Source organism: Oryctolagus cuniculus, chromosome 14 (assembly GCF_964237555.1).
Source record: "Oryctolagus cuniculus chromosome 14, mOryCun1.1, whole genome shotgun sequence".
Classification (NCBI taxonomy): Eukaryota; Metazoa; Chordata; class Mammalia; order Lagomorpha; family Leporidae; genus Oryctolagus; species Oryctolagus cuniculus.
This window is the reverse complement of record NC_091445.1, coordinates 76,687,375-76,797,765: the sequence shown is the minus strand read 5'-3', so window position 1 is coordinate 76,797,765 and position 110,391 is coordinate 76,687,375. Positions and strand designations below refer to the sequence as shown.

General features: G+C 42.9%; 1 protein-coding gene across 4 annotated transcripts; it reads left to right on the top strand.

Moving 5' to 3' along the window:
* Positions 1–52,826: 52,826 nt before the first annotated feature.
* Positions 52,827–109,297, top strand: IL6ST (interleukin 6 cytokine family signal transducer). Of its 4 annotated transcripts, XM_008262226.4 has the most exons (17): positions 52,827–53,067; positions 65,274–65,359; positions 71,223–71,301; positions 75,575–75,880; positions 76,737–76,857; positions 81,281–81,447; positions 81,961–82,115; positions 83,834–83,993; positions 89,586–89,668; positions 90,689–90,899; positions 92,161–92,343; positions 94,599–94,700; positions 95,245–95,391; positions 95,689–95,829; positions 99,591–99,687; positions 103,502–103,583; positions 104,707–109,297. In XM_008262226.4, the coding sequence occupies exons 3-17, from the start codon at positions 71,238–71,240 to the stop codon at positions 105,442–105,444; spliced, it is 2,757 nt and encodes a 918-aa protein (XP_008260448.2). In that variant the 5' UTR covers positions 52,827–53,067; positions 65,274–65,359; positions 71,223–71,237; the 3' UTR covers positions 105,445–109,297. The 4 variants fall into 4 exon arrangements, with proteins under 4 accessions (XP_008260448.2, XP_051709407.1, XP_017200216.2 ...); XM_017344725.3 differs by lacking the exon at positions 65,274–65,359 and having other exon boundaries at positions 52,844–53,067; XM_051853447.2 differs by lacking the exons at positions 89,586–89,668; positions 90,689–90,899; positions 92,161–92,343; ... (4 more) ...; positions 103,502–103,583; positions 104,707–109,297 and adding an exon at positions 84,646–89,579.
* Positions 109,298–110,391: the final 1,094 nt, after the last annotated feature.

The window sequence follows — 110,391 nt, the reverse complement described above, 5'->3', positions numbered from 1 at the left end:
ATGCATGGTTTAAACTGAATGTCTTAGTGCTACTCTAAGCACTTAGTACTACTCAAGCTGCTCTAACAAAATACCATAGACCAGGTAGTTCATAAAAGCCCAAGATTTATTCCTCACCTTCTAGAAGCTGAGACATCCAAGATTAAGGCCCTTCAGTGTCCTTCCCCGTGTGTACCAGGGGCAGCAAAGTTAGCTCTCCGGGGCCCCATCCTCTCCCAAAGTGTGTTACCTCCTAGTACTGTCCTCTTGAGGGTTAGAATATCAGCAGATGAACCAAGCAGGCAAGCTGGTTTGCCATTTTTAGAGGCAAGGAGGAGGTAGGCGGAAAGTGAGTCCGGCCATTTGAGTTTCCTCATTGCGGGAGGTGTGTACATCGCGGTCATACCCCTGTGCTTACTGAAAACAGTGAGCCCCACAAGCCACGCAGCCCACCTCAAATTGTAAGTGTGGCGTGCACTGTGGCCTCCCATCACTCATTTTCCTCTGGATTTCTTTACAAACAAACCCCAGTTTGCTCAAGTGTTAGACAGGCATGTGTTTCAAAAATGCTGAGTCCTGTGTCGTCCAGGGATGCGTCAAGAGGAGTCTGGCTCTCCCAGCAGACAGAGGTGCTGTAAAAGGAGCCAGGGACCTCCTCCTCTCTGCTTCCTTGCTCAAGTTGTGATGTCAGTGCAACCCCCCAGTTCATTCTCCGCTCAGCACCCAGCCTGATGTTTAGGAAAGGTGTTTCTGATTTTTGTCACCTTTCAGCTTAAAACGTTGTCATGGTCTCGGATCATTCTCAGAACAGAAGCTGAAATCCCAGCCGGGGATCTCATCACCCAGCACTGGCCCCATCTGCAGCCTCCGCCGTACCCCTGCACGTCCGTGCTGCCCAGCCTCAGTCCCCAGACTTGGCCCACTGCCTGATGCCCTGTGTGTGCTACCACCCGGCTGGGGGCTGAGGTTCCCACCTCCCTTGGGTCAATACCTGGGAGTGAGACTGTCTCGTTATTTGTGAAGTATATGTTTAGCTTGATAAGAAACCGTTGTTCTTCAAAGTAAGCGTACATTTTGCATTCCCACCAACGTTCCAACTACTTCAATTCCTTGCTAGCTTTCGGTATGGGTAGCTTTGTTGCATGCTGTGTCGCTAACAAATCTTACTCAGAATCAGAGCGCTATCTGATTCTGCCAAAAGGCATAGAAGACAAGTAAGTCCTTTGAACTCAGCGAGAGCGCTGCTCTCCTCTCTCCCACTCACTCCCCAGCCTTCAGAGAAAAACCTTGAGCCAAGCTGCCATGACAGCACAGGGGATTTATGGTGCTTAACCGCACAGATTGTTTTTCAGACTGAACTGATAAAAATACAGCAGCTTCAAAGTCTTCCCTTACCATCCCCACCAAGCTCGGTTTTACCCCTGACCACGGCTTCTCCGTTGGAATCAGAGTCATGATTGTCAAGGTCACATGCGTGGAAATATCACAAAGGGCCTAGTCACAGAGGATACAAAGACTTCCGGGAATGGAAACAGTTCTGAAGCTTGGTTAACATTTTCCAGGTCAACTGCTAATCAGACTCTTCAGAAGACTACCAGTGAATTGGATTTGGGGTTTTCCCTTAACCCAAAACCTACATGTTGGCAAACACCAGGGGCTGCGGGTACCTTTAACAAGCATAGTTCGCAATGTTGAGTGACAGTGCTGCTATCTGACTAATTGAAAGATTGACATGCAAATCGCCAGGAGTGTCTTAAGGTTTGCTTTCTGTTTGAGCAGTTGGAGGAGGCTCGAGCTAGCCTTTGCTAAGGTAACCTGTTAGTGAGTCACCAGCAGCTATAAATAGGAGTCAGCATGGGCTTCTGTCCACAATTACACCACTCTTGCCACAAAGGGAGATGTTGCTAATGACAGAACATGGCCTACCAGCCACTACTACAGCCAGAGAGGGTGCGGGCTCGGGGAACCGCAGCATTGTGGGAGCCGTGCCCTGAGGTACAGTTTGCCAAGATGACATTACGTGCTTTCTTGGTATCCCTTCCAGCCTATGAGGCTGTGGTATTGTTTGCCTTAAGGATTCTCCATGTGTGTGCCAGCCAGGTTTGTCAAGTTCTTTCTCTCTGTGGATAAATCTCAGACGATAACTGCCTTGAGTCGTTTGTCCTCTCTGTCTCTTCTCCACTTTCTCAAAGTATAACCCAATATCCTCTAGTACAGGCTCCGTAACTATTGGATGGATGGATAGATGGATGGATGGATGGATGGGCATGTTGATGCCATGAGTCCTGCTTCTAAATAATACTCTGGAATGTTGACTATTTAGTATACACAGGCCAAAACATTCATGTCAATTTCCAGCCTAATATAAATTTAAATGTTCACCCTTTCAAAAAATACCCCCACCAATCCTACTGTGTTTCTTCACATTCTTTCCTTGCTTATTTCTTTAGAGAATTGTCAGGACAGAATAAAATGGCACCGGAAAGCAGAGAGAAGGCCAATTTTGTTAAGACCCTGCTGTTTACTACACCATTGATCCAGCTCCCCATTAGCTCTGAAGGGAGGATAGGGGACAGGAAAAGAAAAATGTCAGGGCGAGTGGTCAGAAATGGGTTAGTTCACCAAGTCCTGCCAAGGCGGCCAGCCAGAGTTCTTCCCACTCTGGAGGGCTGGATGGGCATCAAGTTCCAGGGGAAGAGTTCCAACAAGGGCAATAAAGAGGCACCAGAAAAAGTATCTGCCCCACACGTTTGCCTGGTTGTAACTCACTCCCATGGCCAAGTCCTTGGAAAATTCTCCTCGCCCTGAGACAGTCTAAGGAAGAAGGAGAAGGAGCAGGTGGGAAGGCAGGTGTATGTCACAGACTCTAACATCCTCTTCCAGCTTGCGTTCAGATGCTCTCTTGGTAGATGATGGGCTGGAAGCCAGAACCTCCCTCTGGTCCAGCTTCCGGTTCCTGCCCCTCCCTTTCCTCTCCTGTGCACCATGCACGATGACATAACAAGTACTATAACACAGCATGCACGGTACCCTTCCTCCAGGGTCACCCTCCACCTCTGCTCCTTTTCAAGTGCAATCCAAGTCTGCCTTTCTACCCTTTCATGATTCAACTCAGGAAACCTAATGGGAGAAAGGCACAGATGGCCAAGCAAGTGGAGAAGACAGATGTCTAGAACTGTGCAGCACTGAGGCTGATGGCTGAGGAGGTTTTCGTTCCAGGCAGCAAGGGGGCAAAAAGGGAGAAAGCTCCACTGAGATCCTGGTCCACGTTCCTCTGGCCTGAAAGAAGTCTAAAGAAGAAGCGCCAGACAAGTTGTCTTCATCCTCTAGCCTCCCTGAGATGGGTAGGCACTGGGATGCTCCTGTCCCCTCGGTGGCTTAGGAAACCCTAGAGCAACAGAGCTCAACTCTGAGCTCCAACTCCCAGCTACTCTCTTCCTTTGCCTTATTCCCCCCCTCGTCAAGGCGGTGAGGAACACACACATCGCAGGAAAAGAGGCATTCATATATGAAGATCTGATTTCATGGGTGGTTAAAAGTTCAAATGATGGGAGTCTCTCTCTCTCTCATTCTCTTTCTCTTTCTCTCTCTCTCTGCTCACTCCCCAACTCCTCAAATAAGTAAATAAATATTTCTTTTAGAAGTTCAAATGATGTGGAAAAGAATGAAAAACAGAACATGCATGAGGATATGGAATATTTCAAGCATTGCCTGGAAAGAGCTTTGAATGGAGACTAGTTGTCTATGGAGGCCCAGTGACTTCTCTCTCTTGCCTCTGCTCCAGTGTTTAAGTATAAAGAAAAGTCCAGAGTTTACGTCTCATGTACTATTGCCCTGTGTTCTTTTTATCTCACAGCCCAGTCCCATATGAATTTCTGGCTAGTTCTCTCCGCTGTCGGCCTCATCCGTGCTCTACCACAGTTAGGGTTATGAAGTTATGGCCTTCTGTGCTGCATCTTGTGCAAATGAGTGAGGTGTCAGCTATCCCACTGCTGCCGTTGTATCTCTGCTGGTCAAAAGTGAAAACCCCAGAGGGATGAGAATTGGTCGCTAATCAATCCCGAGCATCGAAAATGAATCTGGGGACAGTCTCAATGAGCTCTAGGGCAGATCTGGCCTTGCCAGTCCTCTGATGTGAAGGAGCCTGCCACACTCCTCCATGCCGGGAGAAACTAGAACTGGCCCACCTGGATCACTCTGAGCTCCCGTTAAACCAGAGCAAGCCACAGCCTCAGAATCCTGGGTCATGACCAAGAGGGTATATAAGCTACAGGCTTACCTGCTGCCTATAAAAACTCAAGATTCCCCTCAAGATTCTAAGAAAAAAAATCTGTTTGTTACAGATTCACAAAGACTAGGCCAAGACCCAGAGGCTGAGGCCAGTATAAACACCTTTTAACATGAAACTCACCCAGGTATAGCCTCCCAGGACCAGAGATCCCAAACATCAGAACCTTCTGGGAGCATTATTTTTTAATTTTTTTTTAAGCTGAGGTAAAATGCATATGACTAAGAATTAATCATTAACCGTTTTTAAAGTACACAACTCAATGGCATTTAGTACATTCACAATGTTGTGCAACCATTGTATTTCCAAGACATTTCATCACTTCAAAGGGCATTCCTTACTCAGAAATCACACCTGGGGAGCCCTTTACCAGTACACATTCCATACTGTGTCTCGCAGTAAAGACACAATCAGGGCACCTTGTCCTACAGCGTAGTGTCTCGGATGGAGTCCCCGCTCTGGATCCCAGCTCCCTGATAGTGTGGACCCGAGGAGGCAGCAGCAGATCCCTGACTCCCATGTGGAAGACCCGGGTTGAGTTCCTAGCCACCCTCTTTAGCCTGGCGCTTTGCTCTGGCCATTGGCAGCATTTGGAGAACAAGCCATCAGGTGTTTGTCTTTCAAAAGCAAATTAGATGGGTCAAGGCTCCATGCCCAAGAGAGTATAAGCCTGATTCGGATCTGGCTGAAAAGCCCATGAGAGTATTTCAGGCATGGAAAGCCAAGACACTCTGGCAAAAAGATCTTTGTGAGTGAGATCCCAGTGGAAAGAACAGGTCTTCAAAGAAGGAGGTACCTTTCTCTGAAGGGAGGAGAGAACCTCCACTTTGACTATGACCTTGTCTAAACAAGATAAGAGTCGGAGAACTCAAGGGGCTTCCATAGCCTTGGCAGCTCATGACAAGAGCCTAGGGTGATTACTGATGCCATAAACAGGAGTGTCAATTTGTAAAGTCAACAACAGGAGTCACTGTGCACTTACTCCTCATGTAGGATCTCTGTCCTTAATGTGCTGTGCATTGAGGCTTAATGCTATAACCAGTACTCAAACAGTATATTTCACTTTGTGTTTCTATGGGGGTACAAACTGTTGAAATCTTTACTTAATGTATACTAAACTGATCTTCTGTAAAAAAAAAAAAAATTATCAATTCCCAACTTGACTCTCACTGGGATTAAACATGACAATAGGTCTGATCTGATTTCATCATCATTTAAAAAAATCATCTATTATTTTTCACTTTATGTTTCTGTGTGGGAGCAAACTGTTGAAATCCTTACTTAATGTATACTAAGCTGATCTTCTGTATATTAAGATAATCAAAAATGAATCTTGATGTGAATGGAAGGGGAGAGGGAGTGGGAAAGGGGAGGGTTGTGGGTGGGAGGGACGTTATGGGGGGGAAGCCATTGTAATCCATAAGTCGTACTTTGGAAATTTATATTCATTAAATAAAAATTAAAAAAAAAAGAAACAAAAGTCCTAACCAATTAGGAACTCTTTCTAAAACTGTATTTTAGTAACGCCTCTTCTAAAAGCAAGATGCTGCTCCAATTAAAGCTAATAAGCTCTTGAAAACATAGGATTAAAATACTAACCACAGCTTGGAGGGGGCAAAAATCCTGGTGTGTGTGCAGGCATTCTGCACCACATACCAATCTATTCCCAAGAAAAAAAAAAAAAAAGAGAGAGTATAAGCCTGTGCACATAGGAACTTTTTTTTTTTTAAACTTCCCTGGTATCACACTCCTAGATTTTTACCCAAGACAGGTGAAAATGTCCACTCAGTAAGCTACACATGATGCTTACAGCAACTTTGTTATCCCCCAATCTGGGACTAACCCAAATGTCCCTCAATAAGGTAATAAATAAGCAAACTGTAATAATCCATACCATATAGGATTCAGCAATTAAAAGGCACAAAGCACAATTAGGATAAATAACCAGTGCATTATACAAGGGGGCAGAATCCATTTACCACATCATTTCTCATTTATATAATATTCTGAAAACTGCAAAACTATAAAGATGGAGAACAGATCAGTGCTTTCCAAGATAGAAGAGTAGGGGATGGCTTTGGATATAAAGGGATAGCCCAAGGGCATTTTTGGAGGAAGAAATATTCTACATGTTGATTTTGGTGCTGGTAACATGCATTTGTCAAAACTCGTGGAACTTGACACCAAAAAACATGGATTTCGCTAAATTTAAATTTTAAAATAAAATTTAAAACTTTTTTTTATTTGACAGAGTTATAGACAGTGAGAGAGAGAGAGACAGAGAGAAAGGTCTTCCTTCTGTTGGTTCACTCCCCAAGTGGCCGCCATGGCCGGCACTGTGCTGATCCGAATCCAAGAGCCAGGTGTTCCCTCCTGGTCTCCCATGTAGGTGCAAGGGTCCAAGTACATGAGCCATCCTCCAGTGCCTTCCCGGGCCACAGCAGAGAGCTGGACTGGAAGAGGAGCAACCGGGATTAGAACTTCTCACCCATATGGGATGCCAGCACGACAGGTGGAGGATTAACCAAGTGAGCCATGGTGCCGGCCCCTAAAACATTTTAAACCTCTCCATGAAAAAAAAAAAATAATAAACCTCTACATGGGTTTATGAAGGGGCAGTCTTTAGAGAGCCTGTACTTGGCTAATATTGGACAACCTAGTTATTCTAGAACCCAGAGAGCTTATATTGTAGACACTTGGGCCCCATCAATTTACCATTACTACTTCCCTGATTATCATCACAGCATTTGGATAGTTCCCACCACTAGAAGCACAAAAATAATTTGTTAGGATGAAGTGCGGTATAGACTTTAGTGTGTGACAGATCACAGGGCCTGGGCTACACAGTTTTCTTTTACTGTTTGCCAAACTGAAATCATCACATCAAGTGTGGTGACTGAAGAACTGACTTAAACATGAGTTGCACCTTATCTCTTCACCAGATTAACATTAATCAGCGTGACGTAGAAAGTATTTCCATCAGTGGGGATTATTGGGGTAAACCATGTCTAACAAAACATCATATTAAGGACTGGTTTTTTTAGAGATTTTTAAAAAAAAAAAAAACTTTTATTTAGTAAATATAAACTTCGAAAGCACAACTTTTGGATTATAGCGGCTTTTCCCCCCCATAACCTCCCTCCCACCCGCAACCATCCCATCTCGCACTCCCTCTCCCATCCCATTCTTCATCAAGATTCATTTTCAGTTAGCTTTATATACAGAAGATCAACTTGGTATATACTAAGTAAAGATTTCAACAGTTTGAACCCACACAGATACACAAAGTATAAAGTACTGTCTGAGTACTGGTTTTACCGTTAATTCGTTTGGTACAACACATTAAGGACAGAGATCCTACATGGGGAGCAAGTGTACAGTGACTCCTGTTGTTGATTTAACAACTGACACTCTTATTTATGATGTCAGTAATCACCCGAGGCTCTTGTCATGAGCTGCCAAGGCTATGGAAGCCTCTTGAGTTCACAAACTCTGGCCTTATTTAGACAAGGCCATAATCAAAGTGGCCTCCCTTCAGAGAAAGATACCTCCTTCTCTGATGGCCCATTCTTAAGGACTGATTTTTAAGATCAACCCCACATCAAATACCAAAACACCGCAGTTTTTAATGTGATAAATTTAATGGTTCTATCCAACTCCAGTATCGGTCATTTGGATTCTTTTCCTAAATTTCAATATGCATTTTACAGAAGAGAAAGCAAAGCATTTACTTAGCCAGGATCCAAAGTGAGTCAGAATATTTGAGAGTAAGCTCCTTAAGAATCACATAGCCGTTTATTTGTAAAAATTGACAACTATGGAAACCATGGAAGTCATGTGCAGATGCTTGTGTGTAGAACCCTTGTCATCAATGATGGATCTAACCATGTCCTCGATCTCATTTAAGCAAAACAAAACAAAGCCATAACCATGCTAGGACTGATCATCCACTCCAAACACTGTGGCTAAAATTCAAATAGGAACCCCCCAGATGTAAGAAGAAACGAAACACGAAGCCGGCAACGTTTGGATTGGAAGCTAACATGATTTGAAGCGAAGGACAAAGCAGACAAACCACCATGGCCTCCCCAGGCAGCAGAGGCAGCTCCCAGGTGCTGTTTGTGTCTGGCTGGTGTGTATCCTGTTTTCAGATTTGCGATCGTCTTTGGTCTGAAGCTACCCGGCAACACCGTTGCTCTGCCTTCTCATCACTTAGCAAAGCAACGCTAGGACTCTGTCTGAGACCTTCTGTTCACATTGCAATCTTTTTTTAGAGCTGCTGGTGCCTGAGAGGAAATGGAGCTACAAGTGTTTCCTTTCCACTCAGAGCTGGCACTTTTTTTTTTTTTTTTTTTTTTTTTTTTTTTTTTTTTTTTTTTTTTTGTAGTGGAGGAGGTAGCTGAGGGCTTGCAGTTTTCTCCCAACAGTATGAGATAGCACGGGGTTTCCCTCTAATCTGCTCTTGCAGTTTTTGTGTGATACATTATTTAGAACTTATATCCAGAACTCCAGGAAGCAGACTGGGTGCATTCTCGCCGTGCCGGATGGCTCAGCAGCCTTCTCAGATGTGGCTGCTCCACTGCACGCCACTGCTTCTGTCGCCACTGCCCTTCACCCCAGAAATATGTCAAAGCTAGAAAGTGCGCGGGAAGCTCATCATTCCACAGGCTCCCCCCCGCCCCAGAGGAGTGCACAAGAAGGAAAAAAGTAATCTGACCTTGTGTCAAGCTTAGAATGGTGACAGCAGTGCTCTTTCCCGCAAAAGCACCTTGAAGTGGGGAGGAACAGGCACACCCCAGGGCCCTAGGCACAGCCATTCTATTGATCTGAAACAAAAATAATGCTGAGGGATTTGAACAAATTTGATAGCGAACAAATGACTTTTCAGGAGCATTGCCATGTTTGGTGTAAAAATCTGAATTCTTTTGGCTGTCAATGGCAGACTATATTTTTTGAACTAGCTTAGGGGGAACAGGGCACCTACTGGTTCATAGAATCATAAAGTTCAGGGGCAAGGGTGATTGAAGCTTGAGACCCCTAGGACGCTTTTTGTCTCTGCCTCTTCCTTCTGCTTCTCTCTGCAAGTGGGCGATTTAGGGACCCTTACAGTAGTTTCACCATCGAAAGAGATAAAACATGCAAAACACACATGCATATGCACACACCCTCAAGCATATTTACAATCTTCAGGCTGCAGACTTCAGAAGATTCATGTTAGAGCCATAAGACACAGAGAAACAATCCCCCAAAGAGGGGAAGAGCATAGACGTGGCCCCTGGGGATACCATTCTGAGAAGACCAGATGCGTGTTTGCATAAAGGCTTCGTGCATTTCCAGGCATAAATCTTTACAGTTCCAAGAATATATTTATGTCAGCCTGCGAAGCACAGACATACATCGTATGTCACACATAGGCCCCAGAGGGCTTCAAATTTGATGTCCTGGGAAGAAAGAATTTATGGGTGAAGAATTGGCTTTGTTCACTGATGAGACATTTAGATGGATAGCAGGAGCTCAGGATCCTGTGCGACACAAGGCAATGCAAGAGAGCTAAACCCTCTGTTAGAGAAGATTATCAAGAATGTTGACATATGAGAAGAGAGAAGACAAAGGAAGGAATAAAGTGGAGAAAGGGAGAGGAGTTGGCATGAGCCTGGATATTCAAATTCCTACTAAGTGAGAAGGCCAAGGAATGCCCAAAAACTAGGAAAGACCCTTGTGATGTTAGCTTTGAACTTGTTGCTACAGAATTGGGTTGCTACAGAACAAATCCTATGGCAGAGACAGATCACAAAGACTGTTCTCTTTCTGGGCTCAAAATTAGATTATGTTTCCCAGCCTACCTTGCATCCAGGTATGGTCATGTGACCAGTTCTAGGCAATGAAATACGCACAACAATGATGTGTTCCTCCAGTAGGCTTAGCCAATGTATCCCCCATATTATCCTCTGCACGCTTCCTTCTCCCGCAGGCTGGTTACAGAGGATCAAGTGGAGGAGTCCATGACCCTAGGAGATGCTGGAGCCACTGGATGAGAGGAATTTCAGTCTGTGAAAATCTATATAGCTCAGGCCCTTTCCAACTCCCATGGAACTGTGTCATGAGTAAGAACCAATCCTTGTTGTTACTGCTGAGTTGTCACAATAGGGTTTGATACAGCAGTCAACTTATCCTAATAGAAACTTCTTCATTCCATCCCCTATCCAATCTTCAAAAAAGTCTACAAAGCATGCAAATAGCCCATAATGTTCTGTGACAACTCAAAGGAGGCTGAGATTCACATCTGAGTTAGCACGGCATGGGACAGAAACCACACTTAGAGAAAAGCAGCATGTTTTGTCATCTAAACCCCTTTGCAACAGTGGGAGTTCAGGGCCAGAGGAGACCATGGACTCTTAAGACATTTGCAGAAGTATCGGAAGGGGCTTTGACTTCTACAGAGGAGGGCAGGAGAGAGGTCTCAGGAAACCTTACCTGGATCTCAAGGGGGCAGCAAACCTGCAAATGACATATGGATTACATTTGGTTCAGAGCGCTAAGAGTGGAGAAGTTGTGATTCACATACCAACGATGGAGAGTTCAAACCTCTTGGGACAGGCCGGCGCCGCAGCTCAGTAGGCTAATCCTCCGCCTGAGGCGCCGGCACACCGGGTTCTAGTCCCGGTCGGGGCGCCAGATTCTGTCCCGGTTGCCCCTCTTCCAGGCCAGCTCTCTGCTGTGGCCAGGGAGTGCAGTGGAGGATGGCCCAGGTGCTTGGGCCCTGCACCCCATGGGAGACCAGGAGAAGCACCTGGCTCCTGCCTTCGATCAGCGTGGTGCGCTGGCCGCAGCGGCCATTGAAGGGTGAACCAACGGCAAAGGAAGACCTTTCTCTCTCTCTCTCTCTCTCTCTCACTGTCCACTCTGCCTGTCAAAAAAAAAAAAAAAAGCATCTTTCTTCCTGCAAAAAACATATGGCATTGATCATATTGGAGTGTGATGTGAGTTCTTACGAACATTTGAACACCAACAGCCAGGAAGATGATTTTTTTTTATGGGTAACATCTGCTTCCTTCTAGAAAACACACGAATCACTTTCCATGTGTTATATCTTAGACTGTGTTTGAAAGTAAAATCGCCTCCTTCCCTTTGGACCAGGCAGTGGCAATGTTAAGGAAATAGCCTTCCTGGCTGAACCTCAGCTGACCTGCCTACTGGAACCTTTCTTATCAGAGTTCCAGGAACAATCACTTTTGTTTTTTAAGAACAAGATATTGAAAGAGCCTAGTGATGTCCTTTTTCTGACTGCTTTGTATGAATCTGGCAGTTCTTCCCCCAACAGCTCAGCTCAACTCATAATTATACTTATTCTCACCACACCCTACCCTCCCTTGGCTATTAGAACCCCAGAATCCAAACTTCCATCTTCAGCTATTACTTAGCAGTTTTTAATAGTTTTGTGAAAATTGATGGTGAATATATACTTACCTCCTTTCCTTTACTTTTTTGTAAGCTTATTGGGGGACAGATTCAGGAAATATTTGTTAATTCTCTCTCTTGTTTTTCCCTTTAGTCTAAGAATGAGCCTTTGGAGTAATTGTTGTTTTTCAAATAATGCAAAGGCCAAAGAGTAAATTCTACATAATTTTCTAGGTGAGGCTACCGAAACCTAAATATCGAAGCTTATTTGCCATAAAGCAGACAAGCAGTTAGCAGCAGGCCACTTTGCCTCTGATTTTACTTCCATGTTGTGATATGTTGATAGTTTCTTACGACAACTCCATTTCTATACCAAATCATTACTCCCAACTTGTCATGACATTGCAAAGTAATTTGCCAGCTACACATCATCCCAAGAACAGAACTTGTAGTAATGGTAAATTACAGTAAATCCCTTGCAATTGCTCAAATATTCCACATGGCTTGGGTTAGCTCCCATGCTATTATGCACAATGTTACTTCCTCTCCTCTCTCCTATTTCGTGAGCTCATTTTTTTTACCTATCAACACCAAGTTCAAAGGCCACCTTCTCTTGGCACCCTTCCTTGTCTCCTCAGTCACTCTCTTCTCTGTACGCCTGGCTCATTATACTAACTTTATATTCCATGAAGCTGAATGCTTTCTCTTTTTTTTTTTTAAGATTTATTTATTTATTTGAAAGGCAGAGTTACAGAGGCGGGGTGGGGTGGGAGGGAGACAGAAAGAGAGATCTTCCATCCACTGTTTTGTTGTACCTGAGCAAGTCCAAACAAAGGAGCACCACACATTGATAAAATGTGGTGGTCCTTTACTGCCGGCGGTGGAGAGTGGGCTCATGCCCTAAAGAACTCTCAACCCCAAAGCCTAAAGCAACAGGGTTTATAAAGGCAAAAACCACAAAATTGGGAAGGGAATACGTGGTTACTGGTGTCAAGCTGACCTAAAACCTATGCAAAGCTAATATCAATTATAATCTTAACAATGCCAGTGACAATCTTAACAATGTCAATTATAATCTTGACATTAATCCAGGTATTGGCTTTAATCACATGTAAGACATAGACAAATTACATTTTTATTATGAACCCAGGTGCAGCCCATCCGCTTCCAAGCTTGGGCAATCATACTAGGGGGTTTCTATGCTCTGCCAAGTGTGATGCAGGTTGCCAGGTGTGATGTAGTGGACTGCTATTGTCTGAGAGTTTTAGATCTTAGCTTCACACCACAGTCTCACCGTGTGTGTGTGTGGGGGGGGGGGTTGTGTGCTTTCTCAAGATGTAGTCTCAGGTGCTCCAACATGGAGTCCCTACTGTCAAAGTGTTACTTCAGTTTCACTCTGCAAATGGCCACAATGCCCAGAGCTAGGCCTGTCCAAAGCCAGGAGCCGGGAGTTTCTTCTGGGTCTCCCACATGGGTGCAGGGGCCCAAGGACTTGGGCCATCTTCCACTGCTTTCCCAGGTGCATCAGCAAGGAGCTGGGTTGGAAGTAGAGCAGCCAGGACTCGAACCAGAGCCCATATGGATTGCCGCCACCTCAGGCAGCAGATTTACCTGCTACACCACAGCACTGCCCCCATTGTCTTAAGGAATTTTATATTGCTTTAACAAAATGCCTGAGGCTGAGTGAGTTATAAAGAAAAGAGATTTATTCCACTCATGGTTATGGAGGCAAGGAAATTCAAAATCAGTTCGCTGCATTTTTAAAGGCCTCATGCTGCATCCCCATGGCAGATGGCATCACGTGGCAGGAATGTCCGTAAGAGTGATGCACTGGCATGCAGAAGGGGCCAAACACCAGCCGTAAACTTGCTTTAAACAACTCACTCTTGGGGTAACTAATCCTGGGGGACCCAACTCACTCCCATGAGACCTAACACAGTCCACTGAGACAGGCATTAATCCACAGGGTGAGCCCTGTGACCCAATCCCTGTCCAAAAGCCCCACCTCCTGACACTGCCACGAGGAGGAATTAAGGCCCCAACATGAAGTCCAGTGAGGACAAACCACCACACGTTCTTGAGTAAATGAGGCAATAGCATTCACAAGAGTGTGCTTTCTTTACAAGAACACACAGCTAGTCCAGGCTGAGCTGGGACTTGAGTCCTAGCTCAATAGCCTGGACCCTTAACAATTCGCAATACCAATTGTTGGACGTTGTCTCTCCCATACATTAGTTTGTAGAGCTCATGCTCAGTGGATCAGAACATAGACAGCCACCCTTCCCTTGCAGGTGGGTCCTTCGGGTTGCTTTCCACTGCAGAGCCACTCACAGTTTGATCTCCAGCTCACTTCCTTTGTCTGTGCCTGGAATGCTTGTCTTACACTGTCTCGTGATGCTGTAGCAGCACAGACCGGGGAGTTTATAAAGGGAAGACGTTTCTTTCTCAGAGCTTTAGGGGCTGGGAAGTCCAACATCAAGGAGCCGGCGTCTGGCAAGGTCCTCCTTGTTGTGTCACCGCGTGGTGGAAGGTGAGACAGTGAGAGACAGACAGAGAGAGCCAAAGTCACTGTGGAACAAGCTCACTCTTACACTAAGGAATCCATTTCCATTATCATGATATTAGCCCACTCATGAGGGCACAGCCTGTTAAAGGTGCCACCTCGCAACACTACTGCATTGGAGATTAAATCTCCAACCCACGAACTTTATGGGAAACATTCAGACCGGAAGTACCCTGGCATGTTTACTACAACCCAGCTGGCTTTCTAGATTTAGAAAGAAAACAAACTGTTCAGTTACCAACTCCAGATAAACAACAAACAATTGTTAAGATAAATAAATCTCGTGAAATATTTGTATTTTATCTGGCAACACTAGTTCCGTACCAGAAAGGGCGTTGTCCTGCCATGTGACTTAGTACAAACCTCTAACAGGAATATGGTCAATTAAAGCTGGTCACAGATTATCGGCTGTTGCTCCTCCTGAGATCAGTTTATTCTTTTCCTAGGCTGGCCTTAGGGACTTGTTGGACAAACAGAAATGTGACAAAAGTGACATTGAGACTGCTGAGGCTAGGTCGCAAGAAACCTTGCAGCTGCCACTGGAGTCTGAACTCTCTCTAGAAGCCCGAGCTACCATGGAAGAATGGGACCACCCTGAGACCACCAGGCTGGACAGAACATGAGGATATGCCATGACTGACAGTCCCAGCTGAGCCCAGGCTTCTAATCACCCTGCCAAAACACCAAACCTGCAGGCAAGGCCACTCAGGACCCTCCAGATCACCAAGTGACATGGTTGACACTCCAGGGAGGAGGAAAAATACCTAAGTCAACCCCTACCCAAGTGCCTGACCCAAAATCGTGAGATACGATGAAAGGCAGTTGCTTTAAGTCAATAAGTGTTGGGAAACTTTTGTAATACAGCAATACATGACCAGAACAGAAGAAAACAGAATTATTCTATCATTCCATATTCTGCTCGTCAGTCGTATAGAATACTACCAATAGGGTACTTCCTCAATTATGAATTACCATCTCATGTGAAACAGTCCTGTAGTCATAATAATAAAGCACAATCAGGTATACCCATTAACCTCATCAAAAATACAAGAATGATCACTTTAAAGTTAGCATTTATGTTTTCTGGAATTTCAGGCAAATTTCAAGGAGCGACAGCAGCTCTGCGCTCATCTGTGCCTCGGGCTATCTGACACTTCCAGTGACCTGGCCTGACATGCTCTTGGCTCACTGTCCGCTCCAGCCACTGCTGAGCCACGTGCTTCCTGCAAGTGTAAGCAGCTCCTCGCTCCAGCTGCACGTCCTCACCCTCCCTCCTGTGCTCTAAGACGGCTCGCGCTCAGCGGGATGCCTGCAGGAACCTGCCCGGCACCCTCACATACTCCTAGGACGTTAGGACAAGGGCATGAGAACAGGACCTTGCAAGGCACGGGGCTCTGTGCCAGAGCAGACCTCATTCTTGGTTTGAGCTTCTGTTATTTCCAGCTTGAACTCCTTAACACCTTGTAAATAAGGACCATTCTGCACTGGGCCTCACACATTTCGTGGCTGGCCCTGCATGCACCCATGGGAACAGGAGCCTTCTCCCACAGCTGAAACAAAGCCTGCTGATAGATACTCCTCCTTCTGTCCATCGGACAGTCCTGAGACACACAGCTCCGGGGGACATGCCTCCTCTGGTTTGGATGTGGTTTGTCCCCAAGGGTTCGTGCACTGGAAGATTGTTCCCAGTGTGGCAGTGTTGAACATTAGCGTGGGGCCTTTAAGAGCTGGAACCCAGTGGGATGTGGTTGGGCTTGCTGGGCACACTGCCTTGGCAGGGATTAAGGTAACTCTCTGGTGATCCTGAGTTAGTGCCTGGGAGAGTGAGCTATTATGAAAAGTAGGACTGTCCCTCCCTGTCTCTGACTTCCTGTATCGCCACATGCTGTACTTGACTTTCTCCCTTCCATGTGCCCTCTTGCTGTGTGATACCATCTGCCGTGAGTTCCTCACAAGAACCCAACTGGTGCTGGCACCACAGCCGTGAACCCCCAAAACTGTGAGGAAAATCAACTCCTTTATCCATGACCCAGCTCAGCCACTTGGCTATAGCAATAGAAAGTAGAATAACATACTGCCTAGTCTTGAATGGTCTATTGCAGTGACCACTTGAGAATAGATATATGTATTGACTTCTCTTCATACCATTTTACTTCCCATCTTCACCCCTCTTGCAAGGGATCACTTCCTTGCAAGTGCCTGCACACCCTAGGAGCAGACTTCATTTTCTAAAGGAAACCCAGGCTAAAACGGTATCTTTCTCATACTTCTCTAAGTCCCAGTTCTGCATTTCAGGGACTCAGAAGCAAGCAAGCCAAAATGTCTTGCATCACAGGTTTTATATTACAGGTGACAAAGACAAAGAAAACAACCGAACAAATAAATAAAATCATTAACCGATTGTGTTCAATGCCATGAAGAGCACAAACAGGGTGTTCCGAGAGCAGGAAGGGTGGGGATGTGAACATTGAACATGAGACTTGAACCATGAGGAGCCAAGCACACCCTGGGGCTGGGGAAAGAAGAAGTTGTAGGTCCAAAGACCTGGGGACAGAAAGGAAAGCAGCTAATAGGCCTATGGCTCAGTGATGGAGACGTCCCAATTCCACATCAGAGTGCCGCTGGCTCTAGCTTCCTGCAGATGGAACTTCTGGGAGGCAGTGGTGATGGCTTAAGAGGTTGGGTTCCTAGGCGGAGTTCCTGGTTCTTGGCTTTAACTTTGGCCCAGCGCCAGCTAGAGTGAACATTTAGGGAGTGGACCGGCTGATGGCAGCTGTCTCACTCTATCTGACTCTCCAATAAATGAATATATTGTTAAAAAAGAAAGAAAAGAAAGAGTGGTGGGAGCCCAGAGAACAAGATGCTACTGGAAATAGGTAGGGACCAGTCACCCAGGACCACATTAAGGAGTTTATATTTTATTTTAAGTGCTGTGAGAAGCTGCTGAAAGGTTTTTAATTAGGGGCACATTCTGATTCAGATTCTTAAAAATACTACCCTGGGAAGAAAATGGATCGGAAGGGAACGATTTAGGAAGCCATGCAGGAGTCGCCATGAGAGTTGTTAGTGGCTCCCAGGGCGGAGGGAGAAGGGAAGAAGTGTGGAAGAAATCGTGGCAGGGCAAGGCACTAGGGGCCTAAGCTGGGGCCCTAGGCGTGCTGGCTGCTTCCCACCTTGGTGCAGGGCTGTGGCTTCTGCCATGTCCCGCATCCAGGGAGGAGGGAAAGAGAAGCACAGGGCTGAGGCAGGAAGCAAGGAAACAAGAAGGGAAGCAGCAGATCACTGGTCACAGCCCGTTAGGACAGCAGTCTGCAGTCACCTTGGGCAAACCCAGGGCCTGCAGCACCTGAGGCAGCAGACACTGTGACATACACACTGGAGGCATCTTGCGCGGTTCTGGATCACCACAGTCCCCAGCCTCACCCTCAGCTCTTTCTGTTGTAGGGGCAGAGAGAGCAGGAAAGTGGCTTCAAAAAACACGGTTATCTGCTGATTATCTGATTGTGCGTTTAGAAAACCCAGCTGACTCAACAACAAACGTTCTAGAATTCCTAAGAAGTTCCTTCAAAGTTGTTGAATGTATAATAGCCGGAAATCTGTAAATATTTCACATGTGAACAATAAGTTAGGCAGTATAATGGTAGAAACATTATATGCAAAAATACTAAAAAATGTAGAAATAATCCTAGCAAGAAATGAGTAGGCTGTGTGAAAACAAACACAGCAAACTTGGAAAACATTAAGAATAAAATTGTAACAAACGAAGAAGAAATATTCCAGGTTTCTAAAGCAAAGTTAATTTGGAAGCTAAATTCAAATTTTATGAGAGCTGGCATCTACCCTAGCAGTTACCATGCCCCCCTCCTGTACCCAAGGACCTGCAGACCCAGCTCCAGCTGCTGACTCCGGTTTCCTGCTAATGCAGACCCTGGGAGGTAGTTGTGAGCAATCAATCAGCAGGGGTCCTGTCATCCATAAGGGAAATCTGGACTCCATGCCTGGCTCCCGACTCCAGCCTCTGTTCAGCTCTGGCCATTGCGTGTGTTTGGGGAGTAAAACAGTAGATGAGAGCATTTCTCTCCCTCTCCCTCTCTCAAATATTTTTTTTTTATTTGTGGAAACTACAACATGTCAAAATAAGCTGAAAGAATAAGCTAATTCAAGGATTTCTAAGACATGATTGAAAGGTTATCAGATATTAAAACAGTATTATCTTGGTGCAAAATTAGGATTTTTCAGGTAACCTTAAAACAGATCTTGGTATACATAAAAATTATGAATGATAAATTATATGTTAGTAGCTAAGGTGGGAGAAAGGCTGGGTTTCTAAGCAAAAAAAAGCAATAGGAAAAAAGGTCAAAGAAAACATCATATCTGGCTTCATATGTGATCACACAGAAATTTAAGTGTTTATATGACCAAAAAAAACCCAAAAAGATTAAGAAGAAAAACTGAAAATATTTGCTTCATTTTGATAACTACAAGGTTAATGTTCTTTTTAAATTAATTTCAAAATTACACAGAGAGAAGGTGAGACACAGAGAGAGAGAGAAATCTTCCATCCTCTGGTTCACTCCCCAAATGGCTGCAATGACTGGAGCTGGGCCAAGCTGAGACCAGGAGCTTCTTCCTGGTCTCCCATGTGGGTGCAGGCGCCCAGGACTTGGGCCATCTTCCGCTGCTCTCCTAGGCACATTAGAAGGAAGCTGGGTCAGAAGTGGAGTAGCCAGGAATCAAACCAGTGTCCATATGGGATCCTGGCACTCCAGGCAATGGCTTAACCTGCTGATCCACAGCACCAGCCCCAAGGTTAATATTCTTAAAGTACTCCAATGAATATATAACAAGAAGACATCAACTCCAATTAAGAGTCAACAGACGGGGCTAGCATTGTGGCATAGTGGGTGAACCTGCCACCCGTGACACCAGCATCCCATATGGGTGCTAGTTCATGTCCTGGATGCTCCACTTCCCATCCAGTTCCCTGCTAATGACCTCAGAAAAGCAGTGCAAAGTGGCCCAAATGTTTAGGCTCCTGCCACCCACATGGGTGACCTAGATAAAACTCCTGGTTCCTAGCTTCGGCCTGGCCCAGCCCTAGCAATTGTAGCCATCTGGGGAATCAAATGTCTTTCACAGGAAAAAGTCAAAGAAGATTAGATTATGGTTTAAGAGGATGATTTGGAAGACTGTTGTGAGTGACTCTTCCTTCTTTGAGGAGATAAACTGGATACCCCCCAAATGTCATCCTCTGAAACCCAAGAGCTGTGGCAGGGGTGCTGGTTCATTTCTGTCAAAGTCACACCACAGCGGGTCGGGAAAGCACCAGAACTGCTGAGGCGGTGCGCGAAGGACATCCACAGGCTTGGAGCCCTACTGGGAGCAATGAAATACATCCGCTTTCCTTCTCAAAATAATTCCATTTGCTAAGCACAGCCAAGGTCTGAATAAGATACTCCCGTGCTCTCTGATGATTTTATTTTTATGGCATGATGCAGGGGAGTTGAAGCCAGAAGACGTGTGCTCAACTCCTAGTTCATGACTTTATCATTTAATCTCTCCGAATTAATGTTGTCACTTCTCAAATAGAAATAATAAAAGTTCTTAGCCAATGAACTCAAATTGTTCAGGAGTGGGCTTTGAGCACAGCGGTTAAGATGTTGCTTGGGATGTCCCCTTGCATATTGGAGTGTCTGGGTTCCAGTCCCAGCCCCAGCACTAATTCCAGTTTCTTGCTAATGCACACCCTGGGAGGTTGCAGGTCATGGCACCCCATGGCACCCACATGGGAGACCCAGACTGAGATCCACGCTCCTGGCTTTGTCCTGGAGCAATGCCGCAGTGCCCTACTGTTGTGTGTCATTTAGGGAGTGAACCAACAGATGAAAATCTCCTCTCTCTCTCTCTCTCTTTCTCTCTCTCCCCCTTTAAAATAAATTAAAGGAAACAATTAAATGGGTTCAGATGTGTAGGAGTCATTTGAAAAGACCCTAGATAAATGAAAACAATTCTTATAATTTGACTTTTTTCCCTACCTTTAATACTGTCATTTCCATCAGCAGAAATGTTGCCTATCATCAAGGTTAGGCCTAAGAGGCCCCGTGGAGCTACAACCTGGGAAGTCCTGGTGGTTCCCTCCACACCCCCAGGCCCTCAGGAATGTGAGGGGACATGAGCTCCACTGCTGAGCTACCACTTGGCCACCTCTTCCCAGTTTCAAAAGCTGCTTCCTTCATGTGACTTGAGTGGACTTTCAATGCAAGCAAATACTGCATTTGAACCTCAGAGGGCTATATTTGCCCCGTTAGTCATATGTTTTTCTGGTTGGGGTGAATAACAGTCTGTGAATATCCAAAACCTCACCCCTGCAAAATGTTATTATGCACTTTTTCTTTAGTTAATAAGTGTTAGGAGAAACACAAATAATTACACTGGCGGCTATGTGTGATTTTTTAACCAAATGCTTTTGCTTCATCAACCTCGGGCAGGGCAAACACAGAAGGTCTTGCCTTCAGTGAGGCAAGAATTTTTAAGGCATTCTCCAAAGTTCTCCTGGTAAACTCAGTAGGCCTCTGAAAGTTACACTACAAACAGGGAAAACTTTTATAACCTAACAAATAAACAGGTACATGCCTAAGATTTTAGAGAGCCAAGGTTCAGTACAAGCTTTGGAATGTTCCTGGACCTAGATTTCTTCAACTATAGAAGGAAGGGGTTCGATGCCGCCCAAGATAATTTCTAGCTGAATGGTTCAGGACCATAACCATCAAGGTCTATTTAGTTCTTGGCTTAAATTCCCACTCTGCGTCCTTTGCCTAGACCAAGTTCAAAGGCATTCCCAAGTTTCTCCGCTTCTCCCTGAGCACCTTTGGGGAGGGCTGCCTTCCTTGGAACTCCAAGGGGTCCCTGCCCTGAGGCCCACTCTATCGAGAAGATTTTTTTTGCCTTTTCTCCACACAGACCAAGGAGTCTGCAGACCCATGGGGTGTGCCGACCAGGAGCCAGGCCCATACTCCCCACACCGTCAGCTTGGGCTGCCATAGCAGAACACCATAGACTGGATGGCTTCAACAGAGGAAGTGTATTTTCACGCAGTTCTGGAGACTGGAAGTCCAACAGCAGAGCGCCAGTGTGGTCAGTTTTGGTGAGGTCTCTCTTCCTGACTTGCAGATGGCCCCTTCTCACTATGTCCTCATATGGTCTTTGCTCAGAACACACGCACAGGGGCCGGCGCTGTGGCATAGCAGGTTATGCCACCACCTGCGATGCCAGCATCCCTTATGGGTACCAGTTGGTGTTCCACCTCTTTTGCTTCCCATCCAGCTCTCTGCTAATGTGCCTAGGAAAGAAGTAGAAGGTGGTCCAAGTGCTTGGGCCCCTGCACATATGTGGGAGACTTGGAAGAAGCTCCTGGCTCCTGGCTTCAGCCTGGCCTAGCCCTGGTCATTGTGGCCATTTGGGAAGTGAACCAGTGGATGGAAGACCTCTTTCTCTCTGTTTCTCCCTTTCTCTCTGTAACTCTATCTTTCAAATAAATAAAATAAATTAAAAAAAAAGAACAAAAAGAAAAAATAATTTCACAGGAAATGCATACTATTAAAAATTATATAGATTTCAGAATTTTTTGCACCAAAATAAATTATTCTTAACTTTTAATTTGTTCTGCTGGTTACTGTCTAAATACCTGCAACAGCTAGGGCTGGGCCAGGCCCAAATTGGGAGCCAGGAACCCCATCCAGATTCCTTTGTAGATGTCAAGGACCCAACCACTGAAGCCAACACCACTGCCTCCCGCGGTGCACATTAGCAGGAAGCTGCAATTGGAAATGGGTCTGGGACTCAAACCCAAACACTGTAATATGGGATACAGGCATCCCATGTGGCATCTTAACTGCTTTGCTGAATGCCTACTGCAAAATAAACTTCTTTTAATTTTTTCATCAACTTTTTAAAGTAACCTTCATGTTAAGTTGATTCTACCTAAAACTGCGTTCTTGACCCATCACTAGACCCTAACAAGAATCCTATGTCATGAGCCCCATACATTACTCTTCCCTAATATTTAGTCCAGGGCTGCTGGGTGCCAATCACTATCCTAAATCCTTTACATGGATTAACTCTTTTGAGCTTTTCAGTGACTTGTGAAATGATTTGGTCACCATCCTCATTTTATAGGTGAGGAAACAGGACCGAGGAGAAATTATACAGCTTGTCCAATGCTTCTCTGCTAATAAGTGGCCGACTGGGTATTTAAACCAGTTTGGCTTTATAATTCAGCTCTTAGCCATGATGATATTGCCTCTTTAAATAACAGCTAATATTTATTAGGCATTCTTTATCTAGAAAACCCTGTACTTTGTCTAATAATCCACCCAAAGAAACCTCCCAACAGAGCATGTTGGTAGATTCCAACACAGGTCATTAATTCCCTAGCACACACTCTGAAGCAGACCAAAGCAACTCGCTAGAAGGCCTTTCCTTGAAGGAGCACACACAGCAGGGGAGGAGAGCCTGGACACACGATTGGTCAGGTGGTGACGTTTACCACAAAGGAAATTCATCTGTGCTCAACGAAGAAATCGGCTGTTTTGAGTAATATGGCAATTTGAGGAAGTAAATGGATTCAGATTATAGGTTGTGTTTCACATTGGGAACTGTACTTGCATTTTTAGTTCCTGTGGCTTACAATGAAATCCCAGAGTGAATCACTACCATCACACTCTGACTTGAAGCATGTTCTCAGCCCCAGCAAGAGTGATTTACTTCTCCGGAATCTATGAGCTATTGGAAGCAGAGGAGCTCTGAAGCCACCAAATCCCTTGGATCTGTTTCAAGCGAATCCCAACCTGATAATGTAATAGATTCTGCCATGAGAAAGATATGTGACTCACACAGAAGCGTGTCGACTGGAATTGTCCTGTGTTAACAAAGCTCCCCTACAGTGCTCAAATCATCATCAATAGGGTAGAAAGCTGGAATTATGAGGCTATAAATTCAGGATATGTGGCAATACATCCTCTCACCTACGAGGACTAAAATGTAAAGGCTCCCTCAGAGCTAAAGGGATCACCTGAGGGAAGGTGGGGACCTTGAGCAATCGGCCTGACAGCTGTGGTGGCAAGATGGTGTGATAAGGGACTCGCCGGTGTCTCACCAGACATCTGTGGCTCAGGGTTGTTTTGGGTGTTTTCTAATCCTGTCGCCAAGGGCAGGGTTTTGTTTGCTGATCTTCACTGTTTTTGAAAATATTGTTGATGATGGGACAGCCTGCCTAGAATAAGTTAAAACAGAAACTCCCAATCGACACAAGAAGAGTTTGGCTCAGCCAGACCCAGCTGCTTCATTTCTCATCCAACTCCCTGCTCACGCAGCTGCAAAAGCAGCAGAGGGCGGCCCAAGCCCCCGGGCCCCTGCCACCCATACAGGAGACCAGGATGAGCTCCTGGCTTCGAACTGGCCCAGTCCTGCCAGTTCACTCTTTTGGGGAGTGAACCAGTAGATGGAAGATCTCTCTATTTTCCCCCCCTTTCTCTGTAACTCTGCCTTTCAAATGAATAAGTAATTTTTAAAATACTTTTATTTATTTGAGAGGCAGAGTTACAGACAGGGAGGGAGAGGCAGAGAAAGGTTTTCCACCCGTTGGTTCACCCCCAATTGACCGCAGTGGCCACAGCTAGATGGATCCAAAGCCAGGAGAGAGGAGCTTCTCATGGTCTCCCATGTGGGTGCAGGGGCCCAAGGACTTGGGCCATCTTCCGCTGCTTCCCCAGGCTTATGGCGGAGGCTTAGCCTACTATGCCACAGCATCAGCCCCCTAAATAATTATTCCAAGCGTTTGACTCAGGGGCAGATGCTGTGGAGTAGTGGGTAAAGCTACTGCCTGCAATGCCAGCATCCCATACGGACACCAGTTCGTGTCCCGGCTGCTCCACTTCTGATCCAGCTCCCTGTTAATACACCTGGAAAAGCAGTAGAAGATAGCCCAAGTGCTTGGACCCCTGCGCCCACGTGGAGGACCCAAAAGAAGCTCCTGGCTCCTGGCTTCGGATTGTTGCAGCTCCAGCCTTGCAGCTATTTGGGAACTGAGCCAGCAGATGGAAGATCTCTGTCTCCTCTCTCTGCCTTTCAAATAAATAAATCTTAAAAAAAAAAAAAAAAAAAAGAGTTTGGCTCAAAGAGAGATGTCTGCCCACATGATGTGATTTCCGGGGAAGGATCCTATATGTCAAAACACACACACACACACACACACACACATTCTACCTATTGCCAGACTCCTCCCAGGTTAATGTTTGACATTCTTATCACCATATTTATATTTCTTTAAGCAAAGCCCTGTTCTTCTGTTGATAACTACAGTGCTCTCTTTATCAGAAAAAGTGACATCTAATTCAATTATATTAAAATTACCAGTTCAGAGACCCTGGAGGCTAGGTTAGGATACTGGCTCTTAAATTTAGCATGCATCAGAACCACCTAGAGATTTTTTAGATCGATTAATTGATTGATTAATTGAAAGAGTGACAGAAAAAGAGAAATAGAAGAGAGCTCTTCCATCTGCTGCTTCATTCCCCAGATGGCCACAAGTGGGCGAGGCCAAAGCCAGAAGCCTGGAACTCCATCCAAGCCTCCCAGCTGGGTGGCAGGAGAGACTTGGGCCATCATCCACTGCATCCCAGGTGCATGAGCAGGGAGCTGGATGGGAGACCAAGCGGCTAGAACCAGAACCAGCACTCCAATAAGGGATGCTGGCACCTCAAGCAGTAGCTCAACCCACTGCACCACAACTCCTGGCCCCCTTGGCAGGCTTTTTAATGCGTACATTGCTGGGTCACACTCAGAATTTCGGATTTAGCAGGGCTGGGGTTAAACCTGAGGCCCACACTCTGAGAAGCATGGGATTTACATTTGTGAATTTGTTTTCTCCACTCTGACGTACCTGTGGGTGAGACACGTTGTCAGGACACAGGATTACTCAAGGATCCAGTCCCTAAAGTTTTAACAAAATATCAGCCAGGTTTGTGCCCTAGATCAATGAACACAAAGGGCCTGAAGGTGAGCCCTAGACCTGGGTATTCGTGAAATTTTCCTCAGGTGATTTTAATGTGTAGCCAGAGCTGAGAATTTTTGCTAGCGTGAGATTCTGGGGAGAAAGGAGAGAATTTTTATTTTGACAACCTCCCCCCAGGCAGTTTTCAAACATTTTTCATTCATTAATTAGGTAATGAAAATTTCATTTGAGACACCCAGAGAGATCGATCTTCTTCCTGCTTGATCACTCCCCAAATGTCATGGCAGCTGGGGCTGGGCCAGGTGTAGACTGGAGTCAGTTCTCCCATGCGGATGGCAGGGACTCAGGTATTGGAACTATCACCTGCTGCCTTCTGGGCTGTGCGTTAGCAGGAAGCTGGAATCAGAAACAGAGCCAAACTCAATCCAAGGTACTTCGATATGGGACGCGGATGGGGCTGCCCTAAAGGTCTCCCCACACACACCAGGTGTTTTAATCCATCTCTTCTAAGAGGTAATACTCCTGCCCACTTCCTAACCAGATTGACCATCATCAGCCAAGAATGTCTACAGGTTAAGACCTAAATGGACAGTCCCAAATGTTGAGTGGTTGGGTTACATATCTAGAATTGCTTTGTGATTGTCATAGCTTTCTTTCTGTAATTGGATAGGAGAAGGCTAAGTAGAAAGATGGGAGTAGCAAGGTAGAGGAGCTGGAATAAACATAGATGGCTCCCCCTTCAGCCAGCTCGGTGGCCCCTCTCTTACCCATCCACTCTCCTTCTGTATTTGTTGATATCTGGACCAGAGGTAGGGCCGACCTCCACTGGCTAAGAAAGAGTAGCTGGAGCCCCTACAACCTCTTAATGTCTGAGGTCTTTTGACACCAAGAGCCCAGAGACCGGAGGGTGCCCTGGGAAGGGGTCTGGGTAGGTCACTCCGTCTCTCAGCTCCCAGGGAGATCTGGAGCCAAAGGCGTGTGACATGTTTATACAAGCTGGTTCAGGATTAGATGTTGCTAGAGAGTGACGTGGGTTCTCGACTGCAGTGTTAGCAGTGCTAGGTGACTATGGCTAAGGTATGTAATTCTCTGGAATCTCAAGTTTCCCTGCATATCCAAGGAAAATCTGCTAACCTATCTACCTGAGAGGTAATGTGAGCCCAGCTAACATGATGATAAAGCAAAGCAACAAACTAAGGCCCAAGGACAGCTGTATGCTTTGTATTAGAAATTACTGCCATTTTTAACATAATAATATTTCTCGGCACCTGATTCCCCCTTTAAAGCACCCAGGAATTCTAGAGCTCATAATTCTCTAACTATAATTTAAATGTATGTACATAATTCAGCCTTCTGCTTAACAAGCAGTTCATAAATATTTGCTGACTAAATGATGAATGATTAATCAATCAATCAATTGAATGAAGGTATTTTCAAAGTCAGATACAATGCTAATAAATAAAATCACAAGCTGTTATTCTAAATAAATAACTCAGCGACCATTTCCCAAGATGAATTGATTACCCTAATCTGTAGCAACCCTGCATTAGAGATATTAAATGTGTGAAATAAATAATAAATATCTAAATTAATCAATTCACTTATGGCTGGTTTGAGGCAGTAAGGGGAAGCAGCAAAAGTTGAGTCATGTTGATAAAATCCAGTATGCTTCACTCTGCCATGACCAAAAGAATGTAGCCCTCCAACTCCCTCTTTTGCTCTACTTTTTCTTGTATTCAATAGCAGGTAGCATCCTCCAAAATAGTAAATCATTGATTCCTGCATGATGTTTAGTAAACATTTTATCTCCTCCCATTAGTGTAGAAGTGCCCTGTGGAAGGGATTTTTGTTTATTTTGTTAGAGCCCAGCTTTTGAACATCTGGCAGTTGAGAAGTGCTCAGCACGTATTTATTGAAATAAGAAATAAATGGATTCATGAATAACTAGCCTCCCTCATGTAGCATAGCACTGCTATCCAATTTTATAAAACCCCCACCCGACTTGAGAGTCTAGACCAGACCTTAGCGATTATCTAGATCAATGGGTCCCAAAAGGTCATTCAGTAAATGACAGCGTTTTCACCTGTCCTTAGAGAAAATTTGCATCTACTTTTGCCAATTGTCATTCTGAAATTACGTCGTTCTTCCGTTTTCAGTATTGAAATTTTTTCCCTTTATTTTCTAAAATGTTGGTGAGGGTAGATGGTAATTGTGTGTGTGTGTGTGTGTGTGTGTTGCACATGTGTTAGGAGGAATGTGATGATAAAGAGATCTGTTGTTCTGACTTAGCAAAAATAAAACGTCATTTCCAAGTAAGCTGCATAGCATCCAACTATAATTTTTCATTTTTTGGTTTTTAATTGTGTGGTCCATGAAATCTGACGTAGAGAAACACTGATTGAATCCAAGGTAATACAAGTAAGGGAAGTCGGGCTTAGAAAGTGTCAGTGACTTGCCAAGAGCCCCTTAGGTCACCACTGGAAAGCTGGGATTTATATTCAGCTCTTCTAACACCTGGTACAAAGTTCTTTATATAGCATAAGCTCTTGACTAGGAAGTTCTTTGCACTGGGCCAGCTTTTAATGCAAAAATTCATTTTACCTCTAAACCAACTAACTCTTCTGTAGTTCATACCTTTATAGTAAAATTAGTTTTATAACTTCTATATTTTTTCTTTTTTAAAAAAAGTTTTATTTCATTTATTTGAAAGAAAGAGTTACAGAGGTAGAGAAAGAGATCTTCCATCCACTGGCTCACTCCCCAAATGGCCACAACGACTGGAGCTTAGCGGATCCAAAACCAGGAGCCAGGAGCTTCTTCCAGTCTCCCATGTGGGTGCAGAGAACTTGGACCATCCTCCACTGTTTCCCAGGTGCATTAGCAGGGAGCTGGATTGTAAATGGAGCAGCCAAGACATGAACCAGCGCCTATTCGGAATGCTGGTGCTGCAGACCAGGTCTTTAATCCACTGTGCAACAGCATCAACCCCTAAATTTCTTTCTTTAAAAAAAAAAACAAAAAAAAAAAAAAACAAGATTTATTTATTTACTTGAAAGTCAGAGTTACACAGAAAGAAGGAGAGGCAGAGAGAGAGGTCTTCAATCCACTGGTTTACACCTCAAATGACTGCAATGGCTAGAGCTGTGCCAATCCAAAGCCAGGGGCCAGGAGCTTCTTCCAGGTCTCCCACATAGGTGCAGGGACCCAGGGAATTGTACCATCTTCAACTGCTTTCCCAGGCCATAGCAGAGAGCTGGATCGGAAGTGGAGCAGCCAGGACTCGAACTGGTGCCCATTGGGATACGGGCACTGCAGGCGGCAGCTTTATCTGCTATGCCACAGCACCGGCCCCAACCCCTAAATTTCTGTATTTTCTCATATGGTTTCATAGTTGGTAATCCAAGAGTCTATTGGATTACAAAGCCCAGGAAGAAGCTCATCTTGAAAGCATGCAGATTTTAGGAGATCACAAGTGTAAGCTCTGTATAGTGTGTTTTCTGAAAAAGCAAAGCCAGCATTGTACCATGTACAGCCCACAAGTTATGGAATCTAGCTCATACAAAGTAAAGTCAGTGTCTTCTGCCTTGGCTAGAATGTGCTTAGAATACTGTGTTCAGTTCTGGACACGATTGGTTTGGTGAAGGAGACTCAAGTTGGAATGATCTCAGATGGACAGTGTTGAGGGCAATCTGGAAATCAGATGAATACAATTCACTCTGAACTGTAACTGTAACCAATGGAAGCGATAGGAAGGGCCCAACCATGGACTCCGACATAGAAAAGGCAGTACGCATAGTCAGTTCTGATCAGTTTGGGGCTGCCATAACAAAATGCAATAGTCCACCTGGCTTCAATGCCCACATTTATTTCTCATAGTACTGGAAACTAGGAAGTCCACACCAGGATGCCAGCTGATTTGGTCTCTGGTGAGGGCTCTTCATAGTTTACAGATCTCTTTCTCTTCCTCTTCTTATAAAACCATCAATGCCATCTGACAAGGACAACATCATTACGACATCTTTTACCTTAATTGTATCTTTTTTAAAAAAAGAAGATTTATTTATTTATTTGAAAGAGTTACAGAGAGAGAGAGAGAGAGAGAGAGAGAGAATCTTCCATCTGCTGGTTTATTCCCCAGCTGGCCGCAATGGCCGGAGCTGCGCTGATCTGAAGCCAGGAGCCAGGAGCTTTTTGCGGGTCTTCCACACAGGTGCAGGGGCCCAAGGACTTGGGTCGTCTTCTACTGCTTTCCCAGGCCATAGCAGAGAGCTGGATCAGAAGTGGAGCAGCCAGGACTCAAACCGGTGTCCATATGGGATGCTGACACTGCAGGCTGCAGCTTTACCTGCTATGCCACAGCACCGGCTTCCCTTAATTGCATCTTTTTTTTTTTTTTTTTTTTTTTGTAAAGATTTTGTTTACTTATTTGAGATGCAGAGTTACAGACAGTGAGAAGGAGAGACAGAAAAGTCTTCTGTCTGCTGGTTCACTCCCCAAAAGACTGGAGTGGCAAGAGCTGTGCCGATCCGAAGCCAGAAGGTAGGTGCTTCTTCCCAGTCTCCCATGTGGGCGCAGGGGCCCAAGCACTCTCTCCACAGCAGAGAGCTGGACTGGAAGAGGAGTAGCCGGGACTAGAACCGGCGCCCACATGGGATGCCGGCACTGCAGGTGGAGGATTAACCTACTGTGCCACAGCACCAGCCCTGTAGTGCATTGGGTTAACACCCTGGCCTGAAGTGCCAGCATCCCATATGGGCACCAGTTCAAGACCTGGCTACTGCACTTCCAATCCAGCTCTCTGCGATGGCCTGGAAAAGCAGTAGAAGATGGCCCAAGTCCTTGGATACCTGCACCCACGTGGGAGACTCGGAAGAAGCTCCTGGCTCCTGGTTTCAGATCAGCACAGCTCTGGCCGTTGCGGCCATTTGGAGAGTGAACCAGCAGATGGAAGACCTCTCTCTTTCTCTCTGCCTCTCCTCTCTCTGTGTAACTCTGACTTTCAAGTAAATAAACAAATCTTTTTTTTTTTTTAAAGGAAAGAAAGAAAGCCCTGTCTCCAAATCCATTCACATTGGGGTTCAGGACTTCAACACGTGAATTTGGGTAAGACGGAATTCAGTCCGTAGCACAGTCTGTAGTTCTGTAACACTCTGAGAGACACACATCGTGACTCATTGTAAGAAAACATTTAGCTAAAGTTGTTCAACCAGGAAATCAACTGCCCAACCCCTGAGGCTGTGGCTTCATCATTCCTGCAATTAGTAAATCAGTTTAAAGAATCACCTCTCTGAATCCTTGAGGAGATTCCTGCAAAGAATGGAAGTTTAGAACAAAAGATTGATGGGATCTCTCCAACTCAAAAATTCACTACTAGACTTGCCCCAGATTGTCCTTATCCTGAACAATTGGAACCATGTGTGCTTATTTTGGCATGAGAAGAAAGTCTAGCAAAAGACTTACAACAAGAAAGTTCAAACAATTTTTGATTAAAATTTCACAACTCTTGATTTTACAAAGACTGAGATGTCTGATTCTCATCTGCATGGTGCTTACGTTTGTGACTCGTGTAGAGTTGAGAGGAAGTGGTTTAAGTGATTTTTTTAAGATTTATTTATTTATTTGAAAGTCAGAGTTACATAGAGAGAGAAGGAGAGACAGAGGCAGAAAGAGAGAGAGAGGTCTTCCATCCCCTGTTTCACTCCCCAGTTGGCTGCAACGGCCGGAGCTGCGCTGATCCAAAGCCAAGAGCCAGGAGCTTCTTTCAGGTCTTCCACGTGGGTGCAGAGGTTCAAGGACTTGCACCATCTTCTACTGCTTTCCCAGGCCATAGTAGAGAGTCGGATTATAAGTGGAGCAGCCGGGACTCGAACCAGCACCCATATGGGATGCCGGCACTGCAGGTGGCGGCTTTACCCACTATGCCACAGCACCGGTCCCATTAAGAAAAAAAAAATATTTTTTTTGACAGGCAGAGTGGACAGTGAGAGAGAGAGAGACAGAGAGAAAGGTCTTCCTTTGCCATTGGTTCACCCTCCAGTGGCCGCCGCGGCCAGTGCACTGAGGCCGGCACATCGCGCTGATCCAAAGCCAGGAGCCAGGTGCTTCTCCTGGTCTCCCAGGTGGGTGCAGGGCCCAAGCATTTGGGCCATCCTCCACTGCCTTCCCGGGACACAGCAGAGAGCTGGCCTGGAAGAGGGGCAACCGGGACAGAATCCGGCGCCCCGACTGGGACTAGAACCCGGTGTGCCGGCGCCGCAAGGCGGAGGATTAGCCTAGTGAGCCGCGGTGCCGGCTCCAATTAAGTAAATTCTTAAACAGCATCCCAAGCACTGTTTGCTACCAGTTTCTTTTTTTTTTTTTTTAAGATTTATTTATTTATTTGAAAGTCAGAATTACACAGAGAGAGGAGAGGCATAGAGAGAGAAAGAGAGAGAGAGAGAGAAAGGTCTTCCATCAGATGGTTCACTCACCAGATGGCCGCAATGGCCAGAGCTGCACCGATCCGAAGCCAGGAGCCAGAAGCTTCTTCCAGGTCTCCCACGTGGGTGCAGGGACCCAAGGACTTGGGCCATCTTCTACTGCTTTAGCTGGATTGGGAGTGGAGCAGCTAGGTCTCGAACTGGTGCCCATATAGAAAGCCAGCGCTTCAGGCCAGGGCATTAGCCCAATGTGCCACAGTGCCAGCCCCAACTACCAGTTTCTTAAGAAAGACCTTCAATGAGATTAAAACTGATTCCATGAATAAGATTGGCGGTGTCTGGTATGTAGGATCATTTCAAAATTAGTCTTTGGTAACTTTTAGGTAGAAAAAGCCAAGAAAAAGAGACTAGATTAAGAAAGAAAAACAGAAATATTCTTTCACTATTTTTCTTTAAGAAATTATGTGACCTCCTACTGAGACTGCCAGATGTAGTTAATTTTCAACAAAAACTTTTAGTTCTGGATGAAACAGAAATACTTGGCAAGCAACACTATTTATTAATTCTAAGCTCTGTTTCACTGTGAGCTGCACTATGACCAAAGTTTTAAGGCAATCAATGCCTTAGAATTTAGTAAAATGAATCGCACCATTAAGAATGTTAAGCCAAACGTTCATCAAAAGCTTAGATGTGACAGGGTCACATTTGAAGAAATGCAGCATTGGCCAATTTCATTATTGTATAGATACCATAGTGTGAACTTATCCAAACCAAGAGAGCAGCACCAGCAACCACCATCATGTATGTGGTCTGTTGTGGACCAAAGAGTTGTTACATAGTGTATGACTGTATCTATGATGAATGGAGAATGGTTTTCACATAAATCAAGAGCGATGTTCTTAATACACATCAATCAGAATACAACTATGTAAAATACGGGTGATTCTGATGGCACTTACTCATGCTTGCTCTCTGCCCTCCCCCCACTCTGATCCTTGGACACAAAACCAAGAAGAGATGCTCCAGTGAGAACTGCACATTTTATTGGTGAATTCTTGCTCAACTACCTGTGTTCACATGTATGGTTGAGTCCTCAACTTGAACTCAAACCACCTTATAGTAAAGTGATCATATAATTGATGTGGGAAAATGCTAGGGACACTTTTGAGGATAAAGGAGAACACAATTACACTGGGTTAACAGGCATAAATGGGTCCTGTGCCAGGCAAACCAGGACATTTGGCTGTATCCCATATTGGGGTACCTGGGTTTAAGTCCTGGCTCCACTTAGTCTCCAGCTTCCTGCTAATGCATACTTTGGTAAGAAGCATGTGATGGCTCAAACACTTTGGGACCTTGCTGCCCATGGTAGAATCCTGGATGGGGTTCCAGTTTCCTGAGTTTGATCTGGCCCCCGTTGTTGCAGGCATTTGGGGAATGAACCAACAGTGTCCGTCTCTGGCTCTCTCTGTTGCTCTGCCTTTCAAATAAATAAATAAATAAATAAATAACAGCACTGGGGCAGCAGTGGTGTTGTCCCAAGCCTTCCAGGTGATTCCTATGTAGGCTAAACTTTCAGATCTATTGATGGAAGGCAATAATATCCCATATCCTTTATTACTGATGGGCTTAAGAACAGGCAGACCTGAAGCCAGCTTGAGCTAAGAAAAGACAAAGAAAGGCTACTTTGTGACTTCTGGAAAAGATAAATCAAGCTATGTCTTGCAGATTATGAACAAGGAATCACATTGCCTGACTGTTGAAGATGACACTATGGACTGCAGACAGACAGAAAGGACTGATTTTTAATGGCACAGAATCAAGCAGTTCTAAAATCCATCATACTTCTGAACTATGTGAAAAATAAATTTAGGCCATTTCTGTTTCAAGTAGATGAAAGCATTCTGACATTCTAGTGTCATTGTTTTAAACCTATCTTCACATCATCTCCTCTTTAAGTTTCTCCTTTCAATAATCACCACCCGTGTTCTTTAAAAAAAAAAAAAAGTTTATTTATTTGAAAGGCAAGGTGACAGAGAGAGAGCAGGGAATGGAGAGAGAAAGGGAGAACTTCCATCTGCTGCTTCAGTCCCCAAATGGCCATAAGGACCAGGACTAGGCCAGGCTGAAGCCAGAAGCCTAGGGCTCCATCTGGGTGGCAGGGGCCCAAGTAGATGAGCCATCTTCTGCTGCCTCCCCAGGAGCATTAGCAGGGAGTTGGATAGGAGGCAGGGCAGCCAGACTCCAACCAGCACTCCAAAATAGGATACCAGTGTCACAAGCAACAACTTAACCCACTGTGACACAGTGCTGCCCCCCACCCCTTTTCATTTAGTCAAATCCCACTCAACCTTCAAAGTCCCTCCTTCACAAAAATCATGCTGACTACTCCACCCTAAATTTTCCCTCCCTGTTCAGAATTCAGTTTCCCTCACTTTGTAAAGCACCAATCCGTTTTCCTCGGCTAATGCCTTCTACTGCTTCCTCTCATGTCTAAGTGCCTTATGCTGTGTATGTGCCTGGCACCTGGCGTTGAGCACGGTTCTCCACAGATGCTAACCAAAAGTTTTCTATAGATGCTAATTCCACCGGCCTCTGGGATAGCAACTGCTGCTACTGTTAGCAGCTGCTCCTTCCCCAGGTCACAGATATTCTTTGGCTATGTCCTCCTCACCAAATCCAGCCTTAATTACATCTTTCATCCTACTACGGCTTAACTAGAGTCAGATAGATTTATGACAACTGTTAGCCAGAATCTTCAGGAGCAAGAATTTTCTGTTCTCCTTCTCTTTCCACAAAAAAGAAGATAACAAAGAAATAAGAAGATAACAAAGAAATAAGGAGCCAGATAACTGGTTGGCCACGCACATAAGACGGAACATGACTGTGTCACCTGGGTTCTTGTCTTCACGCAAGGAAGAATTCAGGCATGAGACAGAGAGCAAAGTAGCAAGGTTTTACTGGGGACAAGGCATCCGTCAGAATGGAAGGGACACAGAGAGAGTGCCCAGTCCCTCAGACTGGGGGAAAGCAAGGTTACGTGGTTGGATGGAGAGAATACACCAGGCAGGCCAGGCGGGCGGCTCAGCGGAGAGCCGAGAACTGAGCGCACAGTCTTTGTTTAGACGGGGGCTTATAAGGGAAAAGGGGTCCAGGTTTCTCCTTCCCCTCCTCTCCTCCCTCCTCCAGGACAAAGGGTTTGCTGAGTGTCAATTAGGAAATTCCTCCCCAGGTTTGCTGGCGAGAGGGGCTTCCCCCTAGGGTGGCTGCCTTGGAGGAGAGTGTAAAGGTTTGATTGCTCAGTGTGTACAGGCCAGGTGACCCGTGTGGTCCTGGGAGAGAGTGTTCCCCTGGGGCAAGGGCTGGGAGCACCTGGAAGGGGATCAGGATCTGGGCAGGACTCTGAAGTGTAGATGCTGGGCTGCTTCCACTTTTGCGGAATCGTATTTCCTCAGGCCCCTCTCACACACATAGGCTGATTTCTAGCTCCCTGCCTAACAACTGAGCCGGAGAGTTGTGTGTGTGATTAGGAAATGGAGCTGCTGGAGCAGCAGCAAGGCTTCAGCCCCTTCTCTGTTCTTCTCTCTTCTGAAAGTTCGCCACAACCCACTGGAGGTGTGTTCAGTGTCAGGGGGGTGGGAAGCACGGGAACCAGCCATTGCAGAATAGCGGAAGGATGTTTAAAGGATGCGCATTTGACGAACCGATCACCTGGATCTGACGCCTGGCGAGACAACTTTCTGATTATCACCTTGGGCAAGTTATTTGGCTTCTCTAACCCTCAGTTTCCACATTTGTGATGTGGGGCTAGCATCACAACAACCTCGTTTTTTTTTTTTTTTTTTTTTTTTTTTTGACAGGCAGAGTGGACAGTGAGAGAGAGAGAGAGAGAGAGACAGAGAGAAAGGTCTTCCTTTGCCATTGGTTCACCCTCCAATGGCCGCCGCGTCAGGCGCACCGCATTGATCCGAAGGCAGGAACCAGGTGCTTCTCCTGGTCTCCCATGCGGGTGCAGGGCCCAAACACTTGGGCCATCCTCCACTCCACTCCCTGGCCACAGCAGAGAGCTGGCCTGGAAGAGGGGCAACCGGGACAGAATCCAGTGCCCCAACCGGGACTAGAACCCAGTGTGCTGGCGCCACTAGGCGGAGGATTAGCCTATTGAACCGCGGCGCCCGCCGCAACCTCGTTTTCTAACATGAGAAATCAATAAGATCATGTATGTAAAACACTCGGCATCACGCCAGTCGCACAGAGTAAGCTTTCAATAAACAGCAGCTGTTGTCAGTGACCTAACCTCTCTGAGGCTCAGTACTGGTTTCCCTTCTGCTTGTGACTGTGGGAGGTGAGGGGCTTCAACTTTCTTGCTCATAGGCAGGGCAACCAGTGGTTAGCGAAGGGAGGAAGCTGGGGTCCCAAGTGTAGCTTCAGAGAGCAGGCTTGGCCCCGGCTTGCTGCTTGCTCAGCAGCTGAGGCTTAGCGCTGAATATAAAAATTGCCAGTGTCCTCCTTACACAGCTCCCCAGCCCCCAACCTCCTCAACCCACCCCCCTCTCATGGATGTGACACACAAAGCCTAGTATTTACAGTTTGGGATGCCCTTTCTCACCTCTTCTCTAATTTGGCCATCACACCTTCTTTGTACAGTTGCCAGGGACAGTGTTTGTTGGACCCACCTTACTAATTAAAAAAAGTGAAATTCAGAGTGATTATGGGATTTGCCAAAGACTGCACAGTCAGGAAGTTTCAGAGCCAGGATTCAAACAGATTTGCAGACTCCAATTTGGTCACCCCCCCTCACAGCCCTTAGGCCTCTACAGGGAATGAGGTGGTCTAAAGAAAGTATAATGTGTATGTCCATTCTACATATGAGATTATTTCAGCCAAATTGCCAGGCTGTGAAAAACTCCTCACCCTCCTCTTCTAGCACCTTTGCTAAGTGTTCAAGAATGAATATGCTTCCTGAGACAAAGAGGGGACAGGCCTGTCTTTTAAAAAGTATTTATTACCGTGCCTTAACCAAAGCAGGAATGAAATCCTAGCTACCCTGAGAGTTTGCCCTAATCTCTACTCTTACATTTATTCAAACCACACCTTTCATATTTCATAATATATACTGATTCTTTTCCTTTCCTCCACTTCACATTCAAAGAAGTAACCTAAAGTGCTTGCAAAAATTCAGGGAGGGAAAATATAAAATAAGATGTAAAGATTTGGAGAGTTAGGGTCAGAACTGAGTATGAATTTTCTGGAAAAGTTAAGGAATATAAATCTTTGAAGAAGAGAAACTTTTTTAAAAAGATTTATTTATTTATTTGAAAGTCAGAGTTACACAGAGAGAGGAGAGGCAGAGAGAGAGAGAGAGAGAGAGGTCTTCCATCCGATGGTTCACTCCCCAGTTGGCCCTAATGGCCGGAGCTGCACTGATCTGAAGCCAGAAGCCAGGAGCTTCTTCTGGGTCTCCCACATGGGTGCAGGGGCCCAAGGACTTGGGCCGTCTTCTACTGCTTTCCCAGGCCATAGCAGAGAGCTGGTTTGGATGTGGAGCAGCTGGGTCTTGAACCGGCACCCATATGGGATGCCGGCGCTTCAGGCCAGGGCATTAACCCACTACACCACAGTGCTGTCCCCGAAGAGAAACTTTTTTTAAAAAGATTGATTGGTTGATTGATTGATTTGAAAGGCAGCACTACAGAGAGAGAGGATGAGATGGAGAGAGAAATCTTCCATCCGCTGGTTCACTTCCCAGTTGGCTACAACAGCCAGGGCTGCATTAGGCTGGGGCCAGGAGCCAGGAGCCTCTTCTGGGTCTCCCACATGAGGGCAGGGCCCAACCACTTGGGTCATCCCACACTGCTTTCCCAGGTGCATTGGTTGCACGCTGAGTGGGAAGTGGAGCAGCTGGGACACAAACCAGCACCAATATTGGATGCTGGCTTCACAGGTTCTGGCTTAACCCATTAGGCCACAGTGCCAGCCCCAAAGAAGCAGAGAATCTCAACAACATGGATTGACTGAGCAAACAGCTCTGGTTGGAGACAGACATCTTTGTACAGATATTTTCTTTTCAAATTGGCCGAGAACAAAAGATGTGGCCATCAATGAAACAATCAGTATCTGCAACACCCACACTCAGGTAAGTGGTGGTGGGGTTCCCAGCTCTTACAGACCTGTTTCTCCTTGTGATAGGATTCCATTAGTATTTGATATCACATGCAGGCTGTTCTAAGTCACTCAGTCCTGTATCACACTGACTTGGAACCGTGTGTTGTCATTGCAATTAACTGATGGTTTCATCCAGCAAATTATTGGAACCGGGGCAAGTCCCAATTTCCACATGAGTAAAATAAAAGGTCAGACACACAGTCAACTTTCTATTGTCTCCACCAATTCTCAAGAACTCATGATTCTGGAATCAGGAAAAAATTCCACCCTGAGTACTTGGAAATAGGAAGCACAAACAAGAAAGGTGAAAAATACCCTCCTCTCGGTCGGCGCCATGGCTCAATAGGCTAATCCTCCGCCTGCAGTTCCGGCACACCGGGTTCTAGTCCCGGTCGGGGTGCCAGATTCTGTCCCGGTTGCCCCTCCCCCAGGCCAGCCCTCTGCTGTGGCCAGGGAGTGCAGTGGAGGATGGCCCAGGTCCTTGGGCCCTGCACCCCATGGGAGACCAGGAGAAGCACCTGGCTCCTGCCTTTGGATCAGCGTGGTGCGCTGGCCTCAGCACGCCAGCCATTGGAGGGTGAACCAACGGCAAAGGAAGACCTTTCTCTCTGTCTCCCTCTCTCACTGTCCACTCTGCCTGTCCAAAAAAAAAAAAAAAAAAAAAAACCCTCTGAACCATCACTAATGGCATTACCTACACAAATTAACAAATCGCAGCAGCAGCGAAGAGAGAGAAACCATGATCTAACATTTATATTTGCACTATCATTTTTTTTTGCTTTTTAAAAAATTTTTATTTAAGTTATACAAGTTTCATGTATTTCATATACACAGATTCAGGAACAGAGTGATGCTCTCCACCATACCCTCCCAACCACCCACACTCTAACCCTTCTTCTGGTCCCATTTCCACTCTTAATTTTTACAAAGAAAAAGAGTTCAACAAACAGTATGAAGAAAGAAAAACACTATTTCATATAGAAGAGACAAGGGCTGTAAACAATCATTGAATCCCAAAATCTCCATTTCACTGCAATACATTCCATTTTAGATACTCTGTTAGTTACCCCTGATCAGGGAAAAACACATGATATCTGTCCTTTGGAGACTATCTTATTTCACTAACTATAATGATTTCTTGCTGCAAAAGCAGGAATTCATTTTTTTTTACAGCTGAGTAGTACTCCATAGTGTGTATATATACATATAATTTCTTTATCCAATCAACAGTTGATGGACATTTGAGTTGATTCCGTATCTTAACTACTGTGAATTGTGCTGCAATGAACATGGGGGTACAGGTAACTCTTCCATATGCTGACTTCTTTTGGTTTAGGTAAATTCCCAGGAGTGGGATGGCTGGGTCATATGCTGGGCTATATTCAGATTTCTGAGGTATCTCCAAACTGTCTTCCACCGTGGCTGCACCAGTTTACATTCCCACAAACAGTGAATTAGGGTGACTTTTCCCCCAACCCTCACCAGTATTTGTCGTTTGTTGATTTCTGAATGAGAGCCAGTCTAACAATTGGAGCTAGTGTTATGGCACAGTGACCCAAGCTGCCACCTACAACACCGGCTTCCCATATCAGAGTACTGGTTCGAGTCCCGGCTGCGCCACTTCTGATCTAGCCCTCTTCTAATGCACCTGAGAAAGCAGAAGAAGATGCCCCAAGTGCTTGGGTCCCTGCTACCCACATGGGAGACATGGACGGAGTTCCTGGCTCTTGGCTTCGGCCTGGTTCAGCCCCACCAATTGCAACCACTTGGGGAGTAAACCAGCAGATCTCTTTCTTTCTATCTCTCTTCTTCTCTCTCTATCATCTGTCCACTGATTCATTCATTCCCAAATGGCCACAATTGCAAGTCTGGGCCCGGCAGAAGCCTCATTTTGGTTTCCTACATGGCTAGCAGGAACCTAAGTACTTGGGGCACCTTCCACTGCCTTCCCAGTAGGAAACTGGAAAGGAAACAGGGCAGCCAGAACTTAAACCTGGCATACCAGCAAGGCAAGCTGTGGCTTCAGCTGCTGGGCCACATCACTGGCCCCTTCCCTGTCTTTTCGAGATACTGCACCTTGGATCCTCAGAAAGCTAGCACAGATTACTAGTCATTCTGCAAATTTTCCAGATTAAACTTAACAGTAATAATAATCTTATGAAGAATAGTAATATGCCTTAGAGTTATCAAATGGTTTCCACTGTAAAGGACTTTCACATGTATTTTTTAACGATTTATTTATTTGTTTGAGAGGCAGAGTTACAGAGAGAGAGAAATCTTCTAGCTGCTAGTTCACTCCCCAAATGGCCACAACAGCTGGGGCTGGGCCAGTCCGAAGGCAGGAGCTTCTTCTGGGTCTCCCACATGGGTGGCAGGGACCCAAGCACTTGGGGCATTTTCTGCTGCTTTCCCAGGCCATTAGCAGGTAGCTGGATCAGAAGAGGAGCAGCCGGGACTCGAACTGACACCTATATGGGATGCTAGTGTCGCAGGCGTCAGCTTTATCCCCACATATATTATTTAGATTTTGTAGTAACTTACGAGTGTATCCCCATTTGCAGAGAAACAAATAAAAGTTCAGGTTCAGGTAAGACAAGAAATTTTGTGAAGTTACAGAGCTAGTAAGTGGTAGAGCTACCTGATCTCCTACCTCCACATCCAGAGATTTGTCTCAGACCCATCATCAGAGACACCAGGCCTTGCCAATTCTCCATGATATAAATGATGCTGTGCCTAACTAAATGCTTAACTGGTTGCTTTCATCAGGGTCCAGCAGAATGGAAATCAGAGTCTTGTCCCCTTGCACACAATATGATCACTTGAGAACTTCACACATACACACAACCTAAAGCCATCTGAAGGCACAAAACAGCAATCAATAACTCTCTGTATCAGTGCAGTCCCCTGCCTTCTAGAATGTTGGTTCCACAAACATTCCCTGGCACTTTAAGAGCTGTGCCCTGCCTCCTTATGTGAGAAGGCTTTTGGACAATCTGGGAGCACATTAGCTGCCTCAATGAAGTGAAATATTTTGGTTGGCACACTGTCAACTGTTAATCCAAAGGTTCAGCCTGACTGTTCTACTTAGAATAAGCATAAATGCATTTGGACCCACCAATTCAGAATCTGAAACATTCTGGCCAAAGTCTAAAGAAATTGGCCTTCTTACCAGTGAAAATTCAAACTCAAAGTGAAAAACACCTTGCACAGAGGCAATACTGTTATTTCCTCTGTGACTGATGCCAGAGCATGCTGTGGGTTTTCAGGGTCATGCAATGGTAGCTCCTTCCAGCATCACCCACCCATAATTAAAATTAATTTTTTCCCACTTTTTGGTCTCGTTTTTACCTAAGCTGGAAAGTTTCTCAGGCTGTAAGGGAGCATGTGTTGCTGTCTCAAGTTTTTCTAACAGGGAATGCTGACGATGGGCAAAGTGGGCACAAAGCTTCCGTGAAGCCTGAGTTGACCTTCTCCTTATCTTCTCTCACAAACCAAATCCCAGAGAGAAAGAGAGAGGGAGAGGAGAAGGGAGAGGGAGAGAGAGAAAGAGAGAGAGAGAGAGAGAGAGAGCCTGAGGCTTGGTTGCAGGACATTATCTAGGCTAAACTGAAATCACCATACCTTCTAGCTACTGCTGATGTCTATAATTATCTACTATCTTAAAAATCTACTGGAAGATTTCACTAAGCTAATGAGTGCTTCCTGAGTGTAATCAGTAAAATCAGCTTTCAACAACATGAGAGGTTGCTTAGCACATAATGATACTTGGAGAAAAAGTACAAGCATGTAAAAATAGTCGTAGAAAATATTTAAAGGAAATGCATCAAAATATTAACACTTTGAAGTCATAATCATGTGAGTTCAGTGTCATTTCCTGCTTAGTATGCATTCCCTTTCCAGGAAATAAACCCTATATTTTACTTTGGGGGAAATATCTTCCTCTCATTCCCAAGCATGTGGCCTGGATTAGCTACAGAAATAGAACCTAGGAGTGAGTGCTATGGCATCATGGGTTAAGGAGCCACCTAGGACAACTGCATTCCATTTCAGAGTGCCTGTTCAAGCCCTGGATACTTAGTGCTTCTGATCCGGCTTCCTGCTAATGTGCCTTGGAGGCAATGCATGAAGACCAGGAGCTTGGGTTTCCTGTCACTCACATGTGAGACCCAGATGACTCTGGCTACTGGTTTTTGCTTGGCCCAGTCCCAGCTATTGTGGGCATTTGTGGAGTAGACCAGAGGATAGATCTCTCTCTCTCTCTCTTTCTCTCTCTCCCCCTCCTCCTTCCCTCTCTCTATCTCTCTGTTACTCTGCCTTTCAAATAAATAAATAAATCTTACATTAAAATGAAAAAGTAGAACGAAATAAACTGGAAGTAATCATCATCTCAATCCCATTTTCCATGGTCCATGCGTGGATATGTAAATGTAAGTTAACAGAAGGCAATGGAATCTAAAGAGATGCTTGCTAGAATGGGAAAAGCCAAGTTTTTACTCTTCTGCAAGAATGGTGTGCTGATGTTAGACTCAACCGCCGCAGGCATCCAATGGCCACAGAGTGAATGCACGGTAATGACCCAGACAGCCACTGCATGGAGCCCAAGGCTCCAGCCACAAAGTTGAAACCTTATGGAAATAAAGAGAGAAACCAAGTCCTTGGTGGCATCAGTCCTTGGAGTCATTGTACCACAGCTTGCCTTAAACCACTAGCCTTGCCAAAGTTGTATAGGGTTGTTTTGCCATGCGCAGTATGAGGAGCCCTGAAAGAGAAATCCATTCCAAGGCTGTATTTTAAATTATAAATATAACTTGTTATTTAAAAGTCAGGGAGAGAAAGAGAGAAAGAGAGAGAGAGAGAAAGAGAGAGAGAGAGAGAGAGTTCTTTCACCTGCTGGCTTACTCCCCAGATGGCCACAACAGCCAGGGCTGGGCCAGGCCAAGGCCAGGGACAGGAACCTCATCAGGGTCTCCCACATGGATGGCAGGGCCCCAAACACTTGGGCCATCTTCCACTGCTTTTCCCAGCCCATCAGCAGGGAGCTGGATCAGCAGTTGAGCAGCTGGGACACAAACCAGTGCCCATATGGGATGCTGGCATCACAGGTGGCAGCTTTTACCTACATGCCAGCCCCTAAAGGTAACTTTTTATTCTGTAATCCATTCATAGCCAGTTCCATAATGTTTTTGTGCACCACTCAGGGTTCAAATCCCGGAGTCTCCATTTAATAGATGTGAGACCTGGGAGAACTTGCTTCCCCACTGAAGGACGCTAATAAAGCTACTTCACAGAATTGTTGTAAGAATTGGTAACTAAGACGTAAAGCACAGGAAAATGCCTGGCACAGAGTAACCTCTCCGCTTGCTATTGTCATACCTGGTGATCGGCACTCATAGAAATTTCTGCCATGATGTTGCTGATCCAGAGAGAGCAGCCTGGCAAAGACTGTGGGTGGAAAAGGGGGTGGCTCCTATTACTTGAATATTTTCTCTCCTAAATCTCCATCCTGTTACCTTCCTGACAATGTGATGTGATGAAAATCATTAGAAGGCATTTCTGAGGCTTGAGTGAGATTAACCTGGTTTGGAGAGCAGTCCCCACGACAAGATTTTGGTTGTGTGGCCTTGGGCAAGTTGTTGAAGCTCTCAGCGCTTTAGCTCTCCCAGGTGTAAAATAGGGATGATGGGCAGGTGCCGCGGCTCACTAGGCTAATCCTCCGCCTTGCAGCGCCAGGCACACCGGGTTCTAGTGCCGGTTGGGGCACCGGATTCTGTCCCGGTTGCCCCTCTTCCAGGCCAGCTCTCTGCTGTGGCCAGGGAGTGCAGTGGAGGATGGCCTAAGTCCTTGGGCCCTGCACCCCATGGGAGACCAGGATAAGTCCCTGGCTCCTGCCATCGGATCAGCGCAGTGTGCCGGCCACAGCGCGCCAGCCGCGGCGGCCATTGGAGGGTGAACCAATAGCAAAGGAAGACCTTTCTCTCTGTCTCTCTCTCTCACTGTCCACTCTGCCTGTCAAAAAAAAAAAAAAAAAAAAAAAATAGGGATGATGACACTCCGCATGTTTTGTAGCAAAGATGACCTGCGATATAAAGCACCTAGCACAGTGAATTCCTATCACATAGCTGACACACAAGAGAGAGAGGCAGTTATTATACTTGAAATTCAGGCATTGAAAATTTGTCTCCAGGAGCCGGTGTTGTGGGACAGCAGGTTAAGCCATCGCCTGCAACTCCAGCATCCCATAAGAGTGCCAGTTTGAGCTCTGGCTGCTCCACTTCTGATCCAGCTCTCTGCTATGGCCTAGGAAATCAGTGGAAAATGGCCTAAGTGCTTGGGCCCCTGCACCCACATGGGAGATCTTGAGAAAGCTCCTGGCTCCTGGCTCCTGGTTCCTGGCTCAGGGCTCCAGATCCGTGCAACTCCGGCCATTGTGGCCAACTGGGCACGTGGAAGAACACTAGACAGAAGACCTTTCTCTCTGTCTTTTTCTCTTTCTTTCTTTCTCTCTCTCTCTCTCCTTCTCTCTCTGTGTACTGACTTTCAAATAATTTTTTTTTTAAAGTAATCTGTTTCTGCATTAGGGTTTAACCATCTCATCTCTCTGAGCTAGACACTGATCCCCTTTTCCATATATCACTACATATGAACACTCAAGAGATATTATTTTTCTTCCATTTTTACCTTTGTGTATGCAGAAAAACGTAGGATGTATGTGAAAAAACACTCATGATAATAATGTCAAGAGGTAAGAAGGTGAAAGAGAATTGAATGCTTGAAGACCAAAAGGATGGAGGGGTGCAATGGCACATCCAGGCATTGGGGGCCCTCTCCTACTGATCCATGAGGCAGACCCAGAGCTGGACACAGAGAAAGGTTCAGTGCCCGATAGCTTTTTCAGTTTTTCCCTTTATTTACATAATGGACAGTAAAGGCTGCCATGAATGTCACTGGGAAATTTTCTACATGACCTCTGAGGCTGAGTTCCCTAGTCTGTCCATTGGGAAAATGTCTAATTTATGCTCTGGTCCCAGGTATTTGAAAGCAAGTTTTCAGAACCTGGCTGATCCTCTTGCTCTTCATATTACCCCCACCCCCAGCAGTCATCATGTGAAAGAAGCAGATACTCTTTATTCTAGCTTGTGTTTTCTTATCTATGACTATCTTGGCGGATATAAGAAAAGGTTGCATAGATTTGGGAGAGATAACACATCTATTCCAGTAAAGTATCTGTTTTAGAATTTTTTTTTTAATCTGTACTCTTCACTTACTAACTCTCCACACACGCCCACTGCTTTAGAAAAAAACAGACATGTGACAAGTAAAGAAAGTTCCCAAACTCTTAACTTTCAAGTTCAAAAGCACTGGTCCAGGGGCCAGCGCTGTGGTGTAATAGGTTAAGGCTCCACCTGCAGCACTGGCATCCCATATGGGTGCCAGTTCATGTCCCGGTTGCTCCACTTCTGATCCAGCTCTCTGCTATGGCCTGGGAAAGCAGTGGAAGATGGCCTAAGTGCTTGTGCCCCTGTGCCCACGTTGTGTACCCAGAATTCCTGGCCTCAGATAGGCCCAGCTCCCGCCGTTACGGCCATTTAGGAAGTGAAACAGCAGATGGAAGACTTTTCTCTCTGTTTCTCCCTCTTTCTGTCTGTAACTCTACCTCTCAAAGAAATAAATAAAATCTTTAAAAAAAAAATCAGTCCAGATGTTTGTTTGCTGACCTGTCTTAATTGTCCTTGCCATTAATATCAACCTCCCACCCTACGCCCACTCCTACCCCCAGGCTACATAAAGACTTTTCAGGTTAGAGAGAGGAGAGAGAGAGAGAGAGAGAGAGAGAGAGGTAGAAGCAAGAGAGCAAGAGCTAGAGATAGACTAAGAAAAGTGTCCTGTACCATGCCCCTTAACTTGAGGTGAGCTCCAAAGTGGGGTGAGAAAATGGAGGCTCATAATCATGTCAGGAATCTATTAACATCTCAGATCCTAAGAGGCAGCAGTCTAGCAGGTATTTCCTAGACACAGAATTGCAACAACCATAAAGCAAAGATGGCCAGCAGGAAAATCTGGTGAAGCCCCTCTGAATTTCTAGCAGCCCGAGAGGCACAGAAGTAGACATAAATTTCCCAGAGCTCCAACGAAGGGCACTGCATATAGCTGATGAAGGGCTAGGAGGTCTCGTAGTCTCGTGACCATGAGACCCAAAAGTGGAAAGTGGTATGGAATGCACACCCAGAGCTGGGGCCAAGGCCAAGGCCATCTCTGCAGATGCCTCATGTGAGGTGATGGCACCAGAGCTCTATGTTCACAGATCTGTTCATTCATTGCCCCTCATATACCCCTGTCAAGTCCTGCCCATCTCCCTGGCATCATTCAGAACAGCCTCTTCCTTTCCTTCCAGAAGGATCAACTGCTCTAGTTCAAGTCCTCATTGGGTAAAACACAGACTTCATTTTTCTGTTGTTATTATATTTTTAAAAAAGATTTTGCTTATTTGAAAGTCAAAGTTACAGAGGGAGAAAGAGAGAAAGAGAGAGGTCTTCCATCTACTGGTTCGCTCCCCAGATGACCACAATGGCCAGGGATGGGCTGGGACAAAGCCAGGAGCCAGGAGCTTCTTCTGAGGTCTCCTGTGTGGGTGCAGGGGCCCAAGCACTTGGGCCAACTGCTTTCCCAGGGACATTAGCAGGGAGCTGGATGGGAAATAAAGCAGCTGGCACTCAAACCGGGGCCCATATGGGGTGCCTGCCCTGCAGGCGGCTCCATAACTCACTACCCCACAACACAGTCCCCGAATGTGGACTTCTGGAGTAACCTGTGAACTCAGTTCAGCACTTCCAGTCTCTTGTTCCTCCAATGGTCCTCCACAGCATTAACAGTTTTGCTTTCTGTACCACAAACCTGCTCACTACAATTTCCTGCCTAAAACACTTCAGTACCTCCCCACAAAGGGAAGCCCGTGTGCCCCATGTAGCACAGTATCTAAGAAAGGTCTCCAACTTGTGTCCTGTGCTATTTCTCACCGCTGTGCCAATGCTCTGCTCTCTCCAGACTTCTCCATCCTGCCTTGTCCTTTCACGTCCACTTCCTCTTGCTGTTGCCTCTGCCTAGAGCCACCTCTCTCCACTTTCTCACAACGTGAGCTCACATTCATCTTCAAGAACCTGCTTCACTGTCACCTCGCCGCTAAAAAGCTTCTTCCAATGTCTGCAGCAAAAAGTAACTGCTCCCTCTTCTGACCCACCATGGCACTTTGGTCATATGGTGAACACAGCACTCTTGGCATCGTGCAAGTTGGGAAAGACTCACTCAAGGAACAAGGAATGTTTCCAGTCTGCCTCTTTTTCTGCTGTATTAGTCTCGTTTATGTTGCTATAACAATACCTGATAGTGGGTACTTTATGAAGAAAATTGGCTTATTTAGCTCATAGTTTTGGAAGCCAAAAGGCCAAGATTGGATAGCCCCATCTGCCCTGCCACTGATGAGGGTCCCCTGTCTGCATCACATGGTGGAGAAGTGGAAAGGGAAGCAGCTTTGTACAGAAGAGGCCAAGCCAGAGTTGGCCTTGCTTTTTAACAACCTGCCAACCTGATGACCTAGTTTCCCTCCACTGGGCCCCTCCTCTTAAAGGTTCCACCAACTTTCAACATTGCCACACTGGCAACCAAACTTCACTGCATGAAGCTCCAAGGGACAAATCAAACCATAGCCAAACCACTGCTCCTGGTCTCCTGCATTCCCTTTTTGCTCCAAACTCCAGAAATCTCCAAACTCTTTGATGTAATTTCCAAAGTGAAAGGTCATCTGTAATCATTTGCATTTTTGTTGTTGTTGTGAATTTCTCACGGCCTAGAGTAGACTTCCGGGAGGAAATAACTACTTAGAAGAATATTGGAAAAGATAAGCAAGTTAGATGAAGAAGATGAAGGAGCCAGTGATAGGGCTAAGGGAAGAGCATAAGCTGTTTTTTCTTTTTTCTTTTTTCTTTTTTTTTTTTTTGGCATGGAAGTAAGAAACAGTACATTGGATGCTGGCCCAGGAGCCATTAGCAAATAGGTAATATGAGAGCCTAGAGTTGGAGGTCATGTTAGGAAATAGGACCAGAGAAGAAGGTAGTGGTCAGGCAATAGAGGACTTTTATGATATACAAAGCAGGCTTAGCTTCAAAGAGAGTGCAATAGTCAGATTTTCAGCATAGTGTGTGATTACTTTGAGGGTTTTATTGTTTTATCTTTATTGCTCCTAAAAAACAGTGACAGCATTTTATTGTACATATTGAGTCAGGAAATCGGACAGAGTTCAGCTAGGCAATTCTTATGTTCTATGTGGTTAGTTGGCTTAGTAGTTTCACCAAGTGGCTGATCTGGTCTGGAAGTTCTAAGATGGATTTACTCATGTACCTGGGCCCAGATAGGGACAACAGACAGGCTGGAACAAAATGGACCACTCTCTCTCACCATGTAGTCTTAGCCTCTCCAAGTGGTCTAACAAGTGAATTGGACATTTTACATAGTGGCTCAGGATGCCAAGAGACTAAGGAAAAGCTCTCTTGAAGACCAGGTCCCAACATAGCACAGAGTCAATGGCGCATCCAGGCTTTCTGCCCTCAGCTTCTCACAAAGTTGTGATCAAGTTTTCGGCAGGGCATACTGTCTCACTTGAGGCTCATTTGGGGAAGGATCTGTTTTTGGTGGCAGAATTTGGTTCTTTGGGCTTGTAGAACCCAGAACTTCAGCTTCTTGCTAGCTGTTGGTAGAGGTGGCCCTCAGTTTCTTAAATCTTTTATTATTTTCACTTGAAAGGCAAAGTGAACAAGAGAGATATGATATCTCACATCTGCTAGTTTATTCCCCAAATGTCCTTAACACCTGGGCTGGGCCAGGTTGAAGGAAGGAGCCCAGAACTACAACTAGGTCTCCTACCGCGACTGCCAAGGGCCCAAGCACTTGAGCCGTCATTCTCTGCCTCCCAGATGTACAGCAGCATGGGAACAGAGGTACCAGGACTCCAAGCAACACTCTGACATGGGACGTGTGCATCTCAGGCTGCAGCTTAGTCTGCTGCCCCACAACCTCCACTCCTGTTCTCAGCTTTTTAATACATGACTCTTTTTATATGGAAACTCAAACATGGTAGATTACATCACCAAATCTAGCATGGGAGAGGTAGGCATCACAATCTGTTGTGACACAGAGCCCACAGCATTGCACAGGGGAGTGAGAGATACTACCAAGATAACCACTCTAATCCTTTGTCACCCAACCACGGGTATCCCTTCACAGTCGAGAAGAAATCCCATGAGCACCACAAGGAAGCAAGAGGGCATGGAGTTCACCCTAACAGTCTGTCTGTCATGAACCTGTACATCAAAATAATGATTCTTGTAATTGGACATGTGTTAGGTTAGCTTTGTTTCCAGTTTCATTTGACTCTGATTAAATTTTACTTATTATGTGTTGATTACAGAAAGTGATCATTCCCTAAAATCCTAAGACCCACAGGGTCAATATTCAGAAAATTCCAACCTTTTAGGAAGTACTTTCATTTAAGTGTTGCCTTTTCATTAGGCACTGCCATATTCCCTTAAGAAGACAGACGCACATTTGCCTAACCCATTATATAATATGGTTAGTGCTGTATCTTTATCTAAATCCTATATGCCAGACTAGAGAGTGTTAGCTGGATAGAAAGTGGAGCAGTTGAACCAGCACTCATATGGGATGCTGACATCACAAGGGGTGGCTTAGCCCACTGTGCCACAAGCTGGCCTCCAAAATAACTGTTTGAAAGACTCATACTGGTACCTTTTCACCTATGTGGTATTGGCATAAGTGTCAGAGTTGGAGCCAAGGAGCCTCTTTGGTAACTCAGAACAATCTTCCCAGGAAGATAGATGCAAGGAGAGTTAACAAAGGAATGTCCTTGCTTCTCGAATTTGCTGGAATGGTATTCTGAAGCAAGCGCAGGCCATTCTAAGGCTACACTCCTGACACCTGACCTCCTTTTCCTGCCTGAGATTCTAGGAATAGGGTGTACCTGGCAGCTGCTGGCACTTTTACACTGGCCTCTTCTTTGCTAAAGCCAAGCTTTATGAAACAGGGTAACACGAGATCATGGGCCAGCTTCTGGCTGTTTGGAGGGGTTCCCTGGAGGTCTCCAGGAGTAAGAAGCTAGACCCATTCCTTTTCAGTCTGCATCTATGTTTAGCCTTTGTACAGAACAGTACTTGTTTCATTCCAAACTCTCTTGCTCTGCTCTAGTTACTCATTAAATGAAATAAAATAAGCACATGCTACTACTATTAAAAAATTCCTAACTCCTTGATTTTAAAATGATAGGCATCAAACTACGGTATTCAAAGTCTGAGCAGAGGTAATCCAGTAACTGAAGGGGTACAGGAGGGACCTTTCGTAGTTCTGCTTGAGTTTTGTTTTTGATCAAGATTCTAGTTATGTGAGTGTGTTCAATTTGTGAAATTTTTGCAAGTTGTACTCTTATAGTATATGTATGGTTTTTTATATGCTTTTTTGGTAAAACTTTTGAAATGGCAGTTATGTTTCTTAGTCTTGTTGCTACACAGTGAATTTTGCCTTTTTTCTAGCTTGGAAATTAAGTAACTACATGATTTACATTCATATTTCATCCCAAATTTATTTTATTACCTGGATTATAATATAGCTTAACCTACTTCATTTTGATACTTATATTTAATTCCTGACTTTAAATTTGGTTGTGATTTAGATGCTGTTGAATTACAAAGGTTTTAACCTATATAGCAGCTGCCCCCAATTCAGCACTGAGTTAACATTTAATTGTTAAATCTCTAAGATGTTTAATGGTAATAATGAAAACCATCAGACAGGAGACTGAACTTAGTAGGAGTAGGATTAAGAACATAGGAGGCCAGTGCCACGGCTCACTAGGCTAATCCTCTGCCTGTGGTGCTGGCGCCCCTGGTTCTAGTCCCGGTTGGGGCGCCGGTTCTGTCCCGGCTGCTCCTCTTCCAGTCTAGCTCTCTGCTGTGGCCCCGGAAGGCAATGGGGGATGGCCCAAGTGCTTGGGCCCTGCACCCACATGGGAGACCAGGAGGAAGCACCTGGCTTCAGATTGGGTAGCGGCCATTTCCGGGGTGAACCAACTGAAGGAAGACCTTTCTCTCTCTCTCTCTGTCTAATTCTGCCTGTCAAAAAAAAAAAAAAAAAAAACACCACTGGAGGAAGAGTTAGCTTTTCAAAAGAACAGACTTTTCTTCCTCTGAGCAAGAGGGAAAAGAGGAGAGGGCTAAATCTATATAGCAGCTGAATCCTAAGTTGGAGAAAAGTTAAGGATAGTTTGTATTTTTCTCGGAAGTAATGAAACAAGGTTCTGTACTAAGAACCAATGTGGAGATGGGGCTGGTAGTTCAAGGAAAAGGGAAACAGGAAATAGATTGACAACATAAACGTGGCTGAAGGTCAAAGGAACTGAAGATGCTTGCCGATACAAAGGCTCCCATTGCTGAGGAAGATAAGAAGAGGTAGGAAATAACTGGTACATTAGGAGAACAAAGACTGGAGGTCACACCCAGGACAAACTGCAGAGCTAATGGGATTGAGGACACAATGGAGGGAGAAGGGTGAGCAGCCAAGGGGACAGAGAGGGACACTCACAATGCAAAACTTGGGAGGTGGAGTAGCTTCACTCGATGACTAAGTGAAAGGTGCGGCTCCACCTCTGGGCTACTTGGACTGAGTGAAGTTGAAGACGACTGGGGAAGAAAAGGAGGGGAAGTTATGCAGTCAGGGTGCTGAAATCATTACTGATGAACAACATGAGGACGCACCGAGACTGACAAAGAGTTTCAGAAACACCACAGACAAGGAAGTACATGGGATCAATCTGATCACATTGTGTAGGTTAGATGTAAGATGACAGCGAGCAGCAAAACAGAATAGGATATCAGGAGTAGCAACAATTGCCAAGTTTTGACTGCTTTGGAAGGCCCTTTCTACTAAAAACTCCTGTTTCCCTGAGTCTTTCTAGTAAAAGCTCCCTGATCAGCAACTATGAGATCATAAGTGATCTGTTTATTCCATCTGAATCCTCAACATAATGAAGAACCTTTTAATTATCTATTAATTTGTAGGTATAATTTATCATGAAGCCATTGCAGCCCTCCTCGAGACAGCCATTCTTCCACAAAAGACCCCGGTCCTGATTGTCTTTCTTCACACACACACACACACACACACACAGCATCTTTGAAGTTTCTCATTTGCTTTGGCAAATGCACATTAACCAACGTGAGCCTTTAGGTCTATATTCCAGGTGGGGGTAGGAGGTTGAATCATGAAGAAATTGATTTTTACTTTTTTTTTTTCTTAACTGGGGAGTGCAACACGCAAAGAAACATCAGTTTCTTGGTAGGTCACCCTCTCTGGATTCTCTTATCACTCATACCCAAAGTCACTAACTTAAAAAAAAAAATTACACCGTGGCAACACTTATTTACATAAAACCTGGGCCGAAGCCGCCGCCGCCGCCACTGTCGCCACAATCTCGGCCACCGAGTCCTTCACTTTCCCCACGGGACTCTCGCGCTTCCCGGTCCCTCAGGGAGACACGCTGTCCCTCGCGGCCCCGGGTTCCTCAGGGAAGGCCCGGGACGGAGCCGCGAAGGGAAGCCGAGGGCGCCCTGGTGAGAAGCGAGGGCGGGAGGTGCGGGCGGGCAGCACCCGGGCTTCGGTTCATGACCCGTTATTCCACGGAAAAATGGAACATTCCGCTCCTTCCGCCCGCAAAGGGGAGGCGGGGGAACCCTTCGATCTCGTCTGGGAGAGGCGACGCGAGCGCAGCCGCCAGAATCCGGGACGCCGGGAGCAGCGTTACGGGAATCGCAGCCGCCCGGAGTCCCGCCCCCTCGTCGTGGAGCAGCCGCTGGGCCAATGCCTGGGGGTACCCGGACTCGTAAGGACCAATCAGAACCCGGGCCCCGACTCTGGGGGCGGGGCATGGAGGGGGCGCCGCGGGGCGGGGTTAGGGGGACGCAGCGCCCCGTCGCGGTAGAAGATCGGCGCGTCGCGTCCTGGGGAAGGGAGCCGCGAGCTGTCCGGCACCGGGGCCGACAGCCCAGAGGCCCGGGAAGTCGTCTTGCGGCCGGCTGAGTAGGGGGGCTGCCAGGCTCGCCCACCTGACGTCTTGGGTCTGGTCCGGCCTGGCGCCGACGGAGAGTCAGCCGTGGAGTCGCAGAAGAGCGAGGCGCCGCGGCCTGAGGTGAGGACGGGCCGGGACCGGGTGCAGGGCCGAGTAGCGGGCGGGCGCGGGCGCGGGCGGGCTCGGGCGGCGCGGACCGGCGAGCTGCGCTGGAGCGGGCCTCTTCCTTCCCCGGGAGAGGAGCGCCCGGCCGCGCGCGCACCCCGAGGTTGTCAGTCCCAGCCTGGAAATCCCCACATTCCTTCCCCTCTCTGCTTCCACCCCCTGATTGGACTTCTGCAACTTTGTCACCTCGATTCCCGAATCCCAAGTACAGACCTTCCGCCTGCCCTACGCACACCCTGTTAAGCTCCCTTCAAGACTGGACCCCTGCTTGGCGCCCCGACCTCGTTTCTTCCAGCCCCCTCTCCGCCGCCCTTTAAATTCCACGAGCCCCGCACTTGACTCCGAATCTCAGGCCGGAGGTTGATTCCCCTTCCTCGTGGCCGTCTTTTCATCCTCAAACTGTAATGCTTCAACACCGTTTGAAGTTCGCAGCGCTAGTAATCACGTTAACGAACGTTGCTTGTCTGCCTTTGAGGTCTTTTATCCACCCTTCCCGACATAGCGCTGTAGCCTAAGGAGAACAAATCCATGATCTTTTCATGTGTCTCCTGCTCCCCTAGGCTTAAAGGTTACTCCAAGACCAAGGTTCTGCTCTTCAGTGGGTGAACTGCATCTTATTCATAACCTCAACCCACCCCCAAAATTCACAGATCAGAAATGAGACTTGCCGTTTTTATTTATTTATTTATTTATTTTTTGCCTAAAGAAGGAAGCCGATTGTGATTTAATTTGTGTAGTTTTGGGCAGTTATACCGCTTTACAATAATTTATAACGCAGTTATACCGCTTTAAGATAATTTATTGGTAGAGTTCCAGGACAAATCTAAAAGATTGCGGTATTTGGTTTAGTCAGTGCTGTAAACAAACCCTTTAGACTGTGTGTGACTGCCAGCTTCAAGTTGGAGCAACTCTGGATTTGAAATTATTGACTCGGATAATCCTGCAAGTTAGTCACCATTATCTTCATTTCTTAAATTGAGGTTAATACCTATTGGGAAGTACAGATGAGAATATTACAAGAACCAACTTGATAGGAAGGTAAATTGGGAGTTCCAGCTGTTTCTCTTTAGCAATAATTTTGAACATTTGGTTTTAATTACAGGTGAAAGGGAAAGATTAGAAGGGAGTGTCAAAAATTGTAGTGAAAATTTTCTTTCAAGTCTGTATTATTGACAACAGTAGTTTAGTTTTCTCATTGGTAATTTGGAGCACTGTACTGCTGCCAGCCAATTTATTAGAGTATATTCTTACACAATTAATAGTGTTGTTCTCACGAATTGTTGTTTTTAGGTTTTTTCCCCCAATAGGATTTGCATAGCAGTTAAATATTAGAGTGAATGTTGATTATTACATTCCTGTGAAGTAGGGTTGACAACAGGTTAAGTAAAATTGATTGATAACAGTAAAATAAATGCCTATGTGACTCTGTATCCTATGTGCTTAATCATTTTGTCATACTGACACATTTCTCATAGAGATTCCAGTGCAACATTTGGTTTGGAAATTTAAGAGCTATATCCATAATCCCTCTACTATGGCAGGAAGGGTTCCCATCCCCCAAGCTGTTTCAGAGCTGCTCATTTTAATGGGAGTCAGAATTGCCTGGCCTTAGTACAGTTGCAGCTTGGCTCCTGGAGAAGCATGGAATGTTCTCATAGGCTTCACCGTTCGTGTGATTGCCAAGACAGTATGCTCAAAGTTGATGTTTCTGTTGGGCTTTCTTAGTCTATAGGATCCAGCTGAGCACTTACTACTTTAAGAACTCACAAAGATGCATGAGATGTCATCAAATCTAAACATAATTTGCACAAAATTGGATTGACTTAAAAATGAAAAATCACAGCTTTAAAGCAGTTTTAATTAGATGCTGAGTGATACTGACAATGCTAAAGGTATTTAGAGAGATTGTTGATGGATTGAAATGATCAAAGGAGGTACTAGAGGTCAGCTTTGAAATCTGAGTGAGATTTGGATAAAGGGAAAATGAAGAGTCCATTCATAATGTAGAATATATAGGGGTATAATATAGCAGAAGATACAGAACATGGTAGAGAACCAGCCGGTGGAAAGGGTCAGTAGTAACCAATACATGTTAATTATATAGCCAGGACATATTTAAAACTTACTTTGTGTCAGTCACTATTTTGAATACTTTGCCCATATTAATACATTTAATTCGTATAGCCTTTTAATGTGGCTCTTGCTGTCTTTCTTTTTAATGCTTTTTTTAAACACTTATTTATTTGAAAGAGTTACAGAGAGAGGTAGAGACAGAGAGAGAGGTCTTCCATCTGCTGGTTCACTCCCCAGATGGCCGCAACGGCCGGAGCTGCGCCAATCCGAAGCCAGGAGCTTCTTCCAGGTTTCTCACACAGATGCAGGGGCCCAAGGACTTGGGCCATCTTCCACTGCTTTCCCAGGCCATAGCAGAGAGCTGGATCAGAGGTGGAGCAGCCGGGACTCGAACTAGCACCCATATGGGATGCCAGCACTTCAGGTCAGGGCGTTAACCCACTGTGCCACAGCGTCAGCCCCTAATGCGTTTTTAAAATTATTATTTAAGAGAGTGCCCATCTAGTGGTTCACTATCTAAATGGCCAAGATGGGGGCCGGCGCTGTAGTGGGTAAAGCTGATGCCTGCAGTGCTGGTATCCCATATGGGAGCCGATTCGAGTCCTGGCTGCTCCACTTCCGATCCAACTCTCTGCTATGACCTGGAAAAGCAGTAGAAGATGGCCCAAGGCCTTGGGCCCCTGCACCCACGTGGGAGACCTGCAAGAAGTTCCTGGCCTCAGATAGGCACAGCTCTGGCCGTTGTGGCCAGTTGGGGAGAGAACCAGAGAATTGAAGGCCTTTCTCTCTCTCTGTCCCTCTCTCCTTCTCACTGTGTGTAACTCTGACTTTCAAATAAATAAATAAATCTTTAAAAAAACAAATGGCCAGAACTGGACCAGGAGGAAGCCAGGAAACAGAAACTCAATCCAGGTCTCCCATCTAATTAGGAGGGACCCAATTATTTGAGCCATCACCATCGCCTCCCAGGGTCTGCATTAGCAGGAAGCTACAATTGAGAACCTGAGCCAGGATTCAAACCCAGGTATTCTGATAGTTCTTAACAGCAAAGCCAAATGCCTACCCTATCCCCTTTTCAACATAAGGAACTCAGGCAGTGAAAGGTTAATTAACTTGTCCAGCTAACAAGTAATAGATCACATATTGTCTCTTTATATAATATGTTTGAGTCATAATGAGTAGAATGAGAAGGCCATGCTAGAAGATCTTTTAAAGCCGACTCTTAATGGTCCACTAGGTGCTTGAAAGTGTTAGCTGACTATATTAAGACATGTTAAATAATTATGGTGCAGTGCCATGAATCCTGTTTGGGAACTGTGTAAGAGTACACTGGAAACAAAAATGCTTGTGAGAGTAGGGGAAAATTCCACAGAAGAAATGATGTTTCTTCTGGATTATAAACAGTACTGCAAAGCAGAGGTAGTAAAGGTATTGTAAAAGCATGTGTGGAGCGCAGACTCTGAACAAAGTGTAGAGAAGTATGATTAGACGAAGTGTAGAGAAGTTTGCTGTGACTTAAGAGTCAGTAGGGATGGGGTAGGTAATGGTGAAAGGTAACCAACAAATTGTGAATGGAATGGTGAAGTCAGGCAAAATGAGGACCTTACATGTTTGCTTTGCAATTGGAAAATGACAAAAATAATTTTAGCATGATTGGAGTAAAGGCCAGATTGTTTGCAATACTCCACAAGTTTAGTGGTAGGTTAGCTTTAGGGAGAAGTCCAAGGAAAGGATTGTTTTTGGAATAGGGAAAATTCACTATTGGAAAAGATAGATTGGACAAGCATACTGAAGCCACATTTTTAGAATCTTAAATAGCTAAAATGTTTTGCATTGTTATTCACCTTTTAACAGACTATGAGGGAAAGAGTGATGAGTTTAAAGTAGCGTTTTAGCAAGATTCATCCACCAATAATGTTCAGAAAGTTTGGAAGGAAGGAAAGAGCCTGGAAGCAGAAAGGCTATTTTAAGTATTGAGATGATTAGTGCCCAAATTAAATTGGTCATGGTAAAGGGTAAGAACAGGCAAGTGGGGAAAGCATTTTAAAAGAAGAATGGATAAGATTTGTAGCTTAGAAAAACTAAAATGTAATCGATAGTTAAGAGAAACAACAATGGACTCCACTGACTTGGATAATTGAAGAGAGTGAGTTTGTAGCTGGAGAAAAATATAAATGCTGTAATTGAAAAAAGTGTGTATTTATGTGTATATGTTCATATAAACACATACACACCTATGTGTTTGTAGACCTCAAATGGATTTAAGTGGCATAATACTCAAGAAGATATGTATCTGATATTAAAAATCCAAGTCAGAATTCTTGAAGTTATTTTGCTTGAAGCTAATAGTGGAAGTCATATGTTTTTAAAAAAATTGGTAGATGCCAAATACTTTATAGTTGATTACATTGATAGCCAGGAGAGAAAAAAAGATTTTGGTAAAGGAGACAGGTGAGTGGATAAAGAATGAAACTATATGGTATGGTTACACTAAAACCAGGGATATAAAAAGCTCAGGAAACAAGATGGTTAACATGTAAAAGGCATCAGATACACTTGTGAAATTGTCACAATGTCTTGTCTCCTTTTTTTTATTGTGTGGCTATTTAATATATCTTAGATTTAATGAGAAATGTTAACAAATTGATCATGAATAAGAGAGCTTTATCTGTTGAAATATGGCCATAGTATAGATTTTTGCTATAGATTGGTTTACTCATTCCTTTTTTTTTTTTTTTTTAAGATTTTACTTATTTATTTGAGGGGTAGAGTTACAGAAGGAGGCAGAGGAAGAGAGAGAAAGTCTTTAATCCACTAGTTCACTCCCCAGATGGCCACAGCAGCCAGAACTGAGCCCATCTGAAGCCAGGAGCTTCTTCCAGGTCTCCCATGTGGGTGCAGGGGCCCAAGCACTTGGGCCATCCTCTACTGCTTTCCCAGGTCATAGCAGAGAGCTGAATAGGGAAAGGAGCAGCCAGGACTCAAACTGGTGCCCACAAGGGATTCCGGTGCCGCCGGCGGAAACTTGGCCCACTATGCCACAGTGCCAACCCTTGTTCCTTTTTAAGGGTGCATTTCTTACAGTGTCTTCTGCACAATTTCTTTATTTCAACATTCTGTTTTATATATTCCTGCCCCACTCCTCATTCCCTAATGCAAAATAAACTCATTAGAGCTGTTTCAGATAACATGACTCTGGTTGGTAGACAGGCATGCTCTGGGATTGCAATTGGCAATCTTGACAGGGTCAAAGATGATATAGACATATAGTGCGTGTGTGTGCTGTTCTGTCTAGAAAACCCTTACTCTTATTTCATGACTAGGTATTCTGGACCCTCTGAATTTGGTGTTCTCTGTGCTCTTGTAGCGCTTTGTACATATTCTGCCTCTCTAAACTTTGATTTTCTTAAGGGCTAGAACTATTCGACTTCACTTAGGCTCGTAATGTATTATGCTTAGATCTTTTTCATGTACCTTTCATTCAGTTATGCTTAAGTGATGGTGAGAGCATGGGTGCTCATCAGTGTATTCTTCAGACCTTTTCATTTGGCTAAGACAATGATAATTTATAAAAAGATCTGTACGGTTATTCTATATTTTTTCCAATTTATGCTTATAACTTTGCTTTTGCATGTAGGTCCTCAGTCAATCATGGAAGAGAGCAAATGTCTGAAATGGGTTTCTGCTTGAGTTTTTTGCTTATGGAATTAGTTTTCCCAGTTTTGTTTACTGGATAAGACTATTTCCTCAGTGAAATGAGATTTTTTTTTTTCAAAATCAGATGTTAGCTGCTTATGTATACTGGTGTTTGTTTTGTTTGTTCCATTGATTTGTCTACTCCTGGGCCAGTGTCTTTTTTTTTTTTTTTTTAAAGATTTTTTAATTTATTTATTTGACAGGTAGAGTTACAGACAGTGAGAGGGGGAAATAGAGAGAAAGGTCTTCCTTCCGTTGGTTCACCCCCCAAATGGCCGCTGCGGCCAGAGCTACGCCGATCTAAAGCCAGGAGCCAGGTGCTTCTTCCTGGTCTCCCACGTGGGTGCAGGTGCCCAAGCACTTGGGCCACCCTCCACTGCCTTCCCGGGCCACAGCAGAGAGCTGGACTGGAAGAGGAGCAACTGGAACCAGAACCCGGGGCCCATATGGGATTCCAGCGCCGCAGGCGGAGGATTAGCCAAGTGAGCCACGGCGCCAGCCCACCAGTGTCATTTTAATTATAACATACTTACAGTGTATCTTAACAGATGCTATAGCAAATATTCTCTTTATTCTTCTTTTGGGAAATTGGTTTGAAAGTTTCCATAATAAATCACTTTTCTAGTTATATTAAAATTCTAAATTTACTATTAAAATTTACTATTTGGGTTAGATTTTACAGTTTGACATCTGTTTTTTCATTGCATGACATTTAGATCTTATTCATGTTCCTTTCATTTAGATTTTATAATTTTCTTCATAAAATTCTATAATAGTTCTGATTAGATATGATAGCCCTTCAAATAATTCATGGAAAAATAGAATTAAAAGATGTTAATGGGTTTTTTTTTGCCCCCCCCCCCCCAAGATTCTGAACTAGTATATATAAGGGTCCTCCAGAAGTTTCTGGAAAGCATGTACTATGAAACTGTGGGGACCTGTGCTGTGGCATAGCAGGTAAGGCTGCTGCCTGCAGCTCTGTCATCCAGTATGGGTACTGGTTCGAGTCTTGGCTGCTCCACTTACAATCTAGCTGTCTGCTGGTGTGCCTGTGAGGGCAGCAGAGGACGGACCAAGTGCTTGGGCTCCTGCAACCACTTGGGACACCTGGAAGAAGCTCCTGGCTTTGGATCTGTGCAGACCCGGGCATTGTGGCTGTTTGGGAAGTGAACCAACAGATGGAAGACCTTTCTCTCCCTCTCACTGTTTGTAACTCTACCTCTCAAATAAATAAATAAATCTTAAAAAACTAAGCATAGATTTCAAAAGTTTTTGCATCAAAATAAACTTTTAATTTTATTTTCTGTAAACTTTTTGAAGACTCATTTTATAGTTTTTGGTACTCTTCTGAGTATTCTTTTTTCTGTTATATTTTCAATTGGTTATTACTGATGTAATAACTGTTTTTGATCATTTGCTCAAATACTGTGTGAAGCTCTCAATAGTCCTAATAGTTTGTCATTTTATTTTCATTTTTCTTGATAGATGATTATATCTACATTTTAAAAATTTTTATATCTTATATATTAAATCTTTAGTTAAACTCTCTAGCAGAATGTTGAATAAGTGATAACTCCAAGCATCTTACCTGAACCCTGCTTTAATAAGAACACTACCGATTTTTACCTTTGGGCCTGTAGGAGCCTACTATAGATTCCTAATAGTAGTACTTGTGGTAGCAACAGCAAGAATGGTACAACAAAACTGCGGTAATAGCAATTGCTGTTACCTTTTATTCAGTATTTACTATGAACCAGATAGGTCTTAAGCACTTTGTTTACTGACTTTTTTAATCTTCACAGCACTCCTGTGTGATAGGTAGATAGGTAGGTGGTGGTGTTATCTCCATTTTAACAAAGAAAATTAAATTGAATGATATTATATAACTGGCCTAAGATGTTCTTCAGAGAAAAAGGAGTTGGAATTTGAATAGTGGCAGTCTAGTTTGAGTGCCTGCTCCTATCTTGTTATTCTGATACTTTGTTGTTTTAAAATTTAAAATGAACAGTTGTTGATTACTGAATACTTTTCAAGCTTCTGTTGGAATGAAAATGTCTTTAAAATATTCAGGTAGTGTGTGACATTAATTTCTCATATTGAACATGCTTGTATTTTTAGGCTGCATACTTGATAGTATTCATGTTTTGATTTTGTTTTCAAATCTACTTCAGCTTTTGTTTTAAAGGCTTTATTTTATTGAAAGGCAAATAGGGCTGTCATTGTGGTATAGTGGGTAAAGCCGCTGCCTGTGATGCTGGCATCCCATATGAGTGCCAGTTTGAGGCCTAGCTACTCCACTTCATATCCAGTTCTCTGCTAACACACTTGGGAATGCAGTGGAAGATGGCCCAAGTCCTTGGGCACTTACACCTACATGGGAAACACAGAAGAAGCTCCTGGCTTTGGACTGGGTCAGCTCTCACCATTGCAGCCACTGGGGGAGTAAACCAGCGGATAGAAGACCTCTCTCTCTCTTTCTATCTTTCTCTGCCTCTGTCTGTAACTTTGCCTTTCAAATAAATGAGTAATTAAAAAAAGAAAAGATATGCTCATAGTTCAGTGAACAAATAGAGCAGGAATTGGCAAAGTATAACCCACCTCCTGTTTTTATAAATAAACTGGCATATATCATCAATTGAAATAATTTAGAGATCTAATGTAAAACTGAAACTATAAAGCTTCTAGAAAACCCTTGTTACTGTAGATTAAAGGTTTTTTTAAATTTTTTTTAAAAGAAGTTATTTATTTGAAAGTCAGAGGTACACACAGAGAGAAGGAGAGAGAGAGAGAGAGAGGTCTTCCATCTACTGGTTCACTCCCAGTTGGCTGCAACGGCTGGAGCTATGTCTTCCATCTGCTGGTTCACTCCCAGTTGGCTGCAATGGCTGGAGCTATGCCTATCCGAAGCCAGGAGCCAGGAGCTTCTTCCAGGTCTCCCACATGGGTACAGGGGCCCAAGGCCTTGGGCCATCTTCTGCTTTCCCAGGCCATAGCAGAGAGCTGGATCTGAAGTGGAGCAGCCAGGACTTGAACTAGTGCCCGTATGGGATACTGGCACTGCAGACGGTGGCTTTACCCACTACGTCACAGTGCCGGCCCCAGATTAAAGGTTTTTTAAAAAATTTATTTACTTATTTGGAAGAGTTATAAAAATAGAGGGAAAAACAAATTTTCCATCCATTGGTTCACTCCAGATGGCCGCTTTGGTAATGGCTGGGCTAGGCTGAAGCCAGGAGCTTCATCTGAACCTCCCAAATAGGGTGGCAGGAGTCCAAACACTTAGGTCATCTTCTGCTGTTTTTCCCAGGCTCATTAACAGGAAATTGGATCAGAAGTGGAGCAGCCAGAACTCAAACTAGTGCCCATATGAAATGCTAGCATCGCAGGCAGCGCTTTACCCACTATACCACAACACCAGCTCCGAAAGTTTCTTAAGTACCACACCGAACACATAACTTGATAAATTGGATGTCATTAAAATTAACGTTTCTGTTCAAGAGGAAGGGAAGATGTACAAATTAATTTTTTCATAAAAACTTTATATCCAGAATGTGTTTTAAAACAGTGAAACATCCAATAAATGACAAAACAAGAAACTCAATTAAAAAATAAACAAAGTATTTGAACAGACACATCACCAGAGAAGATCTAAAGTTAAACATGGACCAACCATATGGCCTCCCCATTCCTGTTAGGTATTCACTGCCTCCCAAAAGAAAAGCATATGTACATAGAAAGACTCAGGGACCGGCGTCCGCCTGCGGCGCCGGCACACCGGGTTCTAGTCCCAGTCGGGGCACCAGATTCTGTCCTGGTTTCTCCTCTTCCAGTCCAGCTCTCTGCTGTGGCCCGGGAGTGCAGTGGAGGATGGCCCAAGTGCTTGGGCCCTGCACCCGCATGGGAGACCAGGAGAAGCAGCTGGCTCCTGGCTTTGGATCAGCGCAGTGCGCTGGCCGCAGCAGCCATTGGGGGGTGAACCAATGGAAAAAGACCTCTCTCTGTCTCTCTCTCTCTCACTGTCCACTCTTCCTGTCCAAAAAAAAAAAAAAAAAAAAAAAAAAAGACTCAGGGTTGGTTAAGTTACAGAATATTCATACTATGATACATATTTTAAAGATATATTTATTTGGAAAGCAGAGTAACACACACACACGCACACACAGATCTTCCATCTGCTGCTTCACTCCCGAAAAGGCTCCCACAGTCGGGGCTGGACCTGGTTGAAGCCAGGAACCCAGGACTCCCAGGTCTGTCTCCCACATGTGTTGCAGGGGCCCTGCTTTCTCAGGAGCTGAATAGGAAGCAGAGCAGCTGGACTGAGCTGGCACTCCAGTATGGGATACGGGCATCGTAAATGGCAGGTTAATCTACTCCACCATTATACTCACTCCTAGTACTCTGATGTGTTATGTCCATATTCAAAATAAATTACTCATTTGACAGATGAGTAAGTGCTTACTATTCTGGGTATGATTTTAGATTTTTGAAGTATTGCAGGAAACAGTGACAGAATTTCCTGCATCATTGGTTCATATTCTGTTTTGGGGACACAGACTATATTTTAGTTTCTTAGAGCTACTCTAACAAAATACCAAAATTGTGTTAGTTAAGAGACGTTAATTATCTTAAGGTTCTAGAAGCTTGGAGTCCTTCTGAAACTTTGAACTGAATCCTTTCCTCCTCCTCCTCACATCAGTCCTTAGCATTTCTTTTCCTTTTTTTTTTTTAAATTATTTATTTGAAAGAATTACACAGAGAGAAGGAGAGGCAGAGAGAGAGGTCTTCCATCTGCTGATTCACTCCCCAAATGGCCGCAACAGCCGGAGCTGAGCTGATCCAAAGCCAGGAGCTTCTTCCAGGTGCAGGAGCCCGTGGACTTGGGCCATCCTTCACTGCATTCCCAGGCCATAGCTAAGAGCTGGATCAGATATGGAGCAGCCGGAACTCGAACCAGCGCCCATTTGGGATACCTGCACTGCAGATGACGACCTAACCCGCTACACCACAGTGCCGGCCGCAGTCCTTGGCATTTCCTAGCTTACAGCTGCGTCATTCCATTCTCTGCCTGTGTGGTCACATGGCATTCTTTCTAGGCCTTTGATTCTTTGAAGAACACCAGTCATTAAGGACCCACCTTAGTCTAGAATGAAAATTAGTTACATCTGCAATGGTCCTACTTCCAAGTAAGATCACATTTTAAGGTGATAGAGTTAGGATATCAACATATGTTTGGGGCCTGGAGATGCATAATTCAGCCCATAACAAACAATAAGCAAAATAAATAATATTGTGGTATTTTAGAAGAGGGATTGGCAGATTATACAGACTCCGCAAAACAAATGCAGCTTATGGTCTCTCTCTGTGAATAAAGTTTCATGGAACACAGTCCAGCCTCTGTACTTTTTTGTATTCCAAAAGCAGAATTGACTAGTTGTATCATAAGGCCCACAGAGACTAAATTATTTTCTGGTTGTTTGTAAAGAATGTTTGCCAGCTTGTCTTAGAAGGTGCTAACGACTGTGGAGAAAAGACAGGAAAGGAGGGAAAAGCAACACTTGTGGTTGGGGAAGATATCTGAGGGAAGATGAATTTGGTCAGAGTCTAGGAGTTACTCTCTGTGTATTACTTTAGAAAGATGTCCACTATATAGTGTTGAGTGAATAGCATCTTTGTGAAATAGGAGAGTGTACATTTATATAGTATAAGGTAGTTATATACTCAGAAGACTGCAAGAATATCTGCCAAAATGTTTGTAGTAGCTATCTCTTGGTAGGATTATAGGGGACTTTTCACTTGATATATTTGCAGGTTATTTATTTGAAATGTTAAAAAATATTTATAATAAACTTAATTTCTTATAAAATCATCAAGGATTTAATGTGTATCAAACAATAATGGGGGCTTCAACTCTTTACTTAAAGTCTGGAGTTATGTTAAAATGGAGCCACTACACTAATGTTAGGTGTTAGTATAGTACTAAGCAAATCTTAAACTGATTTTTTTTTCACTTTGTGCAGAGTCAACAGGCTTAAGTTAGCACTAGTAGAAAATAAAGGGTATGATTCTTTTAAATAACTGTTTTAGTTACTTTTGTCAAGTTCAACAAAATATCCCATTCTCATTTCTGTGGTATTACAAGTGCACATCAAGAAGTTCAGATTAGACATTGGTGAGCCAATAATACTTGCAAGTTTGTATTAAAACATAACCGTAGAATATTTGAATACTCTTTTCACAAATGTTTATGGGATTATTTTATTCTGAAGCTCAAATGATATCTAAAAATAGGACACTTAATGTAAACCAGAAGCCTATCACAGGGTTTTAAAAGTACACATATAATAAATATCATCAAAGCCAGCCTTGTGAACAAGGTTCTCCTCTCTTTACAGTGAGACCAATGTGAAAGAATGACATTTGTAGGCAGAAGACTTAATATCAAACCCCTGCTCCTTCACTTACTAATTTTGTGATTTGGGTAAGTAACTTACCGTGTCTGGATTTTAGTTTTTTGTTTTGTGATAAATAATCACTACATTCTTGCTTCTTGAATATATCAGGAAAATAAGTAAAATATTTTATGTGAAATCATTTTGTATAACATAAAATAGTATCCAAGTGTTAGTTAATATGACTGCAAAATTTTTACTGATGGACGAGAGCTGAATATGTATGATTTTTAAAGTAATAATTGATTTATTTAATGAAGTGATGACCAACTTTTTGCAAATCTGTTGAAAGTAGGCCTGTACTATATTTGTTAAATAATCATTGCTTTGCCTTTCATTTGGCAATTATAGTACATATACTATTCTACAATTACGTTAGTAATGTTACCATAGTGACAGCTTTATTGACATTCTTCACATGCAAAGTAAATATGAATATATTATTCATGCTTTTTCATTCTGTCCTTGGATTAAATTTAAAATAAAATAGAAAAAAACCACCACAAAAATCACAATCTAGGGGCCAGACTGTGGCGTGAGAGGATTAAGCTGCCTTTAAGTGCCAGCATCCCATATGGGTGCCGGTTCGATTTGTGCTGCTCCACTTCCAATCTACCTCCCTGCTAATATGCCTGGGAAAGCAGCAGAAGATGGACCAGGTCCCCAGCGCTCTGCCACCCATGTGGAAGACCCAGAGGAAGCTCCTGGCTCCTGACTCTGGCCTGGCCCAACCCCGACGATTGTAGCCATTTGGGGAGTGAACCAATGGATGGAAGGTCTCTCTCTTCTCTGTAACTCTTTCAAATAAATCTTTTTGTAAAAAATCACAATCTGCAGGTAACAAAAATAATTTATAAGGAGCACAGCTATTAAATATTAACAAATTATAACCCACAGCTTTTGTCTCGCTTAAGAAAAGTCATGGGGATCAAAGTAAATGAGAATAAATAATTATAGAGGTAATGTTGAATTTGTTCCAATTTAAGTAAATCATTCATAAATTTTGTTACTGCCATTATTAGTAACAAACTACTTATTGACATGTCTTACAGCTCTTTTCAAAACAGTACTGTGTTAGAACACCATAGGTGAGGAATTATTGCTATAGGAGAACCTCTGAGTTCTTGAAATAAACCTCTCCTGTATATTTGGTTGCTAGTTTTATTTTAACTTCATAGAACTTTCCAAGCTAATATGCAGATTTCAAAATCAGTATATACAATATAAGGTTAGAATATGTACTCTGAGGTATGGAGAGAGGGCAATGTTAAAAGTACTATATAGGAAAAAATAGTAAACACTTAAAGCATTTTTTAAAGATTTATTTGTTAATTTAAAAGACAAAGTTACAGAGAGGCAGAGGCAGAGAGCGGTCTTCCATCCTCTGATTCACTCCCCAAATGGCCACAATGGCTAGAGCTAGGCCAATCTGAAGCCAGGAGCTTCTTCCTGGTCTCCCATGCGAACGCAAGGGTCCAAGGACTTGGGCCATCTTCTGCTGTTTGCCCAGGCCATAGCAGAGAGCTGGATTGGAATTGAAGCAGCCAGAACTTGAACTGGCACCCATGTGGGATGCCAGCACTACAGGTGGCTTTACCCACTATGCCACAGTGCTGGCCCCAGTATTTTAAAATTTAAATTATATTTATTTTTGGATAAATAATACAATAAGTACTACAACATCAGAACAATACAGAGTATATACGGTGCAGAGTCTCCCTACTATTATGGAACATAGGCAGCCTGCCTCCCTCCTACCTCAAACATAGACTGGCAGCCTAGTAGTTGAACTTTTTTTTTTTTTTTTAAGTGAACTTTCTTTTTTTTTTTTTTTTTAAGATTTTATTTATTTATTTGAAAGAGTTACACAGAGAGAGGAGAGACAGGTCTTCCATCTGATGGTTCACTCCCCAGATGGCTGCAATGGCCAGAACTGCACCGATCTGGAGCCAGGAGCTTCTTCTGGGTCTCCCACGTGGGTGCAGGGGTCCAAACAAGGACTTGGGCCATCTTCTGCTGCTTTCCCAGGCCATAGCAGAGTGCTAGATCAGAAATAGAGCAGCCGGGTCTCAAACCGGCACCCATATGGGATGTCAGCACTTCAGACCAGGGTGTTAACCTGCTGCGCCACAGCACCGGCCCCTAGTATTGGAACTTTTATCCTTCTAGAGAGGTTTTATGCGTATAAAGGAAATGTTTTATTTCTTTTTTGTCCAAAATTAATAGAAAACATACTGTTATGTACCTTAATGTATTTTATTTCATTTTAAAGTTAGAGTTGACCTTTAAGATTTATATATTTATTTGAAAGGCAGTTAGAGAGGCAGAGGCTCAGAAAGAGAAGTCTTCCATCCACTAATTCAATCCCCAAATAGCTGCAGATGACCAGAGCTGGGCTGATCAGAAGCCAGGAGCTTCTTCCGGGTCTCCCACATGGGTACAGGGACCTAAGGACTTGGGCCATCTTCCACTGCTTTCCCAGGCCATAGCGGAGAGCTGGATTAGAAGTAGAATAGCCGGGACTTGAACTGGCACCCATATGGGATGCCAGCACTGCAGGCAGTGGCTTTACCTGCTACGCCACAGTGCCAGCCCCCTTAATGTATTTTTTTTTTTTTTTTTTGACAGGCAGAGTGGACAGTGAGAGAGAGAGACAGAGAGAAAGGTCTTCCTTTGCTGTTGGTTCACCCTCCAATGGCCGCCACGGCTGGCGTGCTGCGGCTGGCGCACCGCGCTGATCCGATGGCAGGAGCCAGGTACTTTTCCTGGTCTCCCATGGGGTGCAGGGCCCAAGGACTTGGGCCATCCTCCACTGCACTCCCTGGCCACAGCAGAGAGCTGGCCTGGAAGAGGGGCAACCGGGACAGAATCCGGCGCCCCAACTGGGACTAGAACCTGGTGTGCCGGCGCCGCAAGGCGGAGGATTAGCCTAGTGAGCCGCGGCGCCGTTGTCCTTAATGTATTCTAGGTAACATTATGTATCTATATGTATAGAGCTTCTTCTTCTTTTTTTTCTAATTAGCTACATATATATTATGTTTGAGTATACCATAATTTAGATTGCTTCAGCCTTTTTCTGTTAAAGGTAATGCTGAAGTAAATAACCCTGCACATATATTATTTTGCTCATATATATGATAAAATAACTAGAGGTAGAATCATCATATTCAAACGTGTATGTTTTAATTTTGATTCATATTGCAAAACTGACTTAGTCATCTGTGTAGGTTTTTGTGGTTTTGTTTTCAATTAAAATAATTTACATACAATAAAATTCAGCTCTAAGTATATAATTTATAAGGAAGCTTATGCCAGTTTACACGTATCCTGCAATCTATAATAGTACCTTTATCCCTAGTCCTATAGCACCATTTTGATAGCTGATTTATTTATTTATTTTGGCAACTTTATAGGTAAGAATGGTCTTCAGATAGTTTTTGCTTGTCTTTTAGTTTTTTACCGACTGCCTTTTTTTCTGTCTTTTCAAGGATATTGGAAGACAGAAATATTATCTCCTCATAGTACAAAGGGCAGGTTTGATTACAGCCTTGGACGATAATGTCTCCTTCCATAGTATAGGGCAGAGACATGCTTCCTGCCCATTTTAAAAAGTGGGTTTCTTTCTTTCTTTCTTTTTTTAAATGCCAGCAGCCTTTAAGGCTGGCATGTCGGGATTTTTTTTTTTTTAAGATTTATTTATTTATTTGAAAGTCAGAGTTATACAGAGAGAGAAGGAGAGGCAGAGAAAGAAAAGTCTTCTATCTACTGGTTCATTCCCCAATGGCCGGAGCTGTGCTGATCTGAAGCCAGGAGCCAGGAGCTTCCTCTGGGTCTCCCATACAGGTGCAGGGGCTCAAGGACCTGCACCATCTTCCATTGCTTTCCCAGGTGCATTAGCAGAGAGCTGGATCAGAAGTGGAGCAGCGGGGACTGAAACTGGCACCCATGTGGGATGCTGGCACTGCAGGTGGTGGCTTTACTAGTTACTCCATAGTGCCAGTCCCCCCCCAAAACTGGGTTCCTTAAGCTGTGTCTTTCCGCTGTCTGTCCAGGTATCACCTGACTTTTCAAAAGACCCTATGGGAATTGGGACTGAGGCAAATGGCTCAAGAAAATGCTGATACTCTATTACTGTGTTATGAGTAGTAAAGTCTTCATGTCTTCTGCTAGCATCCATGAAACTGGCAGGCCAACTTATTAGCTTGAAAGTATAGTAAAATCTCAAGGTCTTTAATACTCCTGACATAATTCAGTGAATCTTAGCAAATGCAGAGTCTTGTGATTACCAATACAATTAGGTTATAGAATATTCCCATCATCCCAAAAAGTTTCTTTGTGTCTCTTTACATGTAATCCCCTCTTCTCACTCAGACACAGGCAAGCCCTGATCTGCTTTCTGTCACCCTAGTTTTGCCATTTCTAGAATTTCCGATGAATAGAATTAAGTATATGGCCTATTATGTCTGACTTCTTTCATTCAGCACAATGCCATATATTATTGCACATATCACTACTTACTATTTCATTCCTAAGTAGTAGTCCATTGCATAGAAATATCATTGGCTAGTCACTTACTTGTTCAGCAGTTGACATTTGGATTGTGGAGTAAAGCTGCATGAACACTTATGTAAGTCCTCGTGTGAACATGTATTTTATTTTTCTTGTACTTTCTTAGTAGTGAAAATACTGAATCTTATGATATGCTTTTTCATTTAGTAAATGTTTTCTAGAGTTTCTGTATCATTTTATATTCCTATCTGGGTAGTTTTAATTTATATATCATTCTGAGTGAGATTGAAATTGTGTTTTCATATAAACTACATATAAGTGAATTATGGACATGTTTCATATATTAGGGAAAGCTGATGTCATGCTATGATTTATAAACTTACTCATTTTTCAGTTATCTTTTTTGTTTAAAATTTATTCTATTCATTTGAAAGGCAGAGTTACAGAGAGAGAGGGAGAGAGATAGAAAAGAGATTCCATCCGCTGGCTCACTCCCAAGATGGCCACAGCAGCCAAGGCTGTGCCAGGCCTAAGCCAGGGACTAGGAGCTTCATCCATGTCTCCCATGTGGGTGAATGGGCCCAGGGATTGGGCCATCTTCTGCTGCCTTCCCAGGCGCATTAGTAGGAAGTGGAGCAGCCGATACTCGTGCCAGTACCCATATGGGATTTTGGCATTGCAGGCAGCTGCTTAACCTGCTATACCACAGCACCAGCCCTGTCAGGTATCTTTTGTGTTTAATTATGTATGGTAGGTTTTGCCATGTAATAATTTGTCTCTGAAGTTCTCAATCTGGCAGAGTTACTTACTAATAGTATAATCCATCACATAATATAGATACAGGTTTGCTTTTTTGTTGTTGTTTGTTTATTTATTTGAAAGGCAGAGTTACAAAAGGCGAGAGAGAGAGATTTCTCTGTTGGTTCACTCTCCAAATGGCCACATCAGCTAGGGCTTGGTCAGACCGGAGCCAGGAGCAAGGAGCTTCTTCCTGGTTTCGCAGGTTGATAAGGGGTCCAAGTACTTGGGCCATTTGCTGCTTTCTCAGGTACATTAGCAGGGAGCTGGATCAACAGTGGAGCAACCAGGACACTAACCAGTGAACATAAGGGTTGCTGGTGCTGCAGACAGCGACTTAACCTGCCGCATCACAGTGTTGGCCCCAGGATTGTTCTTTTAAGTAACCTTAAAATATGAATTGTATTTTCTAGCAATACTTTATGCAGCCATACTTTTAATGGTAATAAAAATATTCTGAGGACTTAAAACTTTGTTTTCTGCATTTTCATAATACTTTTATAACCTTTTAGAAAATGATACAATGTATCTTAATTTTTTGTGTATAAGAAAAATTAAAAATAATATTGTATATGTCTGTTATAGAAATATCTATGCAAGATGTGGATGTCGAAGACGTGGTTAGTGCAAGCCTTCTTTATTTTTATCACCACTGAATCCATAGGTAAGGTTCATGAAATCTACCTTCCAACTCCATAAATTGAGTTTATATACTTTAATATAATTAAGCTTATGTTTAATAAAGTACTTAATTATATTTCTAGGATCATTGTATTGTCTTAAAATCATTATAGTAGGTAAAAATATGATAATCTGCTTTGTATAATTTGAATTGCAACAGTCATCAGTATTCCTAAATGCTATTTAGCTATACTAACAAAAAGTTGAAGATAAGGAAGAGAAAATTTTTTTTTTTTTTAAATAAAGGAGTAGGAAAAAAGTCTAATAACTCAGTACTTCACTCCTTCATTACCAACAGTTGTCACTGAGCAGTCTGATTATGATACCAGAATGCAGAAGTATCTCCAGTGGTACCATTCATTGGTAGTCCATACCTTGGTAGTCCTCTGAGATATGGTTATTGGGTCACAATGAGGTAACTACAGAAATTAAGAATAAATGTTCAGAAACTTTAACAATTTGACTTAATCTGACATTCAAGCACATAGTGTATTTATCTCATGAATTCTATCTACAATACAGAATAAAAGTAGCAGTCTATGATAGAGTTCAGGAAAAAACCAATCTGTTGAGCAGCACTTTTTTTTTTTTTTTTTTTTTTTTTTTTTTTTTTTTTTTTTAAGATTTTATGTATTTGAGAGGTAGAGTTATAGACAGTGAGAGGGAGAGATGGAGAGAAATGTCTTCCATGCACTGGTTCACTCCCCAAATGGCAACAGCAGCCAGAACTGGGCCGATCCAGAGCCAGGAGCTTCCTCCGGGTCTCTCAGGCAGGTGCAGGGGCCCAAGTGCTTGGGTCATCTTCCACCGCTTTCCCAGACCACAGCTGAGGGCTGTGTCTGAAGAGGATCAGCCGGGACTAGAACTGGTGCCCATATGGGATGCCAGTGCCACAGGCAGAGGACTAACCTGTGCCACAGCACCGGCCCCTGAGCAGCACTTTTTTTTTTTCCTTTTTTTAAAGATTTATTTATTGATTTGAAAGGCAGAGTTAGGGGCAGAGAGAGAGGTCTTCCATCCACTGGTTCACTCCCCAAATGGCTGCAGTGGCTGGAGCTGGGCTGATCTGAAGTTAGGAATTTGGAGCTTCTTCTAGGTCTCTGTGCAGGGGCCCACAGTCTTGGGCCATCTTCTGCTTTCCCAGGCACATGAGCAGGGAGCTGGATCAGGTAGAGCAGCTGGGACTCAAACCAGTGCCCATATGGAATGCTAGCACTGCAGGTGCCACTGCTATTGTGCCAGCCCCGAGCAGCACTTCTTTAAATCAGCTATTCTCCAAATGCAGATGTCAACTTCTTCTTATTGCATACTTCAAGTGACAGAAAGTGTTAACGTGGAAAATATTTATTACTTAGAAAGACTTCTCATGTTCTTGAACCCAAATTTTCTTCTTAAGACTTTGACCTATTAATTCTAGTTTTAAAGGGAGCCAGCTTTGTCTCTACTGTATTGAAGGACTGCTTTCCTGTATTTCCAAGCCCTCTTCCCCACACTAAACTTACCTATTTATCCTAATTATTTTTTAAACATTTATTTTATTTATTTGAAATAGTTACAGAGAGCGGTAGAGCCAGAGAGAAAGGTCTTCTATCCGCTGGTTCACTCCCCAGAGGGCCACTACGGCCGGAGCTGCGCCAATCTGAAGCCAGGAGTTTGTTTCAGGCCTCCCACGTGGGCATAGGGGCCCCATGGACTTGAGCCATCTTCCACTGCTTTCCCAGGCCATAGCAGAGAGCTGGATTGGAAGTGAAGCAGCCGGGACTCAAGCTGACCCCATATAGGATGCTGGCACTAGAGGCTGGGGCTTTAACCCACTGTGCCACAATGCCAACCCTATTCTAATCCTTCTTTATAGAGCATAGCTTCCAACCCTTTGCATTCTGATTGCCCTCCTGATTCTCTCCGTTCCCTTACCACATTTTAATTATAATTCCATCCTAGTTCTCCCACTGTGGCAGCAGTATGTAGGATGAACTAGAAAGAGATCAGTGACTGTTATGATGGTCTGAACTTCAGCAGTCAAAGTAGCATTGGTAAGAAACAGTTGATAGACATCTTAATAGAACCAATGAGACTGAGCGCAGTATTAAGTTGAAAGATGAGGCTAACTGGAAAGAGATGTTGAGGGTATCTACAGGGTACCTCACACAGATGACTGGGTGAATGTGCTTAGTCAAGTTAGCCAAGGTCAAGAAATAGAAATAAGAAATAAGAAGTTTGGAAGGAACTGGGGCTAGCGCTGTAGCTTAGTGGGTAAAGCTGCCGCCTGCAATGCGGCATCCCATTTGGGCACTTGTTTGGATCCCGGCTGCTCCATTTCCAATCCAGCTCTCTGCTATGGCCTGGGAAAGCAGTAGAGGCTGGCCCAAGTACTTGGGCCCCTGCACGCACATGGGGGACCCGGAGGAATCTCCTGGCTCTTGGCTTCAGATAGGCATAGCTCCAGCCAGTTGTGGCCAATTGGGGAGTGAAATAGTGGATGAAAGACCTCTCTCTCTGCTTCTTCCTCTCTTTCTCTCTGTAACTCAGACTTTCAAATAAATAAATAAATCTTTTAAAAAGGAATTGTGATGCATATAGTTTGACATGTTAAACTTAAATCTCAGATGCTTATGAATGTGTCTAAGCTGCTATTGAAAGTACGGGGGCCGGCGCCGTGGCTCACTAGGCTAATCCTCCGCCTTGTGGCGCCGGCACACCAGGTTCTAGTCCCGGTCGGGGCGCCGGATTCTGTCCCGGTTGCCCCTCTTCCAGGCCAGCTCTCTGCTGTGGCCAGGGAGTGCAGTGGAGGATGGCCCAAGTGCTTGGGCCCTGCACCCCATGGGAGACCAGGAGAAGTACCTGGCTCCTGCCTTCGGATCAGCGCGGTGCGCCGGCTGCAGCGCGCCGGCTGCGGCGGCCATTGGAGGGTGAACCAACTGCAAAGGAAGACCTTTCTCTCTGTCTCTCTCTCTCACTGTCCACTCTGCCTGTCAAAAAAAAAAAAAAAAAAAGTATGGGAAGCTTGAGGCTGGAGATAGGGATATATATGTCATCAACATGGAGTAGGTGATAGGTAAAGCATATGTATATTTACGTGGTGTACATTACGTTTTCACCTATTTTGATGTCTTCATTTTTAGTAGGGAATCTTGTTCTGTACATTAATTGTTAGAATTAATTTTTTAAAGATTTATTTATTTAAAAAAGATTTACACAGAGAAGGAGCAGAGAGAAGGATGTTTTCCATCTGCTGGTTCACTCCCCAAATGGCAGCAACAGCCAGAGCTGGGCTAATCCAAAGTCAAGAGCCAGGAGCTTCTTCCCAGGCTCCCACACAGGTGCAGAGGTCCAAGGACTTGGGCCATCTTCCACTGCTTTCCCAGGCCATAGCAGAGAGCTGGATCAAAAGTGGAGCAGCCGGGACTCAAACCAGTGCCCATGTGGGATGCAAGCACTGCAGGCAGCAGCTTTACCTGCTATGCCACAGCGCCAGCGCCATGTTAGAATTAATTTAACCTTTCATATTCTTTGTTTTCTTGCTGCCTCCTGCAATTTTCTTTGCTGTCTGAATTTTTTAAAAGTATTATTTATTTGAGAAGCAGAGAGAGAATGAGAGAGCTCCCATCTACTAATTCACTCCCTTGAATGTCCACAATGACCATGGCTGGACCAAGAAAAGAAACAGGAGCAGGAATGCAATCTAGGTCTCCCAGGTGGGTGGCTGTAATAGAGAGATCTGAACCATCTTTGCTGCCTCCTTGGACTATTGACTGGAAAGCCGGAGCCTGGAAATGGAGTCAGGAATTGAACCTAAGCCCTCTGATAAGGGACACAAGCGTGTTAACCACTAGGCTGATGTATCTTCTGTCTGCTCCCACTTATCTCCCTGCCCACAGCAGCATTTAGGACTCGAGAGGAGAGGAGACTACCACTGTCCTTTTTCTGGAGTCTGGTTTAGACTCTGTGTCTGAATCAAGAGACAGGATGGCTGGTTAGGCAAGTAAAATCATGCAGCAAACAATCTGTTTCCTAAAGAAAATTTAGAATATTATACCATGGGCTAAAGCTTGAATAGGTTCTGCTTAATCCAGCTCTAATTTGCCCTATCATTTGTTTATATCTGTATAAATTCTGACCATATTAAATTTTGGCAATTTTAACTTTCATTTGTATCTTTAGACATATTTTGGTGAAGATTGAAGGACTCAATATTAAAGCTGCCAGCCAAATAGCTATACCAGAATCCATTTATATAATTTCTATTATCTTTGCAGGTAAACTTCTAGATCCATGTGGCCATATCTCCCCGGAGTCTCCAGTTATACAGCTTGGTTCTAATTTCACAGCAGTTTGTGTGCTAAAGGAAAAATGTATGGATAATTTTCATGTAAATGCTAATTACATTGTCTGGAAAATAAACCATTTTACTGTTCCTAAGGAACAGTATGCCATCTTAAACAGAACAGCATCCAGTGTCACCTTTACAAATATAACGGCATTAAGTGTTCAGCTAACTTGCAACATTCTTACATTCGGACAGATTGAACAGAATGTTTATGGAATCACAGTAATTTCAGGATGTAAGTTTTGTTTTTGTCTTTGTTTTAAATTTTGTCATGACTGTTATATTTTTAATGTCTGTTAATCTATGAAATATAATAACTTGTGGACTCTGACTTTTGGATGCATTTATTTCAAAAAGCTTAGAAGTAGGAACTGCATTTGCATTGTTCAAATACAGAAAAACCTAAAGAATGAATTTCTTCTGTTTCCTGAAAGTCGGTTACCAGTTTTCTAGCAAAATATTTTGACAAGAGATTCCTTTCAACAGTATTGTTGAATTGAAATCTTTGAATGTATCCATACAAACTTTCAGTATCCCTTAATTGCCGAGAAAATGCACTAGCAAAGCAGCTATCTGAAGACGGAGAATAAATAATGGAGAAAGTTCTTCTTAAAGGTCAAAGGTAGAGATAGTAAACTTTGAGTAGTCCAGAAGTGGGCTATCAGTTATGTGGACCACCCAAACTTTTCTTTTAGTGGAGTTTGGGAAATCAATAAGAGGAGAAATATAAATGAATATTTCTTCTACTAACTAAATATATTTACTAATATATGTAAATATTATTTTAAAAATACACTGACTAGAGAAATCAGTGGATATTTTTATTCAGTTATAAATGAAAGTTGACTTTGTATAGAAAATTAGTGTGAAACAAACTAGCTAATGACAGTAGAAACTATTTCTACGTAAAATGGAGTTCAAGAGTTGGAGTAGAAAAGAAATTAGCTTTGTAGTCATCCCTCTTTGATTATGTCCATACTTCTAGCCTTGTTTTTTTTTTTTTTCTAATTTAGGTTGTGTTTTAGATGGTATATAAGTTGCATATTTGTGGATATAGAACTTTTTTTAAAATGCTAATTATTTCCTTTTAGTGCCTCCAGAAAAACCAAAAAACTTGAATTGCATTGTGTATGAGGGTAAGAAAATGATGTGTCAGTGGGATCCTGGCAGGGAAACATACCTAGAAACAAACTTCACTTTAAAATCTGAATGGTAAGTTACTTTAAGTTTTGTTCTGTGTTGGCTTTACTCAGTCAATTTTTGTTGGAATTTTTATTTGTCAAGGGATATTAAATACAAATTTCAAATACATATGAAGATAGAAAATACTTAATCCCACATACCTGTCACTCAGGTCATGATCAGCTCGGTACTAATGTCACTTTATATGTGTTTATCCTCTACCTCATATCAAAAAAAATCTCAGAAATCATTTCATTCATAAATATTTCTGTATATATGACTAACAGATAAGGACACTTTTTAGAAAACATAGCCACAGGCCGGCGCCGCGGCTCAATAGGCTAATCCTCCACCTAGCGGCGCCGGCACACCAGGTTCCAGTCCCAGTCGGGGCGCCGGATTCTGTCCCGGTTGCCCCTCTTCCAGGCCAGCTCTCTGCTGTGGCCAGGGAGTGCAGTGGAGGATGGCCCAAGTGCTTGGGCCCTGCACCCCATGGGAGACCAGGATAAGTACCTGGCTCCTGCCTTCGGATCAGCGTGGTGCGCCGGCCGCAGCACGCCAGCCGTGGCAGCCATTGGAGGGTGAACCAACAGCAAAAGGAAGACCTTTCTCTCTGTGTCTCTCACCTCACTGTCCACTCTGCCTGTCAAAAAAAAAAAAAAAAAATTTAGTGTGTTTTAACCCATTATGGTAACTGTTCTTTCTGGTGCTTAAATTGTCCTCTCTTCAGTCAGTGGAGTTTATTCAGGTTGGCTCATACAACCTTCTGACACGACTTCATTAGGTCTTGATATCTTCCTTGGTTTCTGGCATGACATAATTTTCCAGGTTCTTCCTACATATTTCCTCATCATGTATTTCCTTATCTAATAATGAGCTCAGCCATTTCCCAAAGAGCGTTGATTCCTTTTCATGAATTCGTTCACATGAATTCCTTTTCATGTGAAAGAATATTTAGAGACTGCAATGTGGTGCTAAGGAAACTCTTTGCTACCAGATTGTCATTGTTGTTACCAGATTGCGATTGTTTCAAGGATTTTTCAGTGGAAAGAGCTGAGAAATGTTCAGTTTGAGATAAAATTCTTCACACAGAAAGACTGGTACAGTATTTGACCTATGAGTTAGAGTACTGTTGGGATGCCTGCATCCTATATAATCTATAAAATAAACCAACTATCTTAATTCCTGCCTTTGCCTGTCAGTTACCCATTTTTGTTTTGCTTTGGTTTTAGGTTTGATGTTTCCTTCTGTTTTGTATGTAAATATTTTGAGATAATTTATATACATATGAGTAAGTGTAGTGATATTACTTAACTTTCTGTGGTGATAGAAATCAGAAAGTGGTTGGCTGGGTTGTAGTAAGTGGCTGAGGAAATTTTTTGGCATGCTAGAAATCTTATCTCTAACCATCTGTCACCAGCTAGCATATTATACTTAAAGAAAGATACTGCTGATTCTCTCTCTTGCTGTCTAACTCTATTTGTCAAAAAAAAAAAAAAGATACTGCTGGTAAAGTAAAGATCCTGTTTCAGGGACAGAAAAAAGGCACACAGCAGTCCCCCCTTTCCCTTGGTTTCAGTTGCCTGCTAAACTTTCTTTCTTTCTTTTCTTTTTTTTCTTTTTTTTTTTTTTTTGACAGGCGGAGTTAGTAAGAGAGAGAAAGGTCTTCCTTTTTCCGTTGGTTTACCCCCCAGTGGCCGCTGCGGCCGGCGCTACGCCGATCCGAAGCCAGGAGCCAGGTGCTTCCTCCTGGTCTCCCATGCGGGTGCAGGGCCCAAGGACTTGGGCCATCCTCCACTGCACTCCTGGGCCACAGCAGAGAGCTGGACTGGAAGAGGAGCAACCGGGACAGACTCCGGTGCCCCGACCGGGACTAGAACCTGGGGTGCCAGTGCTGCAGGCGGAGGATTAGCCTAGTGAGCCGCAGCGCCAGCTAAACTTTCTGATATAAAGAATTCTTAAGTTTTAAATTCCAAGCCTTTCTGAATAGTTTATGAAATTATTTGCCCTTCAGCTCCTTCCTGATAGGAATCATCCTTTTGACCAGTGTATCCATGCTGTATACATTGCCTGCTCGGTAGTCACTTGGGAAGTGTCTCAGTTATTAGATTGACTGTTGGCAGTTTCTTAACATTTGTGTTTAGTAATCCTTATTTTGATAAAGGAACTGAAGTACCAGACTAGCAATATTGGCAATTTTGAAATGCCAAAAAGAAGCTGTATAATGTTTCCTTTCCAAGAGTAGAGAATGTCTAGCCCATGTGCTGTCATAAGGTCTGTGAAATCATTTGGTTTGGCCCTAACAATGCAACCACAGGCAGGACTCAAAATTCAGTAAAATCTATAGCAGGCTAATTTTTTAAGTTGATAATTTTATGTGGCCTGCAAATGATGTTAATAATATTCAGTGTCCCTGCATAGAAAAAAAAGGTTCTCTATCTCTGCTTTATGTGAAGTTCTCAATAGGGGAAGAAAAAAATGGCATGGTAAGGTTGCTAAATCCACAGTAAGTACAAATCTAGGAAATTGTGACTAAAGAAAAAGAAACTTGCACTGGTTTTGCTCTCACACCTCAAACCACAAAAATCCACAGTGCATGATAAGTGCTTAGGATGGAAAAGGCATTGAGTTTGTGGATAGAAGATATGAATAGAAAACACGTTCCAATTGATAGCAGTGGGTTGTGCTAGGAATTATTGGAGTTTGCATCAAGACTTCAGCAAGGTGTCCCATGAAGTTAGGTAGGTAGAAGGATTTAAGAATAGCTTTTGAATGAAAACTTTGAAAATTACTGTAGAGGCTGAAAAAGCTGCTGTTACATTCTGGTAGAGTTGAAGCTGATTAATGAGAAAGGATGCTGTCCAAAGCAAGTTTTTTATTGGGATAAAAAACAAGCTCTGCTAGAAATGCCCAGTTGAACCTGCATTCATAGAAGTGTGCTGTAGGAGCTATGAAAGTCAGGTATATTGTACAGAGTGACAGACCCATGCACTCTGAAAAATAAAAATCATCTACCTAAGTTGTGGCAGCATAATTAAAAAGCATGGATAATAGCTGTGTTTTTATGGAATGGCTCCACCAGTGCTTCATCCTAGAAGTGGAAAATACTTGGGAAAGGAAGGGTTGGAATTTAAAGTCCTGTTAATGATAAGACAGTGCACCTGGCCATCCTGAATCTCTGTGCTATAAAAATGCCAAAGTTTTATTTTTGCCTCCAGATACAACCTCTTTGCTCCAGCCCCTTGACTGAAGCATTGCTTGGTTTATTAAGGCCGTAACATACCTGCCTGGTACTTGATCACATTCAGTCAGCAATTGATGCAGACTCTACTCTGCATGAAATGCTGTGCTGGAAATCCTTCACTATGGCTGAAAGAGTAACACTGATCAGAGCTGAAATGGGAGAATTAAACTGTAAATGCCTGCTGGAGGAACTTAAAGTTTCAAATGATTTTAAAGGGTTCTGGGAGAGGTTAGGAAAGGCTTTCATGTAGCAAGACAGGCTTACCAAGATTACCCGCTACACCACAGCATGGCCACACAGCTCAGTCTTATTATGTAGGCTTTTTTTTTTTTTAAAGATTTATTTTATTTATTTGAAAGGCAAAGTTAGAGAAAGAGAGATCTTCCATCTGATGGTAAACTTCCCAGATGGCCTCAACAGCTGGGGCTGGGCCATGCCAAATCCAAGAGCTAGGAGCTTCATCTCCGTTTCCCCATGGGTGCAGGGGCCAAAGCAGTGGGGCCATCTTCTGCTGCTTTTCCAGGTCCATTAGCCGGGAGCTGGATCAGAAGTAGAGCAGCCAGGACTCAAACCTCTGCCCTATGGGATGTTGCTATTTAAGGTGGCAGCTTTACTTGCTATGCCACAAAGCTGGTTCCATTGTGTAGGTATTATATCATCTCACATCATCACAAGAAAAGTGAGCACAGTACAATAAGATATTTTGAGAGACCACATTTACATAACTTTTTTAATATAAGGTAAACAAATTTCTTGTTTCGTGTATATGCACATAACTTATTACAGTATAGTTATAATTGTCTTACTAGTTCATTTCTTACTGTGCCTAATTATTAAACTTTCTCATAAGTATGTCTGTAGGAAAAACTAGTACATATAGGGTTCAGGGTTCCCATGGGGAGTCTTGGCGCATATCCAGTACAGATAAAGGGGGATCATAAGAAAGTAGGTAATTTTTAAAGAGTTCAGTGAAATTCTGAAGTATAATATTCTTAGAGTTGAAATTTGGACATAATTTTCTGTCTTCAAATATATCAAACTCAGTTCTAAAGAATGGCAGGTTGATTTATAAGAAATTTTGTTTTTAGTGATCAACAATTTGTTGCAAACTTAGCAAAGTTTGTCTCACCAAACACTTTTAAGTAAGTTTTTCATTTGAATTTTTTTACATCTGTTTTTAATGACTAATTCTCCCATTTTTGTATTTAGGGCAACAGAGAAGTTTGCTGATTGCCAAACAAAGCGTGCCACGCCTACCACATGCATTGTTGATTATTCTCCTGTGTATTTTGTCAACATTGAAGTCTGGGTAGAAGCTGAGAATGCCCTTGGGAAGGTTTCATCAAATCATATTAATTTTGATCCTGTAGATAAAGGTAGTTATAAATTTGGGAGTTTATTGGGTTATACAGTGGTTTATAAATTAGTTTTCAGATTATAATTATTTAGAAACAAGCATTTAATTATCTTAGTGATATTTACAAAACCAGTATGTTAACAATACTAAATATAACTTAGAAAAATATCCGTAATCCAAATACACTCATAGCTGTTTTCACTTTGTTACCTTCTGATACTTGCCAAGTTCTCAAACATTTTACACCATTGCAGTCACAGTATACCTGTTCTGTGTTTATTCTTTTCGATAGTTTTTGATATAGCCTGAATAATTATTGCTGTTTGAAACCTGAACCTGAAAAGGTTAACAAATGTGTACTGCTCTCAAAAATACTGAAGTTTCTTCAGAAATCTTACCTTTCCATTACATAGTACAGCATAGCATCACTTTGAGAGAATGTAGTTCATTTGGTAAGGATAAATAAAGAAATATGTATATGCAGTTGTAAAAGTGAAACATGATAAACGTTAGGATTTATTTTATTCTTCAGTGAAGCCCAGTCCACCACGCAATTTATCAGTGAGCAATTCAGAGGAACTGTCCAGTATCTTAAAGTTATCATGGATCAATCCGAATATTAAGAGTGTAATAAGACTGAAATATAACATTCAGTATCGGATCAAAGATGCCTCAACTTGGAACCAGGTAAGTTGAAGGTTACTGTTTATTCAGATCTTCCTTGCAGCCCTCTGTCATGCTTTTGGTTATGTGAAATATTTTGCTTGACATCTCTTTTTGGGTCTTTGGGTCAAGCGAGGGCAAACAAGAGGACATCTGGATGGAACATAACAGCTTTACCATATTCAGACCCTTTTTAAGTAAACCATGGAAGTGATCTAGGTTTATAGAACAACATTTTGATGGGAGGTGAAAGGAATACAAGTAATAAGCAAATTAAGAAAGTAGAGGAGTAAAAATAAAGAGATAAGAATAAGGCAAAACATGTTTAGTCTGCAGGCCAAATTCAGCCTGCCACCTGTTTTTGTAAATTGTTTAATTGGAGGACAGCCACAGTCTTTTGCTTACATATTTCTGTTTTTGTCCTACAGTGACAAAGTTGAGTAGTTATAACAGAGACCTTGTGGCCCAAAAGCCTAAAATATTTACCGTCCTGCCCTTTATAGAAAGTTTGCCAACCCTTGGTAGTGGAGATTGATGGGGATTAACTTCTAAGACTGGAAAGAAAAAAGGATAGTTTACCCAAAGGTGGTGATGTCAGCAAAAGAAGTACTTGGAGCTTTTGAAAAGACCATCACCATAGTGTCAAGCTACTCATATTGTCCTTTGTTGTGATTCCATTTGTCACCAACAGTATGTTTTGCTTTTGTTGTTGTTGTTGCTCTTTTAGCCATATTGAGTTTGTATGTACATTGAGCCTACAGCCTTACTGCCTCTGTTCTCCAGTCCACTTATCTAAAAGGCTCAGAATATAATCAGAAGAAATGATAAAATTAGATTAATGCTTCATGTTGTACAGAGAGGAGATATACATGAAGTTCATTAAAATATTTTTAATATCTTAATTTAGAGGTATCAAACCTGGACATTTGTTTTGTACCAATATTAAAATCTCACTGATCTCATCTCAAATTCTACTGATCTCAGTTCTCAATAGAAATAACCAGAGTTTTATTATTGTTTGTAATTAATCTCTTTTTTCCTGAAACCCAGGTTTATCTACTAGGATAGCTTTTGTTTTTCTTGATTGAGCTGGATTTCTTCCTTTTGACTGTCAGGATCTACACTCCATTGTACTCATGTCATGGCATTTACATGTGGGTTCCTACGCTATTCTGTTTCCTAAGGAGTTTGGTTAATGGGCAGAGAGGGCTTGGCAGGACAGAGAACGAATAGAAATGAGATCAGCATGTTTACTTCCCCAGCTTCCTCTGTAGGGCTGGTTCTGTGTCTCAGTTTAAGGTCAGTGCTCCTATCCCAGCAGCCCTCTCTGTCAGACCCTCTTCATTCAGGTTCCATTGCCTCCTCTCATCCCTTTGGGCTTAGGGGTGGTAACAGCTACAGGCCCCAGAGTACTGACTTACCTATCCAAGGATTCCCTACCCTGTCTATATTCCCTTTATTAAGTTCTCCCAATTTCTAGGTGGAGTGTGCCATCTGTTTCCTGCTGAGTTGTTGAGTGTGATAGGCCCAGTGGAAGAAATAAAATTTGAAAGGAAGAATAATAGATGTTTCTGTACTTCTCAGTCTTTGTAACATTAGTGGTTTCTGGATTGTATTTATTCTTCAGAGGTTGTGTTTAATTTACTAGTATTGTTTCATTAAGTTGTTTTCTAAAATCTTACATAATACAGAAGCCCTTATTTACTGGGCTTTTTGGTCTAGTTGATTTACTCTGTTTTCAGATTCCCCCTGAAGATACATCAACTACCAGATCTTCATTCACTGTCCAGGACCTTCAGCCTTTTACAGAGTATGTATTTAGGATGCGCTGTATGAAGGAAGATGGTAAAGGATTCTGGAGTGACTGGAGTGAAGAAGCAAGTGGGATCACGTATGAAGATAGTAAGTGAATAAATACAAAATTATTTTGAAATTCTTCCTGTCAGTTGTGTCTGGTTTAAGAATGTAGACCTTGCTGCCAATGTTGTGACGTAGTGGGTAAAGCCGTTGCTTGCAGTGCCGGCTTCCCATTTGGGCACAGATTTGTTTCCCAGCTGCTCTACTTCTGATCCAGTTGCCTGCTAATGCTCCTGGGAAAAGCAGTGAAAGATGTTGCAAGTGCTTGGGCCCCTGCAAATCACATGGGAGACCTGGAAGAAGCTCCTGGCTCCTGGCTCCGACGTGGCCCAGCCCTGGCTGTTGCAGCCATCTGAGGAGTGAACCAGCAGATGGAAGATCTCTCTGTCTGTACCTCTCTGTAACCCTGACTTTCAAATAAATAACTAAATCGTTAAAAGAAAAAATAGAGAGACTTTATTGTTTCTTATTTGGTCATTTTATTCGAACTAGTATTTACACTCAATTTTTAAGTACATCAGGATATAAAATTCGGAGTAGTCATTGGGCACAGCTATCAGATGCTGCTTGGGACATCAGCATTCCCTGTAAGAGTGCTTGGATTCAAGTCTTAGATTCAAGTGCTTGGATTCAAACTTAGATTCAAGGTTTGTTTGTTTTTTTTTGTTTGTTTGTTTGTTTGTTTGTTTTTTGACAGGCAGAGTGGACAGTGAGAGAGACAGAGAGAAAGGTCTTCCTTTGCCATTGGTTCACACTCCAATGGCCGCTGCGGCCGGTGCACCACGCTGATCCGAAGGCAGGAGCCAAGCACTTGGGCCATCCTCCACTTCACTCCCTGGCCACAGCAGAGAGCTGGCCTGGAAGTGGGGCACCTGGAACAGAACCCGGCGCCCTGACCGGGACTAGAACCCGGCGCCCTGACCGGGACTAGAACCCGGTGTGCCAGTGCCACAGGCGGAGGATTAGCCTATTGAGCCGCGGCGCCAGCTAAGTCCAACTTCTTATTCTAGCTTCCTGCTGATGTGCAAAATTGGTGGCTTGCAGGTGTTAGCTCAAGTACTTAAAACCCCTGCCGTCATGTGGGAGGCCCAGATTGATTTCTGGGCTCATACCTTTATCCTGGCCCACTCTTGATAGGCATTTGTGGCTAGTCTCTTTCTCTATCTCTACCTTTCAAATAAAATGAAAGCAGAAAAGATGTAAAATTTGAGACTCATTGTATATAGTGGAAGTCTATTGGATAGCTAATTAAATTATCATGGAATGGTGTCTTAGATACCATGAGAAATCCATTGACCTAACTGTTAATAAGACTAGGGCATTTTATTTAAGGGGAGCAATCCAATGATAGCCCCAACTAGAGAGTCATCTCTTAAATCATTAAACATCACACAACCTAGCAAAATATGCCTTAGTCTATCATTAGCAAAAAGATAACTTGTATTATATCAAAAAGGCTTGATAAACACTGGAAAAGAATTGATAGTAGAATTTTGGTTAGTTGATTTATTTTCATTATCCTTTTTTCAAAGAGATGACATAAAGCATACAGTATAGAATATAAAAGACAGGAAAGGGTATAAGTCTAATGTAACATTCCCTCCCCAAAGCAACTAATGTTACTAGTTTCTTGTTTAGCCATCAAGACATAGTCCTGTAGCATATGAATTTTTCATTTTGAATATTTTCCTATCACAGTCTTACCTTGCAAATGTCAGATAGCAGCTGTGGCTTTAAACTCTCCCCCATCCCTTCAATTCCAGTTCTACTAGAGGTTTCAGTCATGTGAGTTGAGAGTATAAAAGACAGAAAAGTACTGTTCTCTTCTGTAAATTTTCTCCATCTCAAAAATGCCAGGGAGAAAAGTCATCCTGCTATTGCTAGTTTGGGGCCCTCTACTAGTTTCCTTTTGGGTTTGGGAAAATTCATGAAATACTTTCAGATGTGGGTAAAATGTAGTTGTTAATACCAGTGTATGTTTTTCTAGGGGAAGAGTACTTAGTCATTATCAAAGGAGATCTCTTTTCTTTTTCATTTCTTCAACTTAGTGAATGAGGCTTCTAGGTTCTCTTGATGGTAGGAAGTATTTCTGGTCTATAAAATTTTCTATATAACTTGTATTCTTTAGTTTGTTAGGTACTACTTGGTGCTCTTGTACATATCCATGTGAACTGTCAGTACCAGCAGCTTCTTCCTCAGCCTTCCTGGTTTGCTTGTCCTCTTTGCTCTGCACTTGCCTTCTGAAAATCAATGCATCATTCCTGAGATTTATTCAGATTTTTTCTTATTCTGTTGAAATCCATGCCTGTAATTACACTTAGAAGAATTTTGAAAGATCCATTAATGTAGAGATTTTATTTTATTTTATTTTAAAGATTATTTATTTGAAAGTCAGTTACCAGAGAGAGAAAAGGCAGAGAGAGAGAGAGAGGTCTTCCATCCTATGGTTCACTCCCCAATTGGCTGCAATCAGCTGTGCTGATCTGAAGCCCGGAGCTTCTTCCAGGTTTCCCACGTGGGTGCAGGGGCCCAAGGACTTGGGCCATCCTCTACTGCTTTCCCAGGCCATAGCAGAAAGCTGGATTGGAAGTGGAGGAGCCGGGTCTTGAACTGGTGCCCATATGGAATGTTGGTGCTTCAGGCTAGGGCATTAACCCACTGTGCCAAAGTGCCAGCCCCCATGTAGGGATTTTAAAACCTATTTACTGATATTTGACGTATATTATGTCATTCCAATATAAAGTAATAAACTTTGTTTACCAATTTTTTCTTAAGATTTGTTTATTCAAAAGGCAGAGTTACAGAGAGGCAAAAGCAGAGAGAAACACCCTCCATCTGCTAGTTCACTCCCCAAATGGCCACAACAGCCACAACTGGTCTGATCCGAAGCTGGGAGCTTCCTCCAGGTCTCCCACATGGGTGCAGGGGCCCAAGGACTTGGGCCATCTTCCACTGCTTTCCCAGGCCATAGCAGAGAACCAGGACTGAACCGGTGCCTATTTGGGATGCTGGCACTGCAGGTGGTGGCTTTACCCACTACACCATGTCACTGGCTCCCCAAATTTGTTTTATATTCCTTTTTTGAAAAGGTAGATCAACAGAGAAGGAAGCAAAGACAGTGTCCATCCACTAGTTCACTCCCCAAATGGCTCTAATGGCCCAGGCTGGGCTATGCCGAAGCCAGGAGCCAAGAACTCCATCTGAGGGCTGAGGCTGTGGCTTAGTGGGTAAAGCCACTGCCTGCAGTGTTGACATCCCATATGGATGACGGTTCAACTCCTGGCTGCTCCATTTTTTTAAGATTTATTTATTTGAAAGAGTTACAGAGAGAGGTAGAACCAGAGAGAGAGAGAGGTCTTTCATCTGCTGGTTCACTCCCCAAATGACCTCAATGGTCAGAGCTGAGCTGATCCAAAGCCAAGAACCAGGAGCTTCTTCCAGGTTTCCTACACCGGTGCAGGGGCCCAAGGACTTGGACCATCTTCTGCTTTCCCAGGCCATAGCAGAGAGCGGGATCTGAAGTGGAGCAGCCAGGACTCGAACCAGTACCCATATGGGATGCTGGCACTGCAGGCTGCAGCCTTGACCCACTGCACCGGCCCCTGCTCTACTTCTGATCCAGCTCCCTGTTAATGTGCCTGGGAAAGCAGTGGAAGATGTCCTAAATCCTAGGGTCCCTGCACCCATGTGGGAGACCCAGAAGAAGCTTTTGATTCCTGGCTTCAGATCAAACAGCTCCAGCTGTTGTGACCATCTAGGAAGTGAACCAGTGGATGCAAGACATCATTGTCTCTGCCTCTGCCTCAGTGTAACTCTGCCTTTCAGGTAAATAAATAAATCTTTAAAATATAAAAGAACTCCATCTGCATCTCCCATGTGGGTGCAGGGGCCCAAGTACTTCGGCTATCTTCTTCTACTTTCCCAGGCATATTAGTAGGGAGGTGGATCAGAAGCAGAGCAGCCGGGACTTGAGCCATTGCTCCAGTGTGGGATGCCATTGTCGTAGGCAAAGGCTTTCTCCACTGCACCATAATGCCAGTCCCCCCAACCCCATATATATAAATATATATATATATTTATATATATTTATATATATATATATATATTTGAAAGGCAGAGTTAGAGGCAGAGAGATCTTCCATCAAATGGTTCACTCCCCAAATGGCCGCAATGGCTAGGCTGATCCAAAGACTGGAGCTTCTTCTGGGTCTCCCACGTAGGTGCAGGAGCCCAAACAGTTGGGCCATCTTCTACTAGACTGTAGCAGAGAGATCGATGGGAAGTAGAGCAGCTGGGTCTTGAACTGGTATGAAAGGCTTTTATTTATTTGAAAGCTCCCATCCACTGGTTCACTCCCCAAATGACCACAGCAACCAGGGCTGGGCTAGACTGAAGTCAGGAGCTTCTTCCGGGTCTCCCACATGGGTGCAGGGGCCCAATCACTTGGAGCATCTTCTATTGCTTTCCCAGGTGCATTAGCAGGGAGGCAGATTGGAAGTAGAATAGCTGAGTCTCGAACTGTCACCCATATAGGATGCCATCAATAAAGGTTACCTGCTATACCACCACAACACTGACCCACAATATATTATTTATATGTGTTTGGAGGGTTTAAGCTTATATTTAAATATTATTAAAATGTTATTTTTAGCGATAAGTAGTACCCATTTTTATTTTATCACGAATGAAAACATTTAAGTTTGTCTTAAAAAAAATCAAGTAGTGTCAAGTGATTTTTCAGAATATAAGATGATTTGCATTATTTGGTACTCAACAAAATTAAAATGGATTTGAATAAAATCTAGGTGAAGTGTTGATCGTTAAGAGACAATTATAGATGACGAAACACGTAAGAGGATAGGAAAGCTGGGAAGACTGCTGCCCGTACATGAGGAAACTTAGATACGTGCACGAGTACAGAGCAGCACCCAAACAGAACGTGCAGTTACAAGATAGTGAAAAAATAATAAATAGCTGTGCTTCTTGGCTACTGGTTGAGATGCTAGTGCTTAGGTACATTTGTACCTTTATGTGAAATTTTGAGCTTGAAAAATCTCCATTATAGTCTAAGTCATCACGCATCACTGTGCCTAAAGGAGGACCCAGAGCTATATTGTTCTGGGATGAGAAAACACTGTTACAAAGATTAGACACACTATGTAATTGAAGGGCAAGGATACTAACAGCAAGGTAAGAGAGGATTTTATTTTACTGTTAAAATTTAAGCTTTTTGGCCAGTGCCACGGCTCAATAGGCTAATCCTCTGCCTGTGGCACCGTCACCCCAAGTTCTAGTCCCGGTTGGGGCGCCAGATTCTGTCCCAGTTGCTCTTCTTCCTGTCCAGCTCTCTACTGTGGCCCAGGAAGGCAGTGGAGGATGGCCCAAGTCCTTGGGCCCTGCACCCGCGTGGGAGACCAGGAGAAGCACCTGGCTCCTGGCTTTGGATTAGCGCGTTGCGCTGGCTGCAGCGCGCTGGCCTCAGTGCGCTGGCCTCAGTGGCCTTTGTGGGGGTGAACCAACGGCAAAGGAAGACCTTTCTCTCTGTCTCTCTCACTATCTACTCTGCCTGTCAAAAAAATAAATAATAGTAATAAACATCTGAAAATAAAAAGCTTAAATTTTATGTGTTTTATTTAGGACCATCCAAAGCACCAAGTTTCTGGTATAAGATAGATCCATCCCATACTAATGGCTATCGATCTGTACAACTCATATGGAAGGTAAAACAAATTATGTTCTTTATTTCTTGCATAAATATACTTTCTGTGGTATGAATGGAGGTTTGTTTTTTTTTTTTGTTTTTGTTTTTGTTTTTTTTTTTTTTTTTTTTTAATCAAAGATTTATTTATTTGAAAGAGTTACACAGAGAGAGAAGGAGAGCTGAGGAGAGGAGGGGAAGTGGGGAGAGTGAGTGCAAGCGAACTGATTCACTCCCCAATTGGCCACAATGGCTGGAGCTGCGCCGATCCAAAGCCAGGAGCCAGGAGCTTCTTCTGGGTCTCCCATGCCGGTGCAGGAGCCCAAGGACCTGGGGCATGTTCTGATTTCCCAGGGCATAGCAGAGATTGGAAGTGGAACAGCCAGGATTCAAATCGGTGCCCATATAGGATGCCGGCACTGCAGGCGGCGGCTTTACCCACTACACCACCGCTCAGGCCCATAAATGGAGGTTTTTAACACTTAAATTTTCATTCATCATAGTAGCAACAAAGCATTTGATAAATATTTTTAATAAATAGAAACAGCTTTATATGTATGATTTAGGGTCAGGTTGAGAAACTGCAGATATTAAGTACTTTATAGATATTTTATCACAGCTCTGTAAGTTACAAGTTCTGTAAGAAAAGGGACCCTGTCTTGTACTTGATTGAATTTTCCAGAGAGAATTCATAAAAACTTGGGATAGTCAAAAATGTTGATAAATTGATACAAGTGTATGAGTCTATCATGTTTTAAAAGATAGAAAATCAAACATAGCATAAATTAATTTAGGCCCATATTGCTGTAGTGGAGAATTGTATACAGAGCTTTAAAACTGGGTTAATGCTTTTACTCTTCATTAAGAATGTAGTAATTTTACTTTAGTACTGAGTGGAAAATGAGGTTGTCAGTCCTTTCTTGTTTAATACTTAGAGGTTTGACTAATGGCAAAATTTCTGAATCTAAAGAAACTGATTATTCAATTCTACTGATTATTTTTATGAAATAAAAATTTTTAAATAAAAATTATTTTGTTACAGACATTATCTCCTTTTGAAACCAACGGAAGGATCTTGGATTATGAAGTGACCCTCACGAGATGGAAATCACGTTTGCAAAATTACACAGTTAATGACACAAAACTGACAGTAAATCTTACGAATGATCGTTATATAGCTACTCTAACAGCAAGAAATCTGGTTGGCAAATCAGATCCATCTGTTTTAACTATCCCTGCCTGTGACTTTCAAGGTTTGTGTCTATGAGGCAGAACCAGGCTTATGATTGCAAAAGAATGGTTCGGTATGGACAGGGCTCTTGAATGCACAGGTAGTGTAGCCTATATCTGCAGTGTCAAGGATTTTCAGAAATGAGCTGGCAGACACTCTTAGTATCAGAGCTGATCATAGTTTTAGAGATTAGTCAGCAGGCAAATTTCATCAGAATGGGTGAAATACTTCTATCACTGCATGGCTCACATAAACCTTACAGTCAGCTATTTAATGCATTTGAGCATTTTCTGTTTGTTTAATTGGTTTTTAAAATATTAAAGGTTTTGAAAGTTTTACTTCATTTGCATATGACTTAAATGCCATTTTGAGTAGCCGGGTTAAATGTCATTACCTGGCCCCCACCAATCCCTAACCAGGACATGTGTCATCCCTTCCTCCGGCATATGCACACTATATGTGCTGCCTGCCATGCCTGTCTGTTACTCACTTAGTTGTCTTGGTTATCAGATCCACTGTCAACAGCATTGCAGTGCTTGTGTTCAGGTAACACTGTTTAATAATGGCTCCAACACACAAGATTAGTAATGCTGGCAGTTTCATTATGTCAGAGAGAAGCCATAAAGTGCTTCCTTTTAAGGATCACCTACATCATCACAAGAAGAATGAGCAAATGTTTTGAAAGAGAAATAGAAACCACGATCACATAACTTCTTTACAGTATATTGTTAAAGTCTGTTATTTATTATTGCTAATTTTTACTTTGCCTAATTTGTAAATCAAACCTTATAGATATTATGTGTAGGAAAATCATAGTATATAAGCAATTTGGTACTGTCTTTCAGGTATCCACTAGGGGTCTTGGAACATAACCCCATGGATAAGGATGGGGGTTGCTGTGTGCAAGGGTCTTCAAAAAGTTCATAGGAAATGCATATTAAAAAAGTATGTGTGGATTTCAAAAATGCGTGCACTAAAACAAACATGCTTTAATTCCATCTTCCATGAATTTTTTGAAGTATCCTTATATTGGTTTATTTGTGGTTTTCAAAGAAGAGAAGGTTGTAATTACAGACTTAGACAAAACATTTGAAGAATTTTGGTAAAGCAAGAATTGAAGCTTAAAAATAAACTGCCTTACATGTAAGTCATATGTGAGTGCTTTAATTCATGTAAATATATGTTTATATCATACATTGATAAATCATATTTTGGAAACGTCAAGCTTTTGGAAGTTTGAATGTTCATTTATTGTATCAGTGTTCAAACTTTTTGTTTTACAGCTACTCGTCCTGTAATGGATCTTAAAGCATTCCCAAAAGATAACAAGCTTTGGGTAGAGTGGACTGCTCCAAATGAATCTGTAAGGAAATACATACTTGAGTGGTGTGTGTTATCCGATAAATTGCCCTGTATCCTGGACTGGCAACAAGAAGATGGTACCACACATCGCACATATTTAAGAGGTAGATCTGACTAGAAACATTGAATTTGATAACCTGTGTCAAACTCTTAGTTTTTCTTTTGCATATTCTTTGCTGTTTTATAGACTTCGTAGGCCATTGAAAAAGACTCCCAGTTTATCACAGCCTCTTTATTTACAAGATGGCTGGCTCTCAGCAAGTTGCACTTAGCCCCTCTGAATCTATGGGGTTTCTTTTTGGACAGAGTGAGGTTAATACTGTCGTCTTTTTATACCCTAATACTGCATTAACAAAACTGTAAAGAAGTAGGAAAACGTAAGAAAGTGCAGCCATTGCTGCTGAGGTGGTGTATTCTCTGTAGCCGATTTAATTCCCTCTCCCTTTAGATGAGAAAACAGGTAGGCATCTGCATGACTTGTTTAATGTCTTCCAGACATGACATAGGGGAAGCCAAACTGGAGTGCAGGTTTCCTTAGGCCTTTCAGTTGGATGTTCTAGCAAAGGACAGGAAGAAACGAGATACAGTAAGTTCAAGGTGGACTGTTCTGTTGAGGTACCGCTGTAGAGGGTAACCTGTAAAGAGCTGTAACAACTTTCAGCAGACGAAGGCACTGAGCTTATAGTGATCAGAAACAGAATTATTAGAATTTAGCTGTGGATAATATGACTAATCAATGAAAACCCATAACAAGGATACCAGCTTTAAGTTTTTGGGGTTTATTCATAAAATAGACTGGCCCTCATTAACCTGTTATGTAACGTACAGTTTTAATACGCTTAATTGGCTAGCATATTAACCTTTTCACATTAAAACATGGTGGATCCAGGGAGGAAATAGATTAGAAATAATTGGATAATAGAAACTTTTTTTTTTAAGATTTTGTTTATTTGAGAAGTAGAGTTACAGACAGTGAGGGGGAGAGACAGAGAAAGGTCTTTTTCCACTGGTTCACTCCCCAAATAATTGCAGTGACCGGAGCTGTGCCAATCTGAAGCCAGGAGTTTCTTCGGGGTCTCCCACATGGGTGCAGGAGCCCAAGCACATTGGCCATCTTCTACTGCCCTCCCAGGCAATTGCAAAGAGTTGGATTGGAAGAGGAGCAGCTGGGACTAGAACCAGCAACCATATGGGATGGCACCACGGAGGATCAACTCACTGTGCAACAGCACTGGCCCCAATAGAAAGTTTTTACAGAACAACAGAGCAGAGGCCCGGGAAACATTAAAGTCAGGCAGGCAGCCCTGAAAGCGTCACTGCTTTAGCAGAATATAAACATTTTTCATTGCTTGGTAATGTTAAATCATCAAGAAAAGGTAAAATTACTCTGTTTAAGAAAGCAAAGGAATATATAACTTTATGAATAATAGTTATGGAAAATACAAGTTCTTATTGAAGGGATATATTCCATATAGACATGTAATTTTCTGTTATGGATAGATTATGCTACATAAAGAAATTTTATAGTTATATGCTAAAAGAGTGGATATGTTGATAATTTGGATGATTTTAAGTAAAAAGTATGTGAAAAAATTAATCGGGAATATGACTAATTTCATTTTTTTCAACTTTAATGTCTAACAAATGAGAGCCTTTGGGGCTTTTCCTTCAGTCTTACTTTTTTTTTTTTTTTAAAGATTTATTTATTTATTCGAAAGGGTTACATAGAGAGAGGAGAGTCAGAGAGGTCTTCCATCTGATGGTTCACTCCCCAATTGGCTGCAACGGCCGGAGCTGTGCCGATCCGAAGCCAGGGGCCAGGAGCTTCTTCCAGGTCTCCCACATGGGTGCAGGGACCCAAGGACTTGGGCCATCTTCTACTGCCTTCCCAGGCCATAGCAGAGAGCTGGACAGGAAGTGGAGCAGCCGGGTCTCAAACCGGCATCCATATGGGATGCCGGCGCTTCAGGCCAGGGTGTTAACCCCCTGTGTCACAGCGCCGGCCCCTTCCTTCAGTCTTAATAGTGGTGTTTTGCTCAGTAGGCAAATCTCAGAGAATTAGATAAGATACATAAAGTTTATTAAACCCTAAGGAAGACCCTGAATTATTTGAGATCAGTATTTTGTAAATCCTGAATATAAATATTATCATTAGTTTTATTAGTAAAACTTCCAATTTTTTATCTACTGTATGAAAAGTAAGTAAACTTTTATAAGCAATTTTATTCTATTGAGCTTGAATCCATTACAAAGAAGACATTGCTTACTTAGAAAACAGAACAGAAAGTTAGATAGTCATGAAATTCTAAATAAAAATATAGAGTATGAAAAAATGTTTGATCTGCTGTTCTTACTTCAGGGAACCTTGTGGAGAGCAAATGTTATTTGATAACAGTCACTCCAGTATATGCAGATGGCCCAGGAAGACCAGAATCTATAAAGGCATACCTTAAACAAGCACGTAAGTCCAAACTTACTTTTCTTTGAAAACTAGCAGTTTAGTCCGTTTAGTTTTCTTTTTTTTGGACAGGTAGAGTTATACACAGTGAGAGAGAGAGAGAAAGGTCTTCCTTCCGTTAGTTCACCCCCCACCACCACCAAATGGCTGCCATGGCTGGCGCGCTGTGCCGATCTGAAGCCAGGAGCCAGGTGCTTCCTCCTGGTCTCCCATGGGGTGCAGGGCCCAAGCACTTGGGCCATCCTCCACTGCACTCCTGGGCCACAGCAGAGAACTGGACTGGAAGAGGAGCAACTGGGACAGAATCCGGTGCCCCGACTAGGACTAGAACCCTGGGTGCCAGCACTGTAGGCAGAGGATTAGCCTAGTGAGCCGCAGCGCCGGCCTAACAGTTTAGTTTAACAAAGATATTTTATCACATTATTTTAAATAAGGACTTATGTCATTATAGTAGAATAATTCTATTATAAGGAAATTTTATAAATTTTAATGATTCACTAAAAATGCTAATAATTTTCAGTTAGCAAATATACTTCTTCTGTTTTAGCACCTTCCCAAGGACCTATGGTTCGGACAAAGAAAGTGGGGAAAAACGAAGCTGTCCTAGAATGGGACCAACTTCCTGTTGATGTTCAGAATGGATTTATCAGAAATTATACTATATTTTATAAAACCATCATTGGAAATGAGACTGGTAATAAAACTATATCCATCATTAAAGATCAAGTTCTTAAATTTTTATAAATACTCGTTTCTAACTTCAAATAAAACATTTAAAATATATGGTGTTCCTAGAAAGAATACACCTTAGAATACGATTATGGTTGCTTTCATGACTGTATTTTTAAAATATTGTACTCACAAAAGAATATATCAGTTACAAAAGCTGTTTCCTGGCAGAAATAGTTTTTTAATACTTTCAGAACGCTAAAGGCCAGATTGATCAGAATGCTGAGTAGAGGAATAAAGCACAGGTTTTGATTTCTTGCAGCGGTGAACGTGGATTCTTCCCACACAGAATATACCCTGTCCTCTCTGACTAGTGACACGTTGTACATGGTACGAATGGTAGCATACACAGATGAAGGCGGAAAGGATGGTCCAGAATTCACATTTACTACACCAAAGTTTGGTAAGAAATGTTTATTTTTCTTTAATGAATAAAAAGTTTTTGTGCTAAAATTTTGTTTAAAAGTACAACTTTGGATTCATGGAAATACTCATAAATTGTGATGTTTATATTGTTTTACTTTGAACTATAGAAAGAAAGTACTATTCCTTACTTTGGTATTTTATTAAAGCTGTTTCTGACTGAATTCAGCTAAACTTTGAATTCCGAAGCAATATAAATCTAGGTGGGTTCCATTTTTCACTGGCTCATGCGTGGTATATTACCTTCTTTTCTACTTTTACTCTTTCCTTGTATAGGTAGGCTACTGTATTCCACCCTTACAGACTTCACTTGCCCCATATCTGCAGTTGAGTCTCCAGCCTACCGAAATAAGGCTTCCAACCCCACTGAAACCCTTCTGGGATCACTCGTAGAAGACCTCTTAGTCATCACTAGTGTATGCTTTGTGGTGTTCATCTTTTCTCTGGCCTTTCTGACATTTAACCTTGTTGGCTTTCACATCCTTGAAACTCCTTCCACCCTATACTCATCCTTGAGGCTCCTCTCTCCTGATCCTTCCTTGCTCTTTTCTACTGTACTTTTAAATGATTTTTCTCCTACTCTACTAAGAGCGCTACTCTTAGTGTTATTTCTTTTTTTAAAGCTTTATTTTATTTATTTGAAAGACAGAGTTACTGAGTGAGGTAGAGACAGAGAGATCTTCCATCCGCTGGTTCACCCTCCAGATGGCTGCAACAGCCGGAGCTGAACCAATCTGAAGTCAGGAGCCAGGAGCCTCTTCCAGGATTCCCACATGGGTGCAGGAGCCCAAGGACTTGGGCTAACTTCTACTGCTTTCCCAGGCTATAGCAGAAAGCTGGATCAGAAGTGGAGCATCTGGGACTCAAACCAGCGCCCATATGGGATGCCAGTGCTGCAGGCCAGGGCTTTAACCCACTACACCACAACGCCGCCCCACTCTTAGCCCTCTTTTCTTATCTGCCTATTTAGAATCCCCTTCCATAACTTCAGCCAAAACACATGTCTTGGGGCTGGTGCTGTGGCACAGTACGTTAAGCCTCTGCCTGTGGTGCTGGCATCCCATATTGGCACCATATTCGAGTCCCGGATGCTCCTCTGTTTATAGCCTGGGAAAGCAGTGGAGGGTGACCCAAATGCTTGGGCACCTGCACTCACGTGGGAGACCCAGAAGAAGCTCCTGGCTCTTGGCTTCAGAGCAGCTCAGCTGTAGCTGTTGGGACCATTTGGGGAGTGAACCAGCAGATGGGAGACCTTTCTCTCTGTATCTCCGTCTTTGTAACTCTTCCTCTCAAATAAATAAAATCTTAAAAAAAGACAACATGTCTCTTCTTTTGTTGTTTGAATGCTATATCATCTCTGCCAAAGATAGAAATTTAATGATTGTAATACATTTTTCATTTATTTTTCCCTCATGTAAACCAAAAGTCAAGTCCTATTCATAACACCTCAGTACTTCTTGTGAGTACCCTTTCATAATCATATCCTCCTTTGTAAACTCATAATTTTTTCCTTCTTCTTTTTCTTACTACATTGCCCTAGTGTAGTTCCTCCTCGTTTGATCACTCCTGGATTCTCTAAAGCAGTCTTAGGCTTCCTTCTTTCTTTTCTTTTTCTCTTTTTAAGATCTATTTTATTTATTTGAAAGAGTTAGAGAGGCAGAGGCAGAAAGAAAGAGGTCTTCCATCCACTGATTCACTCCCCAGACAGCCACAGCAGCTGTAGCTGAGCTGATCTGAAGCCAGGAGCCTGGAGTTTCTTCGGGTCTCCCACGCAGGTGCAGGGACTCAAGGACTTGGGCCATTTTCGGCTGCTTTCCCAGGCCATAGCAGAGAGCTGGATCAGAAGTGGAGCAGCCGGGACTCAAATTGGCACCCGTATGGGATACCGGCACTGCCGGCGGCAGCCTTACCTGATATGCTACAGCGCCAGACCCACTTCCTTCTTCTGTTCACACACATTTTGAATGACTCTAATTATTTTATTTTAATGCACACCCCCAAGTGTCAACATAGTATATGATAAATAATAACGTCTGTTTCTTGTTGGTTGAGTAACTGTTGAATGAGAGACTGAATCTACCTAACATAGATCAGATATCCTGAATTCTGCTCTTGGAACTGTTTCTGGGATAAGGCTTGTCCCATGTGGTGGTGTTACTAAACAACAAATGAAATTATGCCATTATCCTTAGAAAAATTTAAAATACTTTTCCTGATTACAAAAAGTTTGTAATCAGAAATTTATAGGGAATTTAGATTATACAGTAAATTACAGAAAAGAAAAATTAGTTCTAGTCCTTCACCCAGAAATAATTTAAAACAATTGTTTATCCTGTAATCTCTAATCCACTTTTCTCTCCAAATTTGTCATACTTACTAGTGTTATTGCATAATAGCCCTTTCAGAATTACCTGTCTATGCTTTTAATTTTCTATTTGTTTTTTAAAGATTTATTTATTTGAAAGGCAGAGTCAGAGAGAGAGAGAGATCGATCGATCGATCGATCTTCCAGGCACTGGTTCACTCCCCAGATGCCTGCAACAGCCAAAGCTGGGCCAGGCCGAAGCCAGGAGCCAGGAAATCTGTTCCGGTCTCCTTAGTGGAAGGCAGGATTCAAGTAATTGAGCCTTCATCTGCTGCCTCCCAGACACAGTAGCAGGAAGCTGGATATGAAGTGGAGAAGCGGGGACTTGAACCAAGCAATATGATATGGGATGCAAGTCACCCCAAGTGGCAGCTTAACCTGCTGCAAAACACACCCCTCCCCAGTCTGATTTCTTTATTTCTGCTGGGCTTCATAGGATATATAATCACTTACAGATTGATTAGTTTCTCTTTTAAATGCAAATGGAGATTTGTCTGCCTTATTTATTTGTACTTGTGCTGCTCCTTGTACCTGCTGATTATCTCCTAACGTTCTTAGCCCTCTGTCACATCAGCTTTTGGAAAATGGTAAAAGCCATTAAATATTTTTTCTGCAGGTTCTGTTTTTATTCCTTGTAGAAGATAAATATATTGCCGGCGCCGCAGCTCACCAGGCTAATCCTCCGCCTTGCGGCGCCAGCACACCAGGTTCTAGTCCCAGTTGGGGCGCCGGATTCTGTCCCGGTTGCCCTTCTTCCAGGCCAGCTCTCTGCTGTGGCCAGGGAATGCAGTGGAGGATGGCCCAAGTGCTTGGGCCCTGCACCCCATTGGAGACCAGGAGAAGCACCTGGCTCCTGCCTTCAGATCAGTGTGGTGCGCCGGCTGCAGCGGGCCGGCCGCGGCAGCCATTGGAGGGTGAACCAACGGCAAAGGAAGACCTTTCTCTCTGTCTCTCTCTCACTGTCCACTCTGCCTGTCAAAAAAAAAAAAAAAGATACATTTCAATTAAGATTGTTTTATAGCTTTTCCAATTCTTCCCAACATTTGTATTTGCTGAGATATAATTTCTTTGAGTATTAGGATGCAAAGATAAGCTTTGCTAAGATTCTGCGGAATAAGATCATAAATAAGTGGTTGGATTTGAAATCTCTAGTTTACCAGGTAGATTATCCAGTGTACCAAACTAATCATTGTAATCCCCTCAGCCAACATGTATTTTACGCTTTCTGTGTGACCAGGTTACTATTTAAGGCAGGGAAAGGGGTGAGGGGAATAGGATTGTAGTTCATCTTTTCATTAATAATCTGGTTGAAAAGTTTTAGTATTTCTTCTTAGTATATGTGTCAGTAATTATTTCCCATCTTTTTTTATTTTTAGCTCAAGGAGAAATCGAAGCCATAGTTGTGCCTGTTTGCTTAGCAATCCTCTTCACAACTCTTCTGGGAGTGTTGTTCTGCTTTAATAAAAGAGACCTGTAAGTAGCATTATTTGTATTTTTTGCATTTTTCTCTAGCTTTAGTGACCATAACTTACATACCATAAAATTCATTCATTTTATCATTTGATAACTTTTGTGTGTAACTTCTATACAATTAAATATAGACATTTGCATCACCCTGAAGAGTTCCCTTACTCTGATTTGTAGACTCTCTTAACCCTCAAATTCAGGCAATCATTGCACCTGCTTTCTGTAACTGTAGTTTTGCTTGTTTTGCGGTAAAGTCTTTGCCTTATCATAATAGTTTTGTGTGGTTAATCCATGTTGCCCATACTGACATTTTTCTCATTTTTACTGCTGTATTCTACAGTATGTATGTATCAGGATTTATTTTTTTTGGAGCTTTGTTTCTTTTTGCCTGTTATGAATAATGTTACACTGAACATTTACATCATAAAATTTTGAACATGTGTTTTTATTAATATTGAATAGATAGGATTTAGAGTGCTTGGTCATATGGTCTGTTTAACTTCATGAGAAGCTGCCAGACTTTTTTTTTTTTTTTTTTTTTTTTTTTTTTTTATGAAGAGATAGCAAGAGATTTTTGGTTCACTCCCCAAGTGGCCCCATTGGCCAGGGCTCTGCCAGGCTGAAGACAGGAGCTAGGAGCTTTTTCCAGGTCTACTTTGTGGGTACAGGGGCCCAAATACTTGAGCCATCTTCCATTGCTTTCCCAAGCACATTAGCAGGGAGCTGCATCAGAAGTGGAGCAGCTGGGGTCTCCAACTGACACCCATATGGGATGCCGACAGCTTTACTTGATATGCCACATCATGGGCCCCATTGCCAGAAGTTTTCAAAGTAGCTATACCATATTACATTCCCACTAGCAAATACCCCATATCATTACCAATACTTAGTACAATGAGGTTTATTGATTCTAGTGGGCATTTTAGTACTGTTTCATAATGGTTTTGATTTTTTTTTCTCTGATGGCTGATGTTGGAACTCTTCATGTTTGTTACATACCTTCTTTTGTGATGTGTCTATTGAAATCTGTTGCTCATCTTCACTTGAGTGGTTTGGTTAGTTTTGAGCTATAAGGGTTCTGTTAGAAAAATTTTAACAAATCCATGTTTTGCAAACTTTTGTCACAGTCTGTGCATTGCATTTTTACTTTCAGAACTATGACTTTAGGTAAGAAAGTTTTTAATGTTGAATTCCATCCTCTTACCAGTTTTTCTGCACTGTAGTTCCTGAGTTTTTTGTCCTGTTGAAAAAATCTCTGCCTAACTCATTGTCAGATATTTTCTCCAATGCTTTCTTCTTAAAGTTCAGTAGTTCTAGCTCTTTATGTCTGTGATCTATTTCAAGTTAATTTGTATATGGTGTGAGGTCAGGTTCAGACTTAATTTTTTCTCCACAGATTTCCAGTTCCAATATCATTTATTTTGAAAAGACTGGTTTTTTTTCTGTGATAGCTTTGATACCTTTACCAAAAATCAGTTTTTTGTTAGTCTGTCCTTATTTTGGGACTTAGATTTTGTTCCAGTTATATGTTTAGACTTAAGCCTTAACTGTCTTAACTAGTAAAAGGGGTCTTCAAAGAGTTCATGGAAAATGCGTGTTAAGAAAAAACTTCATCAATTTCAAAATTTTGTTACACCAAAACAAACTTTGAAAAAAAAAAATTTGAGAATCATTGGGCTCTCCATCTACTGGTTCACTCCCCAGTAACATAGCAGGGAGTTGAGGGTGGGGTGCAAAGCCAGGAGCTGAGAACTCAATCCAGGTCTCCTACTTGGGTGTCAGGAACCCAACTGCTGGAGTTAGGAATTGAACCTCTGCACTCCAGTGTGGGGTTGGGACATCCTAACTGACAAATTAACTGCTAGACCAAACACCCATCCCTAAACTTTCAATTCCATTTTTCCAACAACTTTTTTTTTTTTTAAAGATTTTATTTATCGGATAGGCAGAATTAGGAGGATCTTTCATCTGCTGAAAGCAATGGCCAGAGCTGGGCCAATCAAAAGCCAGGAGCCGCCTCTGGGTCTCCCATGTGGTTGCAGGGGCTATTTTCCCGTGCTTTCCCAGGCCATTAGCAGAGAGCTGGATCACAAGAGGAACAGCGGGACTCAAAACTAGTGCCCACGTGGGTGGCTGGCACTGCAGGCAGAGGCTTAGCCTCATTAGGCCACAGTGCCAGCCCCTTACCAACAACTTTTTGAAGTACTCTCATGTAGTAAATATTGAAAATAGATAGAATTTCTCCATTCTGTTCTTTTTCAAAATTACTTTGGGTTTTTTCTTTTCCCTTTTTATATTAATTTTAACATCAGCTTGTCAATTTCCTTTGAAAACAAAGAAACCCTGGTATGATTTTTATTGGTATTTTATTAAATCTATAGATCAGTTTGAGTGCTGCAGTGTTAAATCTTTCAGTCCGTGAACCTGAGTTTTGATTTTAGAGTGTGTTAACAGTTTTTAGTGGACAAATCCTACACATCTTTTCTTAGATTGTTTTTTAATCATAAATCAAATTTTTAAAATTTATTCCTGCTGACTTTTTACAAATATTGATTGTGTATACTAAAACTGTTAAGTTCATAATTAGTAGCTATTTGGAATCTAGAATTTTCTCCATACACAGTCATTTTGGCTGCTAGTAGTTACGGTTATTCCAAAATGTCTTCATGCTTTTAGTTCTTTTTGTTGTTGTAATGCTCAGGCTAGGGCTTCCAGTACAGTGTTGACTAGAAGTGGTAGGAGCTGAAATTTTGCATTGTTCCTGATTTCAGAGGAGAAAGCCTCAGTCTTTAATCGTTAGATGTGGTATTAACTGTAAGTCAGGGACATTTGTATGTATTTTAACGTGAATGGCTATCATTTTGTCAAATGCTGTATCTGAATTATTGAGATGGTCATAGCTTTTTTTTCTGCCTTTCTTCTGTGAATAACAAATTGTATTTTGCTGGATTCGGTGTTCTTGAAAGACATTGGTAGTTTTTTCCTGGAGATACCTGTGTCTGGTTTTGAAATCAGATTAATATTGGCCTCATAAAATAAATAGGAATGTGTTAACCTACTTCCCAAGTTTTCTGGAAGAGTTTTATTTATTTTTTCAAATATTTTATTGAAATTCACAATTAAACCCCTACAGATCTTGAGTTTTCCTTGTGGGAAGGTTCTTAATGAAAATTTCATTGATCTTTTGAGTAATGTGGCCATGGGCTCATTGATCAGCTTTACTGCTTTTTATATTATCTCCGGGCTTACAGGTGCTTCCTGCAGGAGAGTTAGGGGTGGTAGGATCTCTCTGTCTTATCAAAGTGCCATTCTTTTAATTTCAATTTTTATACTTAAGTAGGATTCTTATACTTAAGTAGGATTCCGATTAAATGGACCATTTGAATAAAGTGGATATTTTAAATGCTAACCTTTTTATGTAAAAAAAAAAATCAAGTTTATCATCTTATTGTGAACATTTATTTTTATTATCTGGATTTTTTAAATTGGAAATTGAATAAATTTGCTTTTGTGTTGTTGGTAAGAGTGTACCACATCATGTTGTACCCTGGGTAAAGTTTCTAAGTGATTTTTATTGCAGGATTTGATTAGAGAGATTTTTTTTAACTGAATACTGATGATTAGCTTTTGCCTTGCTAACAATTTGTTTCTCTAAATACATTAAGATCATAGGTATTTATTGGTCAGAAGACAAAAATTTTGTTTGCGTTTTGGATCACATAGGTATTTTTTGTTCATGATTTTAAAACTTCAATGAAAACACTTAGGAACTTCTGCTTATTACATACGGGTCTATCTACCATGTTTCTTTTCTTTTCAGCATTAAAAAACACATCTGGCCTAATGTTCCAGATCCTTCTAAGAGTCACATTGCCCAGTGGTCACCTCCCACACCTCCAAGGGTAAGATAAAATGCTTCTGAGTTGTTTGTATTACACACAGGCATATTGGGATACACTTGGACTTCAGCCAAAAGACAGCAGGCCGAATCAAGAAATAAATGAAAGTAAAACAGTTCATAAGTGAATTTTAGTTAAAATACCTTCATATTCCAGGAGTTATCATCCATGTGGCATATTTGTTCTGACATTCCTAATTTCATTTAGCAAACATTACAGTTATTTGATCTTGAAAACACAATACTAAAGTGATAAAACTGCTGGATGGGAACTCTTAGAGGCTTACAACCAAGTTTGCCTTTTTTTTTTTTTTTTTTTTTTTTTTTTTTTTTTTTTTGACAGGCAGAGTGGACAGTGAGAGAGACAGAGAAAGGTCTTCCTTTGCCATTGGTTCACCCTCCAATGGCTGCCGCGGCCGGCGCGCTGCAGCTGGGGCACCGTGCTGATCCGAAGGCAGGAGCCAGGTGCTTCTCCTGGTCTCCAATGGGGTGCAGGGCCCAACCACTTGGGCCATCCTCCACTGCACTCCCTGGCCACAGCAGAGAGCTGGCCTGGAAGAGGGGCAACCGGGACAGAATCCGGCGCCCCGACTGGGACTAGAACCCGGTGTACCGGCGCCGCTAGGCGGAGGATTAGCCTAGTGAGCCGCAGCGCCGGCCCCAAGTTTACCTTTTTAAACTCTGAATTTAAATTTACCCTAGAGGCAAAATCATTTGTATGTATCCTTAAATATCTAATTCATAGATTAGACTGTGTTGCATATTTTTATATTCCACAAAACCCGAGTCATTCACATTTGATTTTGCTTAATTTTTCTATTCAGTTACTCCTGTGCTTCCTGGTATTGCAATGAACTATTAAATACTATTTGATAAACTAATGGTCTGCAAACTTTGAAACCAAAAATACTGATTCAGAAGTTCTGAGACAATTCAGACTTCTCAGACTCATTTGTCAATATTTCACATATCAATATTTGGGCAGTTAACAATATTTTAAGATAACGTAGGCTATTTCTGTACCACTGAAAGTTGAGAACTTTGTCTTCTAACTCCTATCAGATGTAGCTCAGAGTTTCTCAATGAACAAATGCCAAAAGAGATAATCCATTTTCTCTCTTTCTTAGCACAATTTTAATTCTAAAGATCAGATGTATTCAGATGGCAATTTCACTGATGTAAGTGTTGTGGAGATAGAACCCAATGACAAGAAGCCTCTCCCAGACGATCTGAAGTCCCTGGACCTGTTCAGGAAGGAGAAGAGCGGCACCGAAGGGCACAGCAGTGGCATCGGGGGCTCTTCCTGCATGTCATCTTCGAGGCCGAGCATTTCCAGCGGTGATGAGAATGAATCTGCACAAAATACCTCCAGCACTGTCCAGTATTCCACGGTGGTGCACAGCGGCTACAGACACCAGGTGCCGTCAGTCCAAGTCTTCTCAAGATCCGAATCCACCCAGCCCTTGCTGGATTCAGAAGAGCGGCCGGAAGATCTACAGTTAATAGATAATGTAGATAGTGGTGATAACATTTTGCCCAGACAACAGTATTTCAAACAGAACTGCAGCCAACAAGAAACCAGTCCAGATATTTCCCAATTTGAAAGGTCAAAGCCTGCTTCAGCAGTCAGTGAGGAAGATTTTGTTAGACACAGACAGCAGCAGATTTCGGATATGGTGCAGTCCTCTGGGTCTGGGCAACTGAAAGGATTTCAGGAAGTTTCTGCAGCGGATGCTTTTGGTCCAGGTGTTGAGGGACAAGGAGAAAGATTTGAAACCGTTGGGGTGGCAGCTGTGATTGATGAAGGAATGCCTAAAAGTTACTTACCACAGACTGTACGACAAGGCGGCTACGTGCCTCAGTGAGAGACTCGTGCCTGTTACAGCTTCAGCATACCTGTAAAGTACATTTAAAGATCGTTTATCTGTGATTTCAGATAAAAAATAATCTTCACTCCCTGAAGATGATCATTTGCCCTTGAGGACAAATCTTACATGGGGCTATTCCCATTCCAGAATATCTGGAATTCAACTTCAAGCACTACATAAACTGACTTTATCCTCTGAATAGCTGATTGACTTTGTACTGTTTCGGGATGGTTGCACTGAAGAAAAACACAGCTCATCTGATCTGAAATGTATAAAGTAAATGTATGAATGGTAAGCAGCGGTAACCTTAGCACAGCTGTACTGATCTTGATGTGAGTAGTCAACCAAGTGGCATGGGCATAGCTAATACCAGAAAACAGGAGGAGCAAGGTATAAGCTCTCTACTTCAGCTGACAGCCTAATTTAAACAGAGGTCCACAGAGCATGACTATGAGCCCAGCTTTTGTTGTCCAGCATTTATATTCATAGCAACATAGAAAATATTTGTCAGTTCTTTCATAGGTAACGACACTGCCAGTTGTTACAAGAGGAAAGAAGTTGAGCTTTAACATGACATATTATATATTAAAATGAACTATATTTTTAATCTATTTGCTTTTTATCATTATTAACAACCTTTTTATTTTTAAAGGTCCAGTTCACAAACTCACTGAGTACCCTTGAAAAAGCTAGGAATGAATTTGGTTGACAAAGCACTTTACACATTGCCTTCAGCTTAAAATGTGTTTTAATTGAATATACTTTTTCTAAGCATACTGAGGTTTAAAATTTTTCTAGGAGGTGTTTGAAGGAACTAAGGAGGACTTTGGGCAGTACTTGCCAAAACAAAAGAGAACCCCCAAAACTGTGAATATTGCTGGTAGCAAAATCCTAATTGTACAGACATTTAAAGAGATGGCATTTTATTTAACATCTGCCAGTTCTGAGGTAGGATGAAACTTAGTTCTACATTGTGATTTAAGAACATTTTAAACCTCTTCCTAACAGTTCTCTTCTTCAGGGGAGAAGGCAGCCAGGCCTCCAGAGTTGAGTGCTAAAGCCTCTCACACACTTAGGCCCTCCCCGAACCACCACATGTGACAGAGACGGGGGCCGAATGAGTAGGAAGAAATTGCCATGTAGGGTTGTGGTAGATTACTGCTATCAAGTGAGGGTGGAGGAAGTAGGGTTGTTTTTCTGTCGTATTTGAGGTTCAGAAACCAGGCAGACTTAAAATAGTTTGTAGAGGTAATAGGAGACTAAAGGCTAAAAGAAGTTGGTACACCTCTATAATCGAAATAGAATTCTGCTTTTTACTAAGATTGTTGTTCATATTAGGCTTTCCGGTATATTTTACCCTTTGTATTCTTGCAGTTATACAGTGTCTGATACTTTGTGAGTCCTTTCACATGCATGATCCTCCGTGTGATAGAGACCCAGTTTCCTGCTTTAGACAAAGCCAACAGAAGTGAAGTAGATGAAGAAAGAGGGGTCCGCGAGGGATACAGAGGTTTGGACTTAGGCTGCGGGAGGATGGCATCGTCACCGTTTTAGTCGGTCTTCAAAGGCTGCCCCTGAGCGGGACCGAATTTGCCTTGCTATGTTTGTATGTCTGGGAGGAAATTTAGACTTAGGACGTTTTGTGTGTCTTCCAGATAGTAATCATGTACTAGTAGCTGTGTTTTGAAGAACGCTGTCGTTTTTTGGAGGGCACTTAGAAAATGGGAACGCATGATCTAAAGAAAAGAGAATAAAACAGACTTGCATGTTGAAAACTGTATAGAACATGGGACAGTGAGAATGCCCCCAGCCACAAGAGCACTTTAACATGTTAAGTGCATATATGGTTACTGTCAAAAGTTTATTCAGGAAACAAATATACATTTGAGCACTAATATGTAATGTACATCTTTGCCCTACAGAGAAAAGCAGTCAAAATGTTTTAAATACAGAGCATGTCCTCTAGAATAATCTGTTCTGATGCATGTACATTGCATTTTACATAGGCAGAGAAAGAAACTGATTGTGGAAAAAACAGCCTAAGAGATAGGGAATTTAATAGTTTAAGATCTTTTAGTGTCTAAAAATGTTTAAAGTAATGCTAGTACTTCAGAAAATAGCCTCTTTGTAGACAAAAGCAGTTCACTGCTTCTAATGCAGCTGCTGCCTCCTTTAAGAAAAATAAAGACCCAATATGTTAGTAGGTGTTGCTATTGCAATTTGTCTGTTATTTTCCTCTCTCAAAGGCATAATGCTAACTGAGAAAACTATAAATCATAAAGCTTTATACTCCTTAAGATCTAGAATTTAATCCTTTTTTAGCTTGGATGAGTTAGCACTCAAGAACACCCAGCATTTGAGCAGGAGGAAAAAACCAAATCATTCATGTGTTCAGTATTCATGTCTCTTTCCTACCTAGTTGTTCACTTAATCGTAACCCAATTCCTTGACAAGGGCATGAAACTAGCCAGTGATCCTAGCTCTTACTACAAAGTTAAAGGTTAATAAAGCTGAAATATGCTTATAAAAATTTATTTATTAAAACTCTTAAGTAGAACACGTAATTTTAGGAATAGAAATCAAAGTTTTAAAGATGTGTTTTCTATCCAATTAGCTAGTTAAAACCATGGCAAAAATATAGGAGTATAAGGCTCATAGGTAATTCCCCAAAAATTTGTTTCCTGACATACAATGACCAAGTAATTTCACACTGGAGAATATTACACATCATTCTCCTGGTTTTGTTCAATTGGCATTAAGACCAAATTTCTAAACCATGTACTTCTAAATAAGCTGCATAAAACTTAAAGTTCAGTTCAAGAAAATTATTGGAATAGCTTTCCTGTGTAGGTACCATGTTAGATTGTAGTGCCCAGGTAGGATAACTGTAGAAATTTTCATACTTTTTGGTAAATTAAAATGAGCTATAAAATGGCCAGGTATTTAGAGTTAACCTAAAATTAAGCATTGTCCTAGATTTCAGTAAAGATATAAACTAACAAACCTACACCCTAATTCTTCTTGGGACTGACCTTGCCTGCAGTTCCCTTTTAGACTGCTTATATACAGGATTCAGATGTAAGTCCAGATAGAACTGTCCAAAGCCAAATGTCTTTGGATTTAGTCTATTTTTCCATCATAAATGCTACTAGCAAGTACATTAGCATGATCTTCTGGTGAACGCTGTATTAAAAATTAAAAGGTGGCAACTCGGGTGTGCTACTAACATTATATTCATTTGTTCCTAAATTCTAAGGGTTGTTTTTTTTTTTTCTTCTGCTGTCAGTATTTCCCTCCAACGTGGTAATTTGATTTCATTACCTGGTTGTGCTTTAAAGTTAATGGGTCATAATGAAAAATGCAGTTAAGGCCAGTGGTGATAAATGTTCCAGATTTTTTATCTCTTGAATATAGGCTTTGAACAGTAACTACAGGTTTCCAATGTTGGTACAAGAATACCAAACTGTGATGTGTCTGAAGCAAAGGGATATTTTAAAAGTTATATTTGAAAATTATTTAGTCTTAATGTACATGTTTTTTGAATATGCTCTAAAAATAAGTGCAATTTGCTAGCATGACAATGCAGTGATAAGCATTATGTCTCCTTTTTATATCCTAACTATCTCCCATTTATGTGTAAACGCAGTCCGTCCTTGTTCCTTTGTTGTTTTACCCCACTTCATCTAACTTCATTGGAAAGCTTGTCTGTCTGTTATATATACTTTAATCTTGGCATGTGCTAATTGTAACCACAGCTATTATTGTTTTGTTGACAAAACTCTAAGTGTTACATAAACTGTCTATATATCAGGTCTAATTCTGTAAGAAATAAATTTCTGTTCCGTTTGTTTCCCTGTGTGGTGGCTGTAATGTGAAGTGTTGCTGCTGGTGTCGGTACACACAGGTCTTGGAATCTGAGTGGCCTGGGGCTTCTGTGGTGCCAATTTGCCACAGTGGAGTAGGATCTAGAAGGAAGTTGGTACGTTGTCTTGGCGTTAATATCATAGCAGGAAGATGGCAGATTCATTACCGGTTTTCCAGATTGACTCCATGAGTTGGATTTCCCACGTCTTGCCTCCTAGTAGATGGTCTTTCTTACCGTGCATGGAGGTGCTGCGCCTCCTTGTGGCCTGTCTGTGCCGGCACTCTGCTGTCTTCACCCTTGCTGGGAGGCTGAGGAGCAGACTGATGGGACCCATCCCTCTGCTGCTCGGAGTCACTGAGCAAGAGTGTCTGAGACCCAGTCAGCAGAAATCTGAACAGAACGACACGTCCTCACAGCCTGCCCTCCCCTAGAGCGGGCCCTCAGTGTGGGCCGCGGAGCCAGCACGAGCGGCTGTCCTCCCTTCACGGGTGAGCACCCTTATCACGGAGTAAATCTGGAGAGCTGGTAAGGAATCTGCCTTCTTCATTCCACGTTACTGTGCAGAAGTTTTTGAAATGCAGGCATTTTTTTTCCCCATAGACATTTTCCTTAAATTTCCAGAGCAGAGTTTAGAGAAGTAACACCCTGGCTTTGTATGGGACTGCAGTTCTGACAGGCCTCGCCTGACGTCTCCAGAGCGTGGTCGCTGTCCATCCTGCTTCCTAAGACTCGCCTGTTTGCCCAGCCTAGCAGGAGACACTTCCTTACTCAGCACCGATTCTCTCTGCATGTAAGCTTTTCTTTTTAAGATAACAGCATCGCTGCTACACACTCTTCTGTAGTTGATGTAGTGAACAGGAGGGAAAGGAGGGTGTAGTATAGCAGATGGGAGTCCGAGAACCCCGCGTCACGGTAAGTGGCTCCGGGTCCTGCGACAGCTCACTTAGGTTGGCCAGAAGACCCTAGATGGGCTGCTTTGTTTCAACAGCTAAAATTGCCCTGTCTCAGAGCCAGCGTGGTGGTGCAGAGGAGGGCACGGCTTGTGACGGCGGCGTCTCACTTCAGAGCACCATGGAGTC

Bases quoted from the DNA above. Each gene is read 5' to 3' on its own strand.
- IL6ST (XM_008262226.4), top strand. From the start codon at position 71,238: ATGTGGATGTCGAAGACGTGGTTAGTGCAAGCCTTCTTTATTTTTATC. The intron at 83,994-89,585 runs GTAAGTGAATAA...TGTTTTATTTAG, and splicing joins TGGGATCACGTATGAAGATA to GACCATCCAAAGCACCAAGT. The intron at 99,688-103,501 runs GTAAGTAGCATT...TTTTCTTTTCAG, and splicing joins TGCTTTAATAAAAGAGACCT to CATTAAAAAACACATCTGGC.